General features: G+C 40.4%; 3 protein-coding genes across 5 annotated transcripts in view; 1 reads left to right on the forward strand and 2 right to left on the reverse strand.

Moving 5' to 3' along the window:
- The window catches only part of mbd5 (methyl-CpG binding domain protein 5), a 46,497-nt gene extending 41,960 nt beyond the window's left edge, over nt 1–4,537 (reverse strand). The window contains exon 1 of one of the 2 annotated variants that reach the window (XM_084920993.1): nt 4,448–4,537. The gene's annotated coding sequence lies outside the window, so the exon portion shown is untranslated. Of the gene's footprint in view, nt 1–4,349 lie in introns of both variants that reach the window. The other variant, XM_084920994.1, reaches the window with a different exon arrangement.
- Nucleotides 4,538–10,090: 5,553 nt separating this feature from the next.
- On the forward strand, nt 10,091–22,987 carry orc4 (origin recognition complex, subunit 4). Its single transcript, XM_084922047.1, has 14 exons — nt 10,091–10,687; nt 11,384–11,445; nt 11,540–11,616; nt 12,609–12,699; nt 12,793–12,868; nt 12,962–13,047; nt 13,127–13,175; nt 13,254–13,405; nt 13,490–13,663; nt 14,781–14,867; nt 14,959–15,067; nt 15,172–15,267; nt 15,346–15,413; nt 15,552–22,987. Exons 2-14 carry the CDS (start codon nt 11,389–11,391, stop codon nt 15,732–15,734), a joined length of 1,305 nt encoding a protein of 434 aa, XP_084778173.1. The 5' UTR covers nt 10,091–10,687; nt 11,384–11,388; the 3' UTR covers nt 15,735–22,987.
- acvr2ab (activin A receptor type 2Ab) lies at nt 16,841–93,086 on the reverse strand. 2 transcript variants are annotated; one of them, XM_084922045.1, is made up of 12 exons: nt 92,111–93,086; nt 61,061–61,268; nt 58,680–58,813; nt 51,205–51,359; nt 40,893–40,916; nt 32,215–32,358; nt 30,382–30,525; nt 26,230–26,375; nt 26,017–26,131; nt 24,794–24,932; nt 24,569–24,699; nt 16,841–24,206 (listed from the first exon to the last, which is right to left on the reverse strand). In XM_084922045.1, the coding sequence occupies exons 1-12, from the start codon at nt 92,163–92,165 to the stop codon at nt 24,012–24,014; spliced, it is 1,590 nt and encodes a 529-aa protein (XP_084778171.1). In that variant the 5' UTR covers nt 92,166–93,086; the 3' UTR covers nt 16,841–24,011. The 2 variants fall into 2 exon arrangements, with proteins under 2 accessions (XP_084778171.1, XP_084778172.1); XM_084922046.1 differs by lacking the exon at nt 40,893–40,916.
- Nucleotides 93,087–144,179: the final 51,093 nt, after the last annotated feature.

Below are 144,179 nucleotides of genomic sequence, written 5' to 3' on the forward strand. Positions count from 1 at the left end.
TGGATTAAAATGGTCTTTTTATTGTTGTGCCTCATTATTGTGTTGTTTTTAACTGTTAGAATTATGAATATTGCATGTATGTCTGAATTATCATTCTCTGTTTTAAATGTATTTTGAAAATAATTCTTTTTAATCTCTAAATTTGGAAATTTTATGTTCTTTTCATGACAGAAAAGAACATAAATTATGGAGTTGCTCTTAACTCTCATAGTCTGTATATAATTAACTAAGTTAAAAGGACCAGTTCAGCTAGGAAAAACAATGCCATTTATTAGTTGTGGAGAAACATACCTCCATACACATTTAAATAAAGCCATAGAGAACATTTTCAAAAATACTATGACGTGAAAGTCACAAATCTCTCCTTGAATTTAATATTTATGGTTTTAAGTACATTTGTTTCAACTTTTTATTTCACTTTTTACTCTTAAAGATAAGGTCATTACAGAGCACCAGCTTGGAGAAACATACCTCCACAAGCATTTATGATGCAGGACACAAGCTGATAGAACGCAGCAAAAAATTTACCAAGTTTATGAGGTCAATGCATGAAAAAGATTATACCACTGTTTTTAGACGTCTTTAATTTAGGAATAGTCTGATGTAAAAGTCGCAAATGCATTGCCATAGCCCCACATTTGGGGCTATGGCAATTACATAATCTTTGACAATACAATAAAATCTAAAATAAAACCAATAAAGTTGTTCCCTAATACTTTAAGTGTCGCTGGAGTCTTCATGTCATCAGATCTTTGTCTTCTTTGTGCACCTTGGAATTAGGTGAAGTTGTGCCAGAAAAATTTGTTGGATATCTACATAACAGTTTCCCAAATGTTCCTCACAGTAAGAACGACAGTTTCATTAACAAAAGTACTGTTTTAGTACATGGTATTAGCAGAAAGTTGGTGCCTGTGTATCGGTACTGGAAAAAGTACCCTAATTACAACAAAGTGAGCCTACGTCAGATGCATTCAAAGGTGTTTATATGGAGCATTTTTATTCTGTTTGGGCTTTTAATCCCATTAAAGTCTGAAAATTAGAGTCCAGGTAAACATAGATATGAAGAGGAAAATTACAGGTAGAAATGCTCTTACCCATTATTTAGATGAGATATCTGTGCATTCAAAGAACTACTTATTGTCATTTTTTTTCCTTAATTAAGAAGAAATGTTGAGAGGGTTTTCAGATGCAGACAGTTTTTGAGAGTTTTTTCACAGCGAAACATGAAAGTGTCACAAAAAGAGACTTATTTGTTGATGTACAAGGACACAAATTATAGGGATTTTTTGTGGTAGGTCGCACAACTTCATAAGCAATGTATTTCAATAGATGATATATTTCGTGTTTGCATTGTGTTTGTATTGTATTATTCCTAAACTTGTACAGTAGCTTTTAGTACCTAAACCTAGGGCTGTGCGATATGACCAAAATCTCATATCCTGATATAAGACATCTATCGTCCCGATGACGATATAAATCACAAAAATTTAACATTTTTTTTGTAAATTCTGTGAATCTCGGGCAGCTCGACTTGCGTGGAGTGTTTCCAGCTGGGCGTCGTGTACCTGGAGTCAAGTGTTTTAACCGATGCATGAAACTATACATTTTTAGACATAAGTTGTAACGGCCGCCGTTTTCTTTGTGAGTATTTATTACACAGCGTGCTGCGGGGAAAAGCCTGTTCTAACGTTTGAGTCTAAGGTTTACTTTTTTGGCACCTGGCGGCTCTTTTTTTGCTTCTCATCCGAAAATACTCTGCATACTCTTTCACATGATTCAGTTTATTTTGAAAAGTCTCAACAGGATCTTGAGCTTTATTGTGAAAGGTTTATGTGGAAAATAAACAAGCGGACACGTGATGCAATGGTTTTACCGTCGTTGTTGCTAACGTCAACGCATAAATACAGGCGCTTGTCCGTCCCTAGTGTGGTTATATTAAATATAAGAGAAAGAGAGAACTTTAAGAAATTAATATAGCCACTACAGTGACCATCAAAACGATGAAAAAATATTGCCGTAAACAGTTTATTTTGCGACACCACGAAATAAACGATAGCGTAAAATTAAACGATAGACGTTTTTATATCGTCATCCGGTATATATCGTTATATCGAACAGCCCTACCTAAACCTATACCTGAGTATTGTGAAAATCTTCAGCCACCCCTTATTTCTTTATATTTTGCTTCAGATGAGCCAGACTTTGCTATTTTTTAAAGCTTGAACAATAGTTCTCCAGGCTTTCTGGAGGTCTCCCAAAGTTTTTCTTTGGGCATTTACTGTTTTTTTTCCCACTGGGGTTCAGTCCAGTCATAGTTTTTCCTTATTTATTTAGTCAAATCTATGAAAAATGCCAACAATAACACAGACTGACAGGTTCAAAAAGTAACAAACTGATTCCCAAAGAGCTATTAGCTGGTTTATCTCAGCATGGTGTGCAGCATGTCCTTAAAAAAAATCTGAGGAAACTGAACAAGTAGAGGACACAAGAAGACTTGGAAGGCCTACAGCAGATGAACAGTATATTAAAGTCATGTTCTTATGCAAAATCACAAAAGGGCTGCCTGGAAAATCAGTTGTAACGGGTCTTACGGAGTGATGAATCCAAATTTGACATTTTTGTTTCAAATTGTTGCCAGTATGTAAAGAGAGGTACAACTGTGAGTGGTTCTATCATGGTTTGGGACTAGATTTCAGCCACTGATGTGGGAAATCTTGTCAAAACTGTTGGTAAAACAAGTATGAATGCAGAGAAGTCTGATTTTGATGCACCAATGATCCCAAACACACTGCCAGTGCACTAAAAGAAAACAAAATGCTACACTGTCAGTCATGGATTGGCCTCCCCGGAGCCCGGACCTCATAATAACTAAGAACAGAACCAAAGGCATCCAAGATCCAAAGAAAAGCTTTGAATGTCCTTCAAGAATCCTGGAGAACTATTCCAGAAGACTACTTAATGAAATGACAAGAACGCTACCTAAGAGAGTTCAGACTGTGTTGAAGAGTAAAGGTGGTCACACCAGATATTGACATTCAAGCCCAGCAGAACTGTACAGAACTGTACAGGTCCATTTTTATATACTGTATCTTCATTTATGTTTGCACACATTTCCCATTTCCTAGAAAAGTATACAGAAATGAGGGGCCGCTAAAGACTTTTCTATTACCTTTCACCTTTTTAAAGTGGAAAACATTAATCTGCCGTACACCAACACAAATCAGTACATGAGTACAGTACATGAAACACTAATCAATAGATTAAAGGTTGCAACTAATTCATAAACTGCTGCGAGACTGCGCTGAAGATGTTCAATATGAAGGTTTTTTTTAGTGAATTTCCATCTATATTTACAGCTGTCCAGTTTCATGAAAGTGAAGAGCTACCAGCACAAAGCACCTTCTATTTGCTAAGCATAAACCTGCAACACCACAAAGGTTAGACACGCGGTCCTGACCCATAAGATATCCACCGCTGGCTAGATTAAACCCATTAATTCTCAGCACAGCACTTAAATCTTGCTGTAGCTCCTGCCTGCTGGATTTGGCTAAGGAAAGCTTCGGGGATAAATGAGCCATATTGTCCTGCAGCAGCCTTCAAAGTTGACAGCCACATAGCCTGAATGACAAGACTTTTTTACCCACCCGAAGCCGGAGGAAGATGACAACCGCTTGTGTACACAACCAAAACAACCTAAACGTTAGATAATAGCCAATTAGCCTGGTGGACATTAGCTGGGGCTGCTCATCAACTGAGCCAAATATTGGTTTAATAACCATTAGCTCGAGCTCCATCGTGTGAGGGGCCTCCGCATTAAGAGGGGACCGTGTCAACAAGCGGGATCAGTCCTGTCTGACTGCCTTTTTGATGCACTGGACACAGCATCTGAACTAGCTGGGGGGTTAGCCTGCCAAGCGTCAGCTGTCTAGCTGCCGTTAGCTTAGCTAGCTTGTTGTAACGAAAATGAATTAGGACGAGCTCGGCTACGCTAATAACGTTTCAGCATTTAATTGGAACCGCGGAGCTGGGTTCGTGCATGCCGGGGACCAGCAGGCCCGGGGTTCCGACTTCAAATTGTCGAAGTAAAAAAAAAAAAAGAGAGAGAAGAAGCAGCTAGGCCCGGTCGTTGAGGTTTCGAGCCAAAGGGGGAGGGGGGCAGGCAAGGCCAGGGGTAAGGCCGAGTTAGCACGGGTTAGCTTAGCATGCTAGCTAACAGCCGTGCAAGCCCGTTGCGTTTGCAGAGGGGAGAGCGAAGAAGAAGAAGAGAGAGAGAGGGAGAGAGAGAGACGCTTTTCAGGCACTAACGTTTCTGTCTGCGTCAAATCAAACCGTAAACTGTCCGTTCTTACCCGGGCATCCCGGCGAATGCGTACCGGAGCCGAAACAGCGAAACGGGCGAGCAACAGTGCGTCTGCAAGCTTAGGAAAAATAAGAATAAGCAGCCTACCCATTAGTTCTCTTCCTCTGCTGGTTCTCCTACACTGGGATATTGGAAATGATGGAGAGCCGCACTGCGCATGCGCCGAGCTCAACCAGCCAGCAGATGGGAGAGGTGATGCACGTTTCCTCACATACACGAGCTCTGCATGGCCAAAAGGGGAAAAAAGAAAGGGGAAAAAGTTAGGGGTAACCTGGATGTGAGGGTTGGGATGGGGCCTCACACTGAGTCACAGCCTGAACCGGCGGGTCCCATTTTGAGGCCTGAGGGGCCTCCAGGGACCCCTGAGGCAGAATTGGCTGCAAAACTATTTGATCCCTTTTTCCACATATTTGACTTTAATCCTGGGAGATATAGAACTGGTTTTATTTTTTATTATTTTATTTTTATTTTTTATAATTTTTTTTCCTAAAGACTATGGAAACGTTTCACAGTACATTACGAATGTACTGTGGGTCATTGAGGTCATCCTATATACACTCATACACTCATGTATATACTCATCCACCAAAAATAAATACAAAACAAAAAATATACTGATCATTTGCTGCCAATATATTATCATTTTTTATATAATGTAAGTTTCTGTAAAAAAGGTAAAGTTCAATAAATTCAATGTGTGGTTAAAAATACAAGAAAGACACGTAAAAAATATACTAAAAGTTACTTCATTATTGTGTCATTTTCCCAATTTTTTAAAGCTTTCTTCTCCCAGTAAAAGAGTGAATATTTTTGCCATCCAAAAGCCTCGAAATTTCAAGGTGATAACTCAAAATTTTGATTTATGTTATTCAAAAATTTCAGCTAATAACTTAAAATTCCAAGATAACATATCTTAAAAACCTTGTTTGAAATTTTGAAATAATCTGTCAGTAACGTGACATTTTAAAATACCTAATGTGAAATTTGGGGTTCATAATGCAAGTATTCACATTATGTATCTCAAAATTTGGTCTGAATAAATCAAAATCTCAAGATTTTTATTTTAACATTATGACATAATAAATCAAAATTACAAACTGAAAACTAATCTAACAACTTCACTCAAATCAACGTAAAATTTCGATTTATGTATCTCTAAATTTCACGTCTCGAGTTATGCATCTCAAAATTTCAAGCTTGAAATAACTTGAAATTTCAAGATATCTCTGTGTTTTGAGATACTCACTAACAACTTATGAAAACTTTGTGAAATTCTGAGTTAGGTATCTCGAAATTTGGAGTTACTCAGAAGTAACTCAAAGTTTCAAGATGGTCAGTAATTTAAGTGAGTTTCAAACTTAAACCAAAGCCTTACCAGGGCAGGAAACAACCTTCCATACTAAACAACTCCCTGCTTTCACTTTCATTCTGTTGGATTTGAGATGCATTGTGGGGTTGTTGTTTTTTTTTTTTTCATTTTTCTACTGTATTTTGAATAGATTGTTGCTTTTATTTGGAGACTGACAAAAAGACTATTAATTTCTCTTATTATTATTTATTATTAACAATTTTGCTTCCCTTTTTTAAATCCTTTGGAGTTTGTTTTTGTCTTCCCACATGATTTTCATGGTTTTTGGTCACTATGTTTTGTGCTTCTTTAATTTTTTCCTCACTGCCTCGGTATCTTTCCATACTAATATACTTTTTTACACTATAGATCACTGGAATTAGATAAAGCCTTTAACCTAAAGACCTCATGGAAATCACACACACAAGTATTTCTGCTTGCTGTTCAATAAAAAAAAGTACATAAATTTTTTTTGCTGATCTATATTTTTCTCTTTTTTTTATATATAATTTCTTGTTATTACAGTTTGGACCACAGACACTGTTCATTTCAATGTTTAATAAAAATTTATTTTAATAAATATGAAGTGGAAAAAGCTTTTAATCACAAGGTTTTGTTTTCCCAAAAATGGAACATTGTACATGTATTCGATTATTATGTATTTGACAGTTGTAACTTGTTACTTTAATGTGCATAGCAAAGTCATAAAATCAAATCAAATTGATGATTATTGAATATTAATTAATAAAACTAGTAATATATGTTGACTACAGTGACACTACATATCATAGTTTCAAAGTTATAAGGCTTTTAGTCCATTTTCCACCAATACATCATTGAGTTGACCTTGAAGACCTTGGTGGATGTAAGCCAAATTTGAATGGATTGTTAACATGACCCCACTCTACACTCATACAAAATTTTATCAGAATTCATTCACAACTTTTGAAGTTATTGTGTTTACAGACAGGATGGTGGTATGCACACACACAAATCCTACTAAAAACATAACCTTCTTGGTAACAAAATACATCTGATTTTTTTGTATTACAAATAAATAATGTTGAATTTACTTGCAGAAAAATGACTTAGAGGCAACTTGTTAGTAATAACACTGTTTTGACTGTGGCATGATTATATTAAGTACTAAAACGAACCTTAACAATTAGTTATATAAATTTCAGATACAGCTTTCACTCTTTCTGTCAGTTTGAATGCATTCACAACACAAACACCCCAACGAGGTTTTCATGGAGATGTTTACTGGGTATCAAGATGTCAAGTCAGCTGACTTTGCAAAGCAAAACTGAAACTACTAAAAATTCAACTAAAACTAGACAATTTTAAACAATAATCAATATGTCAACCAAGACAAGACACTTGTTATAACCAAGGAAGGCTGCCATGGCAGTGCAGTCATCAGCACTGTCACCTGACAAGAGGCTCCTAGGTTGGATTCATCCAGTGGACTGGATGCAAACTCCTTTCTTCAAAGTCCAAAAACATGTATGGGGTTAGGTTAGTTGTTTAAGTCTAATTAATTGACTTTAAGCGAGGATTGACAGGCTGCACTTTGTCTTTGACGGAAGATGGGTAGGCTGTGGTCATTTCTGATGAGCTGTAACCTCAGTTTCCTGTTCTTAGCAGTGTCACCTGCTATGATCTTCTGCTGCCGTAGACCATCTGCATCAACATTCAGTATGTTGCCTGTTCAGAGATGCTCTTCTGTATACTTTGATTACATCCGTCCACTTTCTTCCACTAATACAATTCAGGATCAAGCCAGAATTTGGTGTTAACAACATAAAGCATGGCTCCATCCTGCCTTGTATCAACAGTTCAGGCTGGTGTTGGATGTGTAACCGTGTGGGGAATATTTTCTTGGCACTCTTTTGGTCCTTAGTACCACCTGAGCATCACTGAAACTCTACAGCCTACCTGAGCGTTGTTGCTGAGCATGTCCATCCCTTTATGACCACAGTGTACCATCTTCTGATGGCTGCTTTCAGCATAATAACACACCATGTCACAAAGCTCAGATCATCACAAACTGGTTTCTTGAACATGACAATGAGTTCACTGAGTTCACTGTACTCAGATGGCCTCCACAGTCACCGGATCTCAGCCCATTTGGGATGTGGTGGAACAGCAGATTCACGTCATGGATGTGCAGCCAACAAATCTGCAGCAACTGTGTGATGCTGTCATGTCAACATGGACCAGAATCTCAGAGGAATGATTCCATCACCTTTTTGAATCTGTGCAAAGAAGAATCAAGACAAGGCAAAAGGATTTTTGTGATTCCTTTCCTCTTTGGAGCTAAAAGAGGCCACCCAAACACATGAGATATCAGTGGAAAGCCCAGGATGTCCTTTATTTAGTACATCAGGACTCTCAAATCACTCAAAAGATATAAACCAAAAACAAATGTCCATTACAGAGGACATAAATGAATAGGCTGGTTCTCAGGAGGACATGACTGGCTCACATCAGAAACAATAGAAATGAACACAGTGGTCTTTAAGTTCTCCTGACTTAATCTGCAAAATAGTTTGAGTTCATGCCAAATAATCACTTTGATTAATTCTAAAAGTTAGAAAAAGTGACAGGGAATTAATTTAGTACAACTGTTGTTTTCCTTTTTGGGGGCTAGGGGGAAGGGGTCATTGTTGCAGAAGGTAAGCTAACATAAAGACCTCTTACAGAAGTTTTAACTTTTGTAATGTTATCATTACCATGTCTTACTTTGTCGAAAAATAAAAGGTGGTCTTTACATATTAAGCATAATGTACTAAAATGATCAGAAGCCAGTGGCTACATATTGAAACTCAGAATATGTGGACTCACAGGGTTAGAAAAAAAGTCACCACCTAATTAAAAACAATCCCATTACCAGTTATTTTGCTAATACCTTACAGGTATTTTGTTAAATACTGTCTATGAAGTGTAATTTGATAAGTGTTTAACACCATAAGCTACAAACTGCAATGATAATGATTAATTACAAGAACATCTTTTAGCAGAAACTAAACTATTCATATTTATGAACAAGATGACACTCATTAAGGTTAATTTTGACTGGCTGCGTGCAAAGAAAATCAAAAAATACAACACAAAGTGGCAGTGGAGCAAAAACAGACACTCAGCAAAAATAATTTCCTGAGATAAATAAAGGTCATAAAAGCTGAAGAAAACATGAGCTCAGCCGTCTGAAGCGAGGACGAGATGCAGCTCAGGGTGCAAACCCCTGAATTTTGTGTGAAGGTCAAACCCGAGGAGACGTTAAATGAATTCAGTGTAGGGCTGCTGAAGGAAGGAGCGCTTCATGTATTTTTAAGGGCAAACACAGAGGGCTGAATGTGCGAGCGGAGGTCATATTTTAGAATAATGTGACAGGCTAAATGTGAGCGGAGAGAGGGAGACGATTTGCGAGATATCTGGCGGTTTGCTGTGTCTTTTTTTTTCCCCTTTTCATCAGTCAACCAAAAAGCCGCAGGAAGCGTTTAAGTGTCTCCAGAGCTTCAGTGAGTAAAAGATGCTGTTATGCAGGCGGCCTTTTAGACATATACATGAGCCATCCCTCCTAATTTTATCAAGCCAGAGCAGAAGTGGCTGTTATAGTTTCACAAATAAATATATATATAATAACACATAATTGTAGTCTTTCTCAGTGCCGACAGACTATTTCTTATATATCTTACTATAACACATAAAATCTGTCTGTGTGTTCATTTCTTTGTCCACCAACTCCTCCTACATGATCACAAGCAGCACAACCAAACTTGGCACACAAGTATGTCTTAGGCTCCTGAAGGTTCTTATCTATGTCAAATGTTATGACGCCATTCATGAAAAGCATAAAAAGACACATTTTTTTAAACTCTTGCCCTCAAGACAAGGATGTGTCATTTGTTGTAATACCAAATTAAAAATATTGTATTTTAAATTGAAATGAAAAATAAAACAATATTTTATCATTTTAATTTATATATTTTTAAACAAGTTCAAAAATCTGTACAGACCTGAATGGGTTATTCAAATATTCACATTCAAATATAACCTCTGTGCAATGTCCTCTTTACTGCTGATACAGTTATTAAACCACAACGTGACTTAAATTGTTGTGGATTTATGTTAATATTATTGATCTATTTGAATAGCTTTGTGCTTACATAGTTTCATCTGTACTTGAGACCATTTCTGATGAGGCTAGTAGATGGTTTTGTGTCAGCTCTTTACTGGATTCTTTCATGTTTTTAAGGACATGATTTTCAGATACTGTTCATCTGATGTAGATGGTTTTTGAAGGCTGACAGCTCTTTAGCCCTCCACTTGTCCAGCTTCCTCAGATTTACTTAGGGCACACCATGTTGTGCTATGCCAAGGTTTCAACTAATAGCTTTTAGGAATCATCTTTGTTAGTACAAAAATACTGTTTAATGTCTGTCAAACTGTGTTATCTTTGACATTTTTCATAGATCCAACTAAAGGCATTAGAACAAATTATGTGTTTTTGTGGTTGCACAACAGTGGTTCAGTCTTTTTTATGCTTGAATGATTCATAGTGGTTTAACAAGCAAAAGATTGGTCAGGGACAAGGACGAAGCCGAAAATAAGTGAAAAGGCAGCCAATGTCCAAAGAAAAACGTTCAAAGACCTTCAGGAAGCCTCAAGAACTATTGCTCAAGACCACTTTAAAAACAATACAACGAAGCCTGTCTGCTTGGTAACAAAATATAAAGAAACAATTGTTGACTTTTGCACATTACTATATGTCATGTTTTTTTCTTTTAAATCATTTTTTATTTGGTGGTTTTGTGCGTGTGTGTGAATAATATAATTCTACAACCACAGCGTTTCTCTTCTGCGTTGCTCTGAGTCACAGCCAATCAGAAAGCAGATATAGTCAAAGCCGGAAGTCGTCATCGCTGGCCGAGGAATATTCCCGCGAAGATTGAGGCGTCTCTTCGTTGCTCCCGGTATGTTTGTTCTGATGTGTGTGTGAAAAGAAGCTCGACTAGCTGACACCTGTCTTACACAACGGTAGAAGTAATCAAAGTTAGAATTGGAAAACATTCGTGCTTCTTCAGCGCACTTTTAGCGAGCAGATCTTCGAGTAAAGCCCTGGGTTGCGTCGCAAGCGTGTGGCACCGAAGTTCTGTTGTAAAAATGACAATTTTGAGTTCTCCTGACTTGTCGGTCGATATGATCTCAGCCTTGAATGCAGCCCGAGACGGATTCTCACACTTATGAGTCGCTTTCTAATTCGGTATACATAAAATCTATTTAGACATTCATTTTTTGACCAAATTGTAAGATAAGCAGTCAAAGGCAGGTATGAGATTAGACTGGTATCGTTGCATCAGCTGCATGCCGAATTGAAAAGTGTTTAATCCTCACCTGTTATCGACCCTAACATTGGTTACAGCACAACTGTAAACATGTCCTGAAGTGATGCTATTTCGTTTTGGTGATTATTAGTCTTACGTTTGGCGTAAACTTAAAAAAAGGGGGGGAAAAGAGTTATTTATTGGAATTAAACCCGTTGTTTCCACCATGTTAGTGTATTTAATTGACACCTAACGGCAATGTAAAGTGTCAGTATTATCCCGCTGAAAATGAATTTAGTGGCATGTTGAAGTTGACCTGTTTTCCCACTTGTTCACGTTTTGCAGTCATCATGAGTAAGAGGAAGGCCAGAGATGCTCATCTGCCTATAGGGGAATGCATCACACAGGTGTGTGTATGAACAGCCAGTGAGTTTTTCAGTGTCATACTCTGAAATATACCTAATAAAATGTAGTTTATTTATAATACATGTTTCTGTGCAGGTTCAGCAGATTTTAAGGGAGCGGTTTTGTGAGAGGCTGCTCCCTGACAGACCAGAGGGAGTAGAAGCTCAGTACAAGTAAGTTCATAACAACAGGGCCTGTGGATAGAGGTGATTTTATAATAACGTCAACACATTTACCAAAAAGAATCATATCATAGTATCATGAAAAAGAGTTTACAAGAAAATCAGAATGTTAAATCCAAACAAAGTTGGATATTAAAATAAGAAACAAGACAATCAGTGCGAGAAAAGAAACTGGAGAAATGACTGGCACAGGTTCCTGCCTCATAGCTTCAACTGGATCGGTCTGTTTTAATCCTCGGGGCGTTTCTGGCTCTGTCAAAGCTGTGTGTGTGTGTGCGTGCCTGCGTGTGTGTGTGCGTGCCTGCGTGTGCCTGTGTGCGTGTGTGTGCCTGCTTGTGCGTGCGTGTGTGTGTGTGTGCCTGCGTGTGTGTGCGTGCGTGCGTGTTGTGACTTAAATATGGTTGTCCTTTAAAAACACATTCTTGTTTAAAGTGGAGGTCTGGAAAGAGGCTTACAAATGTAAAAACACACTGACTGGTAAAACACTGCCCACTGTGGTGAAACATATAGTGACAGTATGTAGGGTGTAATTACGAAAGGTACCTTTACTAGTGATCAGTAAAAGGTTAAAAGTTCGAGGCCATTACAGCCTTACTGTTCATACTGGAGAGGAGGAATCGGTTGTAATCTGGCCTTGTGAAAATAAAACCATGAATAATTTGTCCTAAGTGTTTGGGAAAGGCAAATAACCTGTAAAGGGTGTTTGTTTTTGTTTTGGCTTCGGTTCCTACAGGTGTTGGATGGTTTAGAAGGCCTGTAGTAGAACTGTCATCTATAATTAAGAGCAGACCTGGAGCTCGGTGTGAGTTTCAGTAGCCCAGTTCAGTCGCACCTGGGTGACAGCTCTGTCCCAGTTTCCTGGCCGACTCGGCCACAACACGAGCTTCCCCAGTGAGAGATTTCCACTCATTACAAGCATGAGATGGGGGTGTATATTTTACTAAGCATTGTGGGTATTGTAGTTAAAGCCATTGTGTTTGCAGACACCTCCTGGAGCTGCTGAGGCGGACGGCGATCCACGGGGAGAGTAACTCTGTGCTAATCGTGGGTCCCAGAGGAGCAGGCAAAACGATGGTGAGCTGTGGGAAAAAAAATATTTTTTTGTTTTTTTTTTAAAGTGTGGACTTGTTGTGAATCCTGTGAGGTTTGTGTTTTTTGTGCCTGAAGCTGCTGCAGTGCGTGCTGAGAGACCTGCAGAAGGAGGAGAAGGTGCAGAAGAACCTTCTTCAGGTTCACCTCAGTGGTACCAAACCTCATTTAAATTCTTCACAATTTAAGAACCCACACGTTTGCTGGAAATGTGAATTGGATGGATGGGTTTGTGTGTTTGCCGCAGGTCTCCTGCAGACTGATGACAGAACAGCGCTGAAAGAAATAACCAGACAGCTCCACCTGGAAAACGTTGTTGGAGACAAAGTGTTTGTGAGTATTTAGAGAGACCGTTATTAACATTTTCAGCTCTGAAAACTACAAAGATCTTTCTACCTCGTTTTTTTCTTAGGGAAGCTTTGCTGAAAATCTGGCTTTCCTCCTGGAGGCATTAAAAAAAGGTGAGAAAGTTCAAATATTTAAAGCTGATTTCAGACTAGAGGGGCAGGTTTGATGTTTTTTTTTTTTTTTCCTAAAAGGCAATCGCAGCAGTAGCTGCCCAGTGTTGTTTGTCCTGGATGAGTTTGACTTATTCGCCCACCACAAGAACCAGACTCTGCTCTACAACCTGTTTGACGTCTCCCAGTCTGCCCAGGCTCCCATCGCTGTGGTCGGCGTCACCTGCAGACTGGTGGGCCTCAGAACACCTCTCAGAAACCCTACTTAGATAATGGTAGGTGTTTTTAATAAGTGTCGTGATACTTTTTCCATTCAGGATGTTCTGGAGCTGCTGGAGAAGCGGGTAAAGTCGCGGTTTTCCCACCGTCAGATCCACCTGCTGAGCAGCCTCAACTTCACCCAGTACCTGGAACGGGTTTGGACGCAACTCAGCCTGCCGGACAACTTTCCTGACAAGAAGTTCGCTCAGGAGTGGAACGCTGGTGTAAAGGTGAAGTTAGCAGGCAGACACAAAGTTTTTTAGTCACGTCTTTAAGTAGTCTTCAGGAATAGTTCTCCGGGCTTCTTGAAGGACATTCAAAGCTCTTCTTTGGATGTTTCTGCCTTTTGTTCTGTTCTGTCAACATGATCCTTACCTTCTATCCAGGTACGTCTTTACTGCATTGGCAGTGAGTTTGGGATCATTGTCGTGATTAAAAATTGAAGCTGTTGCCAAATGCAAATGCAGCACCAAACCATGATGGAGCCTCCACCGTGTTTTACAGATGGCTGTAGACACTCACTGTTGTACTTCTCCCCGTACATACTGACAATGATTTGAAGCAAAAGACTCCAAATGTGGATTCATCACTATCAAGACCCATGTCACTGATTTTCAGTCCAGTTCTTGTGTAATTTTCACACCTCAGCCTTTTCTTACTGTTTCCCTTCATTAGGAATGGCTTCGTCATAGCCACTGAGACCGTTTGTGATTAAACTTCGGTGAACAGTAGATGGATCAGCGAAAGGTCCGGATGAATCTATAAAGTCCTGTGGATATGGCCTTCATATACTGTTCATCTGCTGTAGATAGTTTTTTTTTTTTTTTTAAGGACTTGCACTTCTTCTCTTTCCACTTTTGTTATTCACTTGTCCAGTTTCCTGAAATGTTTTAAGAAAACTCTGAATACCATACTGAGATATGCCATGGTTTCAGCTAATGGCTCTTAGTGAAAAAGAAGGCATTGTCCAAAGGAAAACTTGGAAAGACCTTCAGAAAGCCTGAAGAATTGTTGCTCAAGACCACTTTAAAAAATGACAGTCTGATGGCTTGGTGGCAAAATATAATGAAACGATTGTTGGCTTTTGCATGGTATTGCTGTTTTTTGTGCTCTACCTTCTTCGTGCCCTAAAAGCCTTAAATAGCTCACTAAAGTTCAGAAAATGTCTAATTTTGAGTTGTTTGAGTGACCGTAGTAACATCACTGCCCAGCTAACATGGTTCAGACAGCGATGTCATCTCTGGCCTCCTTTTGAACGGCAGACGATGTACACACCTTTTCCACATAGAACAGAAGTGCAGACATACAAAGCACAAAGTACAGATCTTTGTTTTCTTGGTTCTTCAGACTCTGTGTGAGGACAAATCTGTGGAGGAAGTCCTGCAGAGACACTTCAACTCCAGCAAAGACTTTCGCTCTCTGCACATGCTGCTGGTGAGAAGAACATTTCTGATGTTCGGTTTGGGGAAGTTTTGGGTGTTTCCTTTTCTTTCATTGTTTCTTTTCGTACTAAATATCTTTACAGATGTTGAGCCTGAGTCACGTCTCTGTTGCCAAACCTACCATCAAACCAGCCGACCTGCTCGAGGCCAGCCGGATGTGTTTTGCTGACGCCACGGCTAACATGCTCCATGGTGAGTACAAATCCTAACAAGGGACGTGTTGGTTTTTTTTTTGTTGTTTTTTTCTGTTTTTTTACCCGTGGTCCGAAGAGTCTAAGTGAGCTGTTTCTCTTTAGGTTTGTCCATCTTGGAGCTGTGCCTGGTCATCGCCATTAAGCACCTCAATGATGTGTATGAAGGAGAGCCATTTAACCTTCAGATGGTCCATAATGGTACGATCGCACGATTAAATTACACAAGTAGAAGAAGCTGTCCCGTCTGTTTCTTCACTCGTGCCTGATTGTTTCCAGAGTTTAAGAAGTTCCTGCATAGGAAGTCCAACTCCATGTACAACTTCGAGCAGCCTGTTGTCATGAAGGTTGGTAGAAACGCTTCGAAACTTTTCCCCCAGTCTTTCCTACCAAACCCCCACCCCACACCAGGCGGAAAGTGGACATTTCCTGAACACCGATACAATCGGTTTGCTGACTGACCCTTAATCTCTTCTCGCCTTTAGGCGTTTGAGCACCTGCAGCAGCTGGAGCTGATCCGGCCTGTCGATGGTTCCTCGGCCAAAGTCCAGAGGGAGTACCAGCTCATGAGGCTCATGCTGGACCACAGCCAGATCATGGAGGCCCTGCAGAAGTACCCACAGTGCCCCACTGACGTCAAGCAGTGGGCCATGTCGGCATTTGGGTAGAGCTTCAGAACATTTAGAATTCAGAGTCTGTGAAGCTTGTTTTAACTTGGACTGAAGAGCATAAGGTTTGCACTGCCGCCCACTCTAAACGATCAGAAAATAAAAGGAAATGAATAGTTTGGCATTGGTGCGATTAAATGTTTCACCCTCTAAGCAGTTAAAGAGGTTTATGCTGAAGATAGACACCCCCCCCCGACTTACTTAATACAAAAACTCAGCTTAATGTGCTTGTGTCATTTGATCAATAGTTGGACTTAGCAAGTGTCATCAAGCGTCCAGCTTTCATCATTTTCAGGTCGTGAGCATCAGGCTGCTGAATACTGCTATCTAGTGGTGATTTTGTGCAGTTGACAATAACCTGGATGAAAGTTTCAGTTTTGATTTCTTGGACAAAAATTCCAAATATAAGCCTCATGTTTCCAACAGGGAACCCAGCCCCCCACCCTCAATTTAACTGCCTTTTCTTAAACATGGAGCACTGAGCATTTAAGCAAGGCTTGTAACTGAGTGAAGGGACCTGTGAGTATCAGCCTTAAGAAGAGCCAATCTAATTCTCTGAATGAGAGGAAAGGAGGTAACTGTGCTCCATAGTTCAGAGCCATGACACAGGCACAGCCCATACCTTTATGAACACAGTGTACCTGTCTTCTGATGGCTGATTCCAGCAGGATAGCACACCATGTCACAAAAGCTCAGATCATCTCAAACTGGTTTTATGAGCATCATGACTTCACTGTGCTCAAATGGCCTCCAGTCACCATATCTCAGTCCAATAGAGCAGATTTGAGATGTGGTGGAACAGGAGATTCTCATCTGCAGTAACTGTGATGCTAACAAAGAATTAAGACAAAAGTACTTAATCTACTACTAGCAAGGTGTACCTATTAAAGATAACCAGTTATCTTTAATAGGTACACCTAATTGCATTGGTTAGGGTTTACCTCTTAAAATCTGATGTATCAAAATTTATTTTATGACTTTCCTTTATTAAAAAGTCCCTAAAAATGAAAACCAAACTGTTTCCAGGAAAACGCCAAGCCTCTAAAATGAGTTAAAACTCCAGACTGCAGTGATTCAGAGAGGGGAAAAAAAGGAAAGAAAACACATTCACAATCTAAAAACACATTTATTTACATCACGTGGATCACTTCAGCTGATAAAAACCATGGCCGGCTAACATTAGCAGAGAGTCGCAGCGCTAATCAGGGATCAGTCCTGCCTCCTCTGCCATAATGTACACAGGGTTCATGAAGTTTATTTCCTCTGCTGTAACACTTTTTCAAGAGATTTTCCTCTCATCCCTTCTGTGAGAGGTCAGGATGAGGACATCCTTGAAGCTGGTAAAGACTCATTCCTACTCAGGAAAACCCAGTGGGCTGTTTCTTTTTTTGTTTGTTTGATGTACTTCACTTTCCAGTTTGAAATTGCAGACCTTAGTTTCTTTCTTGTTTTCACATTTTTTTCTCAGTAACATAAAATGTACAGTCACATGTATCAGGAGCAAAGAAAAAAAAAAAGACATTTTCATCACTGAAGAGAGGATTTTTTTTTTTTCTTTTTAAAACATGACACACTGAAGTTTCATGTTCAGACTGATCAGTTTCTCCCAGCCTTAAACAACCTGTGAGCATCATTGGCATTAGAGACAGTGTTGGCAGACCCTGGATAAGTGCTGCAACTCAACAGCCTCGAGAAATGTGGGGTCAAAGTAGTGTTTTTGTTTTTTTGTTTTTTTATTGTTTTTTTTTTTTATTTGTTTTGTGGGGTTTTTTGTAGAAATTTCAGGCCTGGTAACCAGACTTCTCTTACTGCCAAGACAGTCTTAGCGGTGGGGGTCAATGGAGTTCAATGTTTCCTCTAAAACTCTTTACCACCAGCAGGAAAAAGGAGGAGACTGGGAAGTTAGAATGAAATAACCTGTAGTGGATGATTGTAGTAGCACGTATGGGAATATTGCAACAGCTCCTAAAGAGCTCGGAGGGCTTTTTAAAATGTAACCATCAGGGGATCCAAGCAGGCTCCCAGAGGAACACCTTTGGCTGAACCATCACAATTCGTTTTCTTTCTGCCTTACAAAGTACTCCAATGAGCCTCCAGCTTAGTGAAGGGAAACTTTTACAGGCCTGGGTGCTGAGTCAAAACACAAGAAAAGTATAAATGAATGTAGAGGAAACACTGAAGTTCAACACGCACTTATAAAGATTCAGCTCAGAGTATATAGTTGATACAGGTATTTATGTCTGTACAGATCCTAGACTGCTTAAAATAGTGGGGGCAACAAGACAAATGTTTCACTGTTTATATGCACAGCAATGTGAGGTGCTGGGCTGGAGGAAGTCAAGGTAGAAACATGTAAAGCTTCAACATGCGCAGGACCCATCCATACACCTTTAAATATCCAAAAGATCCATCCTTTTCACTCCTCTCAGGTCGCCAAGTCAACTGCTCCTCATCAGGATAAGGCTGAAGTTGAAGATAAATTATACAAATCAGGGGGGTCGAATATGACTGGACTATTTTCCAAAGCTGGTCACCTCAAAAGCTGAGGTGACCAGCTATCTTGCAAACACTGATATCAACACTGCCTCGCTACTCGGTGCACTATCCTCCTGAACGAAAGACACAATCTCCACAACAGTGCCAGAGATCAAAACAGGAAACTCAGAAAGTGTAATTTAATCTGGTAGCTCCTGCACTAGCTGAAAAGGTGACAAAACCCCTGATGCTATTAGCTGAAAAAAAACACACCAAAGTGTGGCCAGTGGATATGACAGCACTTTTAGTGTTCACCAACATTTGCAAGGGTGAGAACATTGGGTACAACAGGCCCTGCAGGCTGTCAGTTGTCGTTGCCATCTAGAAAGCTGTGCAACCTCTTTTGTGAACATTTACCAATCAAGAGGATTCTCATGAGCATTTGTCGGGGGTGGGGTGGGGTGTACCTCTGCTGGCATCTTCATTACAGAGACAACATCCAATCAATTACATTTTCACTGACTTGATTAACTGGTGCTTCCAAAGTTGAATCACTCTAGCAGGATCCATTTCACTACCCATTGCTGAGAAACTGGGTGACGTTCAGTTGGGGGTGCTCACAAGACCACTGACAATGAATAATAATTCTTTAAAGCTTCTTCTAGACAAAAAGTTAATTAAAAAACAAACTACCTTTTCCCCCTACAATGAAGCTAATTTTCCCAATAAAGGAGATTCCAGAAGAAGCTGCTAGTTTAAAGAAAAATATACATCATCTACATCAAATGTCTCAAATACTTTCCAAAAATTTCCAGAGGAAAAACTTTACCTCACAAAATTTAAATATTTGAGCTATAGATCCATAGGGCCATGTTCATTCTGGACTATTTTAGAAGCGCCACCTATTAAAATTAGATGTTCCGAATTCTTGCGTATTTAGAAGCTCTTTTGGTGAAGTTTCCTAACTTTTCAGTGCAAGAAGTTAACGCTACAGATCCTCAAAGTTCAGTTCAGCAATGCATCATGTAGATGCTCCTTTGGTGGAGTCAGAACAGGCATGGTTCCTGAGGGGAACCAATGGATGGTAGACGAGATTGTCGTCAATTGCTTTAATTGGGTACTTGATCAGGTGAAGACAAACAGAACCAAATATCTGCTTTGTTTTGGAAGTTTAGGTGCTGAAACAATGGTAGGACCAGAGGTTTTTGAGGACCTTTTTTTTTTTCCATCGTCCTTTGGATGGTCGGTTTGGTCCTAATGGACCACAGAGCCGGTACAACTGAGAGGTGTATGAATGGATGTCCAAATACGCTGGGCTTTGCAAGTTTCTACAGGACAGGGCACAATCACACGAAACCAGCCAAACGCAAAGCCCTCTAAAGTTACACAGGGCCGGGCTCAATCCATCGAAGTACACACAATACTGGAATCCAGGAGTCTGAAGAACATTCATTCTCGGTCATTTTGTCCATAGACTGAATAGAAAGAAGCATGAGTAAAGTTTATATCTTTTTCTTTTTGAATCAATTAATGAAAGTAGTTCCTGAATTACAACTGAAAACCCACCCCAAACCCTGAAACCCCAACAAAAACCAAAGCTCATGCCAGAACTTTATTCCGAGTTGCACTCGAGCTCCAATCCCCAAAACCTCAGGCCAGTAAATTAAAAAATAAATACAACATATCAATATGCAAGGTCACAGATTAAAAAAAAAAAAAAATGCTACAAGTTATTTGTGTGTGTGTGTATTGAAATTCACTCCTGCAGCTGATCCTACAGAAGTGTAGGGTAGTTTGCGGCACTGGTTGCATATAACTCGCTAGAACTTAGAAAAGCATAGTACTGAATCCCTGAATGGTATTTGTCGGTTTGGGTCGGTTTCTCTGAGCGCAGTTTAAACTCAAGCCGGAAGTCTTTCCCCTACAGTGCTTAGGATGTGACTGCCAACCAAACAGCAGCGAGTTTCTTTGCTTGTGGCTGATAAGATTTGTCAACCACTTTGGCAGGTAACCAACCAGTTTGGAGGCAGTTTTTGGATATCCACTTGGCTGCTGGAACACTGGTGAGTAGGTTTTGCATTTGAGGACACAAACATGGGAACTAAAAAGAATAATACTGGTGTTTTTCCCTTATGTTGGTGTCATTCAAGGATCCTTTTCGTTCTGCAGTTCAATCTCCCTTTGTGGGACAAGAAAACACATTGTGGTGGAAATGAGGAAACTTCTTTGTAGCCTTATTCTGTTTCTGTCTGTCAGACCTTCAGGGAACAAATTAAGTTTACCCCTAAACTGAAACCTTTCCCCTAAATCAAGAACATTTAGAATTTTTTTTTTTTTAGCAACCTGGTTATGATTTTAGTTTATTTGCAATAGTTTCTATACTGAAGAAATCCCTGCAAGTGAGGTAGTACTTACTGAAGGGCTGCTGGGGTTTGCAGTACTGATCGTCCCTGACTGTTCAAGCTTTGCGAGGACCTCGGACAACGGGTGCTTTTGAACAGCAGTGGAGCAGCATAAGGAAGCGACACTGATGCAAAAAATTGTACTCATGCTACAATATGTAAATAAGATGATGGCTTCAACTTCCTTCAGGTTTGCGGTGTTGTTGCAATATGGTGTGCGGAAATAACCTCAAACTTATGCTGTCAAATTTGCTTAAAGAACTTTTACAGTTCAACTATGAAGATCCTTTTTTTGGAATCTTCTAGATTTAGGTGGGATAACTTAACAATTTGGCCCTGATTGGTACAAATGTTGGCACACATCTCCATTCTCCAAACATTTAGCTTCATTACAGATTTTTTTGTGCAAAATGAAAGGATTTGCTCAACTGATCACTAATCAATTTAATGTCTTAGTGTTTTACTTGTATACTTACTGGCTCTTGCTCACCAAAACGTCATAATACAGTGCTGTAAAGAAAGCCTCACTGTCTTGAATGTGAATGGTTTGGATAGAAAGAAGTTTCTTCATGTTCCCCCCCCCCCAAGTATTTTCTAACTGCACACAGAGCTTGATTTTAAACTGTGATATGTGAAACCGTCCCAAAGCTTGAGGAGAGACTGCAGGTCTGCCGGCACCAGTGTTCAATATCCCTCAGAGGAAATAAAGACTCAAAAACGTCATTTGTCGCCTTCGCAACAACGACAGATACATCCGTTTTGCCTGACATCTACAAGATTAACTAATATCGACACGTAGAAATGGCACCAGGATGAAAGACAGAAAGGAGAGATCCCCTCGTCTCCACTCATTTAACCATGGTTAGCTGTGTGAGTGTGCCGGTTGGGTCGGCAAGGGTTTCAAACTGTCAAGCTAAATGGTTTTAGGGGTTTCTAAGAACTTTTACTTTGAAGGGGAACATTATTGGTTTCTAGTACGTCTCAGAGGTTAAATAATGAGTGTTTGCAGATAAGTCTGCGTCTTCTCTGCAAGCTATAGGTAACCAAAGAAATCACAAGGAGGGTTTTGGTTGTCATGGGTTCACCAACTGGTTTCTAGGCCTGTGTTACCAAGGCCCTAGGGAAATAACCCTCAAATTCCAACGCCAGTGGGCCAAGCTCAAGAGAAGGCATCAAAACCAATTAATAGTCTAAACTGGAACAGTGCAGAATGAAGGTGGTTAAAACATAGACCAGATTTTTGGTTCTACAGATACATTAGGTCAGGTTGACTGTGTTGGTTGGGCAGGTTGATATTTTTTCCTGTTTTTAGTAATATCTCTCTTCATTTTTGTGGGAATTAATTCAGTGGTCTGCATCCTTGATAATTCAACTTTCTTTTTTTTGTAATGAGATTAGTATGACTAATGAATGCTGTGGGGATCTGGCATTAAATGACTGGTGGAACTTTATGTCAGAAAAAGTGGATAGTCCTAATATAATAATATAATATCTCTATCATGTGACGGTTTCTTTCAGAAGATGAGATGAATAAGGATTATTTTGAACTGTGATTCATGCTTGGCTACTTAAAAAGAATGGGGAGCAGATTATGTCCACTTTTAGTTATCGACCAACCTTACCTAATACAGTTTTCTTCAAACCGACTAAAGACACTGAACTATTACCGCACGGCTAAACCCTAACAAGTGGAGACGAGGCAAGAAAGAGACATAGGAGGCGCAAGATTCGGCGAAAGAGGAGGTACTCCAGTTCGAGACAGATGAGGATGTGAGGGCGTGGTGTTGAGTAGCAAAGATTCCTGAGGTGTATCCCAAAGAGAGCAGAAACTCTTAATTTAAAAATAAAATAAAATAAAAATAAAAAGATGCGTGCAATCAAATCAAAAGCAAGCTGGCTCAGCTAAATACAGGCACAGTTCCAAAGTAGGGCTGGGTACCTCTGGAAACTGTACTTCAAATTTGATACCTCCTAAAAATAATCATGCCAGGTGACCTCGTTTTTTTTTGTTTTTTTTGTTAATCTGATTTTTCTAAATAGAATCAAACACATAATTTATTTCACAATGAATGAACAAGAATATGACCCGAGAGTTTGATATCTCTGATTAAATATCAAAAAAAAAAGAAAAAGAAAAAAGAGAAGGTACCATTATAGCTGGTACCCAGCGCTAATCCAGAGAGAGATCTCGTGACTCCAATTCAAGCTAGTCAGCAATGGGTATTTACTCTCTGCTGACGGCTGACACGGCAAACAAAAAAAAAAAGAAAACTTTAAACGACAACTTCATTATCACGGGTGTGGGCAGGGTGTGGGGGGGGGTTCATGAGTTTATCCCGCTCTCATGAACATCTGATAGAAGCAAAAAAAAAACAACAGGAGAAAGTTGAAGTAGACACTGAGAGAAAGGAAGGGGACGAAGAAGGGAAAAAGTTGTGTTGGTTTTTTTTACGGTTTGTATGGCCGTGTGTGTCTGTGTGTGTCTAGGCTTTGTTGATTGACAAAGGGCCAAAAGGTTGTAAAGGAAGTGCGAGCGATGACCGTGAACAGGGAGAGAGGGACTGATTTTTTTTTTTTAAAACTGTCCATCTGAACTGAGGTATACCTGGTTGAAGGAGGTTTATGGTTTTTATCGTCGTAATGCTTGAAAATGGACCCCCCTCCCCATTCCCCCCCCATTTAAAATAAGCTTGATTACCAAGTTGTCTGGGTCCATAATACACTATGTACAGCAGCATTACACTATAAACATTCAGAAGCCGTTGCTTATTGGCAGAACGATAGTCTCCCAAAAAAAACAAAAGAAAAAGAAAAAAAACACACGAGAAAACAGCAAATGTATCAAGAGCCGGACGCTCGTCTTTTCTTTTTTTTTTTTTCTTCTTTTGTTGTTTTTTAACACTAAAATGCACCGAGAGTTTTGTGAAATTTCTCCGAAGAATCTTCTCAGAGCAGAACACGTCGCCCTCCTACATCTGTGTGTGTGTGTGTGTGTCTGTGTGCGTGCGTGCGTTTGCATGTATATGTGTATATAAAAACAATACATGATCAAAGTGTCCGTAGAGTGTTGTCCCAGCATGTCAGTGCTGTGGCTTGGTAAAACATCCTGAGTGAGTCCGCTCAGGATGGCAGAGAGTTCAACGTTAAAATCCTCAAGCACGCCTATCAAAATGAGGTGGATGTCAACTGATGTGGTGAGGCGGGCGCAAGGGGCGTTTCCTGAATGCGAGCAGCGGCCCGCACTTAAAAGAACAGGAAGGAAAAAAAATAAAAAATCAAGAGAAGAAGAAGAAGAAGGAAAAAAACCCCCACAAAGCCAACCAACCAGGGTTGGCCATTTATCCCCTCGTGTGGATCCGTGTTTTCGCTAGAGCTCGTCTGGCGTTGGCTGATTGGCTGATCATAAGCTGGACTCCTTGGGTGGGAGGTCCACGTTTGTCACCATGGTGACAACAGTGACGATCTCCTCTGGGCCGATGACGGGTGCCTGGCGCTGCATCTGTCCGATGCGCTCTTCGACGCAGCCAGCGGACAGGCGTGCCTCGGCCTCGTGGTCCCAGCAGTCCTCGATGGTTTCGCAAAGCATGGCCAGACCCTGCGGAACAAAGTTCAGACGAACATTATCCAAACAGCACCACGATATCTCAGCTGGTTGTGGTTTCTGGAGTTTGAGCATGGACACACTGGAAGCGCTCTGCAGTGGCACAAAGTGGGCGGGACCTATTTATAAACTTTCAGGCAAGCGACTGAAGAGACTATCCAATGAAAGTTCATAATACTTTGTGTTGTTCTTACTCACTGTCATTTTGTCCTGTGTTATATGTTGTTTGATTATTTCAGGTGTACATCAGCTGTTCTTTTTAAATGTGCTATAGAGGGAACCAAATATTTCAAATCATGCTGCATAAATCAAAGAGCTATGGGACAGTTTCAACAAACACTCCTCTAATTTCTCACCGTGTGTTTCTGCCAGCAGTCTCGCAGGCAGGGCCGCAGTTTCTTATGCACCACCACCTCCTGCATGTCCTCCAGAGATGGGTGCTGACCCACCTCCTCCTCAAAGGGGAGCATGTACTCATCTACTGGTCCTGGAAACATGTGCACGTGTCCAAAGTTAAAATTCGGACGGAACAAAAATAAGACAGTGTGGATAAAACCTGACTGGAGTGCTTGTGGATTTACCGTCGGCAGCGGTGCACCGTGATGCCAGCTCCCACAGGACGAGGCCAAAGGCGTACATATCGATGCGCAAAAAGGAATCACGCTGGAAGTTGATTGCGCCCTCCAGGACTTCGGGAGCCATGTAACGTCGTGTTCCCACCTACAGGTTCCAAGCAGGAGTCCAAAGATCAGCGCTGAGATAAATAGCTACATGACCACCAATTAAAGCAGACCCAGCAAAAACACTGCCAAATAAACGTGTTTTCACTGCTTTACTGTGATTGTCCAACTTTCAAAAATTGAAAACCTCATCATTCAAATAAATCCCTCCAGGGCTGCTTCAAAGATTTCTGGCCTATGCTGCCACCCAAAGGAGTCTACAACTACTGTCTCAAAGCAAGAATAATAAGGGTCACTCTAAAATGGATGTTGGTGATTACAGTGAAATGAACAAATAACTTAAAAAAAAAAGAAAAAAAAAGATCAGGCCTCAGGTCTAAATACTCAGTTTCAGTTTTCAGTTATTTTTGTCCCCCCCCCCCCATTTTCCCCTTAACACAGGGTCCAGTATGAGATAAATAAGGGTTATTTTGAACTATAAATCACGCTAAGCTAAAATAAACTACTGACTATTGCAGTTTCAGGAGGAATTGAAGTTGTACTGAATTGAAAATTCTAGAACATCATTAAACATCAACGAAAAGACGTAATTATACATTAACAGGAAGATTCTGGAAAGTCACTGACTATTAATAGAAAGCTTCTAAAATATATTGGAAAGATTATAGAATTTCACTGTACATTAACAAAGAGAATTCCATTGTACACAAAGGGAAATATTTTAGAATTTAACTGTGCATTGATGGAAATGTTCTAGAATGTCACTGTATACTGACAGAAAGAATCTGTCATAATGTCATACATTAATGGGACGTATGTCCTTTTACAATAAGGGAAAGATTCTAGACTGTAATTATTGATACTGTATAGATGATTTTTTTGTGTTATTCAACTTGTCATTTAAGATTGTTGTGCTGTGCAGTGCAAAACATTTGGAAGACTAAAATATTATAATAATGATAAACCAAATTTTCAGACAACATAAACTGAGATTGGTTGCTTAACATCAATGCACAAATAAGCTGGAAACAGATGTAACTGGGTACTGCCTGTAAACATGCCTTCAAACACAGTGAAATGGTGGATGAGAGACAACTATATGAAGTTTTAAGTGTGAGCTATACCTGTCCGTGTGTGTCTCCTGCTGATTTTCCTGCCTCAAACTTCAGAGCAAGGCCAAAGTCAGCTATGCAGGCTGTCAGGTTATTCTTCAACAACACATTCTTACTTTTAATGTCCCTGAAAGAACGCACGACACAGGAAATGTCCCTTTAGCCCAGTCAAACTAATACAGGAGTCTTGATAATCCACAGATGTTTATGTTTATGGCAGTGTACCTGTGAGCGATGGAGGGCTTGTGCCCGTCCTTGTGTCCTGGGATGTCTTCGTGGAGGTAGGCGAGGCCGCGGGCTGCTGACTGAGCGATGTGGCAGAGCTCGTTCCAGGACACCACGTTGGCCTTCAGGTAGTCTGTCAACGAGCCCTAGTGAATGAGACAGACAGAGAAGATGGGTGTCAGCGGGAAGAAAAAACAGAAACACTAACTTTACATTCAAAAACGGGCATGTAGGAAAAGGGGCCCCAAAACGTGCCCTTTGCCTGTCTGTTGTTGTTGATAAGCTGTACCTGTCCAGACCCCATGAATCCAGGCCTGGCTGTCAGACGTCCCCGTTTCTGTTCTAGCTTAATCCCAGTTTCAGGTGAGGTTATCCAGCGCCAAATATTCTGTTTCAATGGAGTTTCTCAAAGCGAGACCCCTCCCCTGAGATGACCCTACCAGGAGTTACTTGGCATCTTCAAGTCTGAGGCAAAACTCCCCTTTGGGTTGGGGGAGAGACGGTGCTCCAAGAGAGAGAATTCACAAGATCTTATTCACGTGTGATGGAAGGGCCGGAGGACGATGGAGGACAAAGCAGATCACTAACTTGTGTTTAACTGTTACAGAAGTTTTAATGTTTATCAGCTGAAATCTAGAAATGTGTGATGTTATAAATATATTCAAGAGTCAGAGTGTTGGAACAAAAAGATTAATTAATAGTACATTAAAAGCTGAGCTGCATCAGAGCATGCAGTATTCTCAGTGTGGTAATGGTAATATCTCTAATGGATGGAAATTCACCAAAGCTTTTCTATTTTTTTATTTTGCAGCTGACTCCACAAGATAAAACAATTATACTGGATGTACAAGTTTCAATATTGACATTTTTTAGATGATTATCGAAGAAGAAAGAACTTCTGGAGCTCAATAAATCCCCTAGAGTGCAATAAATGACATTTACGACCTACAAGGCGTCCTCTTAAAACCGCAGCGGATGCTTATTGTCCTCTCTGAATAACGGAGCTCTGATAACGCTGATTCAATGACCTCCTCCATGTGATTACTTATCCTTTGTCTACTCATGAAGAGCAGCATGTGCCTTACTGTTAAATATTAGAGCGAAAAAGTAGAAATGGAACTGTAGATCTGCAGATTTGAGCATTACAAGGGAAAATTCATGCTTACATCTAATTTACTAATTTGTCTTCTGTCCTGTTAATGCTCATATTTTATATTTACTCATATTTCTGTGCTGCTGCTGTTTCCCTCACACCTTTATTGACCATTTTTTATCATAATGAGAGTTAATAATGTAGAATAAAAAGTATAAAATATATTTGTCAATCTGTACTCCTGTTAGTGTTTTTCTTTTAATGTCATCTGTAATGCACAATGACAATAAAGGTCTTGAATTTTGAATGTCAACACAACACAAGGTCACCAGTGGAGGCCAAAGGCAAATGTAGTTGTGTTGAGTGACCACTAGAGGGCATGCAACTCCAACACATCATCAGCTGAGCTTCAGATGAAAGCTTTCCAGTGTGTGTGTGTGTGTGTGTGTGTGTGTGCGTGCGTGCGTGCATATTCTGCGTGACAGCTTTTAATATCCTTGCGGTGGAAATATATGAAAAGATATAAATTACAGGGATTTTTTTTTCTTCGGCAAGCTGCTGCATGTGCACGGCTCCACACCATAAAGCTGCTCAGATGCATCAAACATAAATCAGCTGCGACAGACGCCAACACTTCGACACCTGCTCTTTTTAGGTCAAAGCTTAAAGACTTGTGCTTGCAGAATAATTACAGTTTCCTCCTTTAAAGCTCCAGTGTTATTCCCTCTAGGAGAGCTTCACTCCACTCCAGAGCTGAGTGCCTTTCCAAGAGTTGTATTGTGAGTGTTAAAGCCTCACCGCCACACCCACAAGCTTTTAATTTTTCAACCTTTATTCACGCGATGAAGGCTCCTTAGGAACGCTGATTCAAATCCTCGGTCTGGCTGGGAAATTTCGGGCAAGCCAAGCGTACAAGAATCACTCTCCACCAGGTTGGTAATGACTCAAAACACAGAGGCACTTAGAGCCCCGAATGCTACAAAGGCTGCAGCATGGAGGGTGAGTGGAGCACAAAAGGGGGCTAACACAGCTCAAACCCACTTTCTAGGCACAAAAAAAAAGAAAAAAAAAGAAAAAGAAAAAAAAGAAAGGCATCATGAGGCGTATTGTAACTATAGATTAGATCTTAAGGCACCAAACAGAATCGATAAAATGTGAAGGTTTCATGCATGTTTCCCCCTCTTTACCAGTGTTTACAACTTTGTTAGATGGTCGCCCTGGAGCTTTTTAGATCTGTGTGCAACTGCCCCCCCCCCACAAAAACCCCCCAGCAAACAACTCAATAACATACACTAAGCTCAGCAATATGCTGAGCTTACATGGACACAAACAACCCAGTTAGTGGGAGAAATCAGGCGGGAAATCAGAGAATTGTTTTACATGTGCTGTAGTACACTGTGACTGGAAAACAGATCTGAAGCGCTCCAGTTGGATGTGTTTTAAACAACACTTGCAACGGTTTCTAACCTTTTCTTCAGCTGTGGAAACTTGAGCCCAAGTTTATTGAGTTTTAACTGTTTTACTGAGATGTATACCGGCTTTGATCTCTTGATCTTACAGCTATTTTTTTAAAGGTTTGAGTGGCTGTGCCAGGTTTAAATGCAGGTGTATATCATAAATTTGATATGGATACATATGGATAAATGCTCAGTAAACATGGACTGTTATCGGGACTTGTTGACACAGTTCAAAATGGCACTAAAATAAGGTCGTATAGACATCCAGACCATCAGCTCAACATGTTACTTGGGTAGCAACAAGAAAAAAGTAGGGATCATACCACAGACTGTAGATAAAGGATGGAGACGGCCACAATGACATCAGTAACGAACACTAGTGTTTTAAACCTCAGTGTTTGTTTTTTCAAGACAGAAGTAACTATACTTTATGGAAGCGTATTTCTGCCACTGAAGAAAATTTATTTGGCTAAACGTCAAAATTTATAGTTACATAAAAAAAATTTGTAACTCAAAAATTTGGGTTAGCATCTCAAAAGTTGAACTATATATTTGGGTTATTTATCTCAGAATTACAACTTGACAACTCAAGATTGTGGGTTAGCACATTGAAATTCAACGCAGTAACTAAAAAACTGATCAAAATTTAGATGCAACTCCAATTTTGAATATCTCAAAAGTTCAACTTAACTCAAAATAAAGGTTCAAAAAATCTTGAAATTATGATTTAACTCAAAAATGTGGGTTCGTTTGCTCCACAAAGCAAAAGCAAAACAATAAAATGTGATAAGAATTTTAACAGTTAATCTAAGATAGAGCCAAAAACAGCACAGAGGGATCAAGAAGCTCTGTAAATAAAATAATTACGACTGACTAATGCAAACTTAAAAAGACTTTTTAAAATATAAATAGATGACTTATAAAAACAGTCACCCTGTTTTTTTAATTTAGGACAACTGGCTATAGAGACAAAAACTGCTTATATCAGCTATAAATTTTGACATTTTAACATGGCGATCTATGGGTACTGACTCACTTATGTCGTCACCCTCTACTGGCCACTAGAGAAACTGCAGTCTTTAAACCCAAAGGCTGCCCCTGTGAGCACGCCTGCTACTTAACATAAGCAACAGCCTGTTTATTTTAATGAACTAAAGCAGTGATTGCACTTAAGATACCCCAGAAAAAGCAAAATAAAACACGTTTTTGTTCTTCTTTTGTTTGTCTTATTCGCTCCTCTTTATCTGATGGTCTTAAATCAAGCTGAACTCATAAAGCAATTTTTAGACTTAAATGACGTATCGATGTAAAAACATCCTGAAACTGGTTTGAAATAGATCCACAGTGTAGTATACAAAACCCTGGCATACAAAGCAGACTGAAGGTTCAGCATGAAGCTTAGGTCATCGAGCCTGGAGGTCTGAGACGTCCCCAAAGTGCGAGAGGTTTGATGAAGCAATGAGAAAATATACAACATATAGAGGAATGAATGCTTTAGAAATACAGTCCGGTCTCCTATAGTGTACTCTGCTTTAGTGCACTCAGATTGAAAATGACTCAGTAAAGAAAAGAATATGCATCTCTGCAGCCCTCTCGGCGTACCTTGTCGTGGTAGGCGGTGATGAGCCACAGCTCCAGGTCCAGGTTGTTGTTCCTCTTCTCCACGCCGATAAAGTGGAGGATGTTTTCGTGCTTCATGCCGCTCACGCTGTAGATCTCGTACTCGTTCTGCCAAGACAGCTTGTCCTAGACACGAGCACAGAGGCAGAGATGCAGATGTTATTCATGCCGCCGTGCCACCCAGTCGACAAAAACACGTACAAGCCAGGTCACGACTAGTGTTAGAAAGTTTGGGAGATGCAGACTGATTTTAGTCTATTCTTTGTTTTACATGCAGCTTTATTATTACTCATTATTAAAACAGCCGAGAAGCTCTAATTCATCTCATAACAGAGACACTCGGCACCCAAATAATCCCAATAATATTACTCAAATATAAAACACATTTTTGCTTATCAAAAGGTCAGAAATAACAAAAAAGGGGATGAGTTGTAAAGCTTCCACTAGAAAAGCTGTCAGACTTGTTGGCTACAAGTTTAATTAGCTGTTTTTCATTTATTCCCTGCTTCCAGCATGAAGAGAAAATAATGGATACACTAGCCCAATGTAAAAAAAAAAAAAAAGAAGCTTATCAGAAGAATTTTCCTGTAACCAAACTAGATTTTACCCAGAAAATTAAACACATACAGCCAGAGTTGGTACAGTTTCTATTCCTTTCTATTTCCTTTTGATTTCATTTTAGTTTCAGTTACTTCCCAGAGTGGATTTGCTTGTTTTAGTTTAGTTTTTATTAGTTAAAGGAATGTGCAGTTCCTCTAACAGCCGCTAGAGGCTGGATCTAAAAGATTTCCAGCATTGTTAAAAAACGAACAAAAAAGGTTTTAGCTGCTTTGGTTAGTTTAGTCCATCAGAAAAACTAGGTGAGGTGAATATTTTTAATCACGCACTGCCCGTCTTTGTTTAAATGACATGAAAAGACATGTTCATAAGTGTCAAATATAAGTCCAGAATCTCCCCGGTAAAGAGTAGAATTGGACAGTATTGGAAAACGTGAAAGTGTAATTTCTGGAATTAAACATACATTCAAAAATTAAATGGATCCTGTTCCTGTTTTGTCGACTATCTACAACAGAAATGTCTTTTCTTAAAACGGGTGCAAATGACACAATTTATTTCTTACAATTTAAGAGATGTGCTGAAATATTTATTTCATTAACTACAGCAGTATGTCTTTGATGTTAAAAATGTTGGGCACACCTGTTTTAAGACCTTAAATTACTATAAATCCCTTTCTACAGTATTTATTTCACTTCAATCGTATGTATTTATTTCTATTCTGAAAAAAGCGACTAACAGGTGGCTGCCCCTCCCTCTGGCTCTGTCGATGACTCCTTCCTGTTAAAAAGGAGTTTTTCTTTCCCACTATCGCCAAGTGCCTCATCACAGCGGGTTCGTCTGATTGTTGGTGTTTTATCTCTGTTATTGTAGGTTTTTTACCTTACAATATGAAGGGCCTTATTTTTTTTGACTGTTGTTGTGATTTGGTGCTATATGAATAAAACTGAATTGAATAAACTGTCATATATCAAACATGATAACTTTTTGACATATGAAGGCAGCGGTGACAGGCTACAGTCATTAGTGAAGATATGTGGACAGGCATTTGATAAATGATTAATACTCACAATGTGTGTGTTTTTGAATCACCTCCTTTACTTCTTATAGTTGTTGTTTTTTTTATTTAGTTTTGCCTTTATTTGATAAGACAGTGAACATTTTTCCTTTAGTACTTTACTTTGTGGGGGTGTAAGAGTTGTCAGGCTAATGTAACAGTTGTAGTAAAAAAACAAAAAGAAGAAACATCAGCACGTGTACCTGGATGGGAAAGATCTTAACAGCCATGTATTCGTTCAGCAGTTGCGCCTTCCACACACAGCCGAAGCGCCCCCTGGCTTTCACCTCGATCAGCTGCAGAGGTTTGTGTCCCAGAATTGGGGACGGGGGTGAGGGTCCGGGATCCTGCAGAGAGACAGAGACGCGGGTGTTATTCTTTATTCTTTTTATTTATTTATTTATTTCTTGTGCAGAGCATTAAAATAGCACCGGGCTTACATTGAAGGTGACCGGGCTGTTTGGCTCACAGTGACAGCGTGCCTGAGGAGCTTAGGCCAGCAGAATTGCCAACATCTCCACATCTTAAATCTTACAACTTACATTTATAGACTTCTTCCACAAAGTGGTGCCTCGGTGCTTTATTTACTTTTAAATTTCTGTTGTTTCTAATGAGGGAAAGTCCGCTTCAGGAGAGCTGCACATTTAAGTTTAGCCTCCATATGACTGTGTGGACACGGCATACCGAGCAGGGTTCGGATACATTCATTTTAAATTCAATTAACCCCCCCCCCCGAGGAGTTGCATTTGCTCAAGTTTACAGAAGCGGGTTTGTAACTGGAGGGTTGCCAGTTTAAATCTGACAAACAGCAGATGAAATGTGTGCGCTGGCGGTGGTTGGAAAAAACAAAACAAAACCTGGAAGATTAACCACTGAGCAAGGCACACAAAGAAATTGGGCAAGGGTTTAATTATGGATTAATAAAAACATTTAAGAGCCAAAGGCGGCAGGTCAGACCGCATGCGTGTGCTGTGCGTTCATGCTAATCCCACACAAACAAAAGTGAAAGAGAGTAAAGCCAAGTGTTCCAAATCTAAAGTAGGTTAAACACAGCTGGTGATCGGGATTAAGCTGATCACTTTCACATGTGACTTCACAGAGGAGGACAGAGGGCGAGCAAGGATAGCGAGACCTGGAGAGAGAGAGAGAGCACGCGAGAGAGGGAGGTGGAGGAGGACGAGGGTGGGGAAGAAGGTTAAAAAGAAGCATGCAGTGCAGGAGTCACATTTCCAAAGGATAAAAGGTAGAGGAGAAAGAGTAGCACATGACTGATGGCGTTTGATGAAACCAGATACGCTGCTGTAAAACCTTGACTTTAGCTGCATGCCTCTGCTGTCAGTAAGAAAAGAAGAAGAAGAAAAAAAAGAAGGAGCTTTTTTTTTCCCTTCGCGATGTTCATGTTTTCACTTGAACTGAAGGCTTACAAGGCGCCTGATGAGCTGCAGCAAGTTTCAAGACCCCGAGGCCTGCAGGATCCACTCAGACGCGACGATAATATATCAGGAGTGCACTCGTGTCACTCCGAGTGTTTCGCTAAGCTCACGTAAAAGAAAGAAAGGGTTTCTCTTTTGAGTTTCTGCTGGATTTAACAGATTTAAGAGCGCTGCTCTAACCGACGAGGTTACAGAAGGAAAAGAAAACGTGCATTTCAGGGCACAAATATTACCTCATTTCTGGATTTACCATCCAGGGTTTTTGGCATACGACCTTTCTTAAAGACAAACATGAGCCAGATCTAAGCCGCACACCAACTGTTAAAAATGAGCCCATGCCAAGGAGCGTTTAACAGCAGGAGCAGTAAAAAAAAAAAAAAAAAAAAGTGTCGAGGAAGCGGCTACGGCAAGATTACTGCGGTTACAGGAGCAAACTGTATATCGTCTAGTAACATTTATGAATTAGATTTTTATCAAGATGAAATTGAACTCTGGCCTTTAGTGCACACAAAACAAAGCGCTACTGTGTGACTGAAGAAGCCTTAAAGTGCATTTCACTAAATCTCATCATTTTATTACGTTTTGGCAAGCACAAGACACTGTTTGAGAGGGTGGGGGTAAATCAACAAAGTTTTTAGAAACACAACAAAATAACCTCAGCTGCCTCTTTTTCTTGGAGAAGTTGACTTTAAAGCAAACAAAAAGTGGCAGATTGTCTGGTCGGCTCACAGAAATAGTTTGCATACATCAAACTATTTTTTAACTACATATAATTAAATCTATGGATGCAGATAAAGAAAGGCTACAAACAAATTAAATTCAATTAAGTTTTGTTCCTTCTGCAGTGCAAGAGGACTTTTATATAGTGAACACGCCTACAACGCATCCTTTGTCAGGTCCATACTGAGCTAATCTTGTTTAATTTTGCCTCTGTATACCACCACAGTGGGTTTTAAATCAAACAATCAAGATATGATTCAAGTGCACAGTTCTGGTTTTGATTCATTGCATTTACCTGTTCAGGAAGTACAGCCATTTTTACACACAATTGTATGTGTCTGAAATTATGTTCCGAGCACCTTTATGAAACAAATAAGGTGCTGTCCAGGTTTTCCATCAGGCACATCTATTGCCAGGGACATCGGTTGGCTTTAAACCACATGGCTGTAGGCTAAATCCATTATTGATAGCTGGCCCAACTTTATGGCTTCCATAGGAATTAAGAGGGGGAGCAGCAGCCAAGTGCTGCTAATCAAATGCACTTCATTAACTGTTTATCAGCAAGTGTGAGCATCTCTATTAAAGCTCAAGTTTTGGTAGATTGCTGGAAGTTACAACAAGTTAACTCCAAGGTGAGACCATGCAATGTTCAGTTAACCATAAAACCCCCCCACAATCTGCATCTCAGACTCTACAGGCATCAGTTAGCATGTTAAATATTAATTCATGACAGTACAATTGGAAAAAGACTGAATGAGTGTGGGTTGCTTGGAAGGTTTACAAGAGAAAGCCTATTCTCTCTAAAAGATCACGGCAGCAGGTTTCTAAACCCCCCATCTGAAAAACCACAAGACTTCTGGAACGATGTCCTTTGGACAGACAAGACCAAAGTGGAGATGTTTGGTCATGATGCACAGCTCCACATCAACACAAATACCTCATACCAGCTGTTAGTATGGTGGTAGAGAGGTGATTTGGATTTGTTTTGCAGTGAATGAGTCGACCATGAACTCCTCTGTATATCAAAGTATCCTAGAGTCAAATGTGAGGCCGTCTATCTGACAGGGTCATGTAACAGGACAATGATCCCTAGCACAGCAGCAAATCTACAACAGAATGGCTGAAAAGGAAAAGAATCAAGGTCCTGCAGTGGTCCAGTCTAAGTCCAGACCGCAACATGATTGAAATGCTGTGGTGGGACCTGAAGAGAGCTGTGCATAAGCAAACCTCCACAAACCTCAATTAACTGAAGCAATGCTGTAAAGAAGAGCGGGCCGGAATTCCTCCACAGTGATGTGAGAGGCTGATAAAGTTACACAGAAAATCATTACTTCAAGTTATTTTTGCTAAACGTGGCTCTACTGAATTCAAGACTCTTTATTTTCAATTATGCAAGCAAAATGAAATCATGGGGTGTACTGCATTTATTACAAGAGTGCAGAGTCTGGTGAAACCTTTCACATGACTGTATATGACTGGCTGTGTTATTAGCACCTAACAAGAGCTATTATAGTTTATTTCATTCTAATTCATGCTTTTAAATTTAACGTTTGACTTTTCTTTTAATTTAATTTAGTTTCAGGTAGTTTTCAGAGCGGATCTTCTTTAGTTTTTGTTGCTTGAAAATTTAGCGTAGTTTTTTACTGTTTCAGTGTTAGTTTCAGACTTTTCTGATTTTAATTTCCCAAGCTCACAAAATTGTTTCAAGTTTTGTTCCCTAAAGGTCTAATTTTTATTTTTATTTTAGTTAACTTTAGCGTTGCATTCACACCTAGTTTTAGTTTACTATAATAACGTTGCACCTCAAACCAAAAATTCCACAGAAACCTCTTAATATCCATCAAACGGATTAAAGTCGAGGTCTGAAAACAGACATTTATGATGCAGACGTGTTGCAGTCGTGAGGTCTGTCTCGAGAAGGTGCACGTCAAACGGCCTTTTCTCTAGGACCAAGCTGCTCCCCAGGGATCGTGTTTTCAATTTGCAACATCTAAAAGCATGTAAGAAAAAAAATAAATGAAATAATTGCTGCTGCTGCTTTTGGTAGATATATAGAGCAGGCTGCCCATTTCTTCTGGGCAGTGCGAGGGGAATGGAGGATTGGAATGGGAACTGGTGTGTTTACTTAAAGCCTTTTCCCTCTAACAGAGAGCTGTGAGGCAGACCTGCTGTCTGCACACTGCTTTCACACCAAATGCCAGCCAAATGACGAGGAAAATTACCCACCACGGTGCAGAGGTTGGATTTCAGAGCGGCCCAAACGCTCTCTAGATGGCAGCTTGAAAACATTTTTAAGAACACATTATACTGAGCAAAATAATCAAAGTATAGTTTCACACAAATGTTTCTATGCATCTGTTTTTGATACTGTTTTTAAATATAGGCATGAACTTTCAATGAGGATCAGATGAACTCAAAACTTTTTTTTTTTAACAAATCATTTACTTGCCTGGTCCATGACTGGGGAGCACGTACTGTACTCACAGAAAGCTAGCTTCCAGTTTGGCGGCTGAGCCTTACTGATATTATTAACTAAAGTCGAAGGATTTGGCAGGCTGTTATTTCAGACCTTTGTGCATCAATGAACTTGACAACCTCCTGTCCTTTGGCAGGTGGGATAGGTTAAAGAATAACTGGACAGAAATCTGATTTCTCCCAGTCTGGACTTTTAGATCAACCAGCAGCAGCAGGATAGATGATTGAAAGTGTGGTGTGATGTGCTTCTATAGCATCACATAAGAACCTTTAATTATATGAGTGAAATAATAGAAAATAAGCAGTGTTTTTCTTTTCGTGTACAACAGAAATTGATGGGGACAACTTGTTGTATATAAATGCTTCTGTTCACTTTCTTTGTAAGTTGGACTGTGTATAATCAGACACAGATTCATTACCAACTGTGACGACCTTACTCACAATTATGTACTCTATTCTACGGTTAACTGAACGTCTTTATGTATCTGACGCCTCGGTAACGGGAATTTGTTTATATATAAAACCATTCAATTATTGTTGTTAACTGAATTTAATGTCTTTCCGCATCTGTCTCTGTTGCTTCCCTCTTAGTCAGGTTTCCTTCTTTAACGACTTAACTGCGCTAATGCGTTGACGCCGTGCAGCCCCACGTACGGCTATTTGCCGCATTAATGCGGTTATGGCGTTAACGTCATTTTGACAAGATTAACGTTGATGGCACTAATAAAAAATACAAAATAAAAAAGACAAGGTGAATTAGTCTATCTTGTTTTGGAAGTATCTGCTGGATGTTTTAATGTATATGCAAGTAAACGTTTCTGTTTAACAGCATCCTCCTTTCTCTAGTGTGTTTTATTAATCTCTGACTCTCTTCCACAGCAGGTCTTTTATCCCGTCTTCCTTCTCTCACCCCAACCGACTGCAGCAGATGGCCGCCCCTCCCTGAGCCTGGTTCTGCTGGAGGTTTCTTCCCGTTAAAAGGGAGTTTTCCTTCCCACTGTCGCCAAAGCACTTGCTCATAGGGGGTCATATGATTGTTGGGTTTTTCTTTGTATGTATTATTGTAGGGTCTACCTTACAATATAAAGTGTCTGTTATTGTGATTTGGCCCTGGATAAATAAAACTGAATTAAATTATATCTGATTTATGATCCTAACCTATTTAAAGGCTCCTTGAAGGTCATGCCTCAACGTTGACTTTGCAAGTGTATGCAAAGCCCGTGTAAAAAAATTTCACTATTAAGAGTAAACATTCCCATTCAAGTACATAATCCTAGCTAGAGTGGCTGCTGTAGGCCTGGCCTATTCTGGCTGCCGTTCATCTGTAGTGGCTGTAGGCTGTCAGTCTGCTGTTTACCTCAGCTGTCAATGTGTATTCATATCTATTTACTCTTTAAGAGGCTGTAAAACTTTGTATGTTGTATGTATAAAACTTTATACTTTTAACGGTTATGAGAATGCATCAGAAAAATGACTGACTATATATTTAAACTGAGCATTTTTGCCATCTTGGTGTTTTAAAACATTGTGAGACCACTGAGGGGTGAGCCTGACTCAAGAATACCTTGCTTTCATCATCCTTTTTGACTCTAATGGGGACCATAACTTAGAAAATGAGCATTACAAGACTTTAAAGTTTTGATTTTTACCATGACCTAAACAACAAAGAGAAATGGTTCAGCCTTCTTTCTCTTCGTGGTAACTGGTTAATTCCCTTTCTGGTTCAAACCTCCATTCCAACCAATGCCAAGCCATCAGATGTTTGTTGAGTGACTGCATGTATGAAACCATAACCTCAACACTGGTTTTGCTCTGTGTACAGAGATACCAACGTAAGACTATGAATCTGCCTTACGACAACCCAACATCTGACGAGGTCCGGAGAAGGTGGGGTGAAGATTATCATTTCTTTCCAGAATCAGGAAAGTAGAACGGGGGCGAAAAAAAGAATAAACAGAATAGCTTAGCAGTAAATATGAGTGGGGACACTTTTCAGTGAAAATAGGTCAACAAACACTTGCTATTGAAGGACTCTTTATGCCAGAAAAGAGGATGAAAGCAGTTTCTAGTACATCCATTAAAAAGGAGTTATTATGCTTATTTTCTTGTTAAATATATCTCGTTCCAGAAGTGGATGCTCATAATAAACATGAAAAGCAAAGTTAAAAATGATGAGGTCAGAGTAAATACAAGTAAGAGTTTGTAATACTCTTTGCTCTATATGATGTCAGGAGGGCACAAAAGCCTGACCTACCTGCTGTTCAAACCTCGTGTTTATATGGAACAGCCAATCAGATGAAAGTTTCTGAAAATGTCTCGTTTCAGAAAGAAGATGAATTGAGGGGCTGAATTAAGGGTTACTTTCAACTTGGAATCACACAAAGCTACTCTATTTGAGTCCGAAAATATAAATGAGGAGCTGTAAACGAGAAAAACATGTCCACTTTAAGCTCACTTTCTGATATGATTGTTATTCTGATCATGGTTTCGGTAATAAAATCAGGCTATAATACAAGGACACGAGCTCTGTTCACTGTTACAAAACAGTTTTCTAATTTGTCTCAAGTCAAATTCCTGTGTCTTTCCTGGGCTTTGTAGTCCAACATTTTAAATTCCGATTCCAATTTGACAATAAAAGTATAATTAGAGGAGTTGTTGTGTTACATAAGCTTGCAAAAAAGCAATCAAGAAGAATTCCAGTGCATCTATCGCTCTTGGCAGTATAACTGATTATGATTCTGTTCAGTATTTAAATCAGCTCAGGACCATTTTACCGTGCATAGTAATTTGTCAGAACAACAAGCTCAGGTACATTTTGTTCTGACTGAAAATTAAAACTGATTTGGTGTTGATGTGATCAATAAATTGTCAGTAAACACATGCATGGTATTAACGTTTCCTCAGCCTCGCCTGTGTTGGGTTACAGTGAAACTGAAAAGTATTTGATGCTCACTCTGATCACAGAAGGATGTGGTCATGCTCAAAACCCCAATGTTGGCAAAAAAACAAAAAAACAAAAACGTATGAGAACGTCATCTTAAAACCCTAAAGATATAAGCCACTATGGATTTGCCTGATAAGCATCAGACACAATCCTGAAGACGACCTGTCATTGCAGGACGCTCTTCTTTTCTCCATCGTTTCTGAAAACTCGTCTTTCTTCTGGGTTTCAGCCTGACGAGGGGGCCCAGCCCGCCAGGCGTCCTGTGGGAGTCACCGGATCCCTTGTCCGATCGCAGGGCGCTGTGGCCTCAAATGGGGGCGCATTACACTTAGTCAGCAGACCACAGGAAACAGGAAAACAGAATCTGCTGCTTCACGCCGTTCCTCCCAACCCTCAACCATCTCCTATGGCCTAATCAAGTTACACCTTCATCTATTACATCAAAACAGGTCTTTCAGTCTGGTTTGGGTGTCCTGGGTTTAGGTGCAGATAAGTAGATCTAACAAAACCAAAATGCCAAGCTTGGTTTTAGGACAATGAGTAGGTATTCTGGCTAAAACTCCATTATTGTAAGGTCATTTCCTGTTGTTGATATGGCCGTAAAGCTGGAGACCATGTCAACAACAAAAAGTTGTTGACATGACCTTAAAGGAGCAAGGCCAGGGACTAAAATCCCCGAGTTATTTAGTGAGTTACTTTTTTTTTTTCCAGAAAGGTCTGGCGCCATACTTCAACTCCAATTTGTTAAATTTTGAGCCAAGGTACATTTGCAAGAGGCTTATGCTTCCCTTGTACTTAAGCAATTTACACTCTCTCACTTGAAAAATGTTCCACATAAGTGGCAAAGCTCCTACTTATGTAAAAACATATCTGTACTCCTCCTCAGTCTGCAAATGAGATGGAAAAGCAAGCCGCAGTTTCAGTTTCAAACACCTCTGCCATCTCTGCATGGAAAAATGGTGAGCCATAGGTCTGAGCAGATACCATTCTGGAAACTGGGTCACATCACACACAATGTGTTACATAAACATCACAGGTGGACATTCATACAAAGAAAAATATAAAAGGAGGGCTGCATTCAGAGCCGCGTTGGCCATTTTCCGCCATGCACAATGCATCTTCAGCAAGAAACAATAAAAATAAAAAATACACAACCATCCACCCATGCAATTAATCCAGGCACAAAAAAGAAAAGTCAACTAAACAAGACACAAAATGGTGGTCTGGGATTGAGGTGGAGAATTCATACCAAGCTCTGAACCCAAAAAGGAGGGAAAACTAACAGTGTTTTCATTTAAACTGCTCTTACCTCCACCATAATGTGAAAGGCGTGCTTGTTGAAAAGGAACATAAGAAGCAAACAGAGAAATTATTGCCATCTTCTTTCAGTTAGTGGATGAAATAGAGGCAGATAAAAAAGCAGGACATGATAAGTCAGCCCTGAATAACCTTTTGTTCCCCTCTTGCGCTCCAGAGCAGGGCTTCTAGTTTCTTATCCCACATGGATCATGAAGAGGTTAATAAGCATGGTTCCAAAGGCAAGATGGTACATTTTAGGAACTTAAAATGATGCTGAAAATAGAGACTGAATGATGTGTGAAAAGAACAGAAGATCACAGTGAAGCCAAACAAACACAAGTTAACAGCAACAGCACGCTGATGTCAGACACACAAAACTTTCCCGACAGAAGTCATGTAAGAGGCAGAAAGGTTGAGCTCAGAGAGTCAGACCTTCAGCTGAGGACACCAACATGGAGCTACAGAGAAATCAGACATGAAAAATATGCCTCTCTCAACTAACGGCTGCTTTTATCTTGAAATAGATGCTTATAGAAGTGGAACTAGGGCTGGGAGATTGGATATAATATATAATAATATAATATATCCAACAAGGTCTAAGTTAAGTTTGGAAGCGTAAAGCTAGTCGGTTAGTTTTAGGCGTTAAAATTAGGCGGTAAAATTTCAGTGATAAATATTACTTACAAAGTGTGATCAAGTTTTTCTAAGCACTGGACTATGAGAACTGGTAAATCTGCTTAGTTTACATAAGGTTCCCTTTTTTTAACTTTACTTCTCTTGTCTTTCCCCCTACTTTCCAACTGGTTGCTAATACATCCAATCCCTCAAGTCTATTACCATTAAAATTTTGCGTGGGCTTTTTATGTTATGCTAATTTAGTGCTCTGCCTCCTGACAATGAACTTGGTAAATCAATGTGGTGAACAAGCCTTCTTCTTTTCCCTTAGCTGAGGGTAAGTTGATAGTTTAACACAGTGACTGATGGACAGTCCCATTAGTAATAGTAGAACAGACAAATGTAGCGCTCCTGGAGACGATTTTATTGTGTAGCTGATATTAAGTACTGCCGAGTAAAACCTAAAAGTTTAAAACTTTTGAAATAACAGTGTACAATGGGCAAGCTAGCTGCCTCAAGTATAAGATAGCACATGTTGCCCCCAGCCATTTGTTTATTTAACTGAAGTCAATGGGCCACATGTGGCTCAATCTGAAGTCAAGCGGGCCATACTATCGCATAAAATATATGACGTGTTTTTTTAAACTACATGAAATATTTTTGTTATCTTATTTATAGTTGAAACAACTTGATATTTAGAAATACTAGCATTTACTTATCATTTCACTCCTGTGTAAAAATAACGGGAGATTTTATTACAAAATCTGAGTTGATAATGATTTAAATACAAAATTCATTCTTTGTAAAGCCATCCAGAGAGGCAGTCGAGCCCTCTGGCAGGCTGGTGTTGACGCCCTAATGCTTCTAATTTAGATGCTGCGTAATGTCGGCCTTTTATCTTTTTGGTTTAAAACAAAAATAATCCAAAACAGGTGATTTGGATCAGCACATCCAACCTAACATGTTGGACTGATGGTGACCATTTGGAAATGTCAAAATTATGCCTAAGCCGACACACAGCAGCCCCAGAATTATACTATATATTTGAAGCACACGTCTGCATATGAAACGATCCCAAACACTACACACGAACTCTATCATGTAAGAGTTCAGACACATTTTAAAGGCCAGCTGCTTTGTCCAACGAAAACAGGAAAAAAAACGCAGTAAAGCAACAATCAGGTCAATATCAGCTTTGGATTTCTCTAACAGCACCTGCCAGCTTCATTTTTGCATCAAATGAGTTAATAAGACATGGTGTGGAGTCCACTGATCCTTTAGGACTTCTTTGGAAAGCTGCACCCAGACAAACAAGATGTAAGTAGCTCCATAATAAAGCAATTGATGAGATTTTGGTCAGAATCGATTGCTAAGATGGATAGAGATGAGAAAATAGGGCCCATGTTGAAGGAGAAAGAAAAAAAAAGAAAAAGAGGCTAGACTTATGCTTAAATGCTGCAGCTCCAGGCCTCTTCTTGTGAAAGCTGTGGGTCTGTGTACTCAGACAGAATCAATTCCAGTTTGCCTCCACTTCGCACTGTGGTGTGAATAATGGAGGCTTGGTGGCAAGTATGCAGACCATGATGGACCGCGGCCATCATGACATAATGACAGAGTGCGACAGAAGGACTTTGGCGCATGAAATTTTCTGCATTTCACACTGGGTTTTGTCATTTTAAGGTTTGGGAAGACGGCTAATTAAACAGAAAATCCAACACATTATTTTTTTTGTATGCTAAACCCACACTGATGCAAATCTGCCGCCTATATGAGAAAGAAAGGCCGGAGCTCTTTTTGTTTTACTAGGTATATTTCATTTCTGGTGCCTTGTCTTGTAAAATCAGGGAGCACAGCCGTGATAATGGATCCAATAACGATCATTAAGTGGGAACAATTACTTTTGCATTGTGAAGACTGCATGTTTCATTACCTAGCAGAGAAAACTAATGGTGTTTTTCTTTAAATGACTAGAAGGCTCCTTCGCTGAGGAGAGAACAAGTTCAAAGCTAAAAATGTGCAGAAATTCTTAACAAAATCACAAAACAAAGGAAATATTCAGGACAGAGTTTTCTGTAACTATGCAACAGCCTCCTGTTATTCAAATCCTGACTGAAAACATCTCTCTCGCTGACCCTTCAGTTTCTGGTTAGGTTCAACTTGGTGTCAGTGTATCATCAAATAATGGGTTTGTTGTTTTGGTTGCTGATGGTCTTATCTTCCTTTAAAAACATTCAATTCCTTTAATTTTAATGCCTTCAGATGCCGGTAACAATACTTCCCTTGTTCTGTTTGATCTGAGATCATCTGTCAATACTTGCATTAGACTGGATTAAATCTCATCTCATGGGCAAAATGTTCTCAGTCTCTATTAATTGTTCCTTTTCAGAAAAGGGCTCTTAAACAGATGTTTGATTTACCATTTGTTTGCGGATGACATCCGGTTGGTCTTTCTTTCTGACCTTGCTGATCTAAATAACTGTCTGACTGCCATCAGGTCTTAGTTAAGTGCTTAATCTCTACAGTTAAATTTTAGCAAAACAGAGACTCGTAACAACTGTTCCCGATAGCACCATATCAAAGATCAAACAATGCCTTGCGTCTACCAAGTTCCTCTGTTAAATCCAGCTCATGTAACCTTGAGGTTATCTTGGACAGCTTCCTGTCAGGATCTAATTTTTTTCCATCTACGTAAGGACCATTGCTAAGTCTATTCTTGTGAATTCCAAGCTGGAACTGGAGAAAACTGCTCATGTTTTTCATCTCTTCTCAATCAACTTCCATCAGTCCAAAACGCTAATCATCTCTTTTCAATTTCCAAAATCTTTTCACTGGGTTTCTGTCAGCTTCGGATTTTATTTGAACTTTTAAAGCTTTGAATAGTGAGACAATCCCTTCAGAGATTTTACTGACCTATTCTTCCAACTGGTCCTTTCTGTGTTTGGATTACTGGTGTTGCCTTGTACTAAATGTTCAACACAGGGCCTTTGGGACAGGCTTTTAGCTTCTATTATAGAGTAGGTAACCCCGAGCAACAAGGAACCTTTACTTATGTAAGCATATTGAGACTGTTTTTAATTAACACAATCAGCTTAATTTTACAACATTTTTGATTTTAAGATGTCTGATCAGCTGGAAATACTGATGAAGAAGTATTTCCAGCTGAAGTGGCTTTACTGTTAAAATCTGAACAGTTCCTGTTATCTTGAGTCGAGCTGACTGAAACCTCTCCACCACTTTTAAGTGATTATGACATTTTTGAGAAAAGACATAAGGATAGCACTACTGCAAAAAACTAAAAGCATGCAGAAAAAAATATTTCATCTCAATAAAGCCATAATTGTACGCAAATGTTATTAATTCCACAGCCCTACTGACAAAGAATCCATTTAATAGTTGACATGTGTATGAAATCTAGGGTTTACAAAGGCTAGAGAAAATATTAGCCAAATGCATGTTGGTAAATCTGGCACAAATCATAAGTGGAATTAATTTCCATTTCATTTATATTTATAAGATTAACTTCAAGGTGCTGTCCCCAAGTGGAAAGGAGAAACTCCCTTTGAACAAGAAGAAACCTGGAGGTTTTTGTCTGTGTGGTGACACCTATCAGGAGATTACTGCAGCGAGTCCTCATGCCCTCAGCAGTGGTGACATCACTGCTTGTGGTCGAAGTGACCGATGTAGTGTGCACAAATGGGCCGTTAACATTTATGTTGGTGGTGTGAATGCAAACAGAAAAAAAGCCCTTAAAGATATGTAGTTCACGAGTGGGCGTTTGTTCCAAAAACACTTCCTGACTCTGCAATTCTTTTTATTGTTGTCCTCATTTCACAAATCAGTGCTTCAGTTAATGATCTGTTAGCATTTTCAGGTCCAGATTCAGGGGTTTTAAACACTCAAGAGGATATTAATAAGACATATACGTCTTTGTCTCTCTGGCTGTCTGTTCAGACTGCAGCTGCCTGTTTATGACATAATCGCATTGCTACTCATTTTAATTAGAGATTCAGATTAAATGTGCGCAGTGTGATGCAGAGCTCTGACATTTTACAAGATGAAGCAGTGTAGCTGGCACACGGATGCTGTTAGGGAGCGGGGAAAATGCTCCGAACAGGTATGATTAATAACTAGAACGACTTCCCAAACACACAGGACACTCTGAAATCCAACTGGCAACAGGTGTGGCCAATTTGTTGCTGTCACATTAATAATAAATGACCAAGAAGAGCGCATTATGCTCGGGTGTCGATGCGAGCATGACCAAGAATAAAACATCTGCTGATTTTTACATTTTCCCAGAGTCGCTGAGAGCTGATATGAAATGAGGTGGCAGAAGTTTTCACTTGATGGATGTCTCTTTCAAAAAAATCCAAACAAATTATTCAAATTTAATCTGACAAAGTGTTTTAACTGCGAATTGGAGGAAGATGTTGACAATTTTTCATTCGCCCGTGGACCACTTTTGCATAGATAATACAACACTGGAAATTTTCTGGCATACTTTTTAAGTTTGCTTTCCAGAGTTAGATGAAGCGGTGCCGCCTTCCATATTCTCTGCCATTTACAAAGGCAAATTCTTATATTAAGCATGGCCAAAATTTAAAATAATGACGTTCAGGCTTCAGACTGCTCGAAATGCAAACTTTTAGTTAGTTTTTCAACTTTTAGCTCTGTGTGACATCTCAGATATAGGAAATTAGGCTCCACCCACCAGCTATTTGCGAGGGGCAGCCAATTAGAAGAAAGATGGCTTAAAGACGGAGGAGACAACAGATTTTTGCTAGCTTTAGAGGCAGAAACTACTCAAATTCTTTGAGCTCCAATAAAATAACCAGGGTGGCTGCTCTGGAGTCCAAGAATCTATGAAAAAGAGCATTTATAACGCTTAATTAGCAGGTATACCATGGTCTGACATACAGCACTGCTATAACTTTGGATATAAAAGAGAAGATGAAATATCAGCGACGTTTGGAGGGTTAGTGAAAGTGGGCTAGCTAACGACTAGCTACTACCTGGTGGCTATCTACAGAGCTATGGTTAGCTACTGTAAACACAGTATAGCAGGGATGATCTTAATTTCAGAGAGGCGCAAATATATGTCGAGAAAAATAAAGATACTATGTAGCGGCATAGTTGGGGCCATGTGAGCGATTCTTTTCTGAAACAGATCCCTCAACAGTTTTGTGGGACTTGTTACAATTAAAGGGGAAAACAGGTTAAAAGACAAGAGGCTCATCGTCAAACACAGGAGACAGGTGGACCCGGAAACAGGGTCGATATGTCGTCACTTAACAAGCAGACAGGACACCTTTAAATGCCTCACTTCATCGAGCAGGTGTTGCACGTCCTAAATGAGTAACCTCTGTTGTAACAGATAGTGTCTGTGGTGTTTTTTTGTCCCCTTCAACAACTGAATTGCTAGCAGCCGTCCTTGATGACTTTGCAGGCTGTTTGAGTGATTGTCGGAGTCACCTCTGCTTTTATTTTTTTAAAGCGGCGCCCGTGGTGTGACTGAAAAACATCAACAGCACCACACACATACGAAAAAGAAAAAAGGCAGCAGAAATAAATCCCTCCATATCTCCTCTCCCCGCTGCACCCACCTCTCTCCTCTCCATCTCCTATATTGAAAAAACTGGTTTAATCAATTGCAAAATAAGCAACAGACACAAAAGCGGCTGCAGAGGGGGACCGCAAGCGCACCTCCCGTTTGTTTTACCCACCTTCACGCAGCGGGCGAGTGGAGTTTACCTCATCGCCCTCTTCCAGAAATGCATATTAGCTGACTTTTAAATACATTCCTTGTGAGTTGAGTGACCTCCTTTTACTTCCCCTCTCCTGTCCTTGCACACCTACTCATTCATGCAATAATGCACTCCTGCACGCACACAGAGGGTTACACACATGCAGCATGACTCCATTTGTTCCACCCTGGCTATTTTATTTCATTTCACTCCCCTCTGATTTTATAAATCTTATAGGTGCTGCATTTTTCTAATCCCCTCTGTATCATCTTTTGTTATCTGATCCACTCTTTTTTTCCCCCCAGTGCTGATCTTGTTTTGTTTTCTGTTGTTTATTTATTCATTTATCTGCTCCCAGGTAAGATGCTTCATAAGCTTCTTAGCGGTGTTGTTTTTCCATCACCATTTGTATCCAGATTGCATTGTGTTGCTGTCTTTTTTATCCTCTTCCTGCTGTGCTTTAGCACTGTGCAGATACAATAGCCAAGTTAAGAGAACTGCATGTCTCTCTTCACTCCCACCCCCACACTCCCCATTCTCCCACCCACCGCCAACACCACCACCACCACCACCCTCGGAGGCAGAGCTGCGAGCGTCTCTCTCTGCTTAGTTTTGTTTGCCTATATAAAGCCTCATCAATAATGCAGAGGCCCCTGACTCCTCTCTTCCATACTGTGGAAGCTGTGCATGGGTTTTCTTTTTCCCCTGCTGCTGAGCAGCCGAGAACATCGCTGCTGCTGTCGGGTTGAAACAGCCTCCGAATCACAGAAACTAAATTAATCAGGAATTTGGTGAAATGGTTTTATTCTCAGTCCTAAAACAGCGAGAATTTGTGGGGTGTCTGAAAGGTTTATGACAGCGCTAAATCAGGAAACACGATGAGCGTGGTGACTAAGAAAAGGTATCCATTTACCGTCTTAGTATTTCATTAGGGCGTACATTAAATGGTGACATTTGAAGCTAGCTAGAGGCATGCAGGAGTAACCAGCACACCAAAAAATTCTGAATTTATTTGTAGATAATCGCCTGCGTCTCTTTGTTTGTTCCTCTGGGAGCGACTACCTGTATCAGCAACATTGATCCATGTGTGACTGTCAAACACGCCCCAGAACAGCCACATGCACACCAACGCACCACTCGCCGACTTGTTCCGGGTTGGCGCCAACATTAAACAAACATCCATCAAACAGAAGCAGATATCAGCGGAGGAGGAAACAGCGGGACGACGTCTGAAGACACATGGATCACATATAATCAGCTAAGTTGACGTATCCTCAGGAAAAACTCCTGGTATACTTCCTGCAACCCTCTGAAATCTCCGCTCATCATTCATATCAGTGACTATACAACTAACATCACGACTGTTTATTTAGGGCAGTGCAGTTGCAGGCCTGAAATAGTGAATGTAGACTGGTTTTTATTCTGCTATTAGTGCTGTGAAATATATAAGATCTTGTGCAGTTTTCCTTACTGTTAACACTGCTAGATTTATACCTTTAGATTAATTTATATTGTACAGTCCGAATGGTTAATAAATGCACCGAAATTTTGTTCTCATGTCCACTAATTAGTTTACATTCTGAATGACAATAAAGTGATAAAAAAAATAAAAATAAACCAAAAACTGAACCATGGGAGCCTGTAAGAAAACCCGAAGCGGATTAGATGAGTCGGATTTCCTGAAGTCAATCAGTTTGCGTTGGAGAAATTTGACATCTTGTTTAAAAATATCTTTTTGTGGCTCTTACTGGAGATGGTGTTGGGTGTGATTTCATTTCATGCTCAGCATGGTAAATATTTCCCTCTACTTTCATCCTTTGTGTGGTTTTAAAGCATTTCAGGAAAGAATTCCAAAGGGAAGCGCCCAAAAACTGTCACACATGTATGATCTGCTAGCATCATAGACTCGCTGAGCGCTATGTGGCCGTAAGCTTGTCACCCGTGTTAGTTATTGTTGTTATTAATTGCTCATATTCCTTCAGCACCAAAGTAATCCATGGTAACTGTGCCTCCGCCGCCCTCACACTCTGCAGAATTGCTCGCATTAATAACTGATGGTCTGAGGGTGTTTGAGGGTCAGCACTCAGCAGTTCATTAATTGCTAAATGAGACAGTAACAAAAGAAAATGACCAGGGTGCCCATGCACACGGGCTCCTTTCAAAGTGACCGCAAGTCACCAGCTCTTTGTCCTTCGGCCACGTATAGCTTAACAGAGTAATCACTGTGCGGGACATTGTGTCAGTACACTTAGCGGTACTTAGCAAAAGAAAATGCGAAAACCAAAATATAGGCAAATGTGACACTTAAATGAAGTTTCAAATAACAAGAGGTAGTGGCTCAACTGCCTTTAAAATCCACAATAACAGTAACAGCTTTTTCCTTCTTTTATAGCTCTCAGGCTAACAAATATTTTAGTGTTTTATTTTATTTTGATGTAGAAAATGAAAACGCTAACGCTAGCAACTAGCACAGCTACCATTAGCCAAACTAAGTGTTTAATTAACATTTAATGTGATTAAATTTAAATGTTAATTTTAGCCCGTTAATTTTTAAAGACGCCCCGCCTTCTATTGATACTTATTGCTGGGGTGGACATGGACACATCAGTTGGCTAAGTGGAGTTGTTTAAAGCCCTGCCTTTCCATCAGATAACTGCATCAGTACCTTCCACCCACCCATTTTCCGCTTCCTGTCACTTGCTCGGTGGACTTATTTGTTTACATTTGGCTCGCACATCACCAACCGTGTACTTGATGATGTCTTTTATAGACTCAAGTGGTGAAACATATTATTTAAGGTCTTTACCTTACAATATAAAGAACCCTGAGGTGACTGTTGTTGTCATTTAGCGCTACATTAATAAAATTGAACTGAATTAAAAATAGTTTTGTTTTCGTTTTTGTGCATATTTTGCACAGTAATGTGTGTTGATCGAGTTTGTCGAAGTATCTCTGTTTCCAGGTATTAAATCATCTTCGCAAGGTGACACAGTCTCTTCCTCAGACATGCCCGGGCTTATTTCATTGTTTTGTCCACTAAGTAATGTAAACCATTGCTATAGCAATGACATTGCAGTGTGACAGTTTCACTAGGGATAATCTGATATGGAACAGGACTAATTGTACATAACCCCCCAAAAAAGGGCACAGGTATTTTTTGATCAGACTAATCGCACTTGTGTGTGATTAAAAGCCTGTCTGACACACTCTCAACAATACAGTTCGGCTCATCTCCTGACTCCTCATGTGGTGAATTAAAAGCGAGTCTGAGATGAGTTTGCTCTGAAAAGAGACCCGCAGGGAAAGGAAAAAGACAGAACCAGGGCTCCTCTTATCCTTCTAAACAGGACTGAAATAAGAAATTGTAAAAGCAATTATCCAGACGTAAACTCTCAGCACAGCGTGTCAGCTCTGGCTGACCATCGCTCCGTCCCTCGGCTGCGCAGGGCAGGAGAGGCCAAGGCTGTTGGAGCCCGCTGATGGAAGTGGAACAGTGGTGAAGCTGAAGGTTGGTTAAACAGAGAAGGCAGTGTGCACACTGCGCCTGACTGCAAACTTCAAATAATGCACAACCTTTTTAAAAGCGAGCAACTGATGAAGTCATGTCAGAAATAAATATTAACCTTAGAGCACATACGGACGTCTCTTGTAATAAATTTAACCGAACTTTCAGGTATCAGAGGACGAATCCTCTGACACGCAGGAACTGACTGGTTTTACATTTCCCCTTTGTTTGCAATTAACAGATGGAAGTCAGACCTGATGGTCACCGAGGCTGAACAGACAGAAAGAGAAACTAACTGCATCAGCAAGCAACTTTGAAGAAAGAGGACACCGCAGCCTCGCCACGCTGTGTGACTGACAGGTGACCTCTGAAATCAGACGACAGCGACGAGCAAACGTGAAGACAGAGAGACAAACCGGGATTAAAGCAGTGATGGGCTGGACTCTGGTGGGACTTACATGTGTGGGGACGAGGGCAGCTGGGTACGCCAGTTTGTGGTGCCTCCACATCCAGAAGGAGAAGAGGACGACAGCGGCCAGGCCTATGATGGGAACCAGGGAGTAAAGCAGGGTGCTGAAGAGCTGGGGCTTCTGGGAGAACGGGTTGGAGGTGGCTGTGAGGAGAGAAACAGACATTATATAAGTCAGCCTGAGCTCCCTCGCTTTGTAACCACATTGTTCATGAGCTCATGGACTTGATCACCATTTTCAGGTCATAGCAAATAAATGATATAGGTAACTTTTACAAATCATAGTCATAATTAGAATTAGAAAGGAGGATTATCCGGTATGTTCAACACCAAGATGGTAACAATGAAAACGCTCATCTTAAAGCTTCGTGATTGAACCAGTGTCTGAAATCATGGTGGTTATGTCCACCTTTTATACTGCCTATGTAACGAAAGCTGTGAAATATCGACACTCAACCTTCTGAAGCACAAATCTGCAGGTGGAATGCAAAGGACATGCTTTCTTTCGCTAGATTAGTACCTTTTGGGGTTTTGCTTTTAATATTTCAAGCTGTAAAAACAAGCATCAGATGTTCAAAATGCCCAGTGGGATTTAAACTACGCGTAACCCAAGGGTCCCGTAAGGAAAAGCCAACTAAATTAGGCTTCAGTGTGTAACAGAGGCAGAAATATTAGAAAGACTTCATTGATCAACACGTCTCATTTAATAGTTCTACAAAAATGACCAATGTGCACGACTAGACAAACAAACTTCAGCTGAAGTGAGGAGCCATGATAATAGATCACCACGGTGCATTTTTGTTCAACCAAACTCTCACGGCAGCATATGAAATAAATAGAAAGAATATAGGAGTTGCTAAATTGGCTATTGCTAAGTTGTTTAAATTGGATAGTACAATCGTGAATAAATAAAAAATAAATAACAGACAAATGACAACAGGGCAAAACTGAGGGTTCTGTCATTGTTGAATTGAACGTGCGATGAATTTAAGGTGTGCGGTGCCCTGTACAACTCAGGCTTCCACAGCGGTTTTTCAAAATCAGTGAGTTTCTGTTAACGCTGTATACGACAGGCTCCGTCTACAAGCTGCATTTCTGGAGTACTTGAAGGAGAGACAAAGTGGTGCTTTCTGGCACAACCTCACCTACTTTCAAAGTGCAGGGAGAGCACGACAGATCTGAATATGTTAAAACACCAGCAGCACTTTGTGTGTAAAGAACAACTTCACTGATTTGCTGACGTGTCTCGACTTGTGGCCTTCATCAGGTTCCTGGCAGTAAGATAAACCGTGCCCGAGCGTTAAAATAATACAGAATTGCTCAACTTATTTGCAACCTGTTGGAACTGATAGTTCTCGATATGCCTCAAAGGGTGGACATGCAAGAACACCGAATCTCTCACAACTCATACACCATCAGGGATTGAGCAACCAAACTTGCCACACGTGTACATCTCAGGCCCCCGAAGGTTCTTATCTATACCAGATATTATAAAATCATCATGTTGCTTAGCAACCACCTACCAATGAAGTTTAAATTACCAATTTCTAGCATTTAAGCACTCAAAACACCTCATAAAAGCATTGCATCCTTTTTTATTCATGATAATAACATCTAACTTCTATTCACAGTGCTTGAAAAGCATCATATGAGATGTTAAAGACCCCATCATGTTGCCTGCCTCCCACCTAATAAAAAATGACAATTATACTTTCACCTGAGGCTTTTTATTGCAGGTTGACCCAATTTTGCCTTCAATGCTGTTTCAATTCTTCATGGTACAAACTTAACAAGAAGCTGGAAACAATGTTTAGAGATTTTGATGTGACAGCATGACACAGTTACTGCAGATTTGTTGACTGCACATGGACGATAAGAATCTGCTGTTCCACCACATCTTAAATGTGCTCTAACTGGATTGAGATCTGGTGACTGTGGAGGCCGTTGGGAGTACAGTGAACTCAATGTCATGTTCACGAAACCAGTTTGAGATGATCTGAGCTTTGTGACATGGTGTATTACCCATCAGAAGATGGTACACAGTAGTCATAAAGGGATAGACATGGTCAGGAACAACACTCAGGTAGGTTTGTGGTGTTTAAATGATGCTCTGTTGGTACTAAGGGGTCCAAAGAGTTCCATGAAAATATCCCACATTACAGCACATAGTCACTTAAATCATCCTTCCCCATTCTGATGCTCAGTTTGAACTTCAGGAGATTGTCATAATGATTTATTTAATCTAAGATTACGTTTATTCTGATTGGTGATAATATCAGATCCTCCAATTCAGATAGACCTCCCTTCCATTGAAGCGCCTATCACAAAGCACGTCAAGCTTGTTGGATCCTAAACCAGCCACAACAACAAAAACACCGCCAACATCCTCTTGGTTACAAATGTGGTAACGGCCACAGAAAGGAGTGTGGGGCAGTCTTCCTGATCATACACAGAAAATATCTCCATGAAGTCAATTTGCAGAGCGGCATGAAGAATGCCTGATTTATAGAGGTTCTAAACATTTAATGATTTAACATGTGAAGGTTTTTCCTCTCCTACACTGGTATCATCGGTTTCTGTATTATATTTTATATTTCAGTATTTTTAATTGTGCTATACTTCACAAAAGACATTTCTGACTTCTTTCCCCTTGAAGCTCTGGTTTTTCTCTTTCCACAAGAGTGCAGGACTTTATATTGCAGAGAGAAACGAGCCCACAGTGACTGAAACTCTCAGAAGAAACTGCTCCAGGATCAGCCAAACAAAGACAAGAGTACACAGCCTTCCTAGCTGGCCTCACGCTGGGCCTCCATCTCTAAATGTAGCTCTAACCCTGCTTACAGCCACCGTGCTTAGAGATCATATCAGCGCACATAAGCGCACACAAACACACGCACGCACAGCAGGATTAGCAAATCCATCTCGTGACATAACGTAATCCGCCTGCCAAAAATAACAGCTCTGAACTGTGCCCGACCCCTGCAGGAGGCGCAGGGTGACGCCTGCTCGCTCAGCCTGTCCTCCCGTCACAAAGCGGCCGTCTGATTCGGCAGCGCTGTCAAAACGCCGACGCTCGGACGCCAACCCGCCGCTGCCGCCCTCTGAGAGAAGGGAAGTGAAGAAAGGCGTGAGGGAGGGGGTAGGTGCCGACAGGACTGCACCAGCTGCATTGTGGGACCCTGAGGGTGTTTGTCGGGAGGTTGTGGAAAGTTGTTCCTCTACAGGAAGTCTGTAGGTTTCACAAAGTCAGATTTAAAGGGTGAGACAGACGGGCCTGCCAGACACTTCAGCTGCAAACTGATGAGCGCAAGGACACCAGCACCACCACTGGTTGGTGAAGCATTAATCACCGGTACCTGAATGCGCTTTAACCTCCTGTTATACTAAATTCAGGGATAAGTACATCCTTTTCTTTCATTTTATTTATATACTTATAAATACTGTACTCCTAATTGATTAATTTATTCCTTTGATCGCGTGTCTCTTTAACTTATATTAAATTACCCATAATAGCACATAACCCCCAGTTTTGTCTAATTTCCTGCTTTACAGTGAAGGACTGAACTTTACTAACCTGCATGAAAGACGCTATACAAATAAAGTTTGATTAATTTGCTGGCAGTCTTAAATTAAAGATTTCTCTTGCGTTTAAAAGATGTCTGAGGTCTGAAATAATTTCCATTCATTTTATTATTGAAGCAGGGTTGAATTTACTCACGTTAAACATGTTTGTTGACAAAATGGCCAAGAATAACAGGAAAACGTACAAATTTCTGTTCTGATTTCCATCGGTAGCCGTTTTGTCTGCTAGCTTCTCTACTAATAGATTATTTGGATTTAGTTGTGACCCGGCCTTGACCCCAAAGGATGAGCTTCATTACTCACAAGGCTGCTGGCCTTAAAGGTGAGGGTCAGGCTGGTATCAGTAGGCGGAGAACCCAATGGAAGTTTAAAAAAAAAAAAAAAAAACATGAAGAAGAAAGAAAGATGTTTTTCCTGTGAAATAAAAATGAGTGGGTTGTCTGCCCGGGGCTTGGTGACGTCTGAGGACACTTTTGGACACATGCTGCAGGTAGTTCAGCCTGTGCTTTAGCATACCTGATGGAAATATAAGTGCAGCAGCAGAGGTGGGGAGGAGGGCTGTTTGAATTTTATTTTGGTTATAAAACACACTTATGTGGTTTTAGAATACGACGTGTTGTCAATAAACATTCTGCATCGACAAATTTTTATTATCCGTTTCATCGATTATGGCGACGAATCGTAGCAGCCCCGATGTTCAGTTAATTCAGAGTGTCATTATTGAGAAGAAAATGGCAATTGGTGCATAGTTCCACTAAGATCGGCAGCGTGACTCCCTCACAGGATAGTTGACAGATTTGGAATGATTTTAGCCGAATACAGCATGAAAGGTGGAGATAGGCAGAGGTGGGTTTGCCAAGTAGCTTGCAGGGGCAGTGGCAGCAGCAAATGAAAGCAGACTAAAGCAGAGTTAAAAGATGACGCTGTCCAATAGATGTGTCAGCTGAGCTGTGAGCTGATGTGGACTGGCACTGAGGTCAGCAGATCTGCCCCAGCTGTGGTCAGTCTTCATTTCCTACTTGATCTCATGCTTCGCTCAATTTTTTTTCACATTCATTACTGTGCAGAGCCACTACACTTAACGCTGATATCATCAGCATTGCTGCATTTACATTCACCATTTAACCCACATTATGAGGCTGTCTGGACTTTACATGTAAGCTAGTTTAATGTCTCATTTCCATTCCTATTCAAGGAGATAAACACATTGTTTTTTTAACATTTTTGTTTCTTAAAATAAATTCCACTGCATTGAAATGGGCTAAAAAAGGAGTCTAAATCATGTTCTTAGGGATGCATTGATCTTATATTGTTCTATAATATATCAGTTACTAAGCTCAGTGGATATTCAGAACCATGAATACATACTGATGTGAAATCTTTTGCAATATTTCCACTTCATTACAAATAAATGATTCACATATTCGCTTAAATATTTTTCCTGATGCTTCATTTAGTGCAGGTGAGAACCACACAAAGCCCAGACATGCCTCCCTCAAACCTGTATTCACTTTTTAATCATCATTCCAGCCCTGAACACCTGGAAGGAAGCTCAGTTGATAGCAGCCCTCCATAATTTCTTACATCACACCCTTTGTGCAAGGCCAGGCTTTCAAAATAAAAGCCCGGATGTCTCCAGACTGTAGAAATAACTTGTGCTTCTGATTGTTTGCTTAAGGTATATTTTTTATTCATGAGCCATGCTATAGAAACAAAGTTGATAGGAATAACTTTAGAAATAACCTCCCAAACAAGTACTGAGGTACGAAGTTGATAAGTTGGGGTTTTAATATAAAACCAATCAAACCAAGCCGTGAGCACCTCACAATCAGTTAATATGTGTGTATTACAACTTTAATCTTTTTCACGAAATATTTTACCTCGATAGTATGAATACTTATAAATTCATAGGCCCTCGAAACACTTAGGGGTATTCTATCAGAGATTAGCTGATTAGTTGATATAACGGAATATATTCACAGCTTTGATAGCAAAACTGCACTGATATAATATCTGTGACATGGAGAGAACGGAAAAAAGGACTGGTATCCTGGATGTTTGATCTGTTTTCTGATTTTTCACTGGAGAAAACTTCAAAAAGTGTATTTTGGGTGAACTTCAAAGGGTCATATATCACCATGGGAGACAGGTGGCTGCTCAAAACAAGTTACAGTATATGAAAGGACTCCTTTTCTTATCTACATTTTGATACCAGGTTCATTCTCTAGCCAAAATTCCTTCTGGGGCAAAAGACATTTCTAATATAGTCAAATATTATACATAAAGAATGGAGAAACACACTAACAGGGCTATTGTAAGGTAAATCACCACATTTTGGTTGGCCTGAGTGTTTCCAATGCCCCACTGACTCAGGCGTAGAGATCAGCTGGCGACCACCACCACAGGTTGCTAAAAAATAACAAATTACTCAGTACACTCGTATGTTTGTGCTCGACTATGAGACCAGTCAATGATCCTCAGTAACAACCATTTGCTAGAGATTCCCTGACAAGTTGGTGAGTTGTTTGCGGGAGTCTGCTTGTCGCCATTTGGTCCCTTGTTTTTTCTCCAAGTTTATTTATGCAGCATCTTTCAGACACAATTTTACTTGGTCTTGGTGCTGCTCCACTAACCACCTTGCGATTGCAGCAGGTGGTCACCTGTTGTTTGCACAGAAGACGGCGACTTGTCTGCAAACACTCGCCAACTGCTTGCAGAGTGGTGGTGAAGCTGGGATCTTCTGACCTCAAAGTAAAAGTTGCACCATTTGAAACAGTAAGTAGTAAGGCACTTTTATGTGTTCTGTTTCCATTGCACTTTTTTATTTTGAAGTTTCATTATTGCTCAGCAAGAAGTTGGAGACAAACTGGCGATCTTTCATGCAAACTATAGGCGATCATAGCGATCTGCTATTGGCCAAAGGAAGCAAAAGATTGCAAAGAGGATGATTCACTAAAACAATCGATTTCATGGTAATGATTACCAACAAACTCCAGCAACCACTCGGCAACTGGCGGAGGAATACACATTTTACCTCAGTGACCAGAGGTTGCCAGGGAGTCACAGCCTGATCTCTACGCCTGTGTGACTGCCTCGCATTCAGTGACATTTTTAAAAAAGTTCCAAGTCGAATTTAATTGAAATGACAGTTAAAACTCTTAATATGATTTTTCACTCCAAAAAGACCCAGCCAATTGCTACCATTCTACTTAATTTTACTCCATATTTTCCTCCTGGCCCCACAGTATGAGAAACACTGAACATCCTATTTATGTTGTTTTACAAAAATAGAGGATGTTCACATCACTACACTCAAAGCAAAAAAGCAAAGTCAAGTGGCGCCTTACCGGAGAGCACCTGACTGATGAACCAAAGAGGCATCTCAACCGCAATATGGATAATGGATATTAAGTCATCATTACTAATAATGAGAAGTATTGATGTCCGCATGTTGTATATAATAGTTTGGACCTATTGCAGGGATCAAGCCCTGAATACGTTTTTCATAAACCTAAAAAAAATATCTCAGTGTCAAAGCAAGATCTGAGTGTACACCGACAGATGAGGACAATGCACTGAACACAGCAACTGGATGCTCCCCTCTAAAGTTCAGTGAAGTGAGTAAAAGCAACAAGCATTGAAAAGAGCTCTGGCTGATGCTCAGTGCCAAATATGGACCAACCCTTGTGCAGTTCGAGTGCCTGTAACTCAGAAAAGATTAATAGCATATAGCATGAACTTACAACTTTCCAGGAACTCATTAAACATATATTAAAGCATTAAGCTCAAGCCTAGCAAACAAACTGCAGCTCTGACTAAAAGAAAGCGTTTGCGCCCGCTGAGAAGTCGTCATTTTCAGTGAGCGTGCTGGACTGTACATACTGTAGGCGGTCGAATGGTGCGGGTCGCTCTGCGGGGGCGCTTCAGGGGCGTACAGGAACCTCTCGTTGCACATGTTGCCTTCACAGCAGCAGAAGAAAACATCGGGACTCTCCTTCCTCTCCACACACTCGTTACTGCAGAGGACATAGAGGTGGAAATCAGAAACACTCAATCCTCTCCATGCACTGCAAAAGGACATGGGAGCTATTTTGAACATGCACTCACTCCAGGAGACGTTACGCAAAAAAAAAGAAAAAAAGAAAACACACACAACAAACAAACACCGCTTTCCATTCCCTCGCTGCTGCAACAGAGGACATGAAACAAAACATTTATAAAATAACTCCTACACATGCGAACAGACGCACACATGGACGCCGACAATCGCGCTTGCTCTCTCTTCTCACACTCACGCAGCCATCAGATAAAAGCCAAAGGAAGTGGCAGCCGCCCTCGATTTGCTCTGGACTCTCCAGGGAGGTGAGGCGGCGCCGTCTGAGCAGAGGTACCCCGAACTGTGCGGGCTACACATCCGACAACAACTTTATCGTTCGGGAATCAAAAAGGAAAACAGAACTGGCTCAAACCGGTATCCGCGGCCAGGGTGATGCTTTACTCTGGGACAAACTATAATAATCTCTTATTATCATCATCATCTGTTTACCGTCCTGGATGTGGACGCATAATTCACGCAGTGGTTCAGGCTCCCTCGCGCGTGGTAATTAAAATGCAGCCATTTGGATGTGGAATCTCACACAGGGACACAAATTATGCTCAAGGTGATTTTAAATGTATTTAGAGTTGAGGCTGCTGCTTTTGTCCTGATTCAGAGGCAGTGCAGAAATGAATGGGCAGCTTCTCAGCAACAACCCCTGCCACCATTAAAAGCTCGCCCTCTTAGAGCGCACGCATGTCTGGTTAAAGTTTGATATTTCCCGTATTCTGTTACTTACTGATGGGAATTTAACTACTATTTTATACCATGCAACCTTCTAGTGACAGCAGAAAGTTCCCTTAAAATCATCAGCTGAGATTTCTTATGTTTTTAAGGTTAAAGGGAGTCTGCTGGATGCGAAAACCCAAATGTAAATACACAGAAATGTAATCAAACTACAGTTTATTTACTTTAACTGGACTTCATGAGCTATTCTGCTTGCTATTTATAAAGCCACATTATTGTATATACTCAGTGTTTTTTATACAGTGTCCTGTATTTTATTTAAATTTTAGACAGGCGAGGGAAGGTTATTAGGAAACCACTGCACTGTTTGAACAATGTAAATCTTAAAGTGGGACTATTCTGCTAACATCCATATTTTTATTCTTGGACCCTATTAGAGTAGCTATGCATGATTCGCAGTTCAAAATAATCCTAATTTACCCTACATGCCCATCAATGATTCTTGCTGTGTGCTTATACTATGACTATAGCAGGTCATTTAGTCCACAGTACCTACTAAGACACACTCTGCTTTCCCAGTAATATGTTATGCATGTGGTAATCAAAGAAAAATTATAATATAAATAAATAAACAAAAATAATTTTCTTTGTTTCCTTTTTGCACTGGAAACCTAGAGGACTGTTACTTCAGCCAGACTGTTATCTGAAACCAAAATGGGAAGTTAGATGGTTGTTTATTTTTCTCAATATTAAACCAAAGTCATGTGATCTACTTCAATTTTATCAGATAAAACAACCCCCAAATTTTGCTTTTTTTTTTCCCCTCTTTAATTTCTCATGTTAGACAGATATTAGGCAGGCAAACCGGAAGCTGGAGTTAAGAGCAATGAATATTAAAATAATAACCAAAATAATAAGGAAACAAAGGAGGGAGGCAGGTGGATACACAAGTGTCATAGATAGGTTGATTCAGTGGGTAGGCAGGTGTGATGGTTGAAAAGCTAGATAGGTAGCAATGTAAGAAGGTAAGTGGGCGGATAGACAGGTGTAGTGGTAATTACATGTGGTGGTTAGTTGATAGGTAGGAAGCCAGGGTGGCAGTGGGCAGGTAACTATTGGAATAATTGGTTGGTATGCAGAGTGGGTTGGTGGGTAGGGGGTCTGGTCGATTGCCTGGTAGGAGGGTAATTTGTTTGACTGATAGAGTCAATGATTGGGTGGCTAGCTGGTTGGGTAGTTAGGTAGGTAGTGTTGTCGATTGGTTGGTGGGTGGATAGGGAGAGAGAATAATTGGCAGGTTGGATGATGATTGAAGGCTGATTGGTTGTTTGATGTTCAACCTTTCAACTAAAGCCACGTCCAGCCACAATAAATGGCAGTTTAACACACAGCTGACCACACCAAAGCAGTAAAACTCACATATTTGTTCAGCATATCTTTAAAATGCTTTTTTACCCCCCCGTAAATGTTTCCTGCTTACCTGTCGTAGCAGTTGACATCATCCAACCAGCATCCCTGCTTGACAATCTCCACAGTCCCGGAGACATTTTTCCATGTGGCGAAACAGTGCCGCCTCTTGTCTTTCTCGCCATAGCAGGGTTCGATGCCGCTGCGGTTAGTCCGCTCCTTCTCCCAGCTGGAGTTGTAGTAGGCGCACTCCTGCGTCTCTGAGCGTCCCAGGATGGCGCCTGCAGAGGACAAAGAGGTTATTCTTTAATTTCTTTCCTTTTAATTTGAAGGAGAGCATTGTTGACTCTTGCAGGGGAAGATAAATTACTCTATCAAACATGTTGTCAGGTGAAGTCTCAAACACTCATGAAAGAAACTTTTGAATGAGGAAATTTACAACCGCTGTGGCTGCGAGGTGTAAGAGTTGCTCTCCTTCCTTGTCACCGACAAAGAAGATAATTTAGCTGTGTATCAATAACTGGTGGAAGGACATTTCTTTACAGCCTCCACATATAAAATGAAGTGAAGTCATAAAACATTTCTCAATAATAAAAATTCACTTCTCTGGTACTTTTCTATGTGGACTCCCAGAATGCCTCTGAATCAATACACCAATGAAAAATAAAAGCTTTAAAAAATAAAAATAAAAAAGGCAGTTACTGGAGGAACAAAAAAACAAAAGTTCCTGTCCACAAACAAAAGCAGAGCAGGGACGATCGACTTCTCTCCCCGCCAAAATAAAAGGGACTCTGATTTCCTGCGGATGAAGCCTGCAGGCAGCAAACTGATATCCAGGGAAATAACTGCATGACAGCTTGTCAGTTTAGCATTGCTGCCGCTGCCTCTCATCACCTGTCAGAGACTTAGTCCAGTTTAGACTGCTGACAAGTCTGAGGATAGTCAGCCGCTGTTTGCCTGCTTCCTGGCGCTGCAAGCTAAACAGCCCAGACACACAGGAAACAAAGATTACTTCCCACATTATTTGGTTTGTGCTGCTATAAAGTGAAATAAAGAAATTTTGACTCTTAGTCCTCTAAATTTATCTATTCAGTTTTTAAGCCATGAAATGAAACCGAAAGAGTTTCTGAGCTCCTTTATGCTAAATCTCCTTTTCGTTTTACGCATTTCTGTTGAATTCTACCTTCCACAGCCAGCTTGCTGCTATTTGCTGTCGAGATGTAGCAAAAAAACAAAAATCTTTGCTCGAGTTACCCAACAGCCACTGATTGCAAAAATATTTGCAGAGGTGTATATGCCTTATATGCTCTATTTCCCTGTATCTTTGCATATGTGCTTGCACCCATTTCGTATTTTTCTAGCAAAATATAAAGAAATTAGGGGTGTCAAGGCCTCCATACTGCTGCTTTGTACTACAGTACTTGACGCTGATTGTACAAAGCCAGGTTTCCATGGTACAACATTCGCAAGTCTATTAATCAGGTTGTATGTGTGCGCTTATACACCACTCTGCATTTAATCATTAGCAATTATTAAGCTTTAGCTCTCTTCCACAGTGTGTCTTTGTCCTGTCCCCCTCCTCACCCCAGCCAGTCGTGGCAGATAGCTGCCCCTCCCTGAGCCTGGTTTTGCTAATGGTTTCTTCCTGTTAAAAAGGAGTTTTTTTATTCCCACTGTTGCCAGGTGCTTGTTCAAAGGGGGTCATCTGATTGTTGGGGTTTTCTCTGTGTTATTGAAGGGTCTCCACCTTAAAATGTAAAGCACCTTGAGGCAATCAGTGTTGCCTCAACCAATTGGTAATCTTGTAAGCTTTTATATATAGGATTCATATTGATGAAAATCTTTGTCAGACCACAATACAACAGATAAATACAATTTCAAAGACATGGAAATGGTGTGCACTGTCAAAAGGCTCTGAGCTACCTCAGTCTGTTTATATAAGTCAATTAAAGCTATTAAAATGAGGCACTGGTATCCAACTCTGGAGTCAACATTCAGCAGATATACAAATAATACATGGCTTCTTTTTTGTTGCTGCTAAATGTGCAATTAGTGAGATTTGTGGCCTTTCGGATGAAGAGTGAGAAAAGCCACTAAAGTAGAGGCTGTTAGCTGGACATTTTTTAACAAACAGGATTTGTTATTTATCTCTTTATACCTGTTTAATTCACTCTTAATTGTCTGTTTTTTGTTTTTGTTAAATTGTTCCACCCTTGTAGGATTTGCGCTCTTGACCTAATTGCCTTTTGTTTATTGCTGCTTTTAATGTCTCAAAAGCACACTGTAATTTAAGAAAAAAGCGGACAAATAGAAAATAATGTTCCAATTTATGGGATCATTATCCGCTCTCCTCTGCCAGTGAAATCATGTCGCAGAGGAGAAGAGTCCTGACCGTGTCTGCAGTCACAGTAGCTTTCAGAAATTAGAGCTTAGCTTGCGTAATGGAGGTTAACTTTAGAAATATCATGTATTTTTCAATAAAATGGCTGCTTAAGTAAAGCCAGTTAATGCCAGCCGGGTCCCCCAGAAGCGTCGCGGGTCTCTTTTCAAAGACATTAACAGCTGCAGATGGAAGTGAGAGGAGAATGGCTACTTTACTGGCAGGCGAGGTCACGCTGCCTCTTAGCAGCACCGACAGCATTTTCTCTCTCGTCAAATCCATTTCCCATGAAGCCCCAAACTATTTCACAGCAACAGGTGCAACTGTGAAGTGCTGTCTGCGTGATTGAGAGGAAATGGCTCAAGTAAAGAGGGAGTGAGAGGAGAAAAATAGTTGGGGCTGCTGAATGAGCAAAGCTGAAATAATTGGTTCTCAAAAAAAACTAAACAACTGTATTTTTCTATATGGTAGCTAATGTTACCAGCAACTTTTACGGCAAGCAATTTTAATGCATGTCCATGAGTTACATAGAAGTACAATTCAATTCTTTTGGGAAGGCTTTCCACAAAGACAAGGTTTAGGAGGGTGCTTCTGAGAATCTTTGACCGTTCTTCCAGAAGCGCATTTGTGAGGTCAGACATTGTTGGGTGAGAAGTCCTGGCTCACAGTCTCCACTCTAATTCATCTCAAAGGTGTTCTACCTGGTTGAGGTCAGGACTCTGTGCAGGCCAGTCAAGTTCTTCGACACCAAACTCGCTCATCCATGTCTTTATGGACCTTGCTTTGTGCACTGGTGAGCAGTCATGTTGGAGCAGGAAGGGGCCATCCTCAAAACTGTTCCCACAAAGTTGGGAGCATGAAATTGTCTAAAATGTCTTGGTATGCTGAAGCATTAGTGCATGAGTTGCTTTCACTGAAACTAAGAGGCCGAGCCGAACTGCTGAAAAACAACCCCACACCACAATCCCTCCTCCAGCAAACTTTACACTTTTCACAAAGCAGTCAATATCGTTTAGTACCGTTCCCCTGGCAACCACCAAACCTGAACCCGTCCATTGGAATGTCGGATGGAGAAGTGTGATTGATCACTCCAGAGAATGTGTCTCCACTGCTCTACAGTCCAGTGGCAGCATGCTTTACACCACTGCATCCGATGCGTTGCGCTGTGCTTGGTGATGTAAGGCTGCAGCTGCTCGGCCATGGAAACACATTCCACGAAACTCTCTACGCACCGGTTCTAAGCTAATCTGAAGGCCGCATGAATTTGGAGATCTGCAGTGATCGAGTTGGCGACCAGAACACCTGCTGACCCCGCTCTGTGATTTTAATTGGCCTACCACTTTGTGGCTGAGTTGCTTTGTTATACCACTAATAGTGGCCTGTGGAACATCTAGTAATGAGAAAATTTCATGACTGGACTTTTTTCACATGTGGCATCCTATCACGGTACCACGCTGCAATTCACTGAGCTTCCGGGAGCTACTGATGTGGCTGGATAAGTGAATACTTTTGGCAATACAGTGTAAGTTGGTGTTGGATTATATAAAGCAATTCTCCAGGTGCACAGTCCAACAATAAATGACTTTAAGATACATCAATACGTTTCCATGACTTAGAGGATGTTAGTTTGATGTTGTGTTACATAAGGCATTTATTCTGTAGAGTGGGCTATTGTTTCCATTTATGGCCCCCACTCCACTCCTCATTCATCCATTCACACACTCATTTATACAAGAACCTATATTTTAACCTAACATTCACATACTCACACTCTGACAGATGCATCCCAGGCAACTCGAGGGTCAGTATCTTGCTTAAGGATACTTTGACATACATGGAAATCTAAACACAAGTCTGCTGATTGGTAGATGACCACTGTAACAACAATAACAATGTTTTCAAATTATTGCAACATCTATCTGTGAGTCTCTGATTCGATGACATGATGGTACAGTTATGTCTTCGGCCTTGCCGTGATGGTGCAAAAGCTGCACAACTGGGAGAAAAGGCTTGGGACAGTGCATGTGAAGTCAACTTTGTTGTCCAGTGCCGTTCCTCCAGTACCAGACAGTTAGTATAACAAAGAACTATATCCTTTTTTATTTTGCCTATGGTTGCCTGTCCACCGCTATTCATTTAGCGTTGGGTTCACTTTCAAATTAGGCTTTTTTTTTTAACTTTCAACCATGAACCACAGGCGTTTCTGTACAAAACGACTTCAAAGAAACCAAACTATCCCAGCTTACCCAGAGAAACAGTCGTTATTGTAAATGTGTCTTTAGGAGTAAAATTGCTGTTTTTGTCAATGGAGTCTGGTGGCTGCTTCCAACAGCAATTAACACAAACATCAGAATTTAGTTTCCTGCGAACTGCTGCAGCTCTTTTACTTTATCCTGACCTCAGTTTGTTCTCAAAGGTTGCTTTGACAAAAAAACGGAACATCTAGCCTACTTCAGAGAAAATGCCAAGATGTACACTGCGTACTGCCTTTCAGCCTTAACCCCCCCCCCAAAAAAAAAAATAACACAAGCACAGGAAAAATAAGTATTCACTATGCTAATGTGTAATGATGCAAAGGAAAAAAAATACAGTGGAATAAAGTCACGGATATGTGACTGTACAGGGGGGAAAAAGGGAATTTGCCCTAACGTGCATTATAGCAGAAATAACGCCACAGGGAAGATTACCTCATCTGACGTGCGGTTTATGTGGTCTTCATTTTCCCTCCCAACCCTCCTACTCCTCCCACAAATAAACACATTTAAAACTTTCTAGGTTTGTATCTGTGTGCATTTCACTCCTTTTCAAGATAATAAAAAAAAAAAAACTACTCTACTGCAGCGATCGTGCCAAATTAAGGTAAACAAGAGTGGTAAATGTCGATGCTTGAGCCGGCCAAATTAACAACTTTTTTTTTCTTCCCCCTGAAAACACAAACTCCTGCCAAGACACCCTTCAGCAAAACATTCACATCTGCAGTGGGGATTATACGTGACAAAGAGTTGTTGAAAAGCCTGGTTTTCCTGTCACAGCCATTATACATTTGCATAAAACACAGCAAAAGCAAAACTCCCTTCAGACATCCCATCATGCCTTTAGGTTGTTGTTTGGTTGCAGTTGGGTTCCAAGCCACATCTGGAGGTTGAGGGGAAAATTAAAAAAAAAAAAAGGAAAGGAAATTTGTTTTCTTTGACCGGCGAAGAATGATGAACCAAAAACCAACCAAAAAAATAAATAAATAAAGGTGGGAAGACCAAATTTTCCAACTGCAGATTCCCTGAAGGTAGTGACAGATAAGGAAGGCGAGTTGATGCTTTCCCTGAAAGATCCTATCCTCGAATAACCTATGATGTTACGCATGCATCTAAATACGAGTGGCAAAATCCCTGGTGGTGTTTTGCTACACTTATCCACTCCAATCAGCCCTTTAGCAGTTTAAGTGTTCACTGTATGGCGCCTGCTTTCTATTATTTCTCTGCTTCCTAGATGGGGATGAATGCACCACTCGCCTCACTGGCCTCTCGTGGGAGCTGAAGGCGCTAATGATGGAGAGGTACGCCGAGGTAAAGCGGAAGGTTAGCTCATTAGCCACTTCTGGTGCGACTGCATTAGCTGTGCTAGCGCTGATCCCCCGTGGACGTCACGTCGCGGTGCTTGGAAAATGCAGTTTCTATCAAGCATGGGATGGTTTCCAGTGAGTGCAGGCGGCCTGATAAGCAACTTCATTACAAGGAAGTCTTAATAAAACAAGCGTTCAGCACAGAGCAAACATTGCTGCATACTTGTGCACTCCAGTTGGATAAATAAAGCCCAGAAGAGAGTAAAAAAAAATATGGCTCACAAGTTTGAGATAAGGTTGATTTGTGAGACCAAACACCAATCTACCCGCTATCTTGCTGTTTATGGCAAAGAGAAGCTTAAACAACTCATGTTTTGACTTTATCTTTTTCGAAAATGGCTAAAATGGTAATGATGTTGCTCCAGCTGTGAGACCAACTGTTTTTTGACCAAACCTGTGGTTCTTTCCATCCATTCTTTACACTGTCAATCTGAATATCGAACCTTAAGGGCTTAGAGTGCATAATAAGGGTGTAACATCTGCTACGCTACACTCGGTTCGGTATCTAAAGCCAAAGTGTCAGCAGTCTATTTGTGTTGACGTGCCGGAACAAAAACTCTTGGTAGAGCTTAAGCTCCACCAAGAGGGCTTTGTTGTTTTCCATCAGCGACAGCATGTTAGCGGGGACTGTTCAAGTGGATAAACACAAAAACTAAGGTAAAAGTGGTCATAGAACACTTTAACTCGCTATGGAAGTTCCTGGGCTTGGGATCAGCACTGGAGCACTTTCATCTATAAGGTGTCCACTGGGAACACCATGCAGCAAGTGGTTCTTAAACCAGTGAGGATAACACTGGAACTGTGCTAACAATGCATTGGTAGAAAAACGGCAATATTGTGCGTCTTCAAGTGACACAACAAAGGCGAATCCCGAGTTTAACTTCTCTCATTTTTGAGGTGAGCAACTTAAATGGATACCAATGAGATCCAAGGATACTGCTGACTGATAGGGATGGTCTTCGTGTAACCCAAGCAACCGAGCTCCGAATGTAATTTTAAATAGCCTTATATGTGGACAGGGCTTTATTGAAAGTTTACTGGCAGCATCTGAGTGATTTAATTACGATCAATATTACACTTTGTTCATATATTTTAAAGCATTATTTTTGATTTTGTTATTTAATTTATTTTTTAAAAAGGGAGATTTGTTATATGTAGTCATGCCAGCTTTTCCCTTCATAGTGTGAATCTTTTCCAAGTTTCCAAGGACAATGGGGTGAAATTTGCCACCGTGAAGCCTGAACCACGAAATGATTGCCAGAATTTTTTTTTTTTAATTTTGAGGTTTTAGTTAACCTTTGACAAATTAAAAAAAAGAAAATAAATTAAATATCAATTTGCATATATGAGTTTTCATTTGTAATATTTTTGCTATATCTGGTATTTTTACGCAACTTATTGCTGACAGTTTTTCTTAAACAAAAGCAAATAAAAGGGTTAGGGTTTAAAAAAAATATCAATGATGATGTAGAGGTGTTAAAAACTTATGTATTGAAACTGGGGTGCTGCACCTACATCAGCACCTCACCTCATGATTTCTTACAGTGTTTCTTTTTCCTTTTGTTTCCAGCCAGATGATGAGCCTGGTGTCAATGTAGGTATGAAAAAAAAAACATAAAAAACAAAAACAAAACATGGAGACCTTTCAGATGGTACAGCTTATTTTGAGCAGCCACCTATCCCACATGGTGACATTTTTTAGTTTAACCAAAAATGTACTTTTGGTTTTCTTGAGTGAATGATCAGATCACACATCCGTGGTGCCAATGGGTGCTTCTGTTTTTCCACATCACCAACATTAAACTCGCGCAGAAAGTACTAAACCTATGATACTGCTGCTCAAACTTGGAATGAGTTTAAAGTTGATTTGTGTGTCTATGAAGTTACGAGGGCTCAAAATGCTCAAATTTAACAGGGACCAAATTTCAACTCAACTGTATGTACTTCAAAGGCCTGTAACCCAGAAAATATTCTTAGTATAGAGGCAAAATTTGCATGACTTCATTAAATATACTACAGTAATTAGTCTAAAAACAAAAAAGGAACTCATCTGATTCTGAGGGGTCATGGCGGATCTGATTTAAATGAATTATTTCTTAAGATGTTAGCTCCCATGAAACACGTCAACAGCTTCATTCAGGTATTACAGTGTGCCTCAAAGAGCTGCGAGCTATGTGAACTGCAAATACAGCGCCGAGTTGTAAATACAGCCGTTAAGAGCTCAAATCAATCACTCCTCTGAAATGAGGTGACAGTACAGGCCGGCTGCCTATAGCGCTGTGCGCCAAAGGTGGCCAAGAGAGCTGCCGGGTAGCATGGCGGATGTGAAGGATATAAAGCAGAGAAATCAATCTTCTGACTAAGTTGCAGCTCAGAGTTCACTAAAGTGGATAATGTCACCGAGCGATTGTGCAAGGACATACAATAATAGGGCTTCCACCCACAAACACACATGCTAGCAATAAAGAGATGCCGTCCTCAAAGATATCTCATGTGTTGAAATGTCAAACACAAGCGGCACGGCTCACTTTGTTTACCCGTGATGAGGTCGGTCGGCCTACAGACGCTCTTAATGCAAGGCTGCTTTCTTTGCGATGACGCTGGTAACGTATATTTAATTCATTACGAAGTAAATGAAAGTGTCAGGGTGTCGAGATAAATGAACCAAAACACAGGAAACAAAAAGAGTAAAAGCAAAGTAATGAACGGAGGAGGGAAAATTAAGCAGCTAAAAGCAGCGGTGTGCTATTTAGGCTTAATCAACACGCCTGGCTAATTGATAGTAATGGTTGTCAGGGAGGTTATGCTGGAAGGTAAGCTCACGCGGGTTAAACAGGAAAAGAAAAGCATCCATTTACACTTCATATGGAGTCCATGCATCAGCTCATCCTTGGAACACTTTTTGTGACGTTTAATTGGTCATCCCCGTCAAAAAAAAAAAGAAAACAAAAACAACGCTACTTCCTTCCTACTTTCACACTCATCTCTTTTTGTGAGCACAAACCACAGTGGATTTTACTCGGGCGCTTCCATCCGTACGAGAGATTTATCAAGGTTAACCGTGACCTACTTTAGCAGCGGACATTTCAGTAAAATGTCTAAACACCTCGACCTACTTCTCAATTCACTGGGGGCTATTCTCCTCACCCCTCGCTACAGCTGCCTGCTAGTGGTTATTCCAAAATGTTATCCCTCCCCACAGCAATTAAGCTCCCCGTTATTAAAGAACTATAAAACTGGCGAGAAATAAACTAAGGATGCAAATATTCCTGCAAAGAACCCTGCAAACAGAGAGAGCGTAATAAGAGGATGGAAAAGATGCCAAACTTGGCAGAGACGCCGCGACTTGAGGAGATTACTGATCATCTGTAGTCCGCATTGAGAATTCAATCTTTTTTTGTCAGGAGGCCAAAAGGTCACTTTAGGCGCACACAAATGAGAGACATTGAGTTTGAGAGTTGCAGCAGGAAGATGCAGAAGGCAATGAGAAAACGTATAACCACGTGTAAGTAAATCATATTTATAAGAAAAGGCTCCACAGGTGGCTGTTAAACATGGTAAAATGGACCAGTTTTAATGACTCAGTCAATCTAGTTCTGAATTTAAATGAATCCAATAAAATGCACTTTTGTGCCTGAAGCAATGCAAATGTGAGAAATTGAGATACCGTCATGTACGGCTGAGCAGTAATTACACTCTAATTTGATCTTATTTTACAAGCATAACTCACTGTTTCTTTACTTCAAAAAGCCACTGGTCACTGATCCCCTGGCAATCTCCTCTTATTAGAGAAAAATGTATGTTCCTCAAGTGGTTGATGGGTGGTTGCTGGAGGTTGCAGGGTCCTAGTGACCAAAGCAACAGCAAGAAGATTTTGGGTGTGCCATTGTTTATGTCATTGGTTGCCTATTATGTGAATGAAAGGTCCCAACAACTCTCCAGTATACCACCTTTGCAACCAATTCCACATATTGACAGTTGTACTTCCCGCAAGCACTGGCCAAACAGTTGGAAAATAAAAAAGAAAATTCCTCAGAACACGCAGTTTGTTGCTGACCAGTCTCTACGCCTGTATGACTTTGACTGTTTAGTTAGGCTTCAGTCAAGACCCATCTACAGGGTTTAGTTCCTAATCAGACAACCTTATGGTCCCCACGATATGCAACTTTATTTAATTGTTTGACAGAATCTACAGATGCATTGGGATATACTTTATGAGACTGTAACTGTAACTTTTCTGCCAGAGAGATTACAGATGTCCCAGGCCAGACGACAAGCACAACTGAACAGTCTGCATTTTCCAGGAATTCAGTCCTTCGAGTTTCTGATTTATCAACAATCAACTATTTTTGCTGGATGCCGACTTATTGTTTAGCAGCAGAAGTTGAGCCAGACTCCACATTTTTGCTGGATGACTGATTTTTTTCTTTTTCATTGAAATCAATGAGAAGGCTGCATTCTTCAAAATGATCTGCTGTTGTTGCTCGGAACATAACCTCCGGAGCATTAACTTTTTACAGGAACAGTTGTGAAACACGTTAAAAAGGTTTTAACCTTGCATTTCCTCTCCTTTTACTGCACGTTGTTACTCAAATGGCTCCCCAGATGTCCAGAGAGGGATACATAGGATCCCGAGAACTAGCACGTCTCTTTATTAGCAAAGCGAGATGGTTCTGGTGCGATCGGTCGCCAGGCCAGCGAGGTGCATGCTGGGTGGGAAATGACCACCAACCACCTGCCAAATGTTAGAGAAATTTCGACTGAGCCACTCTGGCAGGAAGCCAGCCAACGCCCGGAGGTTTTTTGTTCTCTCTGCTGGCTGGTGAAACCCATGAAGTGTTTGATTAATTTAAAGTCCTTGAGCTTGCGTGGCAGGAGGCCTTTTTGTCCCTCTGAGTTTGAAGAGCAACACTTACAGTTTAAAGAAAAAAGGCAAGGGAAAAACAACAACAACAACAACATCTGCCAAACGGGCCACATTTCAGCCTCACAGTTTGGAAAACATCCTACTGCTTCATAAAAATAAATGTATATTTGGCTCCTTGCCGCTGCCAGTTGTGTTAACACCACAATGATTCAACCTATATCGTGGCGGAGGACACGTAATCTCTGGGTCGTGGAGGGCAGAAACATGGCAAAAAAACAACAAAAAAAACAAAGAAACCCGGGACCTGAGCTTGTCATCAGTGGACAATAACGGCGTTTAAATGTGACATTTCAGACTTGAGAACAGCCCATCCAAGCGTTTTCTGCCTGACGACTGTTGTTGAGGAATACAGGAACTAATATCCAATTTCCTGTGTGCGAGGCCCTGGTCACAGGGGCAGGCTGTGCTGCACTCTTGCTCTGCAGCCTCATAATGAAGTGGCATTTTGGCGGGCCGGGCCTGCGCTCAGCACTGCGTGCACTGAAGTAGGTAAACAACTCATTCATCAAGGCTTTTTTTGTGTGCCTGCCAGCAGCGGGGATTGTTCGTTATGATGGAATTTGTTCTAAGGATCAACTTATCATCTGTGTCCGCGGCCCAGATGAAATAGATTGGAGGTGATGTATGGGCGTTTGGGGCGCTGGTTTGTGTGGGAATCAGCCCGACCCGCAATGTAAAAAAAAGAAAAGAAAAAAGAAACTCAGCATGAGCGATGGGCTTTGAATAAAGACGTTTGGGCTGAGACCACAGGTCAAAACGCCGTCTGCAGAGCTGGCCTCTTGGCTTCCCGGCAATGCTCTTTTTTTGCTCCTGATGCAACCTGACACTCCTCTCCCTCCCAAGATAACTGACTCAAGACATGACTAAATGCAGCTTTTACATGTCGGAGAAAAACTTCTAATCGTGAGCGGTGTTGAACACTCTGCCGCGAAAAGCCATGCACGTGGAGCAGAGGCAGTTCCAAAGTTGTGCAGCAGAGCAGTGAAATAAGCAGGGAGCACAACGAGTGCCAGTCCAGTTTAGACATGCACACAGAGAAATAAACAGAATTGACATGACTTTGGGGTCGCGTTGGGTTCAGGCAGAAAAGGTTTTATAAGCCGTCAGGTCTTGTTTCGAGCTGCAGCTCTTCCTCTGATGGTACTTTATCAAATAGGTATCTGTTATGACTACGTTAATAGAGGAAAAACAAAAAAGTCCACATGGAAAATGAGTGAGTGTAAAGCTATGATGCTGAGACGATTTGCTGTCAGATTGTGGCACATGGAGAGGGTGTAAAACTGATTCAGTTGCAGTTGTTAAACAGCTTGAATGTGTTTTTAAAAGTGTGTACCAGCCCTGAAAGAACCCTCTGTACTAATGAATTTATGATGGCTCAAAAATGCACATGCACAAAATTTCTACTCACCAGCCCCATGTACTTCCAGGACCTCTAGTCATTATTTGAAGGTAAAATTTTGCATGATTTCATTAAATATACTAAGGTTATTGTTTAAAAAAAATCCAGGTGACTCTAGTGGGAACTTTTCACAGACTATTCGACCTACTTTATATTAAAAGACCCTTATTTTCCAATCTCCTGTTACAACGCCATATCTCGGTTTTTGGAACGTGGCCCACTCGATGGGCGAGACTGGACTTGAAGGCACGAGCGTACCATTGTGTCGGTGTTGGTGGCATCATTTAGGTGACGTAATCAGTCCAGGAGCTCAGATTAAAGAGAGAGAGAGAGAGATACTGCAACAGCCTTAAAAAAACATCACAACTCACTGAGAAAAAATTAAAACTCATTGCATTGTTTCCTAATTTCAACTTTTTCAAGTGCCAAGGTCATTGTAGTTAACCCAAACTAAGATAATAATCAAAAAGAGTAAAAGTAACACTGAAACTAATAAAAACTAAACTGAATTTTTTTTTTTAAAAAAAAAGTCAAAATGAAACAAAAATAAAACCTGTGCTAACTCAGTTAAGCACCACTATGAGTGGCTATGGAGGACAGAACAACAATAACAAGCAAAGTTTCAGACAGTTTTTTTTCTACCCTCGGATCTCTGAGGTCAGGGAGGGGGACCATGAAGCCCCGCCTGCTTGCCTTTCAAACCTTTTCACGACGAGCAGCCAATAAGAGGAAAGACTGCTTTCAAGGGGTTGCAGGAGCTATACTCAGGAGTAGGGATGGGTACCGGTATCCGGTGCCATGATGGCACCGGTTCTGACATAAACAGTAGTAACCAGACCGAAAAGCAGCGCACATTTCGGTGCTTTATTTCGGTGCTTTTTTTTCCTGAGATGTGATACACTTTAGATTCTAGCCAATCATTTTACGTTTCCGAGGATAGTAGGCGGGTCCAGGTACGTACGTTCTTTTAGAGCAGAGCTACAGATTAAAAATGCCCAAGGCGAAGCGGTCAGTCTGGCTGTACTTCACAGCAAAATATGCAAACTCAGCAGCCTGCAACAAGTGCTTTAAGGTGATACTGTGATAGGAGGTAACACCTCAAATCCGATGAAACACCTGGCGACGCATAGCGTTTTTTTTAAAAGCCGAGAAATGCGCCGTATTTGATAGCTTGCTGCGAGACCTCACACCGTGCACATCTACTGCGGGTGGGTTGCCAGTTATCGGACCCGGAGCAACATCCCCAAAAACCCGAAGAATAGAGTCCTGGCCCCTAGCCCTGCCAGTGTAGCAGAAATGATGACGGATGATGATGGCAGCAGCAGCTGTTCTTCTCTGCGTGAGTAGCGTAATGTTGTCCGTGTGTAATTTACGTTGAGTAGGCTAACCACGTTATTACATTAATGCATATAAGGTGAACTAGCAAACATCATCATAGCTACATGCGGCTGTCTTCTTGTTTGATGGCAGATACTCCCTTCACCCTGGCCAAAAAGGCTAAAATGACCAAAGAAAAAGTGGAAAACAGTTAAACATGAGAGGTTTTTGGATAAAGTTTGTGTTTTTTCCATTGATTAAGCACTGCTTCCAGCCAAGAGTGATACCATATATGCCCCATAGCTGCAGAAAAGGCTAACATTGTTATCTTTTTACAAAAAAACAGCTGAACATGAGAGGTTTTTGGACAAAGTTGGTATTCTCCATTCTTTAAGCACCGGTTTGAGCACCGTTTAAGCACCGGCACCGTTTCAAAAGTACCGGTTTGGCACCGGTATCGGATAAAACCTAAACGATACCCATCCCTACTCAGGAGTTGCACAGAGATAAAGAAGGATCATTTTTTTAACTTCATGCAAAGCAACTGTAGCAGTTAAAAGTGAAAATATCAAGTCTGAGTTTGACAGAGTCTCAGTTAGTTTGACCAAATGTTGTGCTTTCCTCCTTTTTTCTGCCTGAACAAATGTTATTATTTTTATTATATCATCATTATATCATTTCAAAAATGTAACTAAAACAACTTAAAATTACAGTAATGGAAATGCAAAGTCCCTAATAATCATAAACAGCCCACTGCAGAGTAGTCGCATGTAGTAAAGACTTAAATTATTTGCACCTCTTCATAATCCTTGTAGGCTCAGCTGTACTTAACAAGTAGTTCATGGCTCTTTTGATTTGATAGTAAAGGTTGCTGAACCCTGGTCTTGGGGTGGAAGTAGAGCCATCAAAAATCCTGAGTCTGAGACCTTATCTGCTGAGCAAAATAAAAAAAACCAAAAAAACAAACAAACAAACAAGTACCTGAACAAACTAAACGTAGTGCTACTTCTCCATATCCACCATCCCATCTTTCTCCCTGACTCCAAAAACGTGGGCACTGCCAGTTAGAAATGCATCCCACCGCCTGCCTCCGGGGCAGCTCCTGGTCGGCTCGGATAAAGATTTTTTCCACCATTTATAGCCGCTCCACTATCACAGGCATTAGGCAGCAGGGGCGGCATGGGAGACCATCGTCCCACGGTGAGGTTACCACCTCACAGTATGGATATTATGCACAATTTCAGAGCCCTGGCAGCAGATTTTTTATTTTTTTTTAATAAATAAATAAAACAAACACTGTACAAAGTATGATGGAGCCACTGCTAATGGAGCTGCTTCATCAGATTTTCTGTGCTGATTTTTAACCTCAAATAGGTGACAATCGCAGAAATGACAGGAAAGATGACGAGCTTTGTTCTTTGCATGTGAAATTATGTCAAATTAGAGAAGCTGGGAAGGAAAGTTATATAATTGCATTCATTTAATTTCCAGCAGGAGCGGCAGTGGTTGAATAAATAGGGAGGTGAATGTCTGGTCTGTGCATAAAACCGCTCTTTACTTATTTATTTTACAGTAGACAGTAATTTTACAGAGATCTCGCTGGAGACCTGTGTTAATGCTCAATCAGATGGTGTCGTGACACGGCAGGGGTGGTTGGGTTGGCTCGGGCGAGCCGGTCACAAAGACCGCACTCTTTCCACGGTTGGGGAGGAGGGAGAGGGCATTAAAAACCACCGCACTCAGCAACTGAATCCAATCCCTTTAATCCTCGCTGGTATGCCCGAGCCCGGCAGTCTCCGCCTCAATTGGCGCTGATGGAGTCTGCCGTCGGACAGGTCAGGGGAGCACCTGGGTCTCCTTAGCCTTGAGTGGTGGCAGGCTGTAGGAGCGAATACCAGCGAGGCAGCCCCAGTGTCTCGTGCGGTCGGCCTCTGCGTGCCGTACATTCTTTACAGGACGAGCAATTTAAAAGTGCCTTGTTATCTCTCTGCAGAAGGATCTGCCAAAGTCCCCACCTCACCCCACCAGCCTGCTGCTCCCCTCCGATCCCCCACCCTCTGTGTGCTTGAAATGTTTGGATTTATTTGAAGGGTATGTTAAGTGGCACTTGGGCTTAAAGCTGAACTGCTTATTGAGTTTGCAGTGATGCTGCAATATCGGCAAGCCTGCAAGCACGGGCGTTTCAATTCATTTCTATAAAACAAGCAATCAATGAGCGAAGACTAGAGGAGGGGGGAGAGGCAGGCGGCAGAAGAGCCATATATACATATACACACATATACGTATATAGGTATATACGTATATACATATACGTATATACATATATACATAAACAATACATTTTTGTTTATGTATGTTTATGTATTGTTTATGTATATATATATACATAAACAATACATTTTTGTTTATGTATGTTTATGTATTGTTTATGTATATATATATATATATATATATATATATATACACACACACATATATACATAAACAAAGTACTGGCTAAACTGGCCTCTGTGTAACATATAGAGCAGGGAGTCTCCAAGTATGGGCCGCAAATGTACTGCAGAGGTCACTTACAATAACTCAAACTCTTAATTCTTAAAGATTTTTTTTATTTTAATAAATAAGAATATAAACTGTCCTCTCTTTCCATTTTCTCCATAGGGTTCACTGTTAAGTGGCCGCCCCGCTTGATATACTCCTCAATGAGAGCCATCATGGCTGCCTTTTGGGCACACGGTTGTTACAGCTGTCGGCTCACAGCAAGAAGGTCGTGGGGTTGAATCCGTCAGCTAGTTGAGGTCTTTCTATACATCTCCTCCAGCTACCCCAGCTTCCTCCCACAGTCCAAGAACATGGATGTTAGGTTAATTAGTGATCTATGTGATGTGAATGTTTGTCTGGTTGTCTAACCCTGTGATAAGCTCCAGCCCAACTGTGACCCGGTGCCCTTTTAAACTTTTATACATCTTAATCCAATAAAATACAATACATTTTGTAGTCTGAAATAAAATCAAATAGATTATGCTGTTAAAAAGTATTTTTTTTTCCAACCAGGTTTTTTTTTTTTTTTTGGTTTTTGCCCTGAAAACATTTGCATTTTGAAAAGAAACTCAACATAACAAAGGCACAGGATTTGAAAAGGACTTCTTAAGTATTATTTCTTATCCTCAACTTGTCTTCTATCTCATCATTAGTAGAAAAGAGCTTAAAGCAGAAGCTTTGAGAGAATCCGTTTCAGTAAGTAAACTCATCAGAAGGTCAAAATGACTCAATGTAGACACACGGAAGATGCTTCTGTGCTCGTGTGATGATTGCAGTTGTGATTAAAAGGCTCTCACATTTCAAACTGGGCTGTGGCGGCTTGGGTACGGCTCATATAAAGGCCGTGCAGGGGAACTAGGCACGGTTAGCCCACGCTGGATCACAGGCAGTGGCTGGTGCTAGTGCGTATAACTACCGCACCGCCTTGCTCTGAGTCACCTCACATGGCCCTCCAAGACATGTCTGCCACTTAGCTATGTTCACTGTTTGCACTCGCCAGCTTCGCATTTGTACAAGACAGACCAATAAACGTTTGGAGTCACTGACCCCCCCTGCTTCCCCACGCACCCACCGACCCCCCGCCACTGACCAACGACCTCCCTGACTCGCCGCTATTTCAAGCAAACTAACGACACAGCGGTCACAAGGCAGCGTGGCCAAAATAAAACCCCCCAACACTCGTGTATTTTCTGATTGAGATTATATTACAGGTGCAGTAAGCGATGCAGAGAATAGCCATAATGTATCTGCAGCGGTTTATGGTTTTGTTTACAATACCAATCATGATGAGTCAGTGATAAGCAGAGCCCTGCTGAGGAAAGAAAAAAAAACCTTTCCTGTCAGGGGGAGGGGAAAAAGTGAGAGTTTCAAGACTGAACAAATCCCTCTTCAATCGGCTACAAGAGCTGAAAGGCCTTGTAGCTGAGGTGGGGAAAAAAAGCAGCAGTATTTAGCAACCAGTCTTGAACTCTCTCCCCCTGCTTCTCCTCACTCCTTACCCTTCATGTCTGTTGTGTCACAGGTGTAGATTTAGAGAGCGATCATCTGTCCTCTCTTTCTTTGTCTCTCTCGCGCACACAGGTCGTCTTCTACTGCCAAAATATACTTTAAAACACAATTTCACACAACTGATGAACATAATAATAATAATAATAATAATAATAATAATAATAATAATAATAATAATAATACAGAAAAACACAAGTTGACCAGGAGGTCAACTTGTGACCTCCTGGTCACAAGTGACCTCCCGTTTTCTGCAGAGCGGCGCCGTCGCCTGTCTCGTTTTTAAAGCTTGCTTGTCCACATCAAGTCACTGTACGAATGAGGAGGGAGCGAGAAAGGCAAGGCGCTGCCGTCTGTTGTACGCGTGGCGTAATAGTGTCTCAGAAACAACAGTTACATGGAGCTGTACGCAAAAAAAAAAACCCCTCAGAGATTCGGAAATGAAACCACAGCCAAGTGTGAAATACTGCAGTTCCTCTAGTGGCCACTCGAGGCTCCAAAGTTGAGTCAATCCATAGTCTGCTATGTGGAAATGGCTAACTGTACAGCAGAAATAGACACATTTGTAGCCTCCTCTATGGGCAGTTTCCCCACCTTTATGCCTCTACTGTAGTTTAGGGGTGTGGCTCCTTTGATTGACAGCTGGAGCTGCTCGGCATCAGCCCTGCTAATCTGAGTAATTGAACTGGACCTCTTCACTGTGTCTGTGCTGCTGGAGGCTTTGGGAGTATTTTCATGGAAATACCTAGGGATGGGTATCGTTTAGGTTTTATCCGATACCGGTGCCAAACCGGTACTTTTGAAACGGTGCCGGTGCTTAAAGAATGGAGAACACCAACTTTGTCCAAAAACCTCGCATGTTCAGCTGTTTTTTTGTAAAAAGATAACAATGTTAGCCTTTTCTGCAGCTATGGGGCATATATGGTATCACTCTTGGCTGGAAGCAGTGCTTAAACAATGGAAAAAACACAAACTTTATCCAAAAACCTCTCATGTTTAACTGTTTTCCACTTTTTCTTTGGTCATTTTAGCCTTTTTGGCCAGGGTGAAGGGAGTATCTGCCATCAAACAAGAAGACAGCCGCATGTAGCTATGATGATGTTTGCTAGTTCACCTTACATGCATTAATGTAATAACGTGGTTAGCCTACTCAACGTAAATTACACACGAACAACATTACGCTACTCACGCAGAGAAGAACGGCTGCTGCTGCCATCATCATCCGTCATCATTTCTGCTACACTGGCAGGGCTAGGGGCCAGGACTCTATTCTTCGGGTTTTTGGGGATGTTGCTCCGGGTCCGATAACTGGCAACCCACCCGCAGTAGATGTGCACGGTGTGAGGTCTCGCAGCAAGCTATCAAATACGGTGCATTTCTCGGCTTTTAAAAAAAACGCTATGCGTCGCCAGGTGTTTCATCGGATTTGAGGTGTTACCTCCTTTGCACAGTATCACAGCATCAGCTTAAAGCACTTGTTGCAGGCTGCTGAGTTTGCATCTTTTGCTGTGAAGTACAGCCATACATTTGACCGGTCCTCCTTGGGCATTTTTAATCTGTAGCTCTGCTCTAAAAGAACGTACGTACCTGGACCCGCCTACTATCCTCGGAAACGTAAAATGATTGGCTAGAATCTAAAGTGTATCACAGCTCAGGAAAAAAAGCACCGAAATAAAGCACCGAAATGTGCGCTGCTTTTCGGTCTGGTTACTACCGTTTATGTCAGAACCCATCCCTAGAAATACCTGATTAGAAGATTCAAGATTCTTTATTTGTCACATGCATGGTTATACAGGTATATGACTGAATTATGACTGTCTGTGCTGTACAGACCATCCTAGAAGAAAATCCCAGGGGCTCACCCAATATTAAATCTTCACTCTAATCAAAATACAAGAGAAAGTGACACAGACTATAGGCTAGAAATTGTTAATGCTAGTGTGTCAAGTGTCAAGGCCAACATATGATCCGCCTGCCACTTGGACACAAACTTCAATACAAGAGCAATAAGTTTAGGTCAGAGTAATAAGTATTATCACAAACTAACCACCTGTTACTATTGGTTTTAATTCACCTTTTATATAAATCATCATCCAATCATGCACATTAGTGCCAGAAACCTCTCTCAAACACATCTGAGGTATAAAAATCCAGATGCAATCCAGAAAAATCCAGATGTGTAAGAATTAATTCTTTAAGCGGTGACGTGTGCTGCTTTCACAAACAACCACCTAAAACCAGACACAAATAACAAAAGACCATTAGACCCAATTAAAACAAAGACGACTGTTACTAGGTCGACTTAGACGTCATGGTCCTGCTTCTGCAGCTCCGTGCAGCCTAAATGGCTTTTGAGTTTTACAAGATGCAAAGTGACAGCAGCAATAAAGGCAGGATGACAAGCTCGCATTATTACAACTGAGCAGCGTTCAACCAGGGCCAACCGAGTCCCCGGGTCACCGTTACCCTTTGGTGGTTTTGTGGTGATAAGAAGTTAGAGTGACCTTCACGACAGTGAGGAATCTTGGCAAGAGGTGGCCGAAGAGGTGGTGGAGGAGGAAGAGGAGGAAGGAGGTTGTGTTAAGTGTAAAGCAGGCGAGGACCCTTGAGAGAGCCTGAAACAAGAGCATGATGAATGTACAGCTCGCAGTTTTTAATCAAGGATCAAAGCCGGGCCTCTCCGTCTGAGCAGCCAGCCTGTCTAGACTGAAACTCTCCCAAGCACATAAAGCAACATCTGCAGGATGCATTAATTACAGTAAAAGACTGTTCTGGACCAATCTCTGGGGTACCGGCACATCAAGTGGTCTAGACTGAGACGCTATTTAAGGATAGCTGGATTCAGAGACTCCCATATCATGAAATATCCACACTAAAGGTGATGCGGCAATCCTGAACTTCCATCTGCCTTTCATTTGTTTTAATTCGAGTCAATTTAATTTGCTGGTTTCCCATTCTACGGGTCACTCAGTTTGGATTTGCATTATAAGCTTTTAGCTCTCATCCTCCGTGACTGTAAATAAGATGTGGCAAACATAAGGAATGGGCCCGGCACCTGCCCCCAGTGTTTTAAGTCATTAATTACTGTAACTTGACTGCAATAGGATTTTTAGGACCAATAAATTGTTGTTATAAAAATCAGATATGTTGAAAAATACCTTTATTCTTGCAGGTACATGAAAACACAAACAGATTTTACGCAGTTTAAAAAAATAATCTTTTTAATTGTCACAGCAAGTTGTGGATTAGTCATCTCCACTCAGCCTGGATCAGCAGGTTATTATGAACAGAAGAGTTGCAGATTGCCCTCTGGTTGCAACGTCAACACTCAACTCAGGATTGAACAGTGTTTCTCCTACATCTTCTTCACTTTTAAAATTTTCATTCATTGACCATAACATAACAATTGCCAATACCAATTTATCCAGAAACAGCTAATATTGAGAGATACATTTAATAACATTTAGGAAAATATAGAGGTGCTAGGTCCTGTTCATATGCTAAAAATAAGGTAATTTTAGCCTGTTTCCAGGTGGCTGCTATGCAACATAAAAACATCATAATCTCTTGTATAATTCAACTGTTTTGGACATAAATGAGACATTTTTTGTCAAGAAGTTAAGGTGTAAGAAAAGTGCTGTATTTACCTAAATGATAAAAGCATTTTATCCCGTTGCTAGCTGGTTGGTAAGCAACCTGATGACATCCAAATATCTGATATAGATAAGAACTTTCAGCATGATCAACTCCTGATTGTGTAGAACAAGTTTTATTTCATGCATTATAGTAAGGTTCTTGTATATTAAGCTAGCAGCATACGAAGTAATCAAACAGACTTTTCTGTGGCCAAATAAAGGTCTAACCTACAGGCCCAAAGGCCTACTGGGGAAATATGTTATGCTGAGCATTGTATAAACAAGATTTTTGAATCATAAAGACTTTATTGTTTAGTTACAAAAACTCATGTGTAGCATTTCTGTTTTTTCACTGCAAGCTATGAATTATAATGTACAAGTAAGGGTGGTCGCTTAAACAAAACACTCCACTACATTTACTTCAAGCTTAAATAAATGTGCAAAAACTACAACAGATCACTGAAAATGCAGCTGTTTTTTAAAGAAACCTCAGACTGTTCTTCAACGGTTTTCCGAAAAGTTTCCTCTACAAATTATAACTGTTGTCTGGCAAATTTTGTGGTGAGTGAGGGAAATCAACACTCACAGTTTCAGCATATTTAAAATAAATAAATAAATAAGTAGTGGTGCTGGATCACTTTTCACAAAGTACTTCTTTCCTCTTAAAAGATTGTGGGGTTTAGGGTATTATGGTTTCAATGGATTGGCCCATTTGACCTCAAACTGGGCTGCATTTTTGTCGCTGACAGGATGAAAGCCTGCAGCAGTTGTTGAACATGCGACCTTTCAGTTACCCGGCGGCCTCTTCTCCCCACCTGTCTCCTACGATACATCAGGTAGAGTATAAAATGGTAGATATTTGCAAGAAATGATATGGAGGTTGTCTCAGTCTCTTTCTACAAACACTAGAAGAATTGTTTTCAGTATTGAGTATTTACTACTCCAGGGTGAGAACAGTACATTAGAGGAAATCATTTGCATACCACTTTAAACACTTTGACTGCACGGCTCTGTGTGGCAATACTCAGTCCGACAACAGTGGGAGCAGGTTGGAACAAATTCCTGCAGCAGGAGAAAGAAAATCCCCTCGATAGTAATCATGCTGTTTTGATGATATTTAATTGGAGTCAAAGTTTAGACAGTCATTCATGTGGTGAGTCGGTTTTAGGGAGGCTTTTGAAATCTCTTAAAACGTCCTTGTAAGATTTCAAACTAGTTATTTTTCTTGTGGCGTTCGCTGCTCACAAATATAATCAAGTTCGATGTTGATTTAAGTTCATTGGAGTTTAATGACCGTGCAGACTTTGCCAACATATAAATAAGCAGAGAACAAGTGAACTTTGCAAAGATAATCTGCACTGTTTTTTTCTTTCACTTGTTATTTACTTTATTTAACGTCGGCCTCATGAAAAATAACAGCGATAACTTTCACTGATTGGAGTTTAAGAGAAATCATAAAGTGGAGGCATTATGTTTTTCCATATTCCACAACCACAGCTTGATTTTAGGAATTTTTTTTAACCTTATTGAACAAGTCTGTTTTATCATATTTATTCTTAAAGATAATCAACATAATTTAACTTGTTAAAAGTTGGGTTTTAATTTCGTTTTTGCCAACATAAAAGAATTTCCCAACTTTGACCATAAATAAAGAATTTATCTTAGCTCAGTGAACAATAGTAAATAATTTCCAGGGTTAACAGGCAGGAAATCCTGGTTGATGTCTCACCGGGAGCTCTGCTTCTTGCCCCCCCCTCTCGCTTCCATCGACTAGTTACGATAAAACATGCCCTTTCACAACAGTGACCCTGCTCACTGAGAAATGACCACTTACTGACTGACTCACTCTCACTTTTGAAATAAAGTCCATCAACTCCTCACAAAAATGTCATCCCATCAATGTGGGCCTCTCATGTACACTAAAACCAAAGTAATACTCAGGTTATACATGTTGATAACACTGTTGGTTCAGTGTGTGAGCAGCTGCCATTTGCTAGACTGACTGTGGACAGTTTAACATTTTTAACATATTATTTTAACCATATGTGGTGATGAACACGACTGACTCATTGCAATTTCCTCACTGACAATGCATGCTTACGTAAGTTTATCGTCGACTTCAGAAATGCAATTACCAGACTGCATACGCCACCCACAATCCAGTGTACAGAAACATGAAACACCTGGAAACAGGCTAAATTTAACCAACCGGTCGAGGGTCATAATTTCCCCAGCCGTGTTTGGCAACATGCTGTCTTGGGTCAACATTTTACCTCGGTGAACACGAGCTAGTGCAGCGCTTTGTTTTTGTTAAAGCACAGAATGATACACGGCCTTGGAAGGAGGTTGTCCGGTTAGTTGGGCCCAATGGGAAATAGAGGCTACATCTGGCCTTAACAAATACACCTGTGCTTTCGAAGCCTAATGCATAATGCAAGAGAACATATTAGAAATAGATAGGAAGAGGGAAAAAAATGGGACAGAGGCGATGGCTGGCCTCAGACCACTCGGGGAAGCAGCCAAAGCACTGCAGTGCAAAGATAGAGGGGGGTTTAGTCACATGCAAGAGGTTTAAATCGAATGGAAAATTAAGTTTTTCATTAATTTAGTTTGTAGCTTTGTTAAGCTTTCAGCACAACACAGGAGCGTCTTCAGCCAAACCACAATAAAGCTACACTATCATTCTCACTTTCCACTCTTTGGCTTAACTATTGATTCAGTGCACTTCACTGATTTTTAACCGGTTACAGAGTAAATAATCAGCTCAGTGAGCACGAGTAAACATTTCATGGTTTCAGTCTGCTACTGGGACCGTTAGTCTTTACTTTCCATGATTGGATTTTTACCCCCTCCTACCTAAAGTGTTTTTTTGGAGTCTTCCGTTTAACATTTAACACTTCACACGACATCTAATGATTAACTGTGCCTGGAAAGGAACGCCAAATGAGTTGAATTGTGTTTAACTGAGTGAATTATAAAGGTCTAAAGGTTTAAAGGCCTCACAGAGAGCATCACTGTGATGATAAAACAAGCCATGGTCATGATTTTGGGATATTCAAATAGTCATTAAGTTGTTAAAAAGAAACATCCAACAGATCAGGCAGCTATTTTCCACTGTTTTTATCTCAGCCTGGCAGCCACCTGGTTGGCAGCAAGGATTAAACAGCAAAAGAGGGATCAAATGACGTGACTTTTTCAAGGCCAGTTCCTACTATTAGTAATCAAGTAGACCAATAAGTCTCTATATGTTTAGATCAAATCATATAAACTTGGTATGAAGTTACAAAATAAAATAAAACTTTGCTACAATTCAATTCAATCCTAATGATTTATAGGTCTGAAATTGTACAGCACAATGGAAAAGTCCCAGTTTGTGCATTTTTTTAAATTAATATATTTATTGGAGCTTATTAAAACAATGAATAAATACAGATACTGATACCTAGTAAGAGAAGATGCAGGGGCTACCAACTACCAGACATCAAGATGTCGGCGTAGTGAGATTAGATACTGTTACCTTCATAAAGTCTGAGAGAGCAACAAAAAAATAAATCTGCCAGGTAAATCTCAAATGCTTATGATTATTCATTCATTATTATATAATTATTATTACTTGCAGAGCTGAGAAAAGAGTGTCTATCTTTTCGAATCCTTCACAGCAAGGACATATGTTTGGGTCAACTAAAAAGAAATAAAACAAACAAATGCTATTTAGAGTGTAATTGCAAATCTGGTGGCAGAACCACCTGACCTGTTCAATTGCAACTGGTGAACATTAGTCAGCCCCAGCTTAATGGTAGCAGGACACAGAGACCCCAGACTGGTCATCAACTGAGATTTAAGCTGATGTGCAGCAGAGCTGAAACTGAATCATCGGCTCTGTTGTGCTGCTGCTGAGGATTTAAAAAAAAAAAAAAGAAAGAAAGAAAAAAAGAAAAGAGAAAAGAAACAGGAAATAAAAAAAAACAACAACAACAACAACAACAACCCAGAGCTGCTTCATCCTCGCCATACTGATGTAACCTTACACTGGTGTGCAAGAGGATCAATGTCTGTGTGAAACTGCTGCAGTGTACAAAACAGGAGGCCAAATGTACAGGCAGCGCACGGGACACGACTTGTCTGTCTCTTGGCCTCTGTGGTGGAGAAATCTAAACACCCATTTGCTCCAAATTACTGAAGAAACATGGCTGTAATAACAGGGTTTGACCTCTGCAGCTCTAGACTCGCTGAGTTACAGTCACATCAGGTCTGACGAATAGAGAGGAAAAGGGAAGCTTCTTGTTGCTTCAGCTTCGCCAGAAATAAAGAGACAGTCACAGGGTAGGGTAGGTTTTACTGTTAGTATGCATAATTGATTGCATTAGGAAGGCCACACCACAATCGTTTGATCATTTGATTCATGTGTTTGCACTTTCCCGGAACATCACCCCCCCCCCAAAAAAAACAAACAATTAAAAATTTAAAAAAAAAAAAAAAATCAAATCCCCACCTTTGAACTTAAAGAGTTCAGAGTAAGCCTCACCGGATCTGGATGTGCTGTTGCAGCACTGTAAATATTTACAAGCCTGCAGTTCAAGCTCACATGCGATCTGAGGCAGAGGTCACCTGAAGACCATCAGATGACCAAAGGTTCAAGGTTCATCTGATAATGCTGCTGTTGGTGGTGCGGCGTTACCAGAATGCGCCCATTAAGTTCAACAAAAAGAAGTCCCATCAACTCTTTTCAGGCAACTCTGGCAGTGAAACACTTAGCAGCTGCTGAGGTCCCTTACAAAATAAAAGCATCAAAGCATTAAATATAAAAATCCCCCCAAAAACCCTGTTTTAGTCATGCCTCAGTTCTTCTTTACAGCAGCATTTTTACATACAGCTCAGTGTTTATTGTCAGTGGGTTGGACCAGTAAAATTATTGCATAACAACATATAGCATAGTTGCACGTTGTTCTCCTTCCTTTCAAGTGTAAAGAAGTTTAAACACACATTTAATCCCTGAGAAGTCCTTTGGCAAATAAGTGAAATTTCACCATTACATCTCAGGTTTTTCTACACAGGGCAGAAAAGCTGATGTAGTAAATAAAAGAAACCTGACAGCAGCTTAAACTTTAATAAATAAATGTGTAAAAAAAAAAAAAAAAAAAAAAAAAAGAAAGAAAGAAAGAAAGAAAGAAAGAAAGAAAAAAAAGAAAAAGCATCTGCAGCTCATTACCTGGACTCAGTCCTTCAAGAATAAGATATCCACAGATAAAGTCTCGTTCTTACTGTGGCATTGCAGTAAAACCACAAATTTCTATAGTATTTAACTAAGAGATTAAAAAAAAAAAAAAAAAAAAAAAATCAATCTCTGTCATTTAACAGTTTATCTTTTATCTGCTTAATCTGGGGTAGGATGCCACATCTTTGTTAGTTAGAAGGCTGTTATACTGAAATAAATTTAGAGGGCAAAATGTATGCCCTTCTCCATTTCTTTGCAGCTTTCACATTTTCCAAAACTGGTTTTCCCATTTGCTGTTCTCTTACATTTCTACTGGGGCTGTGCAATTCATCAATTTCAACACAATTCTGGCTTTCAACGATTATTAAAAAAAACTGGCTGATCGAGATAAAAACAATTATTTGGCCACATTCTGTTTTGCATTAAAGCTCGTTCTGCCTTTCAGCACATCGCTTTTGCCAATTTTGCTTTTTGTCAAGTTCACATTAATTTCTTTTCTTTTAAATTCTAATTAAAGTTTGTGTTTAAATAAAAAGGCAACTTTCTTTCTTTTTTTAAGTTTAATGATTGACCTATTTTTCCAATGTCTCTGAAAAAAAAACCCCCACTGTTAAATAATGACAATCTTACCACTGATTGGGATTTTTTACCACAATCAAGAAGCTTTTCTTTAAAATGTAATTAAACAAAATGTAATTTTATATTACAGATGCTTGATATCAAACTTTTGCTTTCACTAAAAGTCCAGATTTACTCCCATTCAGACTGTGGTTGGGTTGAGGTTTAATAAATCTATTTTTTTTCCCAACACCCAAGTGGAACTTTCTTCCGGCTGCTCTCTAATTCACACAGCATACGTGATTCGGCACCGATTTTTACAGACTCACTAGGCTTTGTGACCCCACCTGGTTTTGAACAAAGAATCTTCTGCGTGTGGGGCCAGTGTATTAACCACTGCATCATGGAGCTAAACAATGGGGATTTTGACTGTTTGCCATAACCAGGCAGCTACAGTTTGGACCTCCACTCATCAAACATGCCTCGGCTGAGTCCACAAATTATATTTCCCAAAACTGCAACATCAAAACCATCCCTTATCGTCAGACATTGATTTGGGTTTTTAAATGGCCCGCGGGCAGAACGGGATGTCCACACTTGAAGTCCTGAAATAATGGTGGCTGTCTTCAGAGGCTATATGAGCAGACTAGTTGATTGTTTCCCCTACTGCCAAATAAGTTTCTGATAAATATTTAAGCTGCTTCTCTCAGTTTCATCTCACAGTGAATTGAAGCTGGTTAAAGGTGCATATTGAACATCACTGAAAAGCTACAGTGACCTCTCTCTGTTCATTTCTTTTGGCATGTTCATCAAATAAAAGCCACTCTGGGCCAAGTGCCCTGCCTTTATCAGAGGTTTTTCTTGAGCTGTGCCAATTCAACTCCGATTTCACTGAGGATTATTATTCCACCTAGTTCATTTCCCCACTTCAGACAGTAATAAGTGAGTGGAATAATCACCTGCAGCACCTGGCTTATAACTCCAACCAACCCCGACTATTACCATATTTGAGAAACCTTTTAATTTCTACCCAAAAGACGCCCCAGGGGGGTGGGGGTGGGGGGTGATTTCTGTGAAAGTACAATTCTGCTGCAACTCGAGGGTTTATTTTACACTTCTCTTAGGTGTTAATTGGGGCAGCTTTCACACAGGTACACTGAGTATTTGGTAAGCCGACAGCAACTGTAGAGAAAACCGGTTCGGTGGAGCTGCACAAACAAGCACAAACAGTAAAGTTAGAACATTTTCTGTTTATCCTGTAAGCCAACAGGAAAAGAAATTCTGCCTCTGGGCCTAATTTTTGTTTTCTTTTGTCAGCTCCAGTTACATCAGGCTCGCACCACAATCAAACCACATCGAGTGACACAACTGCAAATGGAAGTTAAACTCACTGCAGTGCTATTTTGTTAGCAACACCAAAACCTCAACTACTATGACACTTGTGTCAATTTCCCCACAAGTATTTACACTTCACATGGTCATAGAAGTGTCACAGGGTTTATATGAGGCTATATTAGCTCATTTTGGGAGGTGGAAGTGGTTCAATGAAGACTTACAGTGCAGTTTATAGCTTTAGAAAAAGTGGTTTCTACTCAATATTTTGCTTTTACAAGTCAAAAATCATTGCACACCACAGGGGAGATCATGATTTTAGTTCTTTTTAGATCCAACAGGAGCATTTGAGACTGGATTGTGCTAAACCATAAGTGTTTGCTTGTATGAGTTTCCTCTAATCTTTTGGAATAAACCGATTCTGGTCAAACTAACTCATCGTCTACAGCTCACATTACCTGTGGTAAACCGCAAGGTTCAATTTTAGGTACCATCTCATTTTCTATTTATATGCTTCCTCCAGGCCAAGTTATACAAAGTTATAAAATCTTGTTCACTCTAGATTTACTTGATCACTTGGTTACTTCAGGGGTTGCAAACCTTTACTATCAAAATAATCATTTTTGATGGTTTATAATCATAGTGACAGTCTATTAAGCATAAATTAGATACTTTACTACCTTTGACCACATCCAACGCCTTTACTGTGACTTATTTATTAATAACTGGTACTTATGTCATGTTTTGTTGCAAATTATAAAACTAAAATAACAATTTACTTTTTAAATTATCAGCACAATGATAATAGCATGTATAAGCCTAATATGTATGCAATATTGAGTCCTACTTATGTTTACACAAATTACTCAAATTAAAAACAGTGTCCTTCGATAATAACTAAGACAGGCAGCAGCGCTAAAATTTTTTTAACATACTAAGTTTTTTTTTTTTAAATAAAGTCCATGTCAGAGTAATGATATGAAGCCAGAAGCCAACAGCATTGGGAGTGAAAGAAAACAGACCTGTTCACGCTTTTTAAATATTTGAATCCCCAGCTAGAGGGGTTTAGGACTAGATATTTATGTGTATATTTCCACCAATATTGAGGTTTAATTGCTTGCAAAATTAAGAGGAGAAGGTCTCCAGGCAAAAGATAAATGTTGGAGATGGATCAAAACAAGCGTAGAGCTGGAGTTTTGTGACCCCACTTACCATTTTAATTGAGCATTATCTGTGGCATACCACAAGGTTCGATTTTGGGTCCTGTTATAGTTCATATTTATATGCTGTGCCTAGGATAAATAGATTTTAAATAGATACCTTAAATCCCTAAAACACACACTTCTCTTTAATTAAATGCATCAAATAAATAAATAAATAAATCATACATCATGCTCTTCCCTGATCTACAAATCACACAAACCACTCTGAAGGTGTCCTAGGACCCTAAAGCCAGCAGTCAGAAACGTACTCAGATCTAACCTTTGAACTAGAAAAGTTACCCTTTCCTGCTTCTTCCAAATAACATCTACTATTAAAATTAAACAAAATATTAGCTGGAAAAACGTTCATTCTTGTGCTTTGTCCAGGCTAAATTACTGCAAATGAAACACCACTCTCTCACCTCCAAACAGTTCAAAACGCAGCAGCGAAGCTTCTTACTGGTACAGACGGCATCACATCATCCCAATCCTCTGACTCCAAGTACATTTTAGATTTTCCTACTCATGCTTAAAGCCAAGTAGCAGAAATTCTGACCCCTTATATAACCTACTTCACATTGTTAGAAAGAGCCCCACCTGAGGAAGTGGAGGTGCTTCTCCCATCAGGAGCCCTTGGCTTTCTAAAACCTGCCTGAGCAGATAAGGCTCGTAAAATCTGTGACTTCCTGTAAAAACACATTTTTGTAACCTTGCTTTTAGTCATGTGATTTTTCCGTCTTTTTACCCTTTAATCATCTATTACGTTATATAATTGCTTGTCTGTCTCCTCTTTTATATTTGTTGCAAACTATATTATTCTCATTCTATTTAAAAAAAAAAAAAAAAAAAAATTAAATGGATTTTGTACTATGAAACCAAACCCAAGAGTAGATTTAAAATGACACACTTCAAGGTGATCAACTTCTCTTCCTAAAGAACAATTGCTCTCAGAATACTCCGGCAAGTAAAAAAGTAAAGTGTGAAGCATTTCTCCCAGTAGCCCACATAAACAGCATGCCCTGCACTCCCGAGATGACCTCTCTTTCCTTTATCATCACTACACTGACATTCATTAAACATCCACCCCGGGGAAATAACTACATATAATGGCCGTCCACCAACACAGAGTGCTGAAAATGGCTTTTAGCATGTAGATGTAGAAAGAAGCCACATGCATCCAGTTTGGCCAACGCGATTAAACATCAAAGCCTATTTTCCCCCCCTTAAAAAATGGTGACTGATTACCTTTTATTTGCACTCCAACCCAAATCCCTGGCTGCTCCCTCATTAACTTCATAAAAACTCCAATTTGTACCCTTGTGTCCCACAAGAAGCCACTCAAGCCCCCCCCCCTAATCTTGGGGCTCACCTGCAGTTTGCATGCACGCCAATGATGCCCCAAAAGAGGTTATACTCCTTACACATAACAGCAAGCTATGCACTGCACGGCTGACCGTACGCAACATACATAGCCCCCCACCTCCACACCCACCTGAAGAGCAGGAGATGAGGAAAACGGCGAAGGCCAATTTGGTGGCGTCTCCCATTTTCCATCCGAATCGGATCCTCTTGACTAGAAAGAGAATTTTACAAAAGCACAAAAAGCTCCAGAAAAATTTTCAAAAAATCTCAAAACGATTGAGTCAAATTAAATGTCTTGTTGTCTCTGGAAATATTGCATCTTTAAAAAAAAAAAGTCAAGATCGAGTCTACATCCAAAACATCCCAGGTAATGCAAGCCTCACTAGTCCAAAAAAAGAAGACGGGAGGATGATGAAGAAGAGGAGGAGGAGGAGGAGGGGATGGTCGCTGGTATTTCCAGGTTTATACACAAGCAATGCAGGGTGAACTGATGGCACTGGAGCCGGGGTTATCGTGTACTTGCCAGGTCTGCAGCAGCAGCATTGTTCACCTGTGCCCGGTGGTGCTATTTTTCAGATAAACGGTGCACAGACCCGAGCCACAGCCGGGCAGGGCTAACATCCATCGGACTGCAAATCAAACGCACTCCGCTCTCCAATCAAACTTCTCCTCGGTGAGCTTCGTCGCATAGCTCTCAAAATGTCCAAACTGCGTCGAAAGGGAGCATTTCCACTCTCCCGCTATTTGCAAAAAAGAATTAAAAAGCTTTATCTTAGGTGTTATATTCCGTGCAGAGGTTTTAGGCTTCGTCCGGCTGGGCTGCCCGGCCACAACCACGGCTCCGTCCGCTCCAGCAGGGAAACAACCGATTACCAGACTGCCTTTCCCCCCCTCCCGCTGCGACAGCCCTCTCCAAAGTGGGCCAAACAACCGTTCCCGGTCCAAAAGATTCGAACGAACAAGCGGAAAGACTATCATATGATAGCACTAGCCGCTGAAGCTGCCGTTAATCCACGTAGCTGTCGAGTTTAGGACGAGCTGATTTTCCCAAGTCCGTCTCCTCCTCGCCCCCTCTGCTTGGGACGATTTCAAGATGGCGTCACTGGCACCCTGTTAGGCTTACCCAGCTCATACAACGAGCTTCCAGCGAGGGTTTTCAAAATAAAAACCACAGCGTTTACGCTTGTAAACGAACTAAAACGGTTGTAAAGAGACATTTTAGTTTACTGAAATAAAAAATAAAACTACGCAACCGAAGGAGAAAACCTATCCTTTTTTTTAGGTAGATGTTTAGACGTCCTTTTTAAATGAATTTTATAAATTATGTAAAAAGAGGCTTTGGTACGAACATTTATTTAAATCCTGAGTACTAAGTGACTGTTTCCATTATTATTTATAAAATCTGCCCCCTAAATTAACAGAGCTCTCAAAATGTTTCAAAATGATTTAATTTAAGATGTATTTTTGTGTTTCAATACAGTTTGAATTCTCTTAGGCAGCTTTCTTGTCATTTCTTGAAGTAGTTTTCGGGAATAGTTTTCCAGGCTTTATGAAAACCATTCAGAGCTCTTCTTTGGATGTTGGCTGCCCTTTGTTCTGTTTTCTGTCAAGGAGCTACGTTTGCCTGCTCCCTTATTCACAAGGAGTTGCCACGGCGGGTAGCTCCACGTCTTTGAGTTGGCAGATTTTGACTCTGGATTTGTGAGATTACTGTCTCTTCCCTCAAATGAACCGGGGATATTTAGCATGTTTGGCGAATTTGTAAACCACTACACTATGGATGATCCCACATTGCTTCAATAATGTTGAGGTCCAGACTTCATTATTATTAATGGACTTTGTATAAATAAGAAAAAAATATCGCCACCACCACCACCACATAGAATCACATAAACAAACGTAGTTTAGTATTTTGAATGTTTTTGACATTTTTGGTGGGAGGGTTGCCCTAATTCTGAAAGAACTGCTAGTCAACTTCCGGTGCCAATCTGGCTAACTTTATCCAGCTTGACGATCTGCTTTATGAGCTAGGGATTGTTTTTGTCCGGGAAGGCTGTTAGCTTTGCTTTCCAGTGCGTGCCGTATAATGAAAAGATGGGCGGTCACATTTCTTTAAACATCCTTTCAAAATAAGAAATGCCCAATTTGTTACACATTTATAAATCTTTACAATAACTTGCATTAATTTTAATTTGTGCATGCTATATTGCATATCATTAGTCAGCGTGTACTTATTTTATACACCTTATGTTAAAAGAAAAACTATTTATACTACAGCCATCTACAGTGGTGTTGTTGAGGTTTAAACTACACAAAAAAATGTCCTTTTTCTAATCAACAGTATGCTCATTATACAGCTCAGCACTCATATAGGTCAACACATGCCACACATAGGCTACATATAGCCTCACTTTGCAGTATGTGCTACTATACCTACATATATCAGGTTTCAGCATGGGTTGGGTGTTCAGTAATAAATGCTGAGAATACCATGAAGTACAGATATAGGCTTGGCCCATCCCCAGATCTGTGTGACACTAATCTCTCTAATAGCCTGGAGCAGATCTCCAACCATAAGCGCTGCTAAACGATTAGGAGGTCAAAGGTCTCGGGGGATTTCTCTGCCAAGCTGGAAGCTGAGTCACCTGTTCTATATTGGACTGTTGGCTTTCATCTTCAGCAAAACACGGGGTCCTGTACATAGCTTAATGGCTGGGGCTCAAGGCACTGACAAAGGCCCAGGCGAGGAGTTCAGTTCTTGTCAATGTTATTCCCCTAGCAGCGTTTTCAAACTTTCATCACAAATGAAATCTCTCTGGAAAGAGCGAAAGCAGCCCCAGCAGGATGCTCATCATTTCAGAGATATTAGAAACATGAATCAAAAGGCTTGTTTCTGAGTATGTGTGAGCATGCTGTGAGCATAGCTGTGGTCACCAAGTCACCACATAATCAGATTACACCTTCATTGTCACACTCCTTTCTTGCGTCACGTATAATTAACTAATTCTCTTACAGAAGTTTAGGATGAGCCGCTGCAACAACAGCTTCATGATCAGCCTATACCACACCTACAGGATTCATTCATCCATGGGTTGTGTTGTTGCTAATTGATGAGGCATTTTGAAGCAAATTCTTTAGCGTGTGCTGTAAGCTGATAACTGAGAGCCCTGTTCTAAATCACCAATATTGTGAAATAAATCACCCCGAGATGAATAAGTGGTAAGAAAATAGATCGGGAGCTAATAGAAAAGTTCCAGTTTGCAGGCAACATCTCAGCTAAGATGTAAGACCATGTGGCTGAAATGAGTTTCACAATCTATGAGCCTATGGCTTGATTGATTTTGATGTCTAACAAAATATGAAGATATTAAAGAAAACAGACACCCTGTGGAAAATGTAGGATTGAAGTCTTTTATCATTTCTTTAAGTAGTCTTCAGGAATTAGTCTTCAGCCCAAAACCATGACAGAGCCTCCACCAAGTTTTACTGACGGCTGTAGAAACTTACTGTTGTACCTCTCTCCAGACCTTCTCTATATGTTTGAGACTGAGATTTGTTTTCCAGATGATGTCTTATATTTCTGTTATCTAAATTTGTCATGTATCTTTCCCCCTCTCTCAATGGAAGAGAAACCTTCCAAAAATTCCTGGAAACTCTAAAACTTCACCATTTCTTAATTGGAAAAACGTCAGTGTAAATTCACTTATAACATTTCCTATAATCCTGGTAACTAAAATTTGAACAAACAAAAATACAGAAAAGCCAAGCGTCACATGACCCGTTTAAAAAGGTTTCTAGAGCAAAATGTCACACATAACCTAACCTAAATGAACTTCAGTCTGACCTCCAGGGCTTGAATCTGAAGTCCATCCAACTAACCTCTAAAAGGTGAACATGGATGCATCCATGTTGAAGTTAAACCTTAAAGTAAAATTATTTATTTTTCATTAGTTTTTATTGGTTTAAAAGCCTTATTTTTCAGTTCAGTTTGAAAATGTTTAATTTGCCTTATTTTGTATTGAGTCGGCCCAACGATTGACTGGCAGTCTGTTTGGGGTGACCCTTTGTCCTTCTCTTGGCCATGGACAGTTGGAAAGGTGCCAGCCTGCTCACAACCCCGTTCTGGAAAATGATTACGGATGGATGATTTGGGTTGATTTAAGAACTTCACAACAGGGCAGTAATGCAATACAAGAAAACCAGTACTACTCCCATAGAAATCACAGTATACAAGTAATGTTTGTGGCTTTGTGTTTGACATTTGCTAATAAACGCTAACATTAATTTAATTCATAAGAATGGTGTCAGATTGGTGTCCTGACAAATAAAGTTTTACTTTCTTGATTGAGTTCATGGAAATGTCTCTAACCAGTCCTCCAACTACATGATCTTATCTGCGTTCGTAAGTGAAGTGAAACAAACATTTTTCAAGTGCTTCTGAAATGACACGGGATTGTTTCCACCTCAAAACTGACTTCAGATTTTTATCATCACCATTTTTAAGTTTCCTTATCAGTCACTGGTTACTTTAAGTCACATTTGGTATTTGGCTAGAAAATATCACAATTTGGGTTAAAATACTGTCCTGCCAATGTATCCATTTGCATGAGGATTTCCATGCAGACAGCGCATAGAGAGGAGTTTTCACCCACAGTGAATGTGCCTTTGTGTAGTCCTGAGTTCAGCAGGAACGCAAGAAGCAAGAAAAAGCAAAAAACAAAAACCATGAAACATCAAAAATACAGTGTGAACAGTACAGACTGTGGCTGCAGTGGACACCTTTCATGTTTTTAACACTTGTTTTCATTTGTATGTTACAAATTAGTTTTTTTCCATGGCTGGCTGATCAACCACCAACAGCACAAGTAAGAGTGGCCCGCAGACCGGTTGTACCACATACTTTGTACTCTGCGTCTGTTGACACTGTTTAATGAAATTCTCTGCAGGTAGACCACAGTGTATCAGTACCACTGGACCACCAACATGCTACTGCTGCTAGCCCATAATTTGAGCTTTAGTAGCAGTGAAACAGCTTTGGCTTTTTGCTGGTCTGGGGCATTCTGGTGTGTTAACATAATGCCACAATCTTCCCACCCAGGAGTAGTGGACGTCCCAGGAAATTCACCCCACGCTAAACTACATCTCAGACTCTACACGCCTCATTTAGCATATTAAATGTTAAAGTTCGTGACAGCACAATTGGAAAGGGACTAAAGAAGGATGGTTTATTTGTAAGGGTTTCCAGGAGAAGGCCTCTTCTCTTTAATAAGAATGTGGCAGCACAGCTTAAGTTTGCAAAGTCGTCTATGAACAAACCACAAGACTTCTGGAACACTGAACTTTGGACAGATGAGACCAAAGTAGAGATGTTTGGCTATAACGAACAACATCATGCTACAGGACAAGGGTCTCATGCACAGCAGGAAATCTTTAACAGAGTGGCTGTGTGGCAGGGTGTGGGCTGTGGCGCGGCTGGGGGGGAGGTGGACATACCTGAGCGGCATCAGTAATCACGCCTTGCCAGCTTAAAAGGATTAAACAGGGTCCTGACTGTGTTGTTATTGTGTGGCTGGCAGCTGAAAAGCTGCAACCGTCTGTGTAAAACGACAACTGGAATAAAAGACGTGTGCTGAAAAGCGTGAAAATGTGGTCGGGTCTGCCATGTGTCTGTTACACTGGTGCCCAAACCCAGGATTGCGGCATGGTGGAACCGCGACCGGGCCAGCCAGGGGAGGCGCTGGCCCTAACGGGGGCCGAGTTTGCGGCCACGGGGAGGGAGCAGGCGGCGAAACAGTGGGAACAGCTGCAGGACTAAACCAACTGCCAGATGCAGGCGATAGAGAGTCTGGCAGCTAGGATCGGTGCCTGGCCGACACGGCCGCCGGCTCCACCGGCTCCCCTCGACCGTATGGGAGTGGCTGGTGTCTGGCCTGTTCTGGCACCCGTGCCAGTCCCCAGGGTGAGACCAGCCAAGGCATAGCCTACCTCCGCACCACACTCTACTACACTCCTCGGGTGGGAGTGGCTAGTGCCCGGCAGGTGCCTGCACCCATTCCTGTTCCCTGGAGGAGGGCAGCCGAGCAACCTCCACTTCCACCACCTGCTAACCCACCTGCTCACCCCGACCTGGTGGGCAGTGTGCTAGAGGGACCTGCTCTGCTGGAGCACCGGAGAGACTTTCTTGGTCTGAGCCGGTGGACAGCGTGCAGGAGAGTCCTGCTCAGCCGGAGCCAGAGGTTGACACGAGGGAGAGACCTGTGCAGCCGGAGCTGATGGTCAGAGTGCGGGAGGGACCTTCCTTGGCCGATTTGGCGCACCAGCTGGATCTGCTTAGTTTCCACCAGAGGCCAGTGTGCGGTGGGGTCCTGCATGCCGGCTGCCTGTGAGCCTCGGCTCACGTCTGCGTCTGCTGCACCGCCGCTGCTTGCCACGCGGCCGGCCTGTGGACCAGCTTCGTTTCCGCTGGACCAGTGGCCGTCCCCTGTCACCAACACATCCCTGCCGCTGGGCCATGCTGACAGTCGGGCTGATTCCCTCTCTCCTCTCACGTGGGAGGGGGCTATATGTGGCGGAGCGTGGTCTGCGGCGCCGCTGCGGGGCCGCTGCGGGGAGAGTGACACACTGGAGCTGCATCAGCTCCGCTGCATAAAAGTCTGTACTAGGTCCTGCTGTGATTGTTGTTGTTGGTGTGTTCGACTGGCAACTGAAAAGCTGCAGCCATGTGTAAAAGGAATGACAACCGGGAAATAAAGAGAAGTGTTACAAAGTGTCAACATGTGCAATATGTGGTCGCGGCTGCCATGCATCCGTTACAGCCCGAAAAAGAAAGAAATCAAGGTGTTGCAATTGTCCAGCGTGCAGACATTAACAGCAATAAGGAACTGAAACAACATCGTAAAAAAAAAAAAGAGTACGTCAAAATTCCTCCACCTTGACATGAGAGAATGATAATGCTGCACAGACTGTCACTTCGATCGTAGCTCAAAGAGTTGGCAGTTCGTCTTGTAATCGGAAGGTTGCCGGTTCGAGCCCCGTCTCGGTCGTTGTATCCTTGGGCAAGACACTTCACCTACCGCCTACTGCTGATGGCCAGAGGGGCCGATGGCGCGATATGACAGCCTCGCTTCAACTGTAGCTTTCCTCCACCAGTGTGTGAATGTGAGAGTGAATGGCATAGTGGAATTGTAAAGCACTTTTCGGGGCCCTCAAAGCGCTTTACAAATGCAATCTATTATTACTTCCAGTTATTGCTACTAAAGGTGATTCCACAAGCAGTGTTGGGAAGGTTACTTTTAAATTGTACTCCACTGCAGAGTACAGAATACATGCCCCAAAATGTAGGTTGTAACACATTCCATTAAGTTACTCAGTGTGAGTAATGTATTCTGAATACTTTGGATGACTCAATATATTACCATGCTTTTTACAACTAAATGAATGCACTATTGCTGTGTGATTTATTACTATTACTGAAGGCTAATAGTAATAACCTGGCGTTAGCTCAGGTTAGGTCAGACTGCTTTCACAACTGCACATGATTATTTGCAGCCAACAGGTTGTTGATGCTCTCCATCAAGCCTAACCGTTTGCAGTCTATGAACTAGTCTCAGCTAACTCCAGCAAACAAAGTTAGCTCGGTGGCAATCACACAGCAATAGTACATCAAAGATACTGAAGTGGCACATAACCCAGGAAGCTACCACAACTAAAATAAGTTAGTTGCAGTATGAAGTGGTGTTGGAATTTCCAAGTAAGAAATCCATTCCTGCCCATGCACTGCTGGCTCTGTTGTGCTGGCTTCGGGTCCATTGTGTAACTGACGCCACCAACATTAACAGGACGCTTACGTTAGATATAAAGCATATAGTTAGGGCTGGACCAGGTGACCCTGAATCCTCTCCTCGTACCTGCTATTAATCTCTGTCTCTCTTCCACAGTATGTCTTGTATCCTGTCTTCCTTCTCTCACCCCAACCGGTCGCAGCAGATGGCTGCCCCTCCCTGAGCCTGGTTCTGCTGGAGGTTTCTTCCTGTTAAAAGGGAGTTTTTCCTTCCCACTGTCGCCAAAGTGCTTGCTCATAGGGGGTCATATGATTGTTGGGTTTTTCTCTGTATCTATTATTGTAGAGTCTACTGTACAATATAAAGCACTTTGAGGCGACTGTTGTTGTGATTTGGCGCTATATAAATAAAATTGAATTGAATTAGAGCTAGGGATGGGTATCGAAAACCAGTTCTTGTTGAGAACCAGTTCCCACCGTTTCAATTCCTTGGAATTGTTTGCCATTTTTGCAAACGATTCCCTTATCCATTCCAGTCGCCCCAAATGACGTCACCACGTTGCGGAGCGTCATTTACCTGGCAAGAAACACAGCGCCTAAGCGGCTTAAACGCTCAAGTTTGATTATACTTTACGAGAACGGATGACAACAGGGCAACTTGCAATACTTGCAAAGTAGATATTTCATTTAAGGGAGGAAACACTACGAATATGCAAAAGCATTTGCTCACAAAACACGCGATAACCTCAAATGAATGTCGTGTTTTTAATTCCGCTCTCCGGACTTGTGAATCTCAACCCAGCAGCAGCGGTAACGTTTGCACGTCCTCTCCCGTTAATGTGGCAGGTAAATAATCAACTAACAGTGCATATTATGTTAGTGCAATCTGCCTTATTACAAAACCTGCCATTACTGTGCATTTAGGTGACCATGATGAGAGAGACAGAGTCTGGCTGGCTCAGATGCTGGCAGTTCTCACTGCAGTCTACCGGTAGCGTCTCCTTTCAGGCCAGGATAGACGAATGTCACCGAGCAGTGACTAAGTTTGTGGTAAAAGGCTTGCACCCATTTTCCACAGCAGATGCCCCCGATTTCACTTTGGTAAGTGAATGTGTTTAATTGTAGGCAGGGACATTACTGGATATTCTTGTGTAATTGCTACAGAATAATTTATGTTATACTTTGTTATTGCTACAGAAGAATATTTATTTTATTATTTTACATTTACAATTTTTTTTCCTGGGGACCTTGTGACACCCCATTGAAGAGCCATAGGCTGTGGATCTCTTAAGATCTCACTGTTGGGTTTGTAAGGCCATGTTACTCCTAAATTTCTATCTTGTTCAAAGAGAAGATATAAAACAAAGTTCTAAGCTAATCGACCTTAGTGTTCTCCTTTTTTAAAAAGAATCGATAAAGAATCGAATCGTTAAACAGAATCGAAAATGGAATTGGAATCGTGAAAATCTTATCAATACCCATCCCTAATTAGAGCCTCTTATTTCGTGTTTTGTTTGGGTTTCCAGCAATGTGTGGAATTACCAAAATTAGATAGCATATGTGGGGTGGCTGTAGCTCAGGTGGCAGAGCAGATCAGTCACTAACCAGAAGGTCGGTGGTTCAAAGGTCAGTGGTGCTCCAGTCTGCATGCCAAATATCCTTGGGCAAGATACTAACCCCATGTAAACCCATGCATCTCTGATGCATCCATCGGAGTATGAATGTTAGATGCTTAGAAGAAGTGCTTGAGTGATTGGGTGAATGAGTTAGTAGTATAAAGCGCTTTGAGTGCTCATGTAACGCTTCCAGCTCTTCAAAAATCACAGACGCTCAGAAAGGTTGGCTTTTCACGGTTTATTCCTGCAGAAGACATGGAAAACACTTAACATGTGTCTTCTGGTGGTACCCGCAATTGTAGCTCCCTCACAGTGCAAACGCGCGCTATGTTGACAGACTTACAATTAACTTTTTAATAAAGAAAAGAAGGAAAATAATAATTTCTCCCATTTTACAGTCTGTCACACTGAACTTGTATACAAAAAGAAATCTTATGGCTTATAAAAATACATTTCACAATCGTATAAAACAAAATAACAGGATAACAGAAGTATCACCGGCTAAACATTTCCCTCTAGTGGACAAATTAACGGTAGCGCACTACATTTTCACTTGCTTGTGCTTTACAGACAAAATGACTGTTAACAAGCGCACATACCTGCAGAAGACATGGAAAACACTTGTGTCTTCTGGTGGTACTCGCAATTGTAGCTCCTACAATGTATAACAACATCACAAAAAGCACAGAAAAACAATAAGTCCAAACACATTTCCTGCTATGCGCAGCAACCACTAGGGGGCCGACAAAAGCTTACTGCCAAAGAGCATAAATACGGCAGAAACACTGTTTAACAGCAACCACCCTTTGTTTCGGTTACACAGTAACATCCTAACATCAATATAAACCTATATACATCGACATGTACAACTTATGTAACAACATTCACACCAGAAACCATAAAAGTGCCAGAGCCTTTCATTACAGAACTTACCTTCACAGTCCAAACGCGCGCTGTGAGGACCGGAACAGCAGCTTCTAAACGCTAGAGTGAGATCCGGTTTCTGGGTTTTCAAAATAAAATAGAACAAAAAAAAAGATAAAATTCACACTTAAAATAATAATTAAGAACAGGTAAGTGCATGTTTTTCAGATGTGTTTTTAACTCCGTTACACTCAGACAGAGTAGAAAAGCGCTATATAAGAACCAGTCCATTTACATATGAAGCCACCGCCGTGTAATCTATTTACGGAATGCAGTTACTCATATTTTGTATTTTAAATACATAAAGCCGTTACATGTATCGCGTTACTCCCCAACACTGTCAAAAAGCTACTGAATCATTGGGTCTACTTAGTTTTTCACATGGCAGAACACCTTTTTACAAGGTTACATGTTAACTTGAACTCTTTACCCCTTGAAAGCCTGCTAGGAGTAACCCTTGAAGCTCTTTTCTGAACTGGGCAATTTCTGTCGTATTTCAGGCTTATAGAACAAAATGACTGAATGTGCATCAGAAGGTAATGAGGGTGGTCTCTGCCTATGTGGCCAACCTTGGAAGAAAACTGTAAACCACGTCTTTATTGATATACAGAAAGGTGTCAAAACTCAGCATTAAGGGTACAGGCAAGGTCATCAAATGTCATCTTTATGGGGAAAAGAGTTAAAACATCACCACAGATTGTGGTCATTTCTGTGGATGATGATAGTCTTATACACGTAAATTCAGAACTCCTTTAGATTTAGGGGAAACAGGTATATCCCACAGCCATGCAATTTCATCACAACCCACAAAACAGAGTATTTCTCTGTTAACTTATCCAACTTGACTATTCAGATGTTGCTTCATGTGTTAGAGGTGGGCCATAATATGGATACAGCAATATATCAGATTGCTTTCTGATGCAGGCACATGACTCCTTGCTCGTTTTCTTATCAAATGAGTGAAGCGAATGGCAGAAATCTGAATGGGGGAAATGAGGGATAGCTGGTCAGAGAACTTTTTTAGTGAACTGAAAGTTGTTCTCTCACCTGCTTTGCATATCACCGGCTCGGACTTTTGTGATGACACTGCGTATACAGTTTACTTCTTGATGCATCAGCGGTGCACCTGTGCAGGGACGCAGGTGGGAGAAACCACTTTTTTTTTTTGCCATTTTTAGGGATATTTCAGGCCAAGGGACAATTTGAAGCTGAAAGTGCTTTACAGCTGCATCTTAGGATTCTCAGGTCAGGTGTTGAGAGGCGTATGTGCTTGGTGAGCTTTAGGACAATGTTTGAAAACAGTTTTTACTTAGAATTGTTGTCAGCTTGCTTGCTAATTGGTAATTCCTGACCTGTGAGTCAATTAAGGCTTAACAAGTTAATGAAGCAAGGAGATGTCACAAGCTGAAGGACAACAAACAGACAACAAATAGATCAAATTGTGTGCTGAAGCTAAATTACAAAGGGCCATTTGCTTTTTCACTTAAAGATAAACTAAATACGTAATTTTCCTACATTTTTTGATATATTTGAACTGCCAGAGCACCTAAAATGCTCTTTTGAGGCTTTGAAACATAAAAAAAATATCAGCAGAGTTGTAGTATTTGTGTTAGCTGAAGAGCCTTCAGGCATGCCAAGGTCCTTCCAGACACTGATGTGGACAGGTATGCCTGCACTGAGGCTGTTTAATTTCTCTACAATAACAAAACCCTGAAAGCACTCCGCCAGGACAAAGGGACGACATGACGCGCCTCATGTGGAACAAGTGCGTCTTTCTGTCTTCCCTTGAGTGGGGAAGACCTACAGTTCTAGTCCTGGAGATTTATTGCCCAGCTAATCCCATTACTCAACTATCAGATGCCAAATCCCCTCTAATGGCATTACACGTGCCAGAGTTACGTATGATGATGCTTGCTAATGAGAGCTCAGCTGATATACCTTACTGGAACCAGTGGCCCTTGTGCACAGAGTAGCCCCGTGGCTCTGCGGCTTAATGGACTCAGTATTGAGTGTCAAGGGAAGTCAAATTTATCGACAAAGTGCTTTTAACAAAAAGCAGGTTGCTCGCAAAGTGCACTGCAGGGCAACCAAAGGATGTAAATACATCGAAACTGTGAGCAAACACGGTGAAATGTTAATAGTTTGTAACGCGAGGGAGCGCGTGCAACAGCGAGAGCTGCAGGGTGACGCCAAGGACACGCGGACACTTAAAGATTCAAGCATGAATGATGAATAGCGGGATGGAGTTTCCCCATACAAACCTCAAATCAGACAGCAACTGCTGCCTCCGCCGCTGCTGCCACATCTTCTGTAAAGGTCATTTTGAAAAGTTGATAAGTGCCTTTGCCAAACAGAAACTTACATACACACCTACATCGCTGAGAGAAAATGTCACTCTGCAGCCACTCCAGCCTTCAGAAACAGTGGCCGAGCAAGCATTTGAAATATTCAGACACTTAATTAAAAGAACCAGCTCTTCAACAAAAGAAAACATGCAGCTGAAGTCTAGCACTGAAAAATCACTTAGTAAGAACTATGTTTTATTATCAAAACATAAAATATTGAATGCATTCCCATTACTCTGAGGAATGTGTATATCAGACATAGTATATGATTGTATGGCTAATACTAATCGCGTAAATACATTTTCAGGCCGTAGTTGGTGGACACAAAGTATTTTGTTTAATTTGTGGGTAAAATAGTTGGTCTATTAGTTATATATCAGATAAAAAATATATTTTTTATTTTGATTCATATAACACAGGAATTCCCCAGCTTTGGGCAAAAATAAAGTATATCTTATCTACAAAATAAGTGAAGAAAATATAGTTTATACTCAGAACTGCACAAAAATAATTTTTTCTACTTTAAAGAAAAAGCTAAATACATTTAACATTGACACTGAACAGCTATTTTATTAAGTACAGCGTATTGGGTTGGACCCCGTTTTGTCTCCTGTCTTAATTCTAAATGGGAAAAATTCAACAAGGCGCTGGGAATGTTTCTCAGAGAGTAGAAATAAAGGCTCAGAACACCAGGGAACATTTTTTCAATCTTCTATTGTCCAGAAAGACTCCATCAACAGGGATCTGAAAACAATGCTGATTGATGTAGATCACGTATGCTTCATGCTGGAGTATTATTGTGTTATTAATCTCATCTTCACGTCTTCATTGAATGTGACGGACAGTCGATTGTCCAGTTTTGGTAAGTCTTTGCAAATTGTAGCCTCAGTTTTCTGTTCTTAGCTGACAAAAGTGGGACCCGGTGGTCTTCTGCTCCTCTGCTGTGGATTCAAAGATGCTCTTATGCATACCTTGGTTGTAAAAAGTGGTAATTTGAGTAACTGTTGGCTTCCTATCAGCTTGAATCAGCCATTCTGGCATCAACAAGACTTGAACTTCAGCAGGTTGTTTTAACCAAGTGTACATGCGTACATGCAGTGAATTGCAGCCACGTGACTGACTGATTTCCGTTTTAATGAGCAGTTGAACAGTTGTAACTAATAAAGTGGCCATTGCAGCCTTTGTGTTGTCGTTTTTCTAAAATGACTCTCTAAAAATCATATTTATGGACCGCTTAATGTCCAGTTACGTTGTGATCTGTGAAATGATACTATCAGGCCACATGTATGTGAACACCTAACCACTGCAAAATATAGAGAGAATGTAGCATGCGACAAACATGCCAACATAATGGGCTTTTCCTGCTGTTTCCCACTGGAAGGCTCCTATGTAGACCTTTTTGAGATTCTTTAGAGTCACTATAAATATCAGAAGGACTCCACTCCTACAACGTGTTTGGCTCTCTTGTCTAATTAAAAATGTTCGATCAAAAACAGCACCAGCAGCAGGTAGCCCAGACTGGCTGGTGATAGCTCTATCTGTCCACAGCCGCTCGAGCTAAAATCAGAGCCTCCGCTTTTTGCTCTTAAAGCTCCCAGGAAAATGATTTATACGCCTGCTTTCGGCTTGTTGCGATGCCACTCAGAGCGATTTATCTTGCCTTGGCCCAGGCTCTCTGTAGCAGAAGCGGCCAATCCCCCCCTTCTTTTCTGTTGTTTCAGCATGAATGATCTTTTCCATTGACAGCTTTGTTCATCCCTGCAGGCAGATCTGCACCTGTAACCAAAGTCCGGTGGATAGCGGCCTAATTACCGTTCTCATCTGGCACCCGGCTGCCTTCCTTGTCCTCATATGAACCTGTGCAGCAAACCTCGGAGGGGGGAGTGGCGGTGTTGCCGAGTTAAAAATGAGCTATGGTTGCTGTAGCTACTGTGTGCAAAGCGGTGGAGATGAAGCTGAGAAGAAAGGGTTTTTGAGGACTCAAGGTCAGGAGGACAATAAACCGAAGAAAGACAGCATCTCCAGTTACGTCGTCAATCATCGGCGACAGTTCGCGCTTATGTCATGTTGGCAGGTATCACTGTCTTCTTAATCCCCAGCGTGCCTGCCGTGATCTGTGACACCTACTGTTTTTAAACCGAGACATGCAGGAGCTGTCAGCAGCAGCAGAGCCTCCGAACATCAGGCAGGAGAGGCAAAATGAGCTACTTGGGTCCCTAAAGGTCGATGAGTTTGCTCTGAAAAGAGAAAATAAGGACACAGGTGAAGTAGATGTAAGTGTTCTTACTGGTTGAAAAGGAACATGTGGGCTTTGAAGAAAAGAGCACACAACCTTTACTGCTTTAATAAAATTAGAATAAACAGTACTTCCTGCACAGGAGTGAATATGGCTTGCACAAATGGACATACAGATGTAGGATGATGATGCACACAGCAGAGATGAACATTGTACAGTACAGTCAATGAAGGACGAACTTATTGTGAAGCTTTGAATCTCAGGGCTCAATGCTTTTCATTAACTCTCTTATGAGCTCTCTCCTGTATATACACTCGTACCAAGGCCCGCTGCAGCAGAATTTATATGCAAATCTTGACCTTTGCCAAGCTGTTACATGAATAGTTGTTTTTCCTCGCGTTCTCATCCGATAAACACTTGTTTGCAGCCAGATTTGCAGAATTTACTTCCAGTTTCTAGTCATTTCAAGTCACCAAGTGAGCCCTCATCAGTCATGGAGGAAATAGAGCTTCATGAAGTGAGTTTTTAGGATCAGTCACCAAGCAGATGAATGCCGCTGAACTGATCTACCTCTCCTCTTCATTTTCCTCTCTGGAGGGGGGCTTGACAGGAGATGCAGTGCTGACAGCTCTAAATTTAATACGCAACACCCCCCAAAAAAGTGCCAGCATGACCAGGCTAGTGTGAAAATAACACCACGTTAAAGCTGAGGCAGCCCATGCCTCGAGCGTGACGTGACGCTTATGCAATCTCACAATGAGGCCCAGATATTTGGGGAATGTAACTCGAAACCCCAAAACACTTATAGACAGGTTGTTGCCAAGGTTTAGGAGGGCAGCTGTGCAGGTGATGTGCATGCATACATGAAGGGCGATTTCCAAAGCATGTGATGCTTGAAGCTCAATTTTAAGCATATTCCAAGATTAAGGTCAAACAGTTCTGCTCATTTCCAGCCTGTTTTTATTCCTGGACTCCACTAGAGCAGCTTTGCAAGACTCACAGTACAAAATAAGTCTTTAAATAAAGTTCATCCTCTGCCTTGTTGAGCATGGCTCTATTTCTGATAGGCTGCCTCTCCTAAACTGTTTTCAGCAGCAGAGGTGGGAGGGACTTATGTGCCTAACATGTTAGGTCACTGATATAATACAGTGGAAATGTAAAAAAATACTACAAGTCAGTTGTTTTGTTAACTGTAAGAATTGGGGGAGAGAGAGGGTTAATAAAGTGGGTATTTCACAAACAGTGCTGGGAGTTCCCCAAGGCACCTGCTTTGGTCCTCTTGGGTTTATTTTGTTTTTTGTGATGGTTTTTAGGTATTTAAAAAAATCATTTCTGCATTTCTTTATTCTTTTATGTCAAATTTTTGAAGAACCTTATTCTGATCATTACTAGCCCCATGTTTTTATTCCTGTACTCTACCAGAGCACCTTTGGATGATTCACAGTTCAACATAAGCTTTATTTAGCTTATTCTTGGTGCAAACGAGGACGTTTACCATCTATCATTTTCTGATTGGCTGCACCCTTTTAAACAGATTTTAGCAGCAGGTGGGTGGAGCTTCTGTACCTTTTATGTCACTGATATAATACAGTGAAAAGTAAAGGTGTAAGGAATAGTTTTGTTAAATATAAGCGTTGTCTTGTATTATATACAATCATTCATGTTAAACATTGCCATGTTTAACATGAACATTCAGCACAGTATCAGTATAGGTAGGATAGAAATGAAGGAAATCAAATCCACTTTAAAGTTAGTTAAAGGTACAATTTATTTTAGTAAAGATGCTCCTGACTCCAATTCAAAATTTGTACCGCTTCATTTAAGAGAATATATTTGCATTTCTGCTTTAATTACATCCAAACTACCATAAAGCAAAAAATAAATGGAGCTTCAGACGTTTCTGAGAAGCAATAGCACAATTAATAAAGTTATATTAAATTCCGTGTCAGGTCCTGATATTTGCCTGGTGATTAAACTGTAAACAAAGGTTATACCCTGCTGAAGGAACTCAAGTTAAGAGGCAGACTCAATTTTATATGAATCACATAAGTAGGTAGAAGCAAAATTGAGTTTTATTAAATCATATTATTAAGTACATGAACTGTTTTCCTGCTGTGTTTGAAAAGCAGTGCTGGCTTGAGGTTAAAAAAAAAAGCAGAGGCAGGTGAGACAAAGATGTAACAAGAACCGCAGCGCTGTTCCAGCAGCTGCTTTAAAACAGTATTAAGTACGTCTGTGTTTGATAGGTCAAGGTTTCTGCTGTTCGACTTTAGTTTAACTCCATTCTGTGTCGAATTACTTCAGGTGATACTGTTTTTATTACATAAATCCTCCTTTTTACTAAGATATATAAGGCTACAGCATATAAGGCTAAAGTAGTGGTTCTCTCACATTAAATAGGGAAAAAATATTCACCATCAGATTTTTTATGTTTTGTTTTTAAATAATTTTTTCAACAAAAAAAAAATCCTACTAATTTAAATTTAACTTTTTAAACTATTTTTACCCTGGTGATTCATGTTGCTCCTTCAGTGGCTCTGTGCCATACTAGTAGGGTTTGCACCACAGTTTGAGGACCACTGGCTTAAATGGAGGCTGCCCTTAAAGGGAAATGGGTAAAGACAGGAGATGAACTAAGCAGCAAGACGCCTAAGATCAATTAGGTATATTTTAAACAGTGAGTAATTTAGTTTGATTTGTGATCAATGATGTTTTGTTTGTGTCTAAAAAATTACATGAAAGTACCCAGCTGAAGTCAAGCATGTGCAAAAGGAAGAACTGTAGATCTGTAAAACTTTCTTTAAAGTTGCAAATAAAAGATCACAGGACTTGACAGTGGATGCAGCCACGGTGCCCTGCTGCTTCTTTACAGAGCTAGCTGAAAGTTTGCAGAATATAATAAGTCACATCTCTGACGGTACAGGTGATAAGTAACAATCTGGAGACTTCTGGAAAACACTGTATATGACTACATTAATTTTTAGATTATGTTAAAACAATTAGGTTTTGATCACATGACAGCCAGATGATTACATTCTAGCCTTCCGGGCAGCTTGTTGACCTGTTGTTTGTTCTACCATTTTGGTCTATCAGCAGCTGCTTTGTTACCTAATGTCTGAAAAACTGTTATAACAGAGATGATTTACTGGTTTAACCTCCAGCTGAGGTGAAACTTTGATGCTGTGTGGCTGTTGGGAACCCATTGTGTTGCTTTTGTGTTTTAGACTCCCAAATATCTGTGTTTTGGTTTCCATCTATTATTGTTGGGTTCTTGTTTGAAGTTTTTATCCTAGTTGTTATGGAGTTTTGGAGTTTCTGTTTGACTTTTTGGATGATTTTATTGTGTTTTGCGTTTCTCTCACTTTTATTATTAGTCTCCTCAGTGTTTCCCTGTTTCCATTAGACTTGTCTAGGTCTTCCATAATATTCTCTGTCTGTGTTCTGGTTGTTTGTACACTTCATTTTATCTTTGGTAGTTGGTTTTTGGTGTTTTTTATTTTACTTCTTTGTCTGCCCTGACATCGCCTGTTTGTCATTCTCAGTCAGTTCTCTGTGCACATTTAGTTTAGTCTGTCCTTCATCTTCAGTCAAGATGTCAATTTTTCCCTTTTTGCCTTCAGTGTTTTTGGATTTCTGAAGCCAGAATAAAGGAATGTTTTATTACATCGTCTGTGCAGTTGTCCTGGTTCATAATCCAGTCTTGCCAACAGTCGATGTAATGTCACAAAAATGCTGCCAATTAGTTATTATCTAATATTATGCTTGGCAAGATCTGAGAGGGTCATACTGGAGACATGTATGAAATCATGAGGATGTTATGTAACCGAAGCTCTGCTTTGCTTATTTTTGATCTCCTGCCACAGCAGCATTTTCTAAAACTGGATCATGTGACGTGACACAGCCACAGTTAGAGACAATTAGAGGTGGACACTTTGGCTCTCCTTTCAGAGGTCATAGAGTTTGTGATGGTGTTTTGACTGTTTTGGACATAGGTGAAATTAGATTAATGTCTTTGTGCTGATATATATTGTACAGAGATGTAGGAGGAAGAGAGAACAAATAGTGTCAGTAAGCCAGTTGGACTGGATGTAAGGAACATGCTGTTTTTGTTTAATTTAAACAGACAAATCTAGGAAAGTCAGAAAAAATAGTGGAATTTGTGTATGAATCAAAGCAAGCATACCAAAAGATATGGAATAGAAAAAAAAAAGAATTTAGAATGTTTCAAGCTAAAACAACAAACAAACAAGCAAAAATGTTTGGTGGAAAGGTGAACCACGGGAAATTTTGATACCTCCATCACCAAAGTCATTGCCCATGTAGATCTACCAAACTGTATATAAAAAATGGGAGTGATGTCCAAGAGGTCACCCATTGGTTTAGGATGTCTAGCTCTAAAAATCCAACATCATGAGTGACGATATTTGGACAAAAGAGTGGAGTGTTAGCTTATCAGCGAATGGTAGCTGGCCTTTTTAGCAAACATAAAATGTACAGGGGCAATGGACAGACAAACATCTGAGAATTGGTGCTCCATAACAGACAGTAAACACAGTGGAAAATTCCAGTTCAGCATGGGGGAGTGGGGGCTAGGAGACAGCTATCAGCTACAACAGCCCGTGTTCAGACACCTATCAATCAGAGTGGCCACACCCCTAACTTTAAGCCGATTAGAGTTGATATGAAAGTGGAGAGCTATTCTTAAAGTCAAAAACTGCTTTTCTTCGTGTTGTTGTAGTAGCTGTGAACATGTTTATATCTGCTATTAAGTTGTGAATTTTAACATGCTAATATTGGGATTGAGTCTTTTTGAGGCAGGCTCAAGTCGCTACTAGAGAAACTGTTTTGGCTGTTGTGTGTTTGATTTATAAAGTACCAATTAAGAACATCAGTCACCTCAAGGAGCTTTGCATTGTCAGGTAAATACCCTACAATATAAGAGGGGAAACCCCAACAATCATACGATTTCATATAAGAAGGACTTGGAGACGGGGGGACTTCTTCTAAACAGGAGACGATCTCCAGCAGTAGCAGGCTCACAGAGAAGGAGTGATCTGGCTTGACTAACTTGATTTTGAGGGGGAAGAGAAGTGAAAAAAAGAGAACACTGAACAGCTTCTTCTTTTCTAAGAAACTGTGTTTACCTCATTTGAAATTGATGTCCTGTTGTAAGCAGTGTACAGTGTGGCTGTCCCCGCCAACATACTGTCAGTGCAATTGTGTTAGAGAGACTTGGTCCTCAGCCGAGTCCTCATATCCACTCGTCCTGAGAAACTCAGCAAACACATGTTTACATGCCTAAAAGGGGATGATTTACTCCCTCCTGGTTGGACTCCATAACATGGTACTGTGGTGTTTGTGTGAGACTGTGTGCAGTCGAAGATAATTATTCTGGCCTTCCTGAACAGTATGACAACACTCAGCAGCTGTACAAAGCTCTGCCAAGGACCTCCCAGTCTCTCTCTCTGTTTGTTTTTATGTCTCCTGCCCTTTTCTGTCTGTCTGTGTAAGTTCTGCTCTTACTCTTTCACCTCTGTCTTTATTTTTAAAATCTTCTGAAATCATGAAACTGATAATAAAAATGCCTAAAAGGGAAAGTTAAAGAGGTCTTATTATGCTCATTTCCAGCTCCAGATTTTTATTTGTGAACTGTATAAGATAATCCTTATTTATCTTACACTTGGTGTGGCCCTTCAGGTCATCTCTATCTGAAACAAGCAGCTTTCTCTGAGTGTGAATGGCTGGTGGGTTATGGTGCTGCGTTTTGGGATGACCGAATTAGGGATTTGAGTGATGATAATACATCTAACAATGGAGAAAACTGTCTGAACCAAAGCAAGAAGTAAGCTGTCCCTTATTATTAAATCCAAGTATTGCGAATGGAGCTAGAGATAGAGCTGGGAGTTCTCTAGGGCAACTACATGGGCCTCTTTGACGTCTTTTATTTCATTTATTGTCAGATTTTTCTTTTTGCAACAGTGTTACATTTTTGAGAGAACCTATTTCTCCTCATTTCCAACACATTTGTATTCTTTGGCTCTGGAGTAACTTTGCATAATTCACAATTCAAAAAGTACACTTATTCATTTTACACTCCCCAATATGTCTGGAAAATATGTTAAGCAACAAAAAGTGTTAGGGTTGGCAAAAAGAGAGAAGGAAGCCACGTTAACAATACTAATACTACTTGTATGAACCTAATCATGAAGCATGAAGCCGTTAGGAGTAAGCTGTCTCTTCTTAAATGTAAGTGTTGGGGAGGAAAGGGGTGAATAAAATGGGTTTTTAGCATTTGACAGAGCTAGGAGTTCCTCAGGGTACCTGTGTGGGTCCCCTTGAGGTTTATTTTGTTTCTTGTCTTTTTATTTTTATTTATTTTTGACACATTTTTCTGACTATATTTTTGATGTAACCTATTAGTTTGTCCTCTGACCACTTTCCTTCGATGCACCTCGTCTACTGAAGTTCTTGTTAGCTTTGCCGAATCGGGTCTGCGCAGACCCCAGGTGTTTTATGACTTTAAAAACCACGTTGTCACACTGTAGTTTTTTCTCCTTTGATTAGAGCTTTTTAAAAATGCAAATATTTTGGGCCCTAAATGACCTAAAAAAAAGACCAGTTTCATCTATGCAGTTTTCACAAATGGGACAATTATTTCAGTTAACCCTTTAAAGCCTGAACCATGAAGTAATTGGCAGAAATTGTTTTTAAATTTTTTTTAAAATGCTGCATTAGTAATTCTAAAGAAGAAAAACTCAGATTCCATCATTGCATTCATCTTCTGGATGGGGAGCTTCTCAGACTGTAAGTTATCAGGATGTTGGAGACATCACTGGATCTACCTGAGAGAGCTGCTGTAGATGAAAACGAAAGTCAAAACTGCTGTTTTGTGAGGCCTAGACTGAGCAGCAGTGACCTTTTTTGGAGTGAGGAACAAACTCCACCTGTTGATGTGACTGTCCAATGCTCAGCTGGAATATCTGCTGGAAATAGGTGTTACCTTTGGTCCCAAAACAGAGACAGGAAGATAGCAACTGTTTTCCACCCTCCTGTCACATGCCAGCATGCCCTGAACAAAGCATGAGGCAAATTGTGTGCTATAAGTGCCTGTAATGTGGGATTAGCTTTAGCTGTTTTTAGTTGTTCCAGTGCCTGTACAGCTTGGTCTACACTGCAGGTAATAAGTCAGACTGTGTGCACTTTGCCCTGATTCTTTTTACAACATTTATAGACATAATTTCTAGGCACAGCAAATGGATGGAGAGCTAGGTGATTTCAAGACCTTGTTTCGGCTTTTTGCAGATGATGCGACTCTGTTGGCCTTTTTGAGCCATGACCTTCAGCTCACACTGGGGATTTTTGTAGCTGGCTGGGATGCGAACTAGCACCTTCAAACCTGGCAAGATGCTCAGCTACCCACTCAAGGTTGGGATGAGTTGCTGACCCAAAAGGAAGACTTTTAGTATCTTAGGGTTTATTCACAAGGGAGGTGAGAGTGGAATACGAGACTGATAGACAGTTTTGTGGATACTGTAAAAGGTCGGTTGCAGTGAGTGAGAGCTGAGTGTAGAGTGTCAAGGCTGATTTCCAGGTTGATCTATGCCTAACCGTGATCTACCCAGGACAAACATAGAGATTATACCCTTATGTTTACCTCTATGTATGAAATTACCGAAAACTAAGTGATACCAGAGTCAAAAGTTGGCAAACAAGCTTTTAAGTAATAATGTGGAATGTACATGGAATTAAAACTGCAAGATGCATTTTTGTTTTACAAAATAGGTAAACTAATTGTCAATAAATTATTCTTGTATTGACATACATGGGCATCTGAGTGGCCCATGTATGTACATATACAAGCATGTCAGTAGTGTGAGAGCTAAAAGCAGTATTAAGGACTACATGAACACACATTGACCTCATTATTTCAGACTTTGGCCATGTTTAATAGGAGCATCCACCATTCTTACAGTATATACATGACAGAAACTAGGAAAAAGCATAAAAGGTTCACTTTAAGCTACCATAAATCAAGAAGAAATGCTAAGATGAGTTTCACACCAGTCTAAATCTGGAGACTTTAACCTTATGGCCTTATTGCGGTCTTCCCCCATCTTTCACTCCTTCTTTGCTGTCTGTCTCACCTTTTCTCTCCCTTGATGAAAAATAGCTGTTCTCCTGCAGCAGATGGCTGTTCTCTGCCACTCCCACCCCCACAATACCACTGGGGCTTCTGTGTGGGAGAGAAACAGGCCATAACATGACATCTGCATACAGCTCACCTGTACTACTATATACAGTCGGATCTACATATCCATCCTTGGTGTGGTAGTGTTTTTAATCATGAGGAAAAAGGGGCTCACTGCTGAACTCTGTGTGTGTGCTTTGGTCACAAAAACTCCAGGTTTTAAGTTTCCACACTATGCTTGTTGAATGATGCTTAGAAATGATTTTTTTTAGATATTAGGTCCATGAAACTGGGAGTATTTCTTTCAACTCATGGTCATCATCCTGCACCACAAAGGTCACGTATCACGGGGAAGCAGTTATAGGGAAATTAAATTTTTGAGCAGAGCAAGCTAAATTTGCCCTTCTTTGATTTATTTATTAGGAATAATAAGGTAAAATTAACTTATCTTGTTAGGTTTTCCAGGTAAAGCGGTTAAATATAGTTTTTTTCACCCACTTATTATTTTTCTTCTGACTACTTGTGATGAAAATCCAGATAAAAAGCCCATTGAAGTTATTTATAAAAAAAACAATGGTGAACATCTTCTGGATTCTGCTTCTAAATTTTGATAGTTGACCATTTTTACTCCTTTTAAATGGTTTCAAATGAAATAGCTTTGAGATTTGGACTGCTAGCTGAGTGTGGATACCTCTTGTATCAAAATATGAGTTTAAGTGATGGAAGCTAGAGCTTCCTTTGAAGTTGTAGGGGCTCTCCCTTTAAGAAAGAGTGAGAAGCTTGGTCATTCAGGATGGATGGATGGATGGAAGTGCAACCCAGCAACTTCCATGATCTCAACATTGCCAAAAATGCTAGGGGACATTTCTCCATCAATCAGTTAACCTGATTTTCTCCTCTGAACATTAATCCTTTCATGCTGCTGCATTTCAAAAACATTTCTGAAGTTCTGTCATGCAAGTGTAGAAAGATAATACTACTTTCCCCATTTAGTATCTTCATCGTCGGGGTGGGGTCTCAGTTTCTGAACATAAGCAAAGGCATAACTTTTGCTTCATTAATGACCCAAAGACTTATTCTCCTGCAGCGGAAATCAGATAAGGCTCCATCGTTTAATAACTGGATTAGGAAAATGCTTTCTATGCTGCAGTTAGAAACACTGACACCAACCTGGCTGACTTTAAATGAATATGTTAAAAACCTGACGTGATCATAATATAACCTATGGTTTTCTCAGTTTTTTAAGAACAGTTTCATACATGTGCATTATGTTTTTTAATATGTATCTTGTTGTACACTACTGTGCAAAAGTCTTGAGCCACCTCCTTTATATTTTGCTTTCAAAGAGCCAGACTATAAAAATTTTAAAGTGTTTTTGAGCAATAGTTCTCCAGTTCTTCAGGCCTGAAGGTCTTTCAAAGTTTTCTTTGGACATAGGCTGCTTTTTCACTCATTTTGAGTTCAGCCATAATTTGATCCAGTTTCTTTGGTTGACTCTATAAAAAATGTCAATGGTAACACAGTTTAACATACATAAAATAGTATTTTTGCACCAACAAGGTGATTATCAAAAAGCTATTGGCAGAAAACGTATTATAATGTGTATTATCATAGCATGGTGTACAGTGTTCATCTACATCTGGCAGATCAACAGTATCTGAAAGTCATGTCCATAAGATATAGAAAGGAAACTATCAAAGATGCGACACAGGACCTTGACCTTCAGTTGATCCACCTACTGTTTACAGAAGCCTCATTAGAAATGTTCTCAGTGAAAGGATGGGTTTCAATAAGCTATTCTTAAGGATGGGAAACAGGGAGAAAAGATTGAGGTATGCCAAATTACATATTGAACTAAAAATCAGTGGCAACAGGTCTGATGGAGTGATTAATCCAAATTTCAGTTCTTTGGTTCAAATTGTCATCAGTTTGTACAGAGGAGGTCCAGCACGAGTGTTTACAGCCATCTGTAAAACAAGGTGGAGGCTCTGTCATGGTTTGAGGCTGCATTTCAGTCAGTGATGTTGGAGAACTTGTCAAAATGTATGAATTACAAACACAGAAAAGTACCATCAGATTTTGACCACCATGCAATACTATCTGATTGGCAACAGCTTCATTTTGTCATCATGGCATCCCAAACACACTGGCAGTGCAGTAAAAGCATACTTGGATAGAAAAAACACAGTCATGGATTGGCCTCCCCAGAGCCCGGACCTCAGCTTTACTGAAGCAATGTGGGATCATGCTGACAGAGAGCTTTTAAAAAAATTAAAACATATATATTTTAAATGTAATTTTAAATGTCCAACGTGTGTTATCAACCGACATAGACATATAAAGTTCTGTTACAGATGCCCTAGATATGACATGTATTGCACCTGCGAGTTATTTATGTTAATTCTTAACTGATAACTTAATGATGAAGATTAAGTAAATTCACGCTTATTTTTGAGCTCCCTACATCTTTTCTTATGTGTAACAGTGCTTAAACACTTGCTATAATAAATAAAATCAGAGTCACAAGTTGCACCAGAAGAAATGTGCAATGCATCATCAGAGTGGAACCAAAATCTAGATAAATCTACTGGTTTCCAAAGAAGATAGATACTTAGCAAAAACAACAAAAACAGTCATGGAAGAAAAGTGTTTTTCATGGGTCATTTGTATGTAGGATTATCTTTCTTTCTTAATACCCAGAACTGAGTTGTGCAAGAACGCACTAAATCACTAAATGGTTCCCTGAATCTTTCAAGTTTAACAGTGTTTGTGCCCGTTTCAGGAAATGCCAGGGCAGCTGGGAGATCCTGCAGAGATAAGTGGCGCCAAAGGCACCGCTGATGTCACTGCCACTGGACTGAGAAGGCTCCCTCCCTCTCTCCCTCCCTCTCTGACTGCACTGACAGAAAAATGCCAAGTGAGGAGTTCAGTTCCAAAACAAGGTAAAGCTACTCGCTGCAACACAAGAAAATCCTTATGGAGGTGCAGCCAAGTGAAAAGCTGCAGATTTCCACTCATGAAATACAGAAGCAGGTTCACTTGGAGGATTGTAATGCTTCATAAGACACAGTAAAGTGACTCCGCTTTACTGGCTGTTACTACTACAACTGCTACTAATGCTTATTTTTATTGCCCATTAATCCCTTGATCATTTCTACCCCCTCTAAGGAGTTTATGTGGTTGGTACAGTTTGTGTCGCATATCAGGATAGAGTAAAAAACAGAAAAAAAGAAGTGCAGACATGAAAGATGCAAGCTGGCATGAAAAACGTAACTTTAATTTAATGGAGAGAAGTGCAAAAGATGTGTTTATCTCCAAGTTCCAGTGTTTAGTATGACCACCTTTATTCTTCAACGTAGCCTGTACTTTCTTTAAGTAGTCTTCAGGAATAGTTCTCCAGGCTTCTTGAAGGACATTCAAAGCTCTTCTTTGGATGTTTCTGCCTTTTGTTCTGTTCTCTGTCAGCATGATCCCACACTGCTTCAATAATGTTGAGGTCGGGGCTCTGGGGAGGCCAATCCATGACTGATAGTGCTCCACTGTGTTTTTACTGAAAAATGAAGCCTTTGCCAATCAGAAGCTTTCCAGATGGTATTTCATGGTTAATTCAAATCAGATGGTACTTTTAAGTGTTCATAATTTCCATTAATTATGACGCCACTGACTGAAATGTAGCCTAAACCATGACTGAGCTTCCAGTGTGTTTTAAAGATGGCTGTAGGCACTCAGTGTTGCCCCTTGCCTAAAAATGGCTTCCTGTTATTTCTTAAGGACATGACTTTCAGATACTGATCTATCTGCTATAGATAGTTTTGAGGCCTGACATTTCAATTTAAAATTGGTCCTTTGCTAAGTTGTCTGTTACGTTAGACACAACACTGGTTCATCCCTTGAGCTAGGTGCCTTTTTGTTCAGTGTGAAGTGGCTTAACCAACAAAAACATTCCTCTGAAAATGGTCAGGTACAAGGACTGGACTGAAAATGAGTGAAAAAACCCTCGTTGGTCCAGGATGCTTAAAAACATATAAGAAAATCAAGGGGAAATTATAACACCATGAGCTGTTCCATTTTAAATATATAACCAGCACTGTCCTTACTTATATGTTTCCATACTGGAAAACATTTATTAAATAATTATATGTCTGAATGTTCTGGTTTATTTGTATAGCAGTGGCTTACGCCAACACATTTTGCAAACAATAAAATAAGTTATATTGCTCATAAAAGCAGACATACAAGTCAAACACGGGTGATTAAAAAGTCATAAATTCAAGTGCCAAACATAAAGAGATGAAAACACTCCATATGTCAGTGTCTCAGGATAAAGTAACGCATGACTCTTGTGCAACATTGTGCAACATCTGATAGTATTTTCAGGTCAGCTTACCTCAGTCCATGACAGTTTATCGAGTAAACAAACATGGATACTGATTTCTCTCCTGAAGTGTAATCAATTTGTGCTGTTTTCTTCTCTATACAGTATTATAATCTTTAAAATACATTTTCATGCTTAGAGAACACTTACAGAAGGAATATAAGCCAAATTAGTTTAACAAAAAAGTTGTTGCTCAACACATTCGGCCCAAAACGAAAAGCAACATGTTTGCATAACTAGAAGAGCATTTTAACAATGCAGCACAGATTTCTATTTTAGATTCTTGTTATCTTCCACCTCTACAACTTATCTAGACAGCTGAAGGTAAGGAAATGATGATCAGAAGCTTATCTCTGTGACTTCAAAGAAAATAAACAACAACAAAAAAAAAAGCTAAAAATCAATGTTAACAAAAATAAATAAGAAACTTTGGTGTTTCTGTAGCAAAGGTTCATCAGGTTTGGACACAAAACAATTTAATTAGGTTTGGAGAGACTTTGTGCTTTAGGCTTGAAAAAAAAGGTGCTTTGTTGACATGAGAGGACTCTTCTCATTACTGTGACAATAATAAACTTACTGTTAAGGTCATGCGATGGTCTTGATTAAAGAAACAACAAAGACTGCGGGTTTGAAATGAGAAACAAACTTGTATGTTCGGACCCATCCAATGACCCCCGTCTCCTCTCCAGTAAAAAGTGATATTAGGCTGTAATAAACCACTCAATCAAACTGCTGTCTGTGTTTTTTTGTTTTACAAGGAAAAAAAGTCTTCCCTTCATTTTTCTAATCCAGCACAGTAAAATAAAATCGCAGTTCTCTGACTGAGAGGCTGGAGTTAGGTTTACTGGAAGAAACTCACCAATGATTGGTAGATACAGACCTCAGGTTATAACCACAAAAAGAGGCCCAGTGCAGATATTGTTTTTTGGGTCCTCGAAGCCACAATGTATCCCGGGCTATACCACTGACCTACCTTCTATAAGGCAAATTGTTGCAGTAGTTTATGTCATCAAACTTGTGCATAAGTGACACACTACAAATGACAGACAGCAATATCAGGAATCACAAGTAACATATTTCCCAGCATGCTGTCAACAGTTTTCAGAAAAAGGCACCTGTTTTTAATAAATAAGGTGTAAGATAACTGAGTCAATATTTCCAGCTAAAATTCAACTCATGGGGAAAACTGCATAATAGCCTTCAATTCACAAGGTGAATGAAAACGTAACTTATGTAGTGGAACTAATAGAGTTTGTCAAGCTTTGACTGAATTCACCAAATATATGCACAATTATCTTACCTTCTGGGCCCTGGTGCACTGACCCAGCCACCCCACTGAAAGTTTTGTCGTTGCATAGAAACTACCTCAGTGATGATACTTTCTCAAAAGGTAACCCTGGGTTTGCCCTGTATAAAAACAGGATTGAGAACACACACTGGGAATGTTGAGTTGCTGGAGATAGATAATTCTTAGGGAATCTGTTAATCAACTGTGATTTTTTACCCACAGCATCTCCTGCCAAGTGTTAAGAATTTTGTGGATTTAGACCAATGCCAGCTTGTTTCGATGAAACTGATTCTAGACGAGGCATCCGCACGAGATCTGTGGAGAAGAGAGTTTTATCCCGGCGCCCTCAGTTTCTGCTACTGTTTGGCTGAAAGACGAGTAGAACAAGTTGAGCCCTGGCCAATCGTGGCTTGCTTATGCAGGTTTTTTGACAACCTGCATGGCACGCTAAGGAGATCAGGCAAGGAGGTAGAGATGCATCAGGAATGTCAACAGTGGCAATGTCACGGCTAAGGACTGCTTGATTTTGATGTTGTCAGACTAGTTTGACGAAACAGCGACTGTTAGTTCGCTCACTATCGTTTTCTTTCGCTTTCTTTTGTTCTGTTGTTCTTTTCTTTTGTTAAACCTCACCCTTTGTTTGGGAGAAAGACAAAACTTACTCTTTTACAAAAAAAGAAAGAAAAGAAAACCTTTTGTTTGTGTCAGAATGATTGTTTTGACACGGACGAAGAACAATTTAACAAAAGCAAAATACATATTTTGATTGTTGGACTGTTAGAGTTTGAGTTAGATTTAGGGTTGAGGTCATCACTGATGACAACTTAGACCTTAGAAGATTGACTGAAATTGTACAAGGATATCTTCTGGACTCCTCCATGGTGAGATATTTTGCTGGACACCTCATGACAGACACAAAACAAGCTGGAGAGATGTCTGGTGATTTTTTGAATGCTTTGCTAACTCCTGGAAGAGGTTTAGGAGGCCAAAGAGTTCTGCTTAACCCTGAGGTCTAAGTCATCATCGGTAGGGATGGGTATCGTTTAGGTTTTATCCGATACCGGTGCCAAACCGGTACTTTTGAAACGGTGCCGGTGCTTAAACGGTGCTCAAACCGGTGCTTAAAGAATGGAGAACACAAAATTGGTCCAAAAACCTCTCATGTTCAGCTGTTTTCCACTTTTTCTTTGGTCATTTTAGCCTTTTTGGCCAGGGTGAAGGGAGTATCTGCCATCAAACAAGAAGACAGCCGCATGTAGCTATGATGATGTTTGCTAGTTCACCTTACATGCATTAATGTAATAACGTGGTTAGCCTACTCAACGTAAATTACACACGAACAACATTAAGCTACTCACGCAGAGAAGAACGGCTGCTGCTGCCATCATCATCTGTCATCATTTCTGCTACACTGGCAGGGCTAGGGGCCAGGACTCTCCTCTTCGGGTTTTTGGGGGATGTTGCTAACTCCGGGTCCGATAACAGGCACCACACCCACAGTAGATGTGCTCGGTGTGAGGTCTCGCAGCAAGCTATCAAATACGGCGCATTTTTCGGCTTTTAAAAAAAACGCTATGCGTCGCCAGGTGTTTCATCAGATTTGAGGAGTTACCTCCTTTGCACAGTATCACAGTATCACCTTAAAGCACTTGTTGCAGGCTGCTGAGTTTGCATATTTTGCTGTGAAGTACAGCCAGACTTTTGACCGCTTCGCCTTGGGCATTTTTAATCTGTAGCTCTGCTCTAAAAGAACGTACGTACCTGGACCCGCCTACTATCCTCGGAAACGTAAAATGATTGGCTAGAATCTAAAGTGTATCACAGCTCAGGAAAAAAAAGCACCGAAATAAAGCACCGAAATGTGCGCTGCTTTTCGGTCTGGTTACTACCGTTTATGACAGAACCGGTGCCATCATGGCACCAGATACCGGTACCCATCCCTAATCATCGGTGATGATCCCAACCCTAAACCGAACCCTCGTGATTGTTTTTGTCCCTTGATTTCCAATATTTGGAAGAACAGTTTCTAGTAGGTCGGGACAGTGTGTAAAATGAAAATAAAATGTAGGGATTCGTAAATCTGACCCAAAATTGAACATAGAAAAGGGCAACATTTTAAGATTTCCTTAAAAATATTAGCTAATTTTGAGTTTGATGGCAGAAACAAGCCTCAAAAAAGTCAGGATGGATGCAACAAATGCCTGGAAAATAAGTGGCACTACAAAGAAACAGCTGCAAGAACATTTTGCTAGTATCAGATGTTGTCCAATTAGAGAGGAGGCAGACTGTTCTGTCTGTTTTAGCCTAATTTTAGCCTCACATTGGACTAACATCATGCGGTGTAATGGCTTCTTCATAGCTGCTGACAACTATAATAAATATCCAGATTCATGAAAGATGCCCATTAAAGAAAAGAGGGTCGATTCCAAATATTTCTCAGCGGTTTATAGACGGAAACCTTCAGGTGCTTCAGATGCTCAGTGAACCCCAGCTGAATTTGTGTGTTCAGAAACGTGGGAGGGATGAATGTGCGACAAGTTGGCAGGATTGAAGTTATTTGCAGCTATTAAAGAGGCTCCGCACACGAGGAACATTTAAACAGCGACACAGCCTCCTTTTTGTCTCCTGTTTACTCTTATTTACCATCCCTTAAGCGTTTATTTGAAACCCACCAAATTGTAGTTTTGGTGCTCTAAACCTGTTTTTATTTCTCACAGGCTTGCAGCAGTAATAATAATAATGATGACGAAGATAATAATAAGCTCCATGGCTCGCGTCCTTGCTCATCTCTTTGTTAGTGTCACCATCACAAAGAAACTTTCTGAAAGCTTCACGGACACATTGTGAGCTCTGATCTTCACACATGTGCGCACACACACAGAGTAATGAACTTTAACAAGCCAGCTCTGCACAGTACGACAGCTTCAACCCCTCGCACACACTCACGCGGCGCTGCCAGCACAGCTTGCCATTAGCCCAGGGTTGGCCGACTCCAGACGATGTTTCCAATCTCTCGCACCATCTGCTCCTCGCCTCTGCGCTATCGAAAGGAGGAAGAGTGCAGCTTCCTCTTCCTCCTCCTCATCCTACCCTACGAGGCTGGCCATCTTGTGTGGAGGTGTGAAAGCTCTGGGACATCCAACCCCCTTGAAAATATTAGCGATAGTAGTGTTTTCTGCGTGTTATTCCCCCCCAAAGAGTTGCCATCCTCTATTTTTCTTTTTTAATTTACTTTATTTTTTAAAAGCTTGTTGCAGATTGCTCAGTGGCAGTAGTTGCAGTAGCAGCAACTCCACACCATCACGACAGCACTTTAAAACCAAAAGCAAATGACTCGCATGCAATCAATAAAACACTAAAGAGAGGACACTAAAAAACAAAGCACCATTAACATAATAGATATTCAAAGGTAATAGTGCAATAGCATCAATAACATCTGCCTTTAATTTCCTGGAAATGATGACTTTGATGGATTTTTATGCCTCTTGCAGGAAAGTTAAGAATAGCTTTCAAGCTGTCAATAGTCACCTGCTGACATATGTAGGGTTTAACAGTGCGAGTAAAGTGGGGCTTCTTTTGCAGAGCCAAGACAGACAGTAACTGTTTTGTAAATGCAAACAGACAGATTTATATTTATCTGCCACTCGGTGGAAGGCCTCGGCATCCATCCGCTCCTCCGCCAAGGTTGAGGATTGAAAAATGAGACGGATGCCTTCTGCAGATTACAAAGCGCAGGCCGCGATGCATCACGGCGAGAGCTGACAGAAATACTACATGAATCATATGTGGCGATGTTACACAATGTACTCCAGTCCCTTTCTTCCCTTCTTTCTCTTGTATCCAAGCAGCTCATTTTCTGCTCATTATACTGTTGCTGTATTAATTTGTTCAGGAATAATATCAGGTTATGTCTTTTCTGAATATGTTCAGCAAAAGCTCGAGCTTTGTATCATCCTGCTTTGACAACACTAGTCACGACTGCCGAGTCGTGATCCTGGACACTAAGGTCCCACCCTTGTGTTTGTGTTCCCCAACATGAATTTTCTCTCGCTGGTCTCACGACTTTTGATTCACGTCCATCCAAATGAAATGAGTGTTTTCCACTTTTACAGGATGAAAAAGTCCACATTTGGAGCCTTGACAGGTTGACGCTGAAACATTTCACTGCTCACACCAGAGAGCACAGATTTTAACACTCCAATTATGTGAGGTTTAAGCATTAAAAGCTATTTGGTCAGGTTTAGAAAAAGATCACAAATTGGGTTTCAAATGTCTATTTTCTTGGTTGCCAAGGTGACACATCCCCTCTGAAGTCTCTTGACAACATGCGGTCATGTTAAAACGAAAGCACGCCCTCTGACAGTGCTAAGGTTTTACATATCAGGACATAATAAAAAAAAAAGTCATCTGATCCTTAAAATGAGCTAAGAACATCCTCAGGTGAAATGCAAAGCATGACATGTTGTACTGAAGAATTATTTATTTAACAAAACCTAAGCCCAAATGCAGAGGCAGTGTGAAAAACAAAGTACACCCCGTGAATCACCTTTAGCAGCTATAACTCTGAGTAATCATCTTCTGTAAGACTTTATCAGTCTCTCACATTGTTCTGAAGGAATTTTGGCCCACTGTTCTTCATGATGTTGTTTCGGTTCATTCAGATTTGCAGGCATTCGTTTATGCACAGCTTCTTCTTCTTCTTTAGTCCTTGTGTTGTAGAGTTTCTGTTGTGCCAGGGATCATTGTCCTCGTGCATGACTCAGTCTGAGCTAAGCTTTAGCTGTCAGATGGACGGCCTCACATTTGACTCTTGGGGCGTTTTCACACCTGTAGTTCGTTCACTCTGGTCCAAATCAGTTAGTGGGTTGGTAAACTTGTAGCTTTTCCCAGCGGTTTGGTTCTTTACCACACAGAGAAACATCCAAGTGAACTCAATGCAAACCAAAATGAGTCCCTATAAACCATGTGACAATATTCAGTCTGCTCATTCGCCAGATGTGTCTGAGGTGGGAGCAACAAAGGTAAAAACAGGAAGTAACATGCTGTGTTCTAGAGAACATGGGCACGTTATGTTCATTTCACAGCTTGTTGTTAGCCCATATAGACCTTTGCACATCTATAGTACCCTGCCACGTCCAGAATACAAAGCACATGTGGCTACAGGAAGTTTTTTAGCTCTTAGTTTTTTTCCAACGTACACCTGGTAGTTGGTTCGGATCGGGGTTAGACCACAGTCATTTGGAACTGGACCGTGACCACCGCCATCAGAGGGTCTCGGTACGGTTGTTTTGGTCCACACACAAGTGCGATTATTGTGTTGATATCTGCACAAACAAGCTGCACTGAGGAGGAAAACGAAAGTTTGATTTAAACAGACTAGATACTGCAGGTGTAAAAACACCCTTAGAAGCCTGACCATTTAGTTTTTGTGGATGAGGCACAATTAGCTTTAGCCACAGATCAGGCAGCTTATCCTTTGAGTAATCTGTCAACTTTCTGCATACAGTTCATTTGCTATTTGCCAGTTCTTAATAATTTCAGAATCACTGCAACCTTGATTTTAGATGAAGTTAAAAAAAACAGCTTCTCATTCTCTAGCCAGTGATGTAATTTAGCTTGGAAAAATGACTTTATCATTCTTTTTGCCAAAGCCTACACAGTACCTGGTTGCTAATTTGTACTGAAGCAATAAAGGTCGTATTATTTTTCAACACTGATTCTACACTTTGGTTAAATTTGTTTTAAATAAATAATGACCCAGTGTAATATGTCAGAATTTAATAATTAGTCTGAGGTTGTGTTCACCTCATTTTAAGAATATTTTTATTACGTCTTATATATAAAACTTTTATAGAGGGTGTACTTTCTTTTTAACCTGACTGTACGTGTGGACAGAGATGGACTAAAATAACAAATTAGACCTATTAGACCAACCCAACATGTCAGATTTTCCTATATGTCATTAAAAAAAAACCCCCTTTAATTATATTAAATTGGGTGTCTTGTATTTTGTTTCCATCCATTTTCTCCCACTCCAGATCCAGGTCATCGGAGTAGTTGGGAAATATGATTTTGGAAATATGACTCATTAGAGGTCATGACTATTTCAGAAAATGCTGCAAAAATCCATCTGGCAACTGCACAAATGGACTGGGATTCCCTTTGACCAAAAGGGTTTGAAGGTTTTTTTGTTTGGGGAAATAAGACTGAACATGATGCAGTAAATTAATGATCCACTGATAAGTTTTTAATAAGCTATACAGCAGTAATATAATTGTTATAAAATCCCACTGATACCTGACCACTGGAGTGCTAGGTCTGCAGATGATAGCGACGTTTATTAAATTTCCAGGGAAAATCTCATTTCGTTATGTATCTACAGGAAGGAGCTTCTTCTTTGTCAGTACGTTATTATCAAGAGATTTTCCAGAATTGTCCCCTCACAGCAAACCTTCACAACTCTTAAACCCTATTAGACATTTTAAGAATCTATCCAAATCCCTCATTCTGCCCAAATGTCCTCTCCTCAACGACTTCCTCCACCTCCTGCTCGGGGATAACCGGTCACTCCCAGGCCAGCTGGGAGTTGTAATCCCACCAGCAGGTCCTGGCACTTGCCCTGGACTCTGAGTCCTCGCAACCGGTCAGGACCAAAGCAGCCAGCCAAGAGACACAGAGAGCAGTTGGCGATTTGTAAATATTGCTTCAGTTTGCTTGCTCTTGTTTATAGGCTATCACATTTCATTCCTTACAAGGTAAAATTAAAACCAAAAGCCATAAAGCAGGAGGATACAACTATTATGTCTTGTGTCACCACGGTGTATTCAGAGATCTGTGACTAAAAGTGAAAAATAAAGAACAAACACATCTGCAACCACAACCAAGAGCTGAGAAAACCAATGATAAATCTTAAGGGATAAGTTACAAAACCCCAAACAGATTAAACCTGAAGAGTGTTGATTGAACCATGGCGTGGAAGGAAATATTTTCCCATGGATGTATCGAGAGAGATGGATATGGTGCCATTTATTGCAACAAAAATATTCCCTGGTGGCCTGATAAGTATTTTTCCCACTGAAAACTATTTTAAAAAATAAAGGCAGACTTTTCACAGCTGCAGTCAAGGTCACTTATTGTGCTTTATATAAAAAAATATTTAAACCACGGAGGTGGAACATTTGTAAGGCTTCACAAGAATCCACAAGACTATTTATATGTATAAAACAGAGAAAATATTTCCATCTCAGCAGGCAGTTTGGATTCAGATGTACAGAGAAACCCACAGTATTTACCTACTAAGTACAGTTAGTCATGAATTTAATATGCAGCGCTATCCGGTCGTTAAGTCTGACGTCACTAGCCGTGTGTGGGCCTAAACTCCGCTGCAGGTCCATATATCAAACGATCACTATGGCATTACTGAGAGTTGAAAAACTGTCTAAAGTCTTTCATTTTTAATAAAATGATCAGCGTTCTGCTCTACCAGGTGTAACAATTGAGTTTAACATCCAGGCATCCATGAAAACGGAATTTATGACATTTAACGGAGTTAGAAGTTAGCAGGAAGTTAGCTCGCTAGCTTCTATCTAAATACAATATAGCATGTCCTGACTGCGGGGTTTTGGAAACAGATTAAAACGTACAGCTCTGTTATCACCTCCAACATAAATGAAGATAGAAAACTAAACAGCAGTGATGTTTGTAGGGTTACTGAAGTTTGGTTAGCTGGTATTTAATGATGTGCTACATGACCGCTAGCGACACAGCTATGTTAGCATAATATAAACAAGCTAACTTTTTTTCCACTCGATAAAAGTTAACGTGAGTGTTCTCGGTGGTCAGGAACAAATGTAATCGCATGGCAGGATGCTGTAAAAGGACCAAACTTCAGCCAGGAGAACAACTGAGATAATCCATCCACAGTACGAGGTTAGTCATTCATATACTGCTGCATGGGCTGGGCTGTAGTTACATCCTAAGGTTTTAAAAACTGAGCTTAAATAAATGATTAGCGGTAATAAAAGCTGAGGGAGGTCAACAGTGATCACTGACTGTTTTAGGAGCTTTTTGAGATTAAATGGAAGAAAATACAAAACATTAAACATGTTAAAAACACAAAAGCCATATTAAACGCAGACTACTTTAGGCCCGGAAGTAGGATTCGTCACGTCATCACTTAACGACCGGATAATCTTCCCAGAAGTGGACGTCCTAGCAAATTCACCCTGACTCACACACCTATATACTCCAAACTAGCAAACTCTCAAAAGTACATCCATCTTTCTTTTATACATGCTATTATTTTAACCCTAAACCTAAGCATGCATTACCTAAATACCTAAACATCATGCAAAAGCAACTAAAAAACAAACTGGTACCTCTCCAAGTGAAGCCATTTCCCTTGGAATGTAATTAAGTGTGCACTTGAGTTGTCTGGGAATATGATTTTTAGGAAAGAGGACTGGCAGATGAAGCCAATCAAGCACACCAATTTGAGCTGTAGCACATTTAAAGTGTTTAGTTGCTGCAGTCATGAACAAATCACAACATTATGATTGCTGAATTCATCCAAAAACTGACCCTGAATCTTAAATAGATTTAATTTAAGCTGCAGATTTTTGTCATTACTTATTACTGCAATAAGAAAGGAGGAGAGCCTCCGGGCATATGATTTTTCTGCTTTTATTTAGGAATGCATTTTGCCAGTCTTTGTCATTATTAAATTCTTCCAGGAGTCTGAAAGCAGTAGCTCAGTTGCTCATGTTTTTTTTTTTGTCATAACTTTTTAATAAGCCAAATAAAAAAAACAAATCAAGACAGTCAAGGTAACAGCTTGGGACTCAGAGCTTTAGACACTTTCAATCTCCCGGTGAATTTTGACTCTTTGCCCTTTTTTCTCGTCTTTTCTGCCGCTCATGCCTCACAACCAGCTTTACACAGTGCCAGCGCTTTACGGCAAAGGACCCGAATGTGTATCAGACTGAAAACAAGCAAATCTGAGGCCGGGTTGTGCACTGTTCATCCTGTGACTGCAAAGCAAATAAACAACCCAGCAGAATGCGATTGAATGAAAGCCGGGTCCTTGAAGCAGTCACCTGCCACAGCACATCACTTTCCGGTGGCATTTGGTGCAATGGGAGGCTCACTTAGAGAGCTAATACCCCATAGTGTCTCATCAGTGATCAGTTTTCATGAAACTGTAGGTTTGTTTTACATATGCAGAATTATGAGCAATTGATCAGCTTATTTCTCTGGATGCGACTACATAAATCTGGTATTTTCAGTCGATGAGTCCCGACCTTCCACACAGATTAGAGGATGAATCTTTACTCGCGTGAAATCCCAGCATAATACCGGCCTCGTGCAAACAAACCCGCCAGCTCTTGGACAAACAGAAATGTCACTTTCGGTCTGCTCACATCTTCCACTTTTTGCTTCCTCTGTGTGCATCCAATCGATCTGCACATTGAGGCATTGCTTCTCTGTTAGCCTCTTCTCTTCCCATCTCTTCCATTTTCATTTTCTCTGGATGCAAACCCAGGGTATTTACCTGCGTCTTAAAGCCATCTATCAGAGGCACGTATCCGTCTTTGTGAATAATTTATAAAGGCAGACCTCTTCCTCTCTGTTCTTCTTCTTAATAAATGCAGACCTCTCTGCCCTTTTCTTCTTCTCTTCTTCTTTCAAGTGGTTCATCCTTCATGGAGCACTGTCACGTTTTTTTTTTTTTTTTTTTGCCACCCTTTGTTGATGGATTCAGGCTTGCGTCTCATTTCTCTCTCTGTGCAAATCCGTCTCATTTTTCCCCTCTTCCAGGCTCATTTTCTAGCCGTCTTCATGGATGTACACGTCTGTCTTTCCTCTTTGCTCCCTCTTTTTAACTACAATACGGCACTGTGTTTATTTGCCTTTTTTGCACTTATTTCTTTTTGCTTCTTGATGGTGTTCCCACCTTTATTTCTTTTCTCTCCAACTTGTTCTTCCTAGATCCAACGTTCTCATTTTACCAGCCTGGTAAGCACACCAGACAGAAACTGTACACCAATGAAAGAACAAACGGAGGGTCATTTATTCAGGCCCTTCTTTTTCTTCTTGTTAAGCTCATTTTAGAAATTAAATAACTTGAAAGTGAAACTTTTTTCAATGTGACCAGCACAAAGACCTGAAGAACAAAACACTAGTTTAAGATACTAAAAACTCCACAAAAATGCAGTTCTGCTACAAGACAAACATCTCTCAAAAGTATATTAAGCTATGTGAGCAATTCTTAAAGTTTTGGGCAACCGAAATCAAATACTGTGACGTGTAGCCTGAGCATTCAATTAGCATTAGCCAAAAAGTTAGAAGAATGCTAACGCTAATGCTAACACTATCAAAAGCAAACCAACACGAGTAACCTAAAGTTGGCTATCAAACTTAATTCAAATAAATTAATAAAGAAAACAATTAAAGTTCTTATGGTTTGATCCAGAAGAGATTTTGTTTTACAAAGGATTTTTTTCCCTCTTTTCCTTAAAGCTATGACATCACAACATTATGATTGATCAGTTGCAATGTCGAGCCTAAACCAACATTATTACGATGATAAAGGAACAACACAAACACGAGAATATAAGACACACTGCGTTTGCTCTGTCTATATTTTCCTCCACGCCTCCAGCTGTCACACCTGTTGACACTTAATCATCAACCGCACTACTGAAGGACCAGACGGAGCACCTACTCTCTGCCACATTGTTGAACGCCCTTGTGGTGGTGATCAGGCCTTCTTGAGGCTTCTGTCTTTGTACCTGTTTGTTGCCATTTCCAGTCCTGTCTCTCATCCGCCCCTAGTGAAACGCCTCATTTGAAAGACGGCTGGATCACTCCTGAAAACCTGGAAGTCACTCACAGAGAAAAAAAGGACATTCATCCACCTTTAACCACTCAGTCATTGCCTACAACACAAGAGAAGACTGCCCCCACCTGGAGTTGGTAAACTTGCTATCTGTCTCTATGTCTTCCACTTAGTCAAGCTTAGCCCTCAGCCATTATGACAGAATGACATGGCAGGTGGTCGGACCCAGCCCAAACATCATAACAGTCAGAGTTTGGTCAGAGTTTACAGACTTTTATTCAATTTCACAATTTCGCTGCACAGCTTGGTCGATGCACTCTCAGTTTTCTTTTTCCTCCACAGGATAAAGCACGCAATGTCCTGTATCTCGGTTACTGTGAACAACTTTTGTAAAAAGACCAAAAATCAACAATGTGTCAGACTTTCAATACCAGCTGACTTCCCTTTCCTCTCTCAGTATAATTTCCTAAAACCAATTGATGGGGAAATAGTGCAATTTTTGGGACCATTTTCAGCAGTGTATTAGTGGGTTTTTTTGTGTTTTAGTAGAATTTAGTCAAAGGAACAGTTCACCCAGTGTGATAGCGTGAAAGCTTTTAACTGCTTTTGGACAGCAGACTTACAGAGGATGGAGAATATACTGCACCAGTCTTCAGATAAACACATTTAGTGAGATCATTTCATTGTCAGCATCGGTCCTTTGGTGGTAATTGCTGCCAAGAAAGCTCAGCCTGATGTTGTGCATGTGAAGACGTAACACTGACCTGATCTGCCACCACACACTACGTCCAGCGCCACCCTATGTTATACAGCATGATAAAATCCAGGAGCAGAAAACGTCTCCACGGAATCCAACAGTTAGACAACTTAAAAAAACAAATTATATAATCAGAGAAATTATCACCAAACAATTAACTTGTAGCTCACAGTGAGCCCAGAATGTGTGACTCTCTGGTGAAGCCGACTGCCAACAAATTCAGCTTGTAAAAGTCAAAACTTTTCTGCTGGTTGCAGATACAGTTTTGCTAATTAGAGCAGCTTCATTCTGCTCACAGAAACCTGTAACTTTCTGTGTAATGATACCCTTTTGCAGCACTGAAAAGTAGTTGAAATGACCTTAAAAGAAAAAAAGACCTGCTTGTTTGTGCGATGCTGCTAATTTCAGTGCATGAACATTGTGTAAAATGTACAGTGAGCTCGCTGTGTTCTGAGCAGATTTTACCAGGACAGGTGCCAGCACACACGCTGATCAACATTTTTCAGCGTTTCTTCCAACCACAGTTAATGTGGCAGTTTTTCTGTTTTATAATACTTCGGCAAAGAGATGATGATCTAATTAAAAAACACTGTAGCTTCTCGGAGGGAGAGCTGTTGAATTACAATACTGTGCTGTCAGGATGAAGGAAGCAATGAAGTAGAACAGCAGTAATAACAAGATATATATGTATTTTTAAATTATTTAGTATTTGTTTAACAAGATTTTATCACTGCCAAACTTAGAGCAGCATCAGAAATCGCAGACTAAAAGCAGGAAACAAAGCTCGCAGACACTGAAAGTGGATCCATTATGCGCTCCTTATTTTCTGCTATATGTATATTGTTCTGCACCAAAAGTGGATGCTTATATTAAAGGTATAGTCAGTAATCTTTTGAGGTTATTTAATAGAAAACAAGAATTATTTATTGTACTCATACATGTCCAATGTTTTCTGTGTAATTGTGTGTAATCTTACAGCAAAATGAAAAGTCCTTGTAAACTTGTATATACCTGAGATACAAGATATGAGGATAATGACCGTGTTTGATCATCTGAGAAGTGGTCTCCTTCACCAGAGAAGTGAAAACAGAAACCACCAGCATCTGAATAAACCTTCATCCTCTTCATCATCACCTCAAGCCTCATCTCCTGAGCTGAAGTCAGGGCTCTAGCACATGAAAGCGTGCGTTAACATGCTTTTTTATACTGCTACAATGATGTATTGTCTGCAGATTAGTCATGTGACCCTCCAGTCTAAACAGCAACATCTAACATTGTGCAAGCTAATGTTAGGCTGGAGTACGGTGGCCCCTAGAGACAAAGCACGTACAAACTCCAAAACACTTGCAAACTCCAAAACACATGCAAAATACAAAACACTTGCAAACTCCAAAACACTTGCAAAATACAAAACACTTGCAAACTCCAAAACACTTGCAAAATACAAAACACTTGCAAAATCCAAAACACTTGCCAACCCCAAAACACATGCAAATTCCAAAACACAATGGAAGTGCTCCAGGACGCTAGGGGCAGTGTTGAGCTTTTGTTACCTAGTAACTACACAAGCCAGGAAGTACCAATGACCGGATTTGGGCTGTATCCCAATTCAGGGTCTGCAGCCTTAAAGGCCGCATTTTAAGGCCGATTACGTCACAGCGACACAACGAAGGCTGTCCCAATTCAAAGGCTGCTCGAAATGCGGCCCTCAAATGCGTCCTTAATTTCCCTGAATTTTAAGGATGGGCCCAACATATCCCAGATTTCATAGCGCAGCGGTGGTGTGGATAATATTGCCGAAAAAAACGGCGGAAGCGGAGCCGCCGAAGAGTAAACTTTCAGAAGTAAGTATTGAATATTATGTCACTTATTTATGCGCAAATGTTTTTATAATGAAGAACATTAAAACATTACTGTTGGCCACATGTCGGGAAAGTTATGTGACATTAGCGATGTTTGTACTAACTTGGTTTTAAAGCCTTTACTTCAAAATATACGCCGTTCAATAGTTGACTTTAATCTTACAGAGAATGTGATGATTTTATGGATAAATAAAGTCAGTCATATATCCACAAACACAACAAGCTGAAAGTCAGTGATGCTGCTCGGTTTGCAGTCCTGAATATCACGGCACAAGCAGGATCCACTGCACTGTTAATGTTAGCTGTGTTATATTGCTGCCTCTGTTCGGTGGTGTCGAGCCAAACGGACTTTAACGTGTGTTTGAACGAGCTGACGGTTCACTCGTTAAGCTGAAAGAAAGATGCTTTAATCACAGGAGTCACACATGTGTCCACTGTACCATCTGGGAACTCTTTTTGTTTCGTAATAACACAAACTAAATCCTCCTTCTTTTGTGCTGTTTTGTAGCAGTGTGTACACCTGAGACTGTCACCTTTCTGTCTGTCCTTCACTCTCTCTCTCTGTTTCTTTCTCTCTGATTGTGTAATAAAAGTATGAACATTCATTTATAAGTTACACTTGTGTTTGAATCCTGCAGCTTATCACACATTTGATTTCCATGTGTGACAACTGCAAGTGTCCAGACTGAGGGACCCACTGCTGCACATCATCTGTGAGGCTTTGCATCCCTGATGATCCACCAGGACAAACTCAGCAGTGTGTGAGGAAGAGGAGGAGGAAGAGCCAGCAGCAGCTGACAGATGGAGAGAATAGACAGACTGTTCCCTGTTTGTGAAGGACTGCTAGAAAAGTTTAGAATCACTAATTGTCTGTCCTGAATCAGTCTTATTAGGTAATGTTCAAATAATTTTATCCTCCCAGTGTTTTCAGTGTGGGAGAAAGTACTCAGGGCCTTCAAGTTACACACTATGAAAGGCAGCAACAAGTTTAACATTCAGAAACCTAAAGTATGTATCAGCAGCAGAATGGACCTAAAAATAAATGTTTGTTTCAGTTCTATGAAGCTTTGAGTATTTTGGATTAGTAGCACTGCTGTGTTTGTTGCATCATATTGCTGTAATTGTTTATATGCTTTATATATTCTGAGGTAAGTTGATCTATAGTGTTACATCATATTTTATAAGGATGTTATGTGTTTGTATACTTTCTGCCCAGTTTGACCCATTTAGCAGAAGTCAGCCTGTTTAAGGCTCTGATATCTATTCTGTATGACTTAAAGCAGTTATGACATGGTCTGATTTTCTCACCCAATAAAGGAATATTCAATATATCAGTCTACTCTTCATTTTATCAGAAACAGTTATCACAGCTTGTACATTTTCTTTTTATAAATATATGTAAGCAATGAGCCAAATTTAGTAATGCTAACATACTGAAGGAACAACATTTGTCTCTTATATATGATACACCTATATATACACTGTCAAAGACACTTGTCTTTGAGTGAAGATTTAAGGTGATAAGACATATAAATAACTGCAACTTGAATCTGTACTGAGGCTCAGTATTTGACACAGAGTTCATGTTCACTGCTGTAATAGCTAATAATGATTAATATAATAACTATAATATTGGCCATATTATATTTACATTACCAAAGTGATATGACTTTAGTCTCATGAACAACATTAGCTAATTGTTATTTACTAACTAACTTAAATGACTGTTCAGTACAGAAATGAAGCCCAAAAATCATGTTTTACTGTCCTGTGGTCTCAGCCTCAGATACTTATCAAATCACACAGAGCTCTTGTAGAAACAAACAAACAAATTAACAAAATATGTTCTCCTTCATTTCTGTCAAACAAAGTTGTATGACACGTTTCCAGCGGTTAGTATCATGGTTGCTAGGCAACCTGGGAAGCGAGACGGAGACTAGACCGTCCCATACAGACAAACTTGCCGTTTATTTTGCAAATCGAGCTCAACACTGCCCCTAGCGTCCTGGAGCACTTCCGTTGTGTTTTGGAGTTTGCAAGTGTTTTGGAGTTTGCATGTGTTTTGGAGTTTGCAAGTGTTTTGGAATTTGCATGTGTTTTGGATTTTGCAAGTGTTTTGGAGTTTGCAAGTGTTTTGGAATTTGCAAGTGTTTTGGAGTTTGCAAGTGTTTTGGAGTTTGCAAGTGTTTTGGAATTTGCATGTGTTTTGGAGTTTGCAAGTGTTTCGGTGTTTGCAAGTGTTTTGAAATTTGCATGTGTTTTGGAGTTTGCAAGTGTTTTGGAGTTTGCATGTGTTTTGGAGTTTGCAAGTGTTTTGGATTTTGCAAGTGTTTTGGAGTTTGCATGTGTTTTGGAGTTTGCAAGTGTTTTGGAGTTTGCAAGTGTTTTGGAATTTGCATGTGTTTTGGATTTTGCAAGTGTTTTGGAGTTTGCAAGTGTTTTGGAATTTGCAAGTGTTTTGGAGTTTGCAAGTGTTTTGGAGTTTGCAAGTGTTTTGGAATTTGCATGTGTTTTGGAGTTTGCAAGTGTTTCGGTGTTTGCAAGTGTTTTGGATTTTGCAAGTGTTTTGGAGTTTGTACGTGCTTTGTCTCTAGGGGCCACCGTACTGGAGTGTTGTAAAAATCACACTTTCCCTTGAACGTTAGAGCCACTTAAAAATTATTTTCGCTAACAGCAGCTAACAGAGGTTAACAGACACTAACAGCAGCATTTACCGACAGAAAAGTTCAGGATATCCTCAACAACTCACCTCAGTATCACTGACATCGAACAAAATTGAGCTTCACTGATTCATCGAGTTTGCTGGACTTTTTACAACCTCCTCCACAGTAAACAGACAAACCTACGCTTCTCACCTGCTGCTGACAGATAAGGTAAACAGTAAGCTGATTGGATAGATAGTGGAAGACTTTCTTTTATATCCCGGTGCACTCAGTGCAGATGAAAGTGGTCATCTCAACTACTAATTAACGACTCTCTCTCTCTTTTTATTACCTCACATACAGCGACTGGTTAGAAAGCTCAAACTGAAACTGGATTTTTACTTTAGAAGAAAGTCTTGTCTATCCTTTGAGGCACAAAAGAGACTTCAACCTTTATGTCTGCACTTGATTGCGGCGATGTTATTTATATGCATGCATCATCTCTGCTCTCTGATAAACAGAATCCAGCATAAGTAAGAATTGAGATAATGGCTGGGTTGGGTGGTCTACTTTGTCATTTAGTAGACTCAGAGGCTGGTTCATATAGGTCTATTCTTGGTCTCCTCACATCTTACCTACTGACTTATGTGCATCAAAAATCTGTACAATCTTTGGTCCCAAGAGTCATTCCTCAGTCTGTCCCAAAAGTTCAGACTGAATTTGGAAACAGAGCGTTCAGATCTGCAGCTCCTTCCTTCTTCAAAATCAACGAAAACTTAGTGCACAGGCCTCACTTAGTGAATTTAATGTGATTTTAAAGGACCTGGTTGGAGTTACTTGTTTTGCCTGAATGTTATTACCCTCGTTTCTAGCACAAAGACAGTGACTTTTATTGATGTTTCCGGCTTTATTGCCACTAAGGTTGATACATTTTATATGCTGTTTTTGATATTTCCTTTTTTTTATTAGCTACATTTTAGTTTAGTTAACTTTTGTATCTTTTGTGTGTGAATTCGACTTGCTGTTTTTACTGCCGTCTTTTTCAGCCAGAATGCTCCTGTAAAAGAGATTTAAAATCTCGACAGTCATATTTTCCTAGTTAAATGAAGGTCAAATAAAATACAAGAAATAAAACTTACAGAAAAATTCAGTGCAATCACCAGTTTTTCCTAGTTCCAAGGAGGTTATTGTCCTGTTTTTGTTCTCGTGTGACTGAGTTGTTACTCGTCACGTCAGCCTTACTGTTGGCTCAAACACGTGATGGTAATAAACTTAAGGATTAATTCCTCTACAATCTACAAACAGAGCAACAACATCCAAAATGCACCTGTGTGGTTTACTGTGCTTCTTTTTAAGCATAACTAGAAGCTAAAGTTTGTTTCTATGTTACTATTCTGTGTTTAAACTTTTATTTCAACCACTCATTTGCCTAAAAATCTTTGGGTTTCAGTAGGGCACATCTCTTTTGAGTCACACATTTCTTTTAAAAACTTAGGGACAAGGGGTAATGGACCCTGTATAAAACAACATGCTCTGCAGAAAAGACAATTGTTCTTCAGTGGTTTTCTTGGTGGGCGGTGGGAGAGTTAAAGAATTTTGATGGAGCGATTTAGTAGAAACCAAACCTCTGTGTTCAATTTAGCTAAAGAAAAAAAAAGAACTTTAAAAGACATTTTGCATCATCAGATAAGCATCCATGAAAGCGGACTCTGATCTTTGTACAAGGATTATTTGCACACTACCAGACTATCCATCCATCCATCCATCCATCCATGGTAATTGCTGCAGGGTTCGATGTTGCTTCAGCAGGAGGCTTTTGCTTCTTCTCCCTGGGATAGAGGATAAGAGGCGCCAGGCAGCCTTTAGGGCTTTAAGGCTCTGACAAATCTTTCTCCTCCCAGCTTTGAAATGAGACACCCTCCCCCCCGGCCGACTACAGAACACCAGCAATCACTCTCCACGGAGTCTGGGAACCCCAACTCCCCCCTTCCACCTTCCACCACCAATCAAACCGAGGGGGCCGCGGTCCTGCCGGGGTGTCAGGTGTGAATGACACGGTTGTAGAGAAATGTAAAGGGAGCTCCTTTAATAAAAAGATTTTACTTTCAGGCTTTTGAAGAGTGTTGGCTCACGTGGCGGCGCAGCCCCGATGAAATGTGATGTAAAAGGAAGGAAAGAGTGCTTCAAGGACAGCAGCGTGATGAAATAGGTGAAAATAATGGGGAAAAAAATGGTAAATACCATCGAGAGCACGCCGCTTGATGTCAGGAGTGAAACAAGCGAAATGACGTTTGTTGCACACTCGAATGCAAATGATGTGTATTATATATAGATGCTGGTGCTCTGGATCAGGCTGCTGCTCCCTCGAGATGTTTTTGTTGCAGGATGAGGTGAGGCACTGACAGATGTGTGCATGTTTGTGCGTGTGTGCTGACACGCTCTGACACTGCCACTTTTGTCTTTGCCGTCTCTGCCGATGGTAATCCCAGCTGTCATGTTGCATGTTGCTGTGTTTTCAGAGCAGACTGCGATAAATCTGTCTTTTCTATTTTAACTCATCTGGGTTAGTTTGAAAATAGAAGTGAGCGACATTAAATGTAAAAGTCTGGGGATGGATTCTGGTGCCGTCAGGAGTTTAGTTGTAACACTTTATTGACAGGAACAGAAGTGGTTTATATAGATATGCATATTATGTTGGAGGATCGCCTCACAGAAATGACTGAAAATACAGAGTTTTCTTCTTTATCATGAAGCAAGGTGTGTCTTTTTAGAAAGAAGTCCCATACATACGGCACAATTTTCTTCTGGTAGAAAGAGCTATTTAGATTTGGTTGTAATAGCCATTTCAGATTCTGAGAAAAAAGGCTGTCAAGGACTCAGTGATTTAAAAGATATTAGTCTCACATACCCACAAGCAATCCTTCATTGTGCTGTTAAAGCAATGGTTCATGTACCTAAGGTTGCACTAAAAAGTGAAATAAAGACTTTCCAATGCTCACTGGGGTCTGGGTTGCATAGATAGCAGTTTAAGCAGAAACTCCTCATGTCACCTTCACCAGCTCCTCTGTTAGAGGTTCCCAAACCACTCGAGAGGCATTATGTCTCCAGCTTGTCGTGTCTTGACGAAAAACATCACCTAGGAGGGTTTTCAAGAAGCATCACAGTCAGTCGCCAAACCACCTCAACAGACTCCCTTTGATGTGAAGAAGCAGCACGTCCCTACTACACTTACTGGGGTGAATCCAGCCAGATTTATTGACACAGGTGCAGAAATACATGGAAATACAGATTATGAGGCAAAAACAGAGTTTGTATTGTTCTTATTATTCTTCAGCACAGTTTGAACTCTTAGGCAGCTTTCTTGACATTTCTTCAAGTAGTCTTCAGGAATAGTTCTCCAGGCTTCTTGAAGAACATTCAAAGCTCTTCTTTGGATGTTTCTGCCTTTTGTTCTGTTCTCTGTCAGCATGATCCCACAATGCTTCAATAATTTTAAGGTCTGGGCTCTGGGGAGGCCAATCCAGGACTGATAGTGCTCCACTGTGTGTTTTTCTATCCAGGTACATGTGTTTGGGATCAATGACATGCGGAAAAATTTAACTGTTGCCAATCAAATGCTTTACAGATGGTATTGCATGAAGTTTTTCCATGTTCCATGTTCAGATTTCATCAATTTTGACAACAGCACTGACTGAAATGCAGCCTCAAATTATGGCAGAGCCTCCACCTTGTTTTACAGATGGTTAACTGTGGTACCTCTCTCCTGAACTACTCCATATATATATTAAAAAATGTGAAATTGACACTAAATTTTAGTCCAGTTCTTGTATAATTTGGCATACTCAGCTTTTTTTTTTTACCCTACCTAAAGAGACAGCCACCTTGGAGAACTATTGCTCAAGACTGCAAAATACAAGAAGGTTGGGCTAGCAAAATATGAGGAAATAAGGGGTGGCTCAAGATTTTTGCACAATACTGTACCTTATTCTGTGTATAAATGATGACCGTCACATTTGATTTAGTATGCCATAAACTCATTCTGTAGGACTAGATGTATTTTTGCAGTCACATGTACAGCTCCCTGGTGACCACTAAAATCAATGCAGGGCTGGGTTTCTGCTTTTTTATAGACATGTTTTCATGTAGCTGTATGATCATATTTAACTTGTACTTTCTTATCGCCATCTGTTAGTTAGCATGTCTTCCTTGTTTCTACTTCCTATTTCACGTCAGTGGTTGGCCTTCCTTGTATGTCACCTTTGCCTTAACTTCCTGTTTTTGTCTTCCCTCTAAGGACCTGATTGTTTCCACCCATGTCTTGTCTTTTAGTGGTCTGTCTGGGTATGATCGTGTCTTCCCGTTTGTCGATGGTCAGACTGTCTGTTCATGATCTTCTCCCTGTTTCTTGTGCTCCTGTTTCATGATTTCTGTTTTGATTTCACATCTGGTGGAGCCAACTTCTTTCATTATAGTGGAACATCCACGATGAGTTTAGTGCAGCCACAGCCTTATCCTTGGAAAGCAATCATCTGCAGTGCAGCTGTGTGGCTTTTAAGAAGCGGAACCTTTCATCTACACAGGGTGTTTTATTTTGAAAATTTACTGTAAGCCCTGCAATGTTCCTGTGTTATTCTTCCCTTGCTCCTCATCTGCTCTGTGCAGCTTTGATGAAAAATAGATTTGACAGGCATGTTTAGCAAAGTGAAGAGCTGGTCGGAAATGACAAAGATTGTCTTTAATGGAAATCCCTTGTGTGATTCAAGCCTCAGAATTACCTGAATACTCACCAGCTGCACGGCACAGCAGTATTATGAGTACTTCTAAACATAAAAATGGCTTGTTTACTCTGACATCTAACAAGAAGCCAAAGTTGATGGTAAGTCTAAAGTAATTTAGGTGTCTTTAAACCCCAAAAGTCCACCAATTTCACTGACGACTTTTACAAAAATGCAATCAAATGACAAACCGCCGTTTTACTGTAAAAACCAACAAAAAAACTAATTAAATGATATCTTGAGGCATCCTCAATCATCCAGATAAGGAAATCCCAAAAAGTTGATTCTGTTCATCTAGATGCTACGTCCAGATGAACAGAATCAACTTTTTGGGATACTTTATGATAACTTTAAATTAGTTTTATGTTTACATGAACCTGCTCAACTCATTTCATCGAGTCTTTAGAGCAGTTGATTCACACAAAGGCTCTAAAGACTCAATGAAATGATAAACTGCTTTGGAAAATAGAAGTTTTTCTTTTTTTTTTTTTTAAATTTCTATATAGTAAAGATGAGTGGGTGTTTGTCCTTGTGGTAGACAGAGGCCGAGGACCATAGATTCATAGAGAACTGCTGCCATTCAGATGGAAAATAGTCAATACAAATGATGAATATGAGAAAAAACACTTTTTATGTAACCCAAAGGTTTCATATTCTATGGTTTTTCAACAATTTAACTTTCAACGTTCATCTCAGAATGCTGCATAGATTCATTCTACCAGCCTAAAATACCTCTGTCTTCAGTTGTGTTGCTGCCCACTTCTTAAAGGAATGTGTGAAAACCACACTGACTGAAGGGAAAACAGTCTGCCCCACAGAAGTGACCACAGAAATGCATCAACTGTGACTGTCTTTAAGTCTGAGCTGAAGACTTACCTTTTTTTGTCAAACTTTTGTAAGCGGGTGAGCGGCTGGGAGGCAGGTTGTTGCTGTGCTATTAAATAATGTGAATCTATGTAGTGCAAATTTTTAGGAAACTTTTAATTGTTATTTTGTTTATGGCTATACAGCACTTTAGTTTTAAATTTGCTATATAAATAAAATTGACTTATGTACTTACATTTTTTTTTTTTTTGATCAAGGTCTTTTTATTGAACAAAGAATTGCTTCCAACAACAATTACGGCAATATTAACAAACAGTCATGCCCCCCCACCCACCCCCCATCCAGAACAGTGTAACTAAAACCCAGCCAGAGAGGAAAGAAGAGATAAAATAAAATAAAATTACAGATACAAAGTAAATAATAAAATAAATGAACAACAGCAAGGGAAAAAAACCAAAAAAACCAAAACAACAACAACAAAAAAAATCAAACCAAACAAACAAACAAACAAAAAAAACCCCACTCACACGCACATTAAGCAATAGTATCCGGACTTAATCTTTCAAAGTAAGTAAGAAAAGGTTGCCATGTGTCATAAAACCTCAGAACCGAACCTTTTACAGTGTAGCGGATCTTTTCCAGCTGAGTATAGTACATGACATCCTTAACCCATTGCCCATATACAGGTGGAAGTGGCTCTTTCCATTTCAATAATATCATTCTACGGGCCAAAAGAGTGCAGAAGGCCAGAAGATCAGATTGTGATTTGGAAAGACTGGCATCACAAGGCGTCACCCCAAAAATAGCTATAAACGGGCAGGGTGCAATTGGAACACCAAATATGTTGGACATGGTTTCAAATATGCTTTTCCAAAAGCTACCCAGTTTTGGACATGCCCAGAACATGTAAAATAGGGAAGCAGGCTCTCGTTTGCACCGGTCACATGTGGGGTCAAACCAATCCTTGATTTTGCTCAGTCTAGTTTTAGACCAATGGAGACGGTGAACCACTTTGAACTGAATCACCACATGTTTAAGGCAAATAGATGACGAAGAAATTCTATTGATTATCTTATGCCAAGTCTCATCTGCAATCCTTTGGCCAAGATCACTTCCCCATCGTTCGTACTTACATTTTAACTTCATTAGAATAACGTCATATTTATATCCACAGAAACGGAATTATACATGTGTACCAATCACACAAAAGCCAAACTGAAAAGGTGAATCTTCAGACCAGATTTAAAAATATCAAGTGAGGAGGTCTTTCTAATTTGTAACGGTAGTGCATTCCACTTTTTGGGAGCCACAACTGCTAAAGCCCAATCCCCCTTGTTGCTTCTGATGTGTCCTCGGCACATCCAACAACAAAATGATTTTTAAATGAATTCTAAAATGGACCAGCAGCCAGTGTAGTGAGGATAAAATGGCAGTGATATGCTCCCTTAACCAACTAAAAGCTGTGCTGCAGCATTTTGCACCAGATGAAGATGTGACAAGGATGACTGATTAGTGACGTGGGCCTGTCCACAGGAAAAGACCCACCAGTGACACCCAGCCCAAAAGACAGAACCTTTGTCTTATTTTCATTAAAATTTAAAAAATTAAGGGCCAACCAAGCTTTTACTTCCTCAAGACAATCATTTAGTGCTTGCCTGGTGTAGTCATTTTTCTTTTTTATGGGCATATAAACCTGCGTATCATCTGCATAGCAATTGATACCTTCTAAAAAATAGAGCAGAACATTTA

This window comes from Perissodus microlepis, chromosome 23, assembly GCF_051167445.1.
Source record: "Perissodus microlepis isolate ML-2025 ecotype Zambia chromosome 23, ASM5116744v1, whole genome shotgun sequence".
Taxonomy (NCBI): domain Eukaryota; kingdom Metazoa; phylum Chordata; class Actinopteri; order Cichliformes; family Cichlidae; genus Perissodus; species Perissodus microlepis.

Coding starts and splice junctions, on each gene's coding strand:
- orc4 (XM_084922047.1), top strand. CDS start 11,389: ATGAGTAAGAGGAAGGCCAGAGATGCTCATCTGCCTATAGGGGAATGC. Junction 12,869..12,961: donor TCTTCAGGTTCACCTCAGTG/GTACCAAACCTC, acceptor TGTTTGCCGCAG/GTCTCCTGCAGACTGATGAC. Junction 15,414..15,551: donor AGCAGCCTGTTGTCATGAAG/GTTGGTAGAAAC, acceptor TCTCGCCTTTAG/GCGTTTGAGCACCTGCAGCA.
- acvr2ab (XM_084922045.1), bottom strand. CDS start 92,165: ATGGGAGACGCCACCAAATTGGCCTTCGCCGTTTTCCTCATCTCCTGC. Junction 61,269..92,110: donor CCTCATCTCCTGCTCTTCAG/GTGGGTGTGGAG, acceptor TGTCCTCTGCAG/GCGCCATCCTGGGACGCTCA. Junction 24,933..26,016: donor CAGGAGACACACACGGACAG/GTATAGCTCACA, acceptor TGGAACCTGTAG/GTGGGAACACGACGTTACAT.